Source organism: Desmodus rotundus, chromosome 2 (genome assembly GCF_022682495.2).
Source record: "Desmodus rotundus isolate HL8 chromosome 2, HLdesRot8A.1, whole genome shotgun sequence".
NCBI classification, from domain to species: Eukaryota; Metazoa; Chordata; class Mammalia; order Chiroptera; family Phyllostomidae; genus Desmodus; species Desmodus rotundus.
Window position 1 is genome coordinate 136,248,367 of NC_071388.1, and position 144,179 is coordinate 136,392,545.

Genomic DNA, 144,179 nt, shown 5'->3' on the forward strand with positions numbered 1-144,179 from the left:
ACAGCATGACACAGGACACACATTATTCTGGTATGGCTGGGATTTGAGTGAAAGTGGATTATTATTAATAAAAACTAACTAATAGATACAGACAACAGATGGGAGTTACCAGAGGGGAAGGAGGTGGGGGAGGGCAAAATGCGTAAAGGGAGTCAAATGTATGGTGACAGATGGGAGCGAGATTTTTGGTGATAAGCACTCTATAATGTATACAGATAATGCAATATTTTACACCTGAAATTTCCATCATGTTATTAACCAATGTTACCTCAGTGAAAGAAAGTTAAGACATGAAAAATGTATATACCATACAAAAACAACCAAAAGAAATGTGGTGTATCTATATGAATAACAGATGGTATAGACTTTAAGGCAGAATATGCCATTAGCAGTACAGAAGGGAACTTTGTACGCATCTAATAACATAACATAAAAATATAGAGAGCAACATTTTACATGGATGAAAAACAAGTCAGGCAGAACCAAGAAGTGAGGGGTCTTTTGGCCTGGGTTATGGAGGTTCAGTGTAATTTTTAAGGGAGTGGAAAATCACGGGAGGATTTTAAGCAGGGACTGACATTATCAATTTGTGTTTTAGATAGAGCTGGCAGCAATGCGGAGTATAAAACACAAGTGCCATCTCCCTTTCCTCCGCACCAACCAAAAAAATATTGAATGAAATCCAAACATGCGGAAACTAAGGGATAAATACTGTCTTCAAGTGTATGAAACATTTATGAGAAGGATGCTCAGCAGTTGTTCTGGGTGTCTGTGACAGACCAAACACAAAGGAACACACTAGGTTAAAAGCAGTAGAGTTGAGCTGGACCTTCAGCAAAATCATCTCAACTGAGGGCTGCCCTGGAAATGGAAACTGTGAGAACAGGCTGAAATGGGCAATTAAAAGAAAAGGTATCTTTAAGTAGCTGGGAAAAATAAAAACAGCTATTGGTTTGGGAGAATTTTTAGATATTGACTTTTCTGACAACAAGTGATATGATAAATTATACTTTGAATGCACTTCAGCTTCACTGTGTTATAATCCTTTAAGTATAGATGTAAATTATCCCATCTACCAACACCTACCAAAACATTCAACTACTTAGAATATACACAAATCGTCTATATTCATGACTACTTACTAACATCTTCAGTTAAGTGGTTATTTACAGGAATAGGAATCAACATGGAGTAAGTCCCACAACAGTTCCCACAATAATTTGGGGTACATTTATTTCTACAGAGTATCTCTGTAATTTACTTAATAAAGGAGCCCCATGCTCTAATGGATTTAGTAAATGGGGTTACTAATTTTAAATAAATTAGTCCACTTCAGAATGCTGCAAAGCCTTTAATGGGGTAATATTCATTATGAAAATCTAGTAAGTTTAAACAAGGTTTTATCCAAGAGTATCTTTGTCAGCTCTGGCTGCTGTAACAAAATGCCATAGATGTTACTGGATGGATTAAATAACACACATTTATTTTTCCCAGTTCAGGACATTTGGAAGTCCAAGATCAAGGTGTGGGCAGATTTCTGGCTTGTAGACGGCTGCCTTCTCACTCTACTTACCTAAATGTACACAGCCTTTCCTCAGTGCACACAGAGAGAGAGAGAGTTCTTTCTCTTCCCTGCCTACAAGAGCACTAATCCCATAATGAGAATCCTACCCTCATGACATAATCTATACCTAATTATCTCCCAAGGACCCTTACACTGTGGACTTAAGGCTTCAACCTGTGAAATGGGGTGGGAATGTAGCAGAAACATTCAGCCTATAACAAAAAGGATGATAAAATATAATTTAACCAAATTTATTTGATGATGGAATTTCATTTTTATAAATGCAGCACCAAGTTATTTAGAAAACTATGCTATATATTAAATAATTTTATTTCCGATTTTGGAAAAACAATAAATAGAACAAAGTTTTCTTCAATAATAAAAAGGAGGCAGAAATCTAACCTATGTTGGGTACAACTCTGTTACATGCTTTTAATATTTAATTTCCAAGATATAGGGTAGGATATTATTCCATGAGAAAACTGTTTTTTTTATTGTCTCAAATATAATAAACATCTATAGAAATACCTTTGCTACTAAGGTCAATTTATGTTCCCAGTGATATGAGGTACTAAAGGTATATAAAAGTACATACATTTTAAAGTATTAATTTATTAACTAATAAATTGATTCTAATATTAGATAGACTGATAAAGTAGTTCTGTTTTAACTATTTAGAAAATAATATTTTCAAATACCAAGCCAAATAAGATGCTGGGACAAGAGGTATAAAATCGAACAATTATAGGCAAGATGGAACGTCTTGTCCCCTAACTCAAGATCTTTGACAAATGAGTGCAATCGCCTTCTCCAGCTTGGCCTCCCACACATAAGACTCTCATACATCAGCTAGACTGAACTTCTTGTGCCCCCATTGATACCATTGGCCTCTTTACCATTATTAATGCCATGCTTCTTTTTTAATCAAACAAATCTCTCCAGTTCTTTAATGCATAATGTAATTGCTACCTTTTTTTTTTACTTCTTCCTTTTCCCCATGGTCCCTACTAGCAATGACCCCTTCTTCTGATTTCCTCCCATGCACAGTTTAAGCAACAAGTATAACTTCTACCACAATGGCCTTTTTTTGCAGCCATTTATGTGATTATCTTAATTCTAAAATAAATCAAGGACTGCTGGAGAATAGGGACTTTTTTTTCTTCATTTGGTATATCAAGACATTCTTGTTACCCATATGATCTTATATTCTAGAGGATAAATATTAGATTTTGAATGTGTTAGTGGATTAATGGATGAATAAATAAAGTAATGGATCATTTAATGAATTCAGGATTTCAAATGAATATTAGAACTGAATTATGCTTCATAGTTGATTTCTACTATTTCCAGTCTTTAGGTGTTAGCATGCTGTTGAGGGAAAGAATGGGCCAAATTTAGAAATAATAAATAATACTAATAATAATTGAGCTAAACTGAATACCAGATATAGGAGATAGGTAGTGGTCATATTTGTATTTTTATGACACCAACCATTCATGACTAAATTAAAAATGAAGTCCACTCTCTGCAATTTGACAAGATGTGAAGTGTCTATCATAAAATATCTTCTCAGTTTGTGTTTGATTGATTCTGAATTGTTAAATGAACTAATTCTAGAATTATAACCCAGTAGCATTCAAAATATCTACAGTTGGAAGATACAGCCTGTTGGTTTTGCATTTAAGCTTTCTTTCAGCATATGTTATCCAGTGTTCTCTGTGCCCACATCCAGCTTTCAGACTAGTGGAGGAGACACATGTTAATTAAATTATCACAGAAATAAATGTAAAGGAGCTATTGTGTTTAGAATAAAAATGTGTGTGGAGAAGTGAGAACACATAATATATTTGTCCTGACGAGGGAGGACCAGTGAAGTTTTCCTCAAGCACTTATGAGTAGTTTAGATCTGAAGAAATAGCAAGAATTAATTGGCAGAGATTAGAAGAAAGAGTATTCTTTCTGGCGCACCAGTGTGTGTTTTATGATGATTAGGACCATTGGGAGTTTAAGGAACTGACAAAAGTGAAATGAAGGCAAAGATATGGGTGGAGGCCTGAGAAAGGTCTTTAGAATCATATCCATTCTTTGGGATCTGGAAGGAGAGTAAGTCAATCATACCTAGAGTAGTGTTTACAATACATCACACCCTCTGCAAGATGAAATGATGTGTCATTTTCCAGTCTAATATGGTTACTTACACATAATAAGAACTCTTTTGCATATATAAGAATAAAGAAATAAAATTATACATTTTGTTGCTGAATATATACAAAGGAATAACTTCTTTTTTTCTTAGGGCAAGTCCAGTGCTTCTCAGTAGCATGAAAGAAACATCTGCCATTTGTGAAGTCTCTTAATTCTTGAAATATTGTATATTAGGAAATATACAATCAGTATTTTTGCTTTTGATATCCATTGAATGGACAATGTTTTGCTGGCTAACCCCCAAATTGTCAATAACGTGTTCCCTTTTACTCATTCCCATTCCCATTATTTACTCATGAAGACCTCAATAGGGTGATAACAAATACCCACGCAATTCAGTTTCCTGACAGACTCTTTCATATTGAGTATTGAAGGGCCACCTTAACTTGTTTGTCTCTACCATAGGCTAGGTACTGTGCCACTTTCCAAGGATATGAGAAAAAATATCACAATTTGTCTGCTTTCATAGAGCTTCTTTTAAAGATGAAGGAGACAGACATTACACAAGTAAATAACAAAGAAGATGCTTTCTTACAGGGAAAGATGCTAAACTCAAAAGTATGATAAAATGGGGGATTATGGCTTCCTTAATTATCATTGTCAGGATCAAATAGCAAGAGCAGTTCGGAAATACCTTCTTCAAATGCCTGTGATGAAAGAACATAGCCAGAGACGTGCACTTTAACAGTAAATGTGGGTTTTAATTCCTTTTACTTGCTTTGGGTTTTCATGCTATCCTGGCAGAAATTGGATTTGTTTTCTAGATGAGGAACGCATATTCTTAAAATGTTCAATTTAAGCTAGACTATCAAGTTGGCTCATCAGCACCTGACAGTGCAGGTCTCGGGGTCTCTCGGTCCTCTCATTATCCTGTAACTTTTCTACGGAGTTCTATTACTCCTGTATGAGCCTCACAGTCAGGGTGGATTAACCACATCAGAGCAAGTAAGATTTATTCTGAATGCTAACAGAAATGAACTCTTCTCACAGAGGAAGAGAGAAAGAGGGAAGGAGAAGGAGAAAAAAGAGAGAGAAAGTAGAATGAGAGGAGAGGGGACATGAGGAAAAATAAATGAGACAACAAAATAGGGGAGAGAGCAAATAAGAGAGAACAGGGCTTGAGAAGCCCAGAAGGTAGACAGACACCTGCTGTGCCAGCCTACTGTCCAGGGTGGGCGGGCAGGTGCTTCCTCTCCACATGGTTGCCCAAAGGTTTCAGGACCTTACTGTCTCTACTTCAATCTTCATACTCCCTGGGAATTGGAAAAATATATTTTATGTTTATTTAGAACTCAGGCGAGGGACTTTTGCTACCGAATCCACACTTGAAGGCAGGTTAAAGTTGCATTGTTCTTCATAGAGTGTGCATTCAATCCACATTGAGTTACTGACCAAACTACAGATGGGCTGTAATTAGCAACTGTATTTACCTCTACATCTACTGCATTTCGACATTACAGAACATCAATTAAAGAACAAAGGTGGGAATAGTTAAGATTTTACTTAAAATCTCACTTTAATTCCTCTTCTCTCCTTGCCTCAAACAAACAAACACAATCCCTGCTTTATAATATGGTTTGACAAACAACAGATTTCTTCTCTCTCTTTGGGAACATTATTTCCCCTTCACAGAATCATTCCTTAAGTATTTGATCTTAAGCAAGTTAGTCAATCCTGCTGGATCTCAATTTCTTCAGTTGTAAAATGAGTATGCTAAAAGTACCTACCTCATAGGCTTGCTAAAATATTAAATGAGATTATTTATATAAAAAGATTAAGCCACAAAAATATTCAATGGATGTTAGTCCCCACACAATTCTGCATCAGGCATACAATGGGAGTGTAGGAACACCTGACTAGTGGGGAGTCAGCCCACGGAGTCAGGTGGGAGAGTCTCAAGCAGAAGATTGAAATGCACATTTTTTGTACACCAATTTTGAGAAAGATGTTATATCATACACGGGGACCTAAGAGAGAATCAGGAAAGTGAAAATATTTAAAAGGTAAATAGAAGAAGCATTATCCTTGATGGAGGCTCTGATGGAGCTGAGAGAAGAATAATAGGAGTATCAGAAAAGTCAAGAGACAGGGGCATTTTAAGTGAGGGTGATTAATAATATCTAATGTATTGTATAAGTACCAAAATACGTCCCTTTTATCTACAAGGAGAAGATCCTGGTAACATTAAAAACAGTTATTACAGTTGAGTGGAGAGGTTTTAGAAGTAAATAGAAGGTAACTAATCGAAGACTGAATATAAAAAAATTCAGAAGTATGGAAATGAAGAAGATAGGGAATATTTAGGGAGAAATTTGGAGCAAATTGTGACAATTGCAATGAAGCTCGTTCTCTACACTTGTGGTGGGCAGCACCATGGCCCTCCAAAGAGGTCCAAGCCCTGACCCCCAGAAACTCTCAACAGATTGCCTGACGTGACAAAAGCCACAGAGCAGACATGATTAAGGTTTATAAATCTTGAGACTGGCATAATCCTGGATAATCCCAATGGGTCCCATCTAATCACATGAGTCCTTAAAAGCAAATGACTTTTTTTGGCTGTGGTCAGTGAGAGAAGGGCCATAAAAGTGCAAGGGTTCTTGCTTTGAAGATGCAGAAAAGGGGCCACGAGCCAAGGAGCACATTACCTCTCATAGGTGGAAAGTGTTTCATTCCTATTTTCCTTCAAGTCTAGAAGTGATAATGGCTTATTTTTATTGCTATTCCCTGGATGCTTTGCCTCCTTCTTTGGATTCCTTAATTCTACTCACACTGTTATAAACAGTCCCATTACTATGTGCTCTTCCATTAAAACTGTGTGTGTGCCATCAATTTCTGCCCGGGCCTTCATTAATATCTCTTTGGAGGCCACTGTAAGGCCTTTGGTTTTACCCTGAGTGAGAGGGGAAGTTTGGGAATATTTTGAGCTTTGCAACTAATTAGATGTGTGACTTGAAACAAGTCACAACCTCCCCCTACTTCATTGTATTCATCTGTGAATTTGCTCTATTGAATTACATCAAAAGCCCTTTACATTTCAAAATGTATTAATGTATTTACACTGGCTACTCTGATTCTTTATTGACTGGGTGAGTTAGGAATATGGGTCCAGGGGACCTACCTTTCCTTAAATCAAAAAAAAAATACTTCATCCAGAGCAATATTTAAACATTTATTCTCTGGAGATTATTATTTATCTCCTTTTAAATGTAATTTAGTATATACATCTCATTTTAGGTAAACTTCATTTGTTTTAATGGTTTTAATTCTTAAATTTTAGAAATTCAGGATATTTCTATAATTTTTGAAAGAAATTGCTAAAGTTGTAAAGAGAGAGATACCAAGATTACTCTGTAAGTGAAGATTTGATATAGAATGAGCAATAACCACAGACTTTAAAGGTTCATACCTGCTTATCCACATTTGTACATATGTAAAGTACATAATACCAGATAAAAAGACAAAAAAAGATCCTTAATATATTCCTGCAAACCCATTTTGTGTATCACACATGTCTCAAGTATTTATTAGCCACCAGCTAGTCATTTTCAGCAATTGGAAATAGTTGTTTAATTTAATTTATTTTTTTGTTTTAGTTTAATTTTAAACATCCTTTTTCTATAATTTTGAGTGACAAAAGGTAGTTAATTGGATTCTCTCATTTATCACTCAAAATTTTTGCTCTTGATTTGGCTTGTAAAATTATGAGCTTTCAAAGCTACTTGTCAAAGAAAATGCATTATTCCTTTGAACATTCACTTAACATTCCATAATTTATTATATTACACCTTATTTTTGTTTTTTAGACTTTAATATTTCTGTGATTGACCTAGAAAGTGTGGGTGTTTAAAAATCACACTGGTTCCACTGTTATTTCCTACCATGTCAATTTTTTTCTGAAAAAATTGAACTTATTGGGGTGATATTGTTTAATAAAATTGTATAGGTTTCAGGTATACAATTCAGCAGCAAATCATCTCTATGTTGTGTTTACTGCCCCAAATAAAGTCTCCTTCCTTCACCATTTATCCCATATATCTCCTTCTACCCCCGTTCCCTCTGACAATCACCACACTGCTCTCTGTGCCCGTGAGTCTTTCATCTTTTTCTTTGCTGAATTCCTTCACCCTTCTCATCCAGCCCCCAACCCCCTTCCTTCTGACAGCTGTCAGTCAGTTCTCTGTATCCATAAGTCTGTCTCCACTTTGTTTATTTTGTTCATTAGATTCCACATATAACTGAAATCAGACGGTACTTGTCTTTGACTGTACATAAGCCAGTACTCTGACTGGCTTATTTCACTCAGTATAATACTCTCCAGGTCCACCCATGTTGTTGCAAAAGCTAAGATTTCCTTCTTTCTTATGGCCGAATAGTATTCCATTGTGTAAATGCCCCACAGTGTTTTTATACACTCATCTAACAATAAGCACTTGGGTTGCTTCCACATTTGGCTATTGTAAATTATACTGTAATGAACAGAATGGTGCATATGTTTTAATGAATGTTTATTTCAACATCAATAATAGCATTTAAAGGGAAAAACATCACAACAGGTCATCTGCCTAGAAAATGTGTTTTCTTTCTTAAAATTTTATTTATTTATTTTTAGAGGAAAGGAAAGGGAGCAAAATATCAATGTGTGAGAGAAACATCAATCAGTTGCCTCTTACATGCCCTCCAGTCTTGGACCTGGCCTGCAACCCAGCCATGTGCCCTGACCAGGGAATCAAACCAGCAGCCTTTCCATTTGCAGGCTGACACTCTATCCACTGAGCCAGACCAACCAGGGCCCTGCCTAGACAATGTTAATGAAAGAGGAATGAAGTAGTAGCAGCTACACTTTTCCTGTAATGTTGGGCGAGTTTTATGGGCTGATTTTAGAACTTCTTAATGTAAATCATATCTTTGGTAGCATCAATGTGTGGAACCTCCCATTACCTCATTGTTGAACCTTGAACTATTACTCTGACCTAGATTAAGTGCCCATGACCATAAGATTTATTGCAATTGTACTGGTACTCTTTTCCTTGTATGTAAATATAGATCTTTATGCAATGGTAGAGGCAAAGAAGAACATTGACAGACTGTGGGCAGGTCTATGCTGAGATGTTCCTTATATCACTGCCTAAACTAACCTAAGCAGTTGCTTATTTACTTGTCTTATGCCCCACAAGATTGTGTGTGTTTTGAAGGTAGGAATACCTTTACATTCACTGCTGTATACTTAAAAATCCTATCACTTAATATTACTGAAATCTAGAATTATAAATATATCTCTTTCTTCAAAAGATAAAAAGTAAGTTCCAAGAAATCCAATAACTTTTCAAAGGCTTCAGTAGCAATCTTGGAAATCTTAAGAAACTTCTGGCTCTATTGTGAGGAGAATATATTCACATAATTCTTTGTATGCTTTTGTCCCATCCTTGTCTGAAGGATAAAATATATTGGACTTGTAATTCTGCACAAATTATGTAAATCATAGTAGCATATTGTATTGCTTTGACCTTTACAACACTCTATAATTTGATTGGCTGACTAGTGAAGTTCATAGTGTTTACAGTCTTGCCCTTAGTTAGATAGACATGATGTGATATTCCAGCCCAACCAATCAAAATATAGAATATCAAAAAGGTCAATGTAATATAATGGTTTCTTAAACTACATACTGTCTTCTCTCTACTGGTCAAATAATGCATTCTTGTAAAAAATAGAGAAATCTTGTGAAGTAAAGTGTATCTGAGAATAGTACACATAATGAGTATTTGTATTTGATGTCAACTTTGTTTTTAAACTAGATTCTCAAGAGAAATGCTTATATTTTTAACAAAGTAGGGTTGTCATAGATTGTTTCATTTTTATTTGAATTTCTAGCACCTATATTAATATTATATAATAATACAATGCTTCATATACATATTTATTGAATAGATAAATAGCAAAATTTGCAAACTATACCAAAACTGCATCATTTTCTCTCTCCTTAGCTTTATGATACCACTCTTTCCTTGGTCTCCTTTTCAGGATTATCTCATTCTTTCTGGGGTGTCTCAAGACTCAGTACCAGATCCCCTTCTCACTTCATCTTTCTTTCTGGAAAATACATTTAGTACAACATATTTCAATTATTATCAATAAGCCAATATCTTTCAAATGCATATCTCAAGAACTTTCTTCTGAGTTCTAGACATTTATATCTAATTGTTTGATTTCCCAATTGAGTTCCTTTCAGAAGTCAATTTTATCATGTAAAAAGCAAATCATGACCCTCCTCATCTAACTTGTTTTTCTCCCAGCATCCTTATCAGAATGAGTGGTGCTATAACCAAAAACAAGGTTCAGCTGCCTGCTGCAACAAAAGCCAGACTCATGAGACAAATTCTGCTTTAGAAGGAAAAGGGCTTATTCAGGAATCTACAACAACTGGAGAAGATGGCAGTCTCATCTCAAAGGCCATCTCAAGATCTCCATGCAAGCGGGGTGGGGGGTGTTTATAAGGAGCAAGAGGGAAAGCAGAACAAAGAGAGCAGGGAGAGAGGCTGTGGATGTGCTGGCAGAGTCCTTGCTGGTCTTGATGTGGATCTTTAATGTAAGCATCCTAAAACTGGTCAGTGCCAGCCGAATTCCTTCAGTTGGGCAATATGTGTCAACCAAAATTATGGTCAAGGCCCTTTCTTGCACAAGCAGGACATGGAATTTCTGGCATCTGCAGTATGGTTGTAAAGAAACTATCAGTATGTGAGTATATTTTATTCTAATTCTATTTTATGGTAAGTCAGAATAGTATAGTTTTTACTCCCTGTTATAGCGCCACCATCCAATTTGCTTCAGAAAAAATCTGGCAGTCATTCTTATCACTACCTCCATTCCCACCCAACATATTATTAAAGCCAGTAGTTGTTACCTCTTAAATATTTCATCACTGACTCTTTTCCACCATCTTTTTCCTGGGCTACTGGATAACCACCTAGTGTTGTACCTGCATCATTCCCATAAGGAATACAGAGTTCTGTTTTCCAAATGAAACTTGACAATGTCATTACTTCTATTTCTTCCTTGTCCAATATTCCATTGTTTTTAGAATACAGACCAAATCTTTTAAGTTGTCTACCATGCTCTGCATGTTGTAACATCGGTCTCACCCCAACCACACCCTAGTTACTCTTTTATGTTTCAGGCGTGCATTCTTCTTCTTGCAATAGTTCCTATTAATCCAGGCCCATTTGCTTCTGTATCTTAGTTTGGTTAAAGTGGGTTTTTTTTATTATTATTATTTTACGTACAAGAGTGAAACTGAGAACTAATTCTTTGTCCACTAAATGAGTGGAACTACTCCCCCAAAATACAGACTCACCAATTATGAAAAAAGCAAAAGCAAGTGTACTATGTTGTTCCATTTCCCCTAGTTTATTATCACCAAATATCAGAAGATCTGCAATGGAAATGAAGAGTCTTCTCACTCCAGACATATATGGACACACTGAGTTTGTAATAAATGTACATTCTATGAAAATAACTGCCTAATGAATTTTGTCATGAAACAAGAAATGAAAGAAAACATCAGAATATCAATGCCATGTGTATTTGTAGCTTTGGTTCCAGACAGATGAGGACTGGGTTATTATTCACTGTGAGATTATCCTTCCTCATGACACTTCAGGCAGATTAGGGAAGGAGTAATGGGTTTACATAAATTTCTTTGTCTTTTTAAAAGTCTATGAAGTGTTCAATGTATTTAATTTCTAGAATTCTAAATTCTCCACTTATTGTATTTAAAGTTCCATTCAGTTATTAATTTATAGATTATGTATTCATGCATACACTCAACAAATTCTTTTTGAGAACGTTGTGCTAGGAATAGAGATATTCAAAGTAGACAAGAGCAAACAAAATTTCTAACTTCAGAATCTAACAGAGTATCCTAGTTGACCAAGGAAGGTTCCCTAAAGAAAGTGTTATTTGAGACTGATATCTAACTAAGGAGTAGGAATTACTTTATATAAATCTGATCACGTATGCCACTCCTCTGCCTAGAATCTTCCAGCAGCTTCCCACTTTACATAGTGAAGTCCAAACTCCTGACCATGGTCTTTAAAGCCCTTTTCTATGATTTCTTCCACTCACATTTTCACATGCTTCGTTTCCCTTTGTCATTCCATCCTTAGCTTAAATATCACCTATCACCATCTCAAACTTCCAATCTAAAGAAATAGATCTTTGCCTAACTTCTTTTTAACTTCTTTTTCACAAGTATTGTTTTTGAAATTACTCATTTATTTCTTCATCACCTGTGTCTGTCAGAAGAATACAAACTCAATGAGAGGATAATCCTCGTCTCTTTTGTCCCTCATTGCGTTTAAACCACCAAAAAGAGTGCCCAGCACACAGAAAGATCTTACTAAATATTCCTTCAGTGAATGAATGCTATTTAGATTGAGCATATCAGTATGTGAATTACAGCACCTTTGCTTTGGAAAGATTTTTAACTTTCAAAAATTTGAATTGATCTAATTTCAACATTTCAAAAGGCAGAACATCACATATATTTAACATAACCAAGACAATATAGACTATGTGCTACTGTTTCTTACTCTTAATGTCTTTGCACAGCATGAAAAATTTAGATACATGTGAATTGAGTTTTTGTTCATATTTTAACATTGATTCTCACAGTGCCAGAATTAAGGTCAAACTTGATTTTCTGGAAATAGTTGACTATTTTTGGTCTCTTGATCAAGCAAACCAGCATCATTTGGCATCCTTACAAAAAATCTTTCTTGCTTCTGTGGGTTCTAAAGTATGTGGTGGGAGAGACCAGCAATTATTCATTCAGACATTGACATATTGTTTGATGAAATTGTTAGCCGAATGGTCAAAGGAGAAACAATTTAGGGATTAAATGAGAGAGGCAAAGAAAATTTTATTTGGTTTTCCTTTTCTTTCTATAGGCTCAATGCAAAAACTATGATTTTGACTGCTTTAGGAAAACACAATAAATTAGCAAGTTTTTTGATGTCAGCAGCATTAAGGATCTGTCTAAAAATATAAGCATATTTTAGACTGATGGTTGCTGGAGGAGAAACAGGATTGGCAGACTGGGTGAAAAAGGGGTTGTGGTGTACAGATTGGTAGTTACAGAATAGTCATGGGGATGTAGAGTAGAGCACAGGGAATATCGTCAATAATATTGTAGTAACTATGTATAGTGTCAGGTGAGTACTGAGAATATTGGGGTGACCACTTCTAAAGTATATGATTGTCTAACCACTATGCTATGTACCTGAAACTAATACAAAATAATATTGAATGTAAAAAGGGGGAAGGGGTGTATAAAGGACACATGGACAAAGCTAAAGGGAAGTAGGATCAAGGGGGCTAAGTGGGGATGGCTGGGTTGGGGGGGAGTTGTGGGGGTGGAAATGGAGACAAGTGTACTTGAACAACCATAAAAAATGTGAAAAAATATAAAAAATAAAAATAAATAAAACAATGTTATTGAAAATTAAAAAAAAAAAAAAGCAGGCACTTTGTTTTAATGAAGAGTCACTAGGTTTGGTGCGGAATACAAAGGTGTTCGCTTAAAGTTAACCGAATATTGCCCTGACCAGCGTGGCTCAGTTGGTTGGATGTCATCTCACAAAGTGAAAATCCGCCACTTCGATGCCTGGTCAGAGTGTATGTGTGGGTTGCAGGCCCACACATATGAGAGGCAACAGTTCAATGTTTCTCTCTCACATTGATGTTTCTCTCCCTCTCTTTCTCCCTCCCTTCCTTTCTCTCTAAAAATAAGTAAATAAAATCTTTTTTTAAAGTTAACCAAATATCTAGCAACTAAATTTTTATAGAATATAACTGACAATCATAGACTATCAAGTGCTTTTTAAGCATTTATGTGTATATTTTTTCTCAAGGCCAGGTATGGGAGGAACTTCATCCTGTGGAGCTCTCCTGGCCACTGTGGCTGAGAACTAAATCACCCTGGACACAATCTTGTTCTGGCAGGAAAGGGGTTGGCTATTTCCTCTAGTGGGGAATGCCCCAAACCCTTCTCCCAAGTGGCTTGTATTGGGAATGGTACAGAGCATACATGCGTAGCTCATCAATCAATGTCAAAGGGCTATAGTCATACAAAAACAGGTGTTATCTATAGATAACAATCAAAGGAACACAGAGATTTGCCATAGGTTAGGGTCTGTGAGACATGCTGATGCCAGAGGGTCTTTAAGATGTGTTTCATGAGACAAGGAGTTTACTACTTATGCCTTGAACATAAACATCCAGTTTATATCAACAGGGCTATGCTAGGCAGAGAAAGCTGCAAAGGATAAAATGTACTTTTCAGGCCTGATTCCCATGGGAACCCTCGGTGTTAGAGTCAGGTCATACTTGCCACCTGCATTTTTACCTGGTTTTCCAGGGAGACTTACTAGCCCCTTTCAGGGCTTGTTGTTGTGGGGCTACAGTCTCTGAAACCACACAGAGCAACCCCCAACAGCTAGGTCTCAGTTCCAAAAAGTTTTAACATATTCTAAGTTACCTTAATGACAAAGGAATTAGACATTCAGAGATTTGCAGTTAAAACCCCAAACCACAAGTTTTGAGAAATATTACAGTTATTCTTAAAATTCATTGAGATTCTGTTTTGTCAACCAGAAAACTCCCTTCTGGAGTCTCAATAACTAATTCCCTAAATCTATGAGTAAGATTATGGTTCAGGGAAATATGATGCTTAATCACCAATCTAAGTCATCAATTGCTAAGTCATCAGCAATTTGAGAGATAGGATTTATTTATTTATTTAATTTTTTTTCTATTCCTTGTTTATTGATATTAACTCACATGATAGATGATGATAATCAAGATAATCACAACAGAATTCTAATTGAATTCCTTAATAACAGCAAAATTAGTCCCTTAGTAACTTTAATGTAGATTAAGATATAAAACGATGGGGATTTGCCCCCAGTAGCTTTAATTTAGATTAGGATATAAAACAATTGGTGATTTAATGCATTCTCACTCTCTAGTGTGAGTGGGCCAAAGTTCTAATTTTTAAAAAAAAATAATTTATTTTTATTCAGTTACACTTGTCTGCATTTTCTCCCCTTCCCTCCACCCCACACCAGCCAGTCCCACCAGCAGAGAGAAAGAAGGAGCTTATACCCTTTGCAATGGTATGGATGGAACTGGAGAGCATTACGCTAAGTGAAATAAGCCAGGCGGTGAGGGACAAATACCATATGATTTCACCTTTAACTGGTACATAATTAACAAAAGAAAAAAGCAAACAAAATATAACCAGAGACATTGAAGTTAAGAACATTGTAACAATAGCCACAGGGGAGTGGGGAGGGGATAGTGGAGAGAGAGGTCTATAGGAGCTACTATAAAGGACACAAGGACAAAATCAAGGGGGAGGGTAGAGGTGAGGGTGAGAGATAGGATTTAGATATTGGTAAAATATCAACTATCACAAAATATTGGAAGTGAAAGAAAACTTAGAGAATATGGGCCCACATTTGTATCAGATAATAGTCCGTCAAAGTACCCTTAAATTTATTAGCGCCAGTGATTGCCCTTGAATTCTGACTTCCTGTCACACTGTCTGGTCAACCTCTCACTACCCCTACACTGATTTGCCACTCCTTGTTACTACATTGCTGTTCAATAGAATCTCCTATTTCCGGGCACTTTATTTAACAACAAAACAATATAGAATAGTCAACACATCTTATAGATTTCAAGAGATGGAAGCTCCTATTAAATAATCTTCTGAATACTTTTCAACTTTCTATAATAATACATTAGGACAACACTAAGATGGTACAAGATAAAAGTTGCAAAAGTGAGTAGGCTGTGGAAAATAAATGAAAATAGTAAAGACTCTCCAGCTCTGAACATTTTAAAGGCTGAATTTATATCTTTGCTGGAAAGCCATGGTAACTTTCTGCATTACTGCCATCTATTCTAAGTACCCTGGTAGTCAACATTGTCAATGATGCGCTCTTAGGAGCATGGCTACAGAAGCAAAATACATTGTATCTGACTTATTTAGTTTTAAATAACTGAAATAACTAAACAACTAAAAATTAGCTTTAAATAACTAAGATTTAGTTTTAAAATAACTTTGCTTACTGGATGATGTGTTAAACCCATTATCACAATTAAATTTAAACAAAGGTTTTGACCATTTAAAATTATTTTATTTTTTTCTCTAAACAACTACAACAAAGACATATGGTTCAAAATGAGAGAATCAACTATATAAAAACAGATGGAAACCAATGTCACCTCAATAAATTAAAAAAAAAAACAGATGGAGGTGGTTTTATTGGAAGATGGATTAAAAGTTAAGAAATTTCTTTATATATATTTTTCTTTTATTTTTCATTCTACTTTGGACCAAATGTTGTATTTTCAGTAAGTTAGGAAGAGGAGTTTTTATTTCCACCACCGCCCCCCGCCCGCCCCCCCGCCCCCGACTCATATCCACAGATACCAGATCGTTGCTTTTATAATCGTGGAAACTGAGCAAAGACCAGAAATGTAGAGGTGCATAAAATTAAAACTTGGCCTATAGCTTTTAAACAGTATATGTTGGATCTTTGTAGAGATTTATTTGTCAAACAAACAAACAAACAAAAAAACTCCTTGTAAAATGAAAAGAGGATTTTTATAGAAGAGAAGTATTTCTATCAAGAGGCCCTAAATAATAGTAACCTCAGGTTTTGAAACCACTCCCCCAAACACGTGATTATTCTTTAATTCTTTGCCAGAGCAAATAACCATTTTAATTAGACTCTGAGGCAAGCAACATTGTGTCCATGGTAACAGGTATAAAAAGAACTTTTTTAAAAAAAGGAAAAAAAAAGAAAAAATGTGATAACTGAAAATGTGTTTAAATCATGATAAAAGGATTTAAACAGATGTTATTTTTTTCAAAGTGTTATTTTAAAAAAAGAATTTTAAAGGGCTCTTGATATGAGAAAAAAATCATATTTGGATGCATCTTTAGGGGAAATTTCTCACTCCTACAGGCTGTAGCTCATGATTGCCATGGCTGAGTTGGGTTAGAGGTAAATGAAAGAGATCCCGGAGGGGAGAAATCAGTAAGGAATACCAATGTATTTTCAGTTATGTGTGCAAATTTAAGTGAAAGTGTCTTCAATGTTATTTAATAAATGGTGTGTGTACCATTACTTTTCATTAAAGTTTGTGTTCAGAAAAGAGACAGTGCGGGACTTGACTTTTAGAGAGGAGTTGGAATGTGGGTAAATCAGGACATGTTGCTTAGAAACTAAAATGAGAGACAGAGCAGAAAGCACTTCTCCTTACATGGTAGACACACTTTCTACAGCTTTAGGCAGTGCTACCACGCCAAATGTCTTCTCTTTTCTTTTCTTCCTTTTTTTTTATTGTGAACTTGACCTTCTCTATTTTTTTGCAGGCTCCAGGACCAACCATCACTAGCTGCTGAGGTACCAAAAAATTATGCTTCCGAAATCTCTTGGTGTCGATTCCCCACGTAGGGCGATCAAGCTGCCCTACGTGGTGTGCCTCTCATGACAGAAGCCCTTTTTTTACCTTCTCTATTTTATATGCATTCACACTTTTAAAAGTACACACACCATTTGTTTGTTTGTTTGTTTGTTTTAATAGAAATGGAAATAGGCAAGGGATTTTTCCTTTCCTAACAACCCAGGCTTTCAGAATCATTATGAACAAGGACAGAGTAAGATAAGGCTTGTTCTTTCTTGTGTCCATTTTTTCTGTTTTTCTGCCAACAATGCCTTCTTTGGGAACAGTGATTCTACCACTTTGTTTAGAAAGAGATATAACTCCTGAAAGTTAAATGTCCCTCAGAGGGCCCAGGCAAGTTCCATGGAACTAAGTGAAGGGTAAAGTTATAAGAGGAAACCCAGAGAGAGTAGGAGGAAAGGAGACTTTGGACCTGGCAGAAGGATGGCTTATTTTGGCTAGACTCCTTCTGTAGTTTAAATACCAACTGATTGAAAGCAAATTGGATGTTAAGGAAGGCTGGAGTGCCCATGTAAAGAAAAACAAACCAGCAGTGACCCTAAGTTGGTCTTGGAGGAAATCAAACCTCTTGTTTTGCCTCAAATGTTGAAAGAACCTAAATATTGCTTTGTGTACAACATAATTTTTAGTTCTTTGGTTTTTGCTAAATAAACTGGTTATCTGAAAAAAACCCAGTCGGTGGAGGTAAAGTCTGAGGAGCAAGAGAATGTGGGAAAATTGAATTTAAAAAAGTAGAACTTAAAATACCTTATTTAAAAAAAATATTGCTAACACACACTATTATATTAGTATTAAGAGTACAGCATAGACAACATTAATATACTTAGAAAAGTGATCACCACATTAAGTCGAGTAACCATCTGTCATTTTAAATTTGCACTCAGATTTGATGTTTAAATTAGTAAGCTTTTTAAGATTTACTACATGTATATTTATCATATGGTATAAAGTACAAAACAACATAGCAATAATTATAATACCTTTTTCCTGAACAGTAAATTACATTTCATATATCATTCACAACTTGATATAGTACTTATATAAAGACATTCCTACTTCTACACATACACAGACAAGCTCACGTACACATATAAACACACACTCATGTACATGCACACATTCATACCTACATGGAATCAGGGAAGAAGTGTCTTTACCCTAGTTGGACATGTGATCTGTATTATAAAGAGGTTTTTTATTCCACTATTTCATCACAATGTGGGTATAAATACTACCTCCAGGTAATTCAATTTCACACCCTGAAGTTTCATGTTACCTTATTTCAATTTGTCTAAAAGCATAATTGTATGTATTGTTAAAACTTTAGTAATAAAAGGAGAATCTTTTCTCAAAGGGATACTATTTACAGAATATTAATAGGTGTCCCATGAGGATAAGGAATCCGTAGTTACATATGTTTACAGAAATGATGGGTTAAATAAAGTTAAAGTCTTTTTTTAATGAAAAACTTCTCAAGAATTTTATCTATTATTATTAATCTCTAAATGACCGTTTCTTCAGGATTTGCCAAACGAATTGTTCACAGAGTCCTATTTTTCACAGAGTCTTATTTTTTACAGCATCTTTGGAGAAAACTATAACATAAGATGGGAAACACTGACAAATGGAAGGTGCTTTGGTTTAAAAGGTTGCTGCTTAAAGACGACATCCCTTTGAAATGGATGCTAGTTACAGTCTTGTGCCCTTCCTAGGCCGAGCACTGTACAACAGCTTGCTTTATTCTCCGGACAACTCCATGAAATACATGTGCATATCTGCAGTTAGTGGCGAAAACTAAGATCCAGAGAGGCTAAATATCTTCCCTAGTTCATGCAGCTAACAGAGGAGATGAAGCTAACGTTTGAAACAGCTTTGTTTTTCTTGTAGGCTGTGTTCTTCCAGAGATTATAAGCAACTTACTGACTTATTTTTTCAAACTTAAGATTTGATCAGGATCCAGACATGCAATGTGAAAGCAAAAATACATTTCTTTTAGAGAGCAGAGTAAGAAGTATGTCTTTTCATAATTTCAGAGGTGCCAGAAAGCCCCCCCCTCAAAATACCTGCTCAAGACACCTATATAATGCAAAAATTATGAATAAAAATGCTTTGCTTAAAAAAATTCCTTCAGACCCACCAGACTTGCTTTCTATCGGTAAAGGTTTGATACCACTTTTTTTTCTGTTCAATAAATGTGTTATTTGGCATCCCTGTGACAACCAAAATCAATTTTATTTTCACATTTAAAAATGTAAATATTCTTCCATATATTTTAAAGATGTCTCAATACTTTATAGACATTTTCAAGTCTGGCTAAAAAACAGCATTACTTAGAGAAAACTTAAAAACAAAACTTGAAATAAACAAAGCCAGACACCTCACAAACTAGACTTTCTTAAATATCTAACATTGGAATTCAGACATCTTTATTATTTTTTTAAGTTCCCAGATAATTTTAGTAATTATTACTTAAAACTTTATCAACATTTTAATTTCTAAGTGTAAATGGACCCATGAGAGGGACATTAGGGTAGCACAGGGGAAAAAATACACGCGGAGTCACAGGGTTTAAGCTGCAGGCCTAGCCTCTCCACAAAACCTCTGTGAAGACCTTAAGTGGCATAAATCATCTCCCTGGGCTTCAACATCCCTCTCTGATGCTGGGGATACTAACATGCCTCAAAACATTGTTGTTGTTATTATTAAAAGATACAATGGAAGCAAAGGGCAATTTGCACGCTATATACTTGACATTTCATCTTCTCTCTTGAGACTGTAATTTCATTCTTGGTGGCGCACAAAAGTGTTCAGGTGCCAATTTGTTTCCATTGGGGGCAGACAGGCTGATATCAAAGGGAAAGGAGCAAAGCTAGTAATAGGAGCTCCCTGGAATTTATCTTTTGCCCTTTCCATGTTTGCAATTCTTCCCTGGGTCTTCTTCCTCGGAACGGGATTAGAGGGACACGTGAGCTGCAGGTGCTTCTCTCACCCCTTCAGGACAGGTTCTGGACCAGTGTAGCTTGTTTGGCATTTCCCATTGGTAGTTAGTCAGCAGACCAGACCATGCTCAAAGCTGCATCCACACTCTTGATTACTTGATATTTAGATATATTAACTCCAGAACATGAGTTGGATAAAGAATGGGACCCCAATGTATTGTACTATATCAAGAATTTGGGGAGCGGTCATAAAAAAGAATGTCTTAAAGCAAATTCTTTTTAATAGTAAATGTGTCTCAAAAGTGAATAATTCAAAATAATATTTGAATATAAAAATAGAGATTGCATTTTAATTGAGTGGCCAAATTATTTGCTGAATGGATATAATGTCATGTAGGAACTTAGTTCATTTTTGTTTTGACTGGTTGATTTTCTGGACATGTTGACTTGATTTAACCCTGAAACCCCAAATCATTTACATCACATTAAGTAGCCTGCTTCTGAAGATTCACATTCATTGCTCTATTTTAAGATATTTTTTCTACTTGCATATTAAATGTTTTTCAGTTTCCAAGTGCAACATCTCCTTCATATAATACTGTGAGAAAGTACCAAAGTGCTATTAAAGGAAAACAATGTGTTTTCACATAAAATGAAAGGATCTAAATCACTGTAATACATATTTTAAAACCAAACTTAATTTCTTTATGCTTCCCTAATGGCTGAAATATTTTAAAGTTGTTCCCAAACTTACTGATATCACAAATTTGTTATTATAAGAAGAGCCCAAAAAATAATTTTTGTAAGTTTTTTTGTTTTACATTTTTATGAGTTGTTTCCATAAGATTTATATATGAGTTAAAAGACAATAAAAGAATCATCCTTAACAAAACTGAAAAATCCTGGATAACCATAGCATAAGAAGTTACTATACCAACAAAAAAATACAATTATCAGCCAAATTCCATTTTGCTCATTATCCAGTCCTTCCCTCTTAAAAGGAAACTGCACCATCCAGAAGTAAGTTGCTTTATACGAAATTGCCAATATTAACCATTTTTTTATCTGCAAAAGTGGCAGTTTCTTATGGTTCCATTAAATATTGTCAGACATATAACAACAGATAATCAAGATATTACCAAGTTGAATCATTTTTGAAGATTCAGGGTCTTCTGAAGACATGATTACTGTGCATAGCGCTGACCCTTACGAAACCATACAGGTCCTACAGGACCCCAAGGTTTTCTATTCACTAAGAAATAGTGACCAAAAAAATACCTCACACAAGTTGCCACAAAAATAGACATATTTTAATCATCATTAACATCAGTATTATCCTTTGATCATATCAATTGTTGTCAAAAAGTTTTGAGATATGGGATATTGAGAGAATTCCAGTAGGATATTTCCCAGTCCTGAACTGAAATTCCAAACTTAGAAGCAATATTTAGCATCTGAGAAAAATAGCATAATCTCCTATTGGAAGTAAATTGCAGTGTTAAAAAATTCAGTAAATTCCATGTGTTGGTAAAATATATTATAATTGTATACATTATAATTGTTCACCGAAGCAGCCCATTCTACGTGTTAGTAATTCAAATATGGCGTGGGCAGAACGGGTAGTCATTGAGATTCTAGAGAAAGCCTAGATCTCTTCACCACCCCCTGAAATCTCCCCTTCACCAGTTATGCGGCTTCATTGTGTGAATCATCCCAGAGCAGAATATCTATACTATACCATACGTCTCTGCAAAGGTCAATTTTATTCCACAGGTTAAACTCTGCAGCATAAATAAGTAATAATAAATAAATATTTGAATAAGAATTTGAAAAAAAAAACTATAGGCCCCTTTCATTGTCTCACTTTCTTCTTCCTTTTGTTCTCCTTCATCCTCAATAACACTGATGTTCTTTGCGACACACAGTCTTACTGTTGGCATTTAATTGTTGTGGCATGTGGGCGGGAGGGATAGCTCAGTCAAATAAGCTTTATATTTTTCAAAGAAAAAGAAACATTATTGTAGTAAGCAAATTCACAGGCAACTGGACTAAATTCACAATAGTGACCTGGCCACATAGCCTGAAAAAAATTGTAGTGTTCTCATCCCCCGAAATGCAGAAAAGAAAACAACCACAAAAATAAAACCTTCCTGATCCTCAGCTGATGAGACCAAGCACCTGTGTCAAACTTTAGTATGTAGCTGAGAGCAGAAATGATGTCAGTGGCCTGCCTGGGATGGGAGGGGATGCTTTGGAGGGAGTCCACTTAATATTTAAGAGATACTGCCTCTTATTTTGCTCTGTGTTCATCTTTGTGCTTCATACTCTAAAGAAGGATGCTGAATCAGATAATACTAAAAGTAACCCTAGGCAATAAATTTTTCAAGTCATGTCTTCAATTACTAAACATACATTCTCCTGTCTTAGGAATATTTCTGATTATCTAGTTACCTGATAATGAATTGTGCAGTTATTCAAGAGGTGCTTGAGAGAAATTGTGCCTCAATTAGTAAGCCTCAATGGCATTTTTTAAATCACAAAATTTAGCAAGCTATTATATTCTTGTTATGTTTCAAGGAGGAAATTTTCATTGTCACCTTTTATTTCTGCATATTTGGATTTTAAATAAAGTATAATATGAGTCTCTTGCAGTAAAATCATCGTGATTGCAGTCTTAAAATACACAGTCCCTTGCTAGTTATAATGCACACTGTGGTGATGTTTTAAAACGGCAAAGTTTCCTTTTAATGTAACTCAGTGTGATTTTCTAAATGCAGAAAATTGTTGCCCTTATTATTTTTTTGGTTTGTCTGCACACCAATCACAGGGAACTTAGATTCTAAGTCAAAGTTGTTCTTTCATGGTGATTTCAGTTAAAGTCTTGTTATATTTCTTGCTCGTGTCAAAAATCTTGTATCTAAACTTAAATGGAAGTCACATAAGCAGGCTTGTGAGATCCCGAGTACCCTTTAAAGGTTCCACGAGCCTCAGCCAAATGAATAATTGTCCATCAGCTTATGGTTCATTAGGGACCACAAATCAGTTGAGTGGGAGGTGTTTCATAGGAAACTATTCAAACCTAAGTTTCACTAGATTCCTGATGAATAGGACAGCCAAGACAAGGAACTTTCATCTAGGAGCTCCAAGGTAGTTAGGCTGGTGATAGCCAAGGCCTATAAAGCTAATTGGGCAGATAAGAAAAAGGGGTAGAATCTGGTCTGGACATAAAAAGGAGTCATTCGTCCGTGCTTATTGGCGAGTAGAAGCTTCGTTGGAACGGTGATCTAGAAATGAATTTACTAAAGGATTAAACTTTAAAAAGCATCTCCACAGTGAAAAATAGAGCAATAAACCTTGCAGTTTTGATGGTGCTTGTTTTTAAAGGGAAAACTATTTCTGGTATATGATAATTTTAAATTGTTTTTATTTACATTAACTTACTTTATATCTGATGTTTAGTTTTATAGATGACCTTGTAAAATTCATTTTGACTGAAGTTATTTTCAATTAATCATACTGCTATTTTAAAGGGATGGAAACTGTTACATAGATCTAAAGAGAAAATTCCCCTTGTCCAGCTCTCCAGCATTTTTACCCTTGCCCATATCCTGAGAATCATTTTTATGGTGGGTTTTCTCTTTAGTCCTGAGGAAAAATAAATACCTATTCCAGGTTTTAGAAATTCCTAAGAAAATGCTACCTGTGTTAAAGTTATGCAATATTAAGAAAAGCTTTCAAAATACTAAAAGTTACTAAAACCTGAGCAAACCAAAAACAACTTCATGTAGCATTCCAAGGGAGATTGGGAGATGCTGAAATAGTCTGCAGAGTTTTTCTGTTTCTAGTGATTTTCATGCTTGAGTGAAAGGCGATCTATACATTAATTCAAATGGTAGGCTGGCCTTTCAGAATCTGATATACACAGTATATTGTTAATTAAAATAGACTTTTAGTAGATTAATCAGGAAACTGTAAAACAAACCATTTAGTCTTGCTATCTGCGTATTAGAGAATTCCATTAACACAGAGAAATATAATGTCCTACATTTCTTTTTCTATACATGCACACACATAGATTTTAATGGTTTAAAAAAACAAATTTGTTGCTTTAGAAAATGAATGCAGTGCACTTTCAACAATATTATCACTACAGACTGATTGCTCAGTCCACATATAAGTGAGTAGCCGCCTTCTGTGGCAATATGGCTCCTCTCTGCACTAATTCCCATCAGGCCAAGAAACAGGGCAGGTTAAGACTGAATTGTTGCACAAAACAACATTTACTCATCAGACCCCACTGATCTCTCCTGTGCCTGTTTCCTGAGCTATGTTCTTCCTGAGGCTTTATTGATTTGATTAAAGGTTTCATGAGGAGTCCAACTCATGTCAACATCATTCTGACTTGATGTACTCATCTCTACTTTCTCTATGGGTTTCCAGAACTTTCTAGATTCTAAGAGTTGATGAAGGCCAACAGCAACCAAGTGCCGAAGACATGCAAAGAACATATACAAAAAGATATTTTCTAGATCTAACCCATTCTCTCTTTCTTGTTTTAGGATTTTGTTTATGCTTTTTATTATTTTTAGAGACGGGGAGGGGAGAAGGACAAAGAGAGGGAGAGAAACATTGGTGTGAGAGAGAAACATCAATTGGTAGCACATACTTGGGCCGAAGACTGAATCTCCAACCCAGCCACATGCCCTGATTGGGAATTGAACTGGCAATCTTTCACTTTGCAGAACCATGCCCAACCAACTGAGCCACACTAGTCAGGGCCCATCTTTTGTTTCAATAATTGTAACTGTTTGTTTGAAGATTGCTTCTTGAAATACATTGCTGTTCAAAGCTTTGTAGTTCACATCAATGACTAGACCAGAGTGTTGTCCACCCATGTGCTCTGCAGGAATGAAGGCATAGTCAAAATTGCCTGTGTCTGAGGTGGCACTCCAGTGTTCAGAGGAAGAGCTGTGAAATTCTGAGTGTTAAATTGGCAGTCCTGAGGATAACAAAATGAAGCATCTAGAAACTCAACAACAAAATCTTCTGTATCCTTGTTTGTGAAAGCCTACCAAGAATTTCATAGTGTAATTTGCTGGAAAATCTCTGTTCACAAGAAACAATTGTATCTTCACTTGGTGAGGACTCAAGCTCACCAGGTACATCTTCTTTCTCTTTATCTTCTGCCATATTTGTGGGTTCAGCTTTCTCCACCTCTGTTTAATCATATTTATCTTCAGTTATTGAATCTTCCACTGTTTCTTCATCTTCTTGAAGATCTTGAGTTGCTGCTACTGAGCCTTAGTTTTCTGGTTCTATCTCTGGGCCTTACAATTAAATTTTCCAAGTGTTCATTTCTCTTTTCTAAACTTTTTCTGTCATCAAATGTCTCTGTCATCATCGTGTCCTACATTTCTTTTGGAAGAACTCTAAAAGGCACATGTTACCTACAAAGAAAAAGAGAGTCCTGGGAAATCTGTTAAAACACACGTTACTTAATGAAAGAAGCAAATTATGATTTTAGAATTTAAAAGGAAAGTGAACCTGATGGCATGAGAAATGGGACAGAAAATTTAATGTGTGAAGGAGGAGAGGTATGAAGCTAATGTGGGCAGGCATCACCTAGGGAGTGGCTGCAAGAGAAAATCCAAATGCAGTGTTTCACAGTTTTCCTTAGAAAAAATTAGAAGGAAAATGGAAGTCATAGTATAACAAAGAATAGAAGGAAATATAGTATTCCTTTATTTCCTTTTTCCAAGAATATATGCCTTCAATTTTAAGTGAAATGTATATTATATGTAGCTATAAGTTTTTACTATTACATAATTTTGGAATTGTTAAATATTTGTTTAATAAATTAATTCAATTTGACATGATATCTGAATCTAACTCTATATACACAAGATTGACATCAGAATTTTAGGTGTATTATTTATGCCACCAAAGTTTAAATACTTTTTAAAATTATTTTTAAAAGATTTTATTTATTCTTTTTAAAGAGGGGGAAGGGAAGGAGAAAGAGAGGGAGAGATATATCAATGTGTGGTTGCCTCTCACACACCCCCTAGTGGGGACCTGGCCCACCTCAACCCAGGCCTGTGCCCCGATTGGGAATGAACAGGCAACCCTTTGGTTTGCAGCCTGCGCTCAATCCACTGAGCTACACCAGCCAGGGCTAAGTAATTTTTAATCCACCTGCTCTACCTCTCTAATTTTAGATAACAGTATACTCTTGCATAAAAGTATTATAGTACAATATATAATTTTTGTGTTAGATGAAAGTTTAATACGCAATTAGGATTGCTCTTTCTTCTAATAAGTGCTACAATTCAACTTTGGAAAGAAGAAAAAGCATTTCATTGAGTTACATAGCAGAATTTTTAGTTATCATTGAGAGTAATTGTTCACCTTGCCATCTTTGGCATCAAAATACATTGATCTCAGAATTTCTCCAAGAATCACACATCTAGGGGTGGGGAGCAAACTACTCACAACAGTTCTTCCACTGTGAAAAATAGCAAAATTCCACACCTACAACAAATTGCAAATTTTCACATATTTGCTCCAGGCAAACATTTGCAATTTTCACAGCAAATAAGGCTTTTGGCTCCAACACACTCTTTTTTTGTCTTCTCCTCCCTTGGGGGGAAAAATCATTCTTCCTATTTTCAGAAAACCAGAAAAATGTTGACGCAAAATTATTGATAATATCATGCTTATTCTAGGTATTTGAATTGTGATAATTTTGATATCTACCAACTTAGACCAAAGAGTATCAGTTCAACATGACTGTACTTGAAGGAAGAAGAATCCATGAGTTCATACAAGGAACCTGAAAATGAAACCTATTACTGTGACCTGGGATACTCAGTTCCATTCTGATGAGAGGGATCACTCTTACAATGTAGTCTAGTGCTTTTAGAACATAGGATTCTTTTTTCAGTAATCAAATAAAAAGAGAAGTTGGGATTCCCCTAAAAATATATTTTTTTCCATTTTAGTGCTTTAAGGTAATGCCTCTCAGGCAAAGGACAGCGAATGGTGTTTCCCAATCAGCTATGAAGTGCAGAGATTTTATTTTACTACTAACACTTATATAAGAATTTGTTTACATTAAAAAACTAAAACAAAAATGTGGAGACAATACAAGGCTATCTCTATACTAATCACCTTTAATTTACTTGCCTTCTAATATAGTTTATGGAATAAAAATGCTAATGATGACATTACTACAAAAAGTCATTAAAGATTGTGCATACACACCCATAGGAACATTTTTCTTGCAACAACATCATCCACAGCCTTTGCTCTGTGGTAAGAAGAAAAAGAAAAGTTGAAAGGTCGAGCATTGCCTTTATGGTACAGAGAGAAAGTCTATCCTCTAGCCAATGTTGGTTTAGGCTTTCATATTTATAAGCTCTAGTCTATGCTATTCAGTTGATTAACTTGGGAACCAGTTTATCTGGTAATGTAGGTGTGTGGTGTGAGTGTGTATATGAGTGTGTGTGTTTGCTTGTTGTATAATAGAGAAATTTCCATTGCAAAACTGTGAGCTTTGCTCGTGGTTTCTATAGGGGATCAGTATATTATTTTGAGGGAAGTCATCTTAAAGTACAGAATATATGAGCTGTTGCTGCTGTTCAAAATAAGGCATTTCTTTGACAACAGAAAAATGTCCAGGCCCTTCAGCCTTTTTTTAAAGACCAAGCACAAGTGGGTCTCTGTCTACCTCACCATGTTCCTCTTCCATATGTTTCTTCCACCTATCTTTTGTACTACCGATATCTGAATGTTATGACATGTTTAATCCCACCTGGATGTTTTTGCTTGTGCTATTCCAGCATGTTCTTTCTCCGTATAGCTCCCCTGCTGAGTTCCTCATCAATCAAAGCTCAGTTAATATGCCATTTCTTTAGTAAAACTTTTTACAACCTCCTTACTTGGAACTCTTTCTTATCTTCTACACCTCTGCCTCTATAATATCACTCTCCCCCTTTTTTTAATTGCTCATCGCTATCCCTTTTATTTCACAATCATTCATTTGCCAAATCTCGGCTGAGTAGCTAATATTGCCAACATATGATAGAGACAAAGACAAAGTTTATTAAACATAGTGACAAAGTTTATGTCACTTTGAGGGACATTGTTCCAATCCAATTATAAAGGAACTCAATGGACAGACTGTTTGTTACTTATGAGTGCTTAATATGGCAAATGCTTACAATGTTTTTTTTTCAGAAATAAAGTACAGTGCGCTTCACTATATGAGGAATGCATGTTGCCAATTTGTTCAAAAATTGATTTATGGAAAAAGTGAGAGCAAAGAGAACCCAGACTATGGGAATTATTTATATAAATGTAGTTTTAAAAAGTGCAATCATCTGCCCCACAACTGAAAATACAGTAAATTTACAGATGGAAATACCCTGCTAGCGTGTTTGGGGAACTTTTCCCTTATATACAGCAGCTTCCTACTGTAAATTACTTTGTTATTCAGAACTAAGAAGAAAAGATTTGACCAAATAATCACAAAGTTTTCTCTAATTCTATTACTTCAATGTATATCTTAGGTTTACCACATAAAGGAAATTCTTTTTTATTGAATTTGTTGGGGTGACATTGGTTAATGAAATGATACTGGTTTCAGGTATACAAGTTTAAATATTCTTTTTCACCTCTATTGTCTGCACCCTTTACATTGTAGGCTAAGTGCAATAAACACAATGGAGGCTAAGCTCTCAAATGCCAGCACAACCAGTCAATTCAGTGGAAAAAACAAAAATCAAAGTTGATCGCTGCTTTTTTGTTTTGTTTAATTATGAGACAATTGTGTAGATATTTTTCAATTAAAAAGAAACACTTTATATATTTATAACTATAGTTATATGATTACCACATACCTAATACTCTATTACGTATTATTCAACACACAGTGAAACCCTACTATTTGCTAGATTCCGAGTACCGAACATTTCCTCCATTCTTTCAGTAACTTAGGACTTTATCTCTTAACTGAACTACTGTGATCATCTCCTAACTGAGCGAACTTCCTCTCTCCTGGCTTAAAGACAGTACCAATAATGATAACATTTACTGAGTGTTATTATGGAATACTTTTACATATTAGCTTATTTACTCTTCATGGAGCCAATTCAGAAATAGATAATATTAACTATTATATGTAGTTTTTAATAATTAAACTAATGCTCCTAGGGGTTAAATAAATTGCCTCTCAAATTTCCTAACCAGAAATTGTTGGAGTTAGGATTTGAACCCACGTGACCAACAGAGACCACACTTTTACTCATGATAGTACCATCCTTTATTTTCTCTGGCCAAGCTCTTCAATTTTTATGTATTTCACAGCAGCTAACTTGGGGATCCAGCCAACACTAATCCCAGTAGATTATGCGTTCATTTGCACAGGACATAGTGTAAGCTCAAAAGGGCCCTCAAGACTTAGTACCCCTCTTGTTTTCCAGCCTTATTTTTGACTAGTCTCTGTTTCTCCTCTCTTTTCACATAATAAAGAACTGCTTCTAGCTTCATTTCCACTGTATATTTGGCTGAACTTCTATGCTTGTGTTCTTACCATACCTGCTTCCCAGAAGACTCTTACCAGTCTTTACTAATTCTGAGTGATTCAACCGTTGTCATTTTTTTAAGGAAATTCTTTAATCGTAAGTCAAATGCCATCCTACCGTGCCCAAAATGTCTAACATATTGCATATAAAAATACTTTAGCATTTATTTACATTAACTTTTTACACATCCCTATTTCACTAGACTGTCGGTACTGAGATGACAACACTGCTTACTTTCATCTCCACTTTGCTTGGCATATAAAAGACATTCAATACCTGAAGATTGCCAAATGGAGACAAACTGTTGGTTACAGAAGAGGCAGAGATGGACAAGAGGCCATCCAGCCCATGGTACCATTCAGTTTCATTCATGTGCTTTGTCATATCAAATGTAAGATAACTTGTTAAAATTCTAACAATTCTTAAAGTAATTTGTAAGGTTACATCTATATGAACACTGGCAACTCTTTCTGGTTTTCTTCTATTTATGATTTAATTTGATCTTTACACTGAAAGTGTGAGGTAGGCATTATTGTTATCCTCAGATCGGAGAAGGGGAAATTCAGATTCAGAGAACTTGAATGACTTCCCTAAGATCATCCTGTTAGATGGCAGCCAGAGAACTGAAACCATGCCATCACACTCTAATACCCTTTCCCTAATACTAAACATTAAGGTTATTTAAAATAGTAACATAAAAATAAACATGTTTTTATTGACCCCCCCCTGCCAATGCATCAGCGACATTCCACTGGTAAAAGGCACTGTGTGGGGGGCAATGATAATATGTGTTTGGTCCCATGAGATAGAGGAATGTGTTAATTTTGGAATTAATATATTTATGAAATTACTTTGTAACAAGAAATACATGTTCAAAGAATTGCAATTAAGGAGTATTCACTAATTTTATTTTCACCAAAGTCTTAGAGAAAAGGCCAAAAATAAAGAGAGTTTTTTTGAGAGGCTATTATTGAATTTAGCACAAGAATTAAAAGGCATTTTATGGCTAAACAGAAGTATTTAAAAATAATTAACTGAAAATACGTTATCTCACCAATACACACACACCTATGCCCAGACACCCACACATGCAAGTTCCCCTTCTCTGCACAATGGCTAATGTGTTCTTAAAATAAATACTTCTTATTTCACAAGAAATAACCCCACTAGACTGGTATCAAAAAGTGCTGCTTTCTGCTCCAGGATAATTAATGCTTCCAATACATGGATTGCTCAAAATGTGACTTGTATGGGATATGCATGCATTTGTAGGACAAAAGGGTGGAAATGCTATATTAGTAAAGTGTTGTAATTACAATGCTAAATTTAAAAAAGTTAAAATTCAGAGTTTAAAATAAACACCCAAAAATATTCACACTAAAATACCCAAATTTGGATATATCTATGAATAATAATAATCCATTATACTTGTTTTCCACTTTTGTTTCCAAAACACTTTCAAATCTAATTTTTGAAGGGCATTATTTTAATATATGTGAAAAGGGTGCTTAAGTTTTACTTGAACAGCAACGCTATGTGTCATGGGGACTTTAAATGCCGACATACGATTTTGGGGACACTCTACTTGCATCTTTCCCAGCTGGTAATTGAATAATCAATGCAACATTCTGTTTTAATTATCTTTCTCTGGATACTGATTATAGTGCTACTTCATCACTTCATGGGGAAGTGTTTACTAAGCATTTCCTGTGGGCCAAGCACTCAGGTAGGTGTTGATGGTCATATAAAACAAGTATTCTGACTCAAGTCTCTTTTCAAATGAGGCCCTTTCAAATTGCTTACTACCTTCTGTAATGTTGCACTCCCAACTTCTCATCCATTTTGTGTTATGTCCCACTTTGCTAATAGTTTTTATTAATTCCTCCAGAAACTTTGATGAAGCCACTTTATATCAGTGTGCTGAATAACAAATATTTTATAATTGGCTGTTTTGTAAATTTTACAGTAATCCAATTGTCCTGAGGTGGAATGAAACCATTCTGGTTACATGGCCTTAAATAGGCAAATACCCCAAATCCTTTGAAAATGGTACTAGTGTCCCCTACTGACAGTGAATCCTGTGGAATAATGCTTCATAGCTAAGTTTCTGAAGACATTGAAATAAAGATTTTACATAGTCAGTCTTTAAGTTGGATTTCTTAAATGTTCTCCTATCAAGATTTTGAAGGGAATTATTAAACAATTTGGAAGTTATGCCTTTGAGAATGTCTGGAATTTAAGTTTCTATCTTGTTACAAAAGGGCAGAGATCTCAGATTTAGAAGTCAGATTAGCTGGTACTTTGCCATTCTTTTGCACATTCTGGGAAAGTTGTTTTTTTTGTAAAATTGGCCCTTTACTTTTCCTATTCTGAAAGATCCATGGAAATGGCTAGCAGAATGTAAAATGGAGGCAATATTTTATTGGTAATAAAAAAGAGGAAGGATGATAACCTCATGCTCTAAACTTCAAAAGATTTTAACTAAATAATAAACGGGAAAATGGTGAATTGAGTAAGAACACTGGTTCAGTCCAGGCTCTCTACTCAATAGTTGTGTAGTCTTAGGAGAATATATTAAGATCTTTATGTATTGGTTTTCTCATATACAAAACAGAAAGGGGTTATGGTTTAAATAACAGGGCAAGTGCTCAGCCTGGTGCCTAGTCCATGGTAAGCACTCAACCGGTGTTATTTAGCAATAGTCATCTGCCCCATCTTTCTCACCATCGTTACACAAGAGGGAATTGGGGTCAGATTTCTGACGTCTCCCACCGCCAGTTTCCCCGAAGGAGCAATGCGGCCAGGATCTGACTGGAGAAAACGCTGAGAGAAATCCCTTCACAATCTGTGTGAGGGAAAGAAACAGGATGTGGTCTCAATGAACATTTTAGAAACCCAATATGGCAGGGTTTCTTCCTACTCAAGCAGCCAGAACAAACAGAAACTTTCTGAGTATAGGAGAAAAAAATACTACCAGTTCTATAAAAAGATGCATTATGTCAAAACAAGGAGACATTCCTGAATACTTAGAGGAATTGATTCAATGAAGTAGATGTAGTGTAAAAACAAAACAAAACTATATGAAAACCACACAACTGAATTAAAAATAGCAATATTACACTATTAGAAGTTTTCTGATTTATGATCTCATTAAGATTTGTTAGAATATGTTACCTACTTATGTGGAGAAAGGAAATGTGAAACAGGAACAATCTGAAATCAGAAAACAGTGTATGAGAAAAAAATATGATTGTTTAATTGAAACTAGACAGGTTTCAAAAATAACAAATAAGGTGCATTAGAACACTGATGTATAGAAGTGAAATCTAAGATCTTCAACCAAGACTCAGATGAAAACAGTAAAAAATAAAAAGAATGGTACAGATAGATGAGACACAAAAAGAAAGCCCAAACAAGAACAAATATCAGGAGCAATAATCAAATAAATTATTTTTTCAAGTAAAACATTATTGGGATGGCAAAAAAAATCCAGAGTTACAGGCTGATACATCTCAACAAATATCAAGAACAAGACCATCGAAAAAATATTACCTAAGGATATTTTTGTTTGTTTTTAATTTTTTAATTTTTTTATATTTTATTTTTTATTTTATTTTATTTTTTTATTGTTATTCAATTATAGATGTATGCCTTTTCTCCCCATCCCTCCACCCCACCCCAGGTGAACCCACCTCCCTCCCCCACCTCCACCCTCCCCCTTGGTTTTGTCCATGTGTACCATATGATCTCACCTTTAACTGGAACATAATCAATAGAAGAAAAAACCTAACAAAATATAACCAGAGACATTGAAGTTAAGAACAATCTAAGAATAGCCAGAGCAGGGGGGGGGGGGGGGCGGGGGGCGGGGACAGTGGGAAGAGGGGATTACAGGAACTACTATAGAGGATATTTCAATAAAAATTTTTAAACAATGATGAAAAATTATACCAGCAGCCAGAATGATAAGTAAACCTAAAGGCAATGATTAAGTTATAGCAAGTGAATTAAATATTGTGAATAACTATTTAACAATTATCATGTGAATCAAAAACAAATTTTATCACCACATACTGGAATTATCTGAGCCAAGAGTGAGGGGAAAAATTGTAGTGAATGCCTCTTTTTACTCAATATGATTTCAAAATTCCTTTATCCAATAATTATTATGTTAAAGTTGACTATAAGTAACAGGCATTATGTAGTGAAATGGATTTATTGGCAACTTGCTTCTCTCAAATTTTATGATATTTCCCAAACTTTTGTATTTAAAATGTTATGAAAACAAAATAAAAGCAAAAAGGAAATTTATAAGTAAAGGGAACAAGGGAAAGAGAACAGAGGCCAGGGAATTTAGGAACTTCACTAATATTCCCACTCAGAAGGGAAGGCAGCTCCTCTTTTCATCAAGCTGCATCGTGCTGATTTCCAAAGGCAAGGCTTTCTCATCTTCACCCAGCAATCTCACCATGGTTTGGGGTCCAAGGCCACAGGTGAAGTCTCACAATGATCATGCCATTCAAAACCTTGGAAACATCTTCATATATCCTCTCCCTTCTCTATGCCATTCTTTCACACCATCAGCATTCTGAAGAGGACATGGGTCCTCTTCCTATTTCTTCTCTGACTAGGCTGCTGTCATAGCTTACTCTATCCTTGGACAAGCCATTTCTCTGCTCTGGGTTTTTTGTTTTTTGGTTTTTTTTCCTTTGAGCAATAGAAGGAACTGGTCAAGGTGTGTAACTATTCTTGTGTTTCTAGTTTGTACATAGTTTATGGATTATGGCCATGATTTCCATTCTTAACTAACATTGGAACCTTGTGGAGAGGTTTTGTTTTTTAGAATACTGATGCCTGTTTCTTATCACCAGATTCTAATCTAAACGGCATGGGGTAAGGTCTGTTTGTCAGGATTTTGAAAGCAATATGGTAAGATCTATGGAACTGATTTATTGGACACCAAGAAAGTATATCCATGTAAAACATTACACAGCGGGGAGACATTGGATTACAGTAACAAAAAAATTACTACTTCATTTGCTTTTAGGGGGCACCATTTTCCAAGAAGAAAATAAATACCTAAAACATTAAGACCTTTCACAAAATAGTCAGGTTTCTTACAAGAAGCCTTTTGTGTCAAAGAAGACAGTTGTTTTGAAAGAATTCCCTCTGAGCGTACCAAGTACAGGGCCAAGCCACCGTGAGTGAGCCAACCCAGATGGGCCTTCCAATGACTGCACTCCTAGTCAGACAGCTGACTATAGTTAAGGGAGTGACCCAAGCAAGAAGAGCTCAGTGAGGACCTCCCAAATTCCTGACCCTTATCTACAAACTTATGCCTGAAATTAAAATAGTTATTTTAACCAATAAGTTTTCACTAGCATATTAACTAGTACAGATTAGAGAGCCCTATTTCTACAATGTTTCTGATAAAAATAAGCAATGAAAAATTAACTTATTAAATTATCTGCTTATCCCAAACAGCAAGCTTCTTAGGGAAATATGTTAGATTGACATTTTTTCAAGTTTTAAGTGGCTTGTAACTGACTAAAAATTAAACAAATTCTCATTTTCACATAGCCTTTTAGGTATTCCACTTCACATGTCAGATGTCTGTCAGTTGTGCCTTATTCCCTTTTCTTCTCATGGTCTTTGCCATTTGTGGTACCCCAAAGAAAAACATGCCTCAGATTTAATTCAACTAAAAATATTGGTTAACTTTCATGTAAATAATAAAATTTTCCTATGGATTTGGCCCTTAAACCATCATTTGTTGTTGTTAAATATGTTATTAATTTTGGCCAACTTTTTTTCTTGGATTTAGACAAATATACCTAGGGGGGTAGAAAATTCCTTGTCTATTGTTAAATATATAACCATTTATGCAGTCACAAATATATAATTACCCAGTGTGCAGGTAAAGTCGTGGTGATGCCGTTACCAATCCTCCCCATTAGATATTTAGCACAACGTATGTGCTTGCCATGTAAACACATAGAGAACAAAAGTCTTTTAAATTGTTTTTAAACACTAAACAGCACATACAATCTATATATTTTGACATAAAACGTATAACATTACTTAAGACATAAGGAACACATCTAGTAGGGTATGGATTAGATAGGTGTGGCACATTCCTGGTCGAGAAGATTTAATAGAACCCTAAGAATTGGCTCTGGAGTCAAACTGTCTACATTCAAACCTAGTCTTAAAGGCTTTGGTAGAGACTGCAAAGCATTCACAAAAAATATTTTTTTCCTCTGAGCATATTTCTCAGCATTTTTTGCTGTTAGGATTACTATATATCTGAATTCTTGATAATAAAATATGAGTAGAAGCGATATGCAACCTCATGGTCTGTAACATATAGCCTTCTTTCATTATTTGTATGTCATCTTATAAGATCATATTGGAGAATGTATGTTTAATTTTGACATAACTTTTATTAGCCTGGTTCCTTTAATTACTGTGTGAAGGTTTCTCCACTCTCTCCCCAACTCACCCCTGACCTGAGACTTCAATGGGATCTCTCTCTTTCTCTATGTGTGTGTGTGTGTGTGTGTGTATATATATATACACACACACATATATTTATGTATATAAATAGGTACATATTTATAATAAAAATTATATATTTATAACAAATATGTATTTATTGTAAATCTCTTTTATATATACAAATAAATATATACATATTTATATTTATATATATTTTCTTCTATAGAAAGTCTTTCAAAATGTTAGGTTTATATATTACTTTAGCCATGGAACCCTAATATAACTCTTACTAGCTATGTGACCTTGAGAAAAATTAAAATTTCAGTGCCCCGGTGTCTTCATGTATAAAATGACCATAATAACACCTCCTTATGGGGTTGTTGGAAAAATTAAAGTAATAAATGCTGAGTACTTAGAAAAAAAATGACTCACTGTAAACATCATGAAATCTTAGCCATCACCTTCATCATCAGCATTATGAGGATTCAGTATGTAGAATGTCTAATTGTGAGAATAGTCTTAACACCAAGGATTACTTTTTATGTTTAACCTGTTCAATTAAAATACTAATGTTTCTTTCATTTATTTGTACATCAAGATGTTAAGTATCTACTCTGTATGTAGTCATATATAATATTGAATATAACAGATACCTTCACCCTCAAAGAGAATCCATTTAATGAAAATAAGTAATTAGTCTAAAATTGCAACATAGTGGGATAAGCCTCATATTCAAGGTTGTGAAGGATGAAATGGAAAGAAGAATGTAGGGCACTTAACAGAAGCTAGAAGACAAGACCTTAGTGATAAGTGAGAATTACCCAGGGCTTATCCAATTGAAGAAGTACATTTGGGGGCTGCCCAGGTAGGAGAAGAGAATGCATGCAGAAGGAAAAGTATGTGGCAAAACCAGGAATTAAAAGGAAGCATGGTAGAACCTTAACAGTAGCTGAAGCAATGTGAACAGGTGATGGGATGGAGGGGTAGGAAGAAAGATGAGATCAGAGAGGAGAGCGAGGGAAAGATCATGAAGGGACTTCAATGCTATGCCAAGGCCTTCGGGTTTAAATGAAGGGAGGCTGACATGACAAGATTAGGGTTCTCGAAATGAAACTCTATGTGCGTTGTGAGTATATATTGGCAAACTTGCTCCCCCCTGTATATCGGCAAAAGTGTGTATAACTGTAAGGAGGCTAGGTGATGGCTGATGGTAGCTTTAGTAGAGCAGCAAGAGAAATGATTGAGAGCAGTAAATGAATTAAAGGCCTATGTAGGTAGTAAATCTATGGGTCTGGAGTGTTGTTATTTGTGAAGGTAGATAGAAGAAATCACAAATAGTATCCAGGTTTATATAAGCTACTTAGGACTGGCAGCATGTGAGGGGTACTAATGTTCAGAAGGTAAATCTATACATATGTCCATCTGTTGCCCAAATAAGTGATGTAAAAGACAAAAAAATAAAAAAAGGGGGGGAAAAAAAGAGCCTCTTCTTGGTCTTAGTTGACCTGAGGCGAATTTAAGTTCAAGAAATGTGACTCATGTAATGTTTATATGTTTATCTAGCTGACAGAACCACTTGGAGTAACAAGGAATCGAATGAATATTTATTAGAATGATTTAATAAAGGAGAAGATTCCTGCATTCTAAAACATATTTTAGTGATAATTCCATATTGAAAATCTCTCCTCAGTTCTCATCATCACTACATAGAAATTGGAAGCTCTGAGAGAACTACTTAATAAAACCATGCTTTAAAAGAGAGAAAATCAATGTAATTGATCTGAAGATTGATAGGAAATAGATCCTAGTCTCCTTGAAAAGGTTTTTTATTGCTACTTTACTGCATGAGTTCTTTTTTTTTCTTATTTAGAAAATGTTTACAATAAATGTTTTATCTGATTATACAAGTAATACTTACTAAAATTTGGAAAATATTGAAAAATTAATAGAAAAAATTCCAAATACTTAAAAGGAGGCAATTGTTAACAGTTTTGCATATTTTCTTCTAAATTTTATATATATACAAATTTTCTATAATATTATTAATATAATGTTACTTCTTATTCATTTTCTATTTTAAAATATATCTCCAAATCATTAAATATTCTTTGAAAATTCAGAATATTAGAGTTGATAATATACTTTAAATGTTGATCCATTTCCCTGTTGGATATAATAGGGTTCTAATTATTCTTCACTACAAATAACTCAGATGGTCTTGGTCCATGATAAGAATCATGTGTTGTTAAAAGTTGAATTACTTCATTGAAAAGTATGCCTAGGTAACGTTTAAATCACTTGGTTATTTATTGGTGTTACTGCGGGGAAATTACATTCCAGAACTTAAACTAAATGGAATAATTCAACTTCATTCTTGTGCTGTAGTGATGTTTTCTATTTAAGTGAACCTTATAACCAATGATTGTTTAAAATAGATATCATGGAATTTTAATGCTGGTAAAGTGGTACATTTTCCCCTAAAGTTCACTTTGAGTGAAGATGTAAAAAACCGTTTGCAATTCTCTAAAATGGTACTATTTATTTCCACTCAACGCTCAGATCTGTGTGGAAACCTTGCAGCCATAGCTTCCTTCATAGCTTTAATGTACTTTATTCTGCATGACATTGAGAGGCAGTGTCAATTATGATGAATCATGATGCTCACAACTAATGATACATTTAAAGCAATTCATTTGTCTCTTTGATCATGTAAATGTACTGGCGTTCACCAAGCCTGCCATGATAGGACATTAGAGCTACTTTGGAGTCATTTCATTGTACACTTATGTAACTGTGCAGCTGCCACTGATGTTTACAAGTCCATGTGCTGCATATCTTCATGATATTTTTGCGGAGGTTAATGCTCACGCACAGTAGATACATTTATTGGGAAGGCAATAACAGACCCCCAGGAGCCATTTTAGCTCTTAAGAAATTAGTGCCTATGATTACTCCCATTTTAGTCTAACTTCTTACTCTGTTGAGCTGGTGAGTTCCTTTTTTAAAAATTCTCTGCTCCATTTAAACTATTTTGGTGCATTCTAATGATAAAATTATTCATACACCTATAGGTTATATATTTTAGAAAATATTTTTTTGGCCTGTAAATCAAACCTATTTCTCTAGTACTTGCTCCTTGACTTTAAAGGCATGTCCCTGTTCTTGCTTATCTACCTTCGATAGTAGTCTAGAAAATAATCTACTGTTACATAGGAAATATTTCACCTCTTGAAAGGTTTTAGCTATTGTGCAATAGGAAGTGATAGCAAAGCATACAATGTTATTCCCTAGATTAACACCTTGCAAGCTAATATACAGAGAGGCTTTCTCTTCAAGAAAAATCCTCACTTGCAATTCATGTTTAGTCTGTTTTTCCTATCTCATCCTTAACAGCTGGGTTATATCTGCTTCCAGGGAAATGTGTTATGTAAGCTTAATACCAATAGCTAAGAAGAACTTTGAAAACTGAAAATAGTCTTACATTTAAGTTTAAAGCAATCTGCCAAATAACTTTTTGAGTTGATCATCAATTGGCAATCACAAGATTAATAATTAACAAAGAGTATAATGAGGTAAGGTCCATTCTACAGAAATACTGGTAAAATAATCTAGATAATCCTTTTTTGTTTAAATTATAACTTAATCCCTAGCATTACTTTTTTGTATCAGAAAGCTTATGGTCCAGGACAAATTTGCTGTAAGTAGAGATTATATTTTATCCATGCTTTTTGAGACTAGTGTGTGGGGACAAGAGCTCCATTCTTTCTGTGAAATGGCCTTATCTGTGTCACTCTGCAGAAAAGGCTTCAGCCTTGCCAAATCACATCCTCAGAACTCACACGCTTGGTCAGGAAGATTGTTGTGATACTCAGCTAGTCTCATTCCTCAGAAGCACACCATTTTTGCTCAAATCACAAGGACTATTGGCCAATGGTGGCATTAGTCACAGAATATCTGTCAGACCAGCTGTATTGCTGTTCACCAGCCACCTATGAGGCAATGTCTCTGGATACTGAGTCACAGGGGAGGGGTGTCAACTTAATCACAGACCTGCAGATGTTAGCAAGGGAGGTCTAGTTCACTCAGCATAATCATGGGGCATTTTTGAATGAGGCTTAAGACCACTAAGAATAAAGGTATGGGTGAGTCTTGCTAGGATAGTAACTATTGCTCTCCCCGATGACCTCAATATTGAGTAGGAGTGCTAATGTGAAAATGGTTTTCTCACCTCAGTGTGGTGTTAGCTATCAACAGTGAGTAAACAAGCTTTCTTTTCTTTTTTGTAATGAAATACTTTTGAATTTTATTGTTGTTCAAGTACAGTTTTCTGCCTTTCCCCCCATCCCTCCCCTGATTCCACCCCACCTTGTTTTTGTCCATGTGTCCTTTATAGTTGTTCCTGTAAACCCTTCGTCCTGTTCCCCCCATTATCCCCTCCCCTCTCCCCTCTGCGAAAATGTCAGTTTGTTCTTAATTTCAATGTCTTTGGTTATATTTTGCTTGTTTATTCTTAACTCAATCTAAGAACTATGAGCATCCCAATAGATTGTCTGTTTCCTCAGGCCAACAAGGAACATTTAGTGATGGCACAGCCTATCAAACCCTAGCACTAACTTTGTTACTTGTTCATATAAAAGATATTTAAAAGCCCATTGTATTAAATGTTCATTTGTACTCTTTCAGTTAAAGGTACCTAGACAGGATTTAATCATAAAAATATTAATGGATTTTTTTAGCCAGAAAAGTATCTCCATATAATCTATATTCAGTATTTTTCAAAAGACCATATTTATCTTATACTAATTTTGTACTAAAATATGATAGGGCTATATTTGTGATACATTCAAACCCCACTGTTATTTTAAAACCAACTTGAAAAAACAAAACACCCTGTAAACTAGATTATATTTTTCACAAGTAACACTCTGATAATAGTGAGACTATTTTATCTACAACAACAATAGTTTCCTTTCTAAAGGCCAGCCATTCGTTTCTCTTAGCTCAAAGGAATATTATACAGGTAGCAGTGCCCTAAAAGATAAGTAGCCTTTCACATTCTGAGCATTTGGTGCTATATGCCTTCTGTTTTGGGAGGGGACCTTTTCATAATGCATGATTCCAATAAAAAGCACTGATTTTAGCTCAGCTTATACAAACCTACAAACTATGGTGGGGGGATTTTTAAACAATAGAATGATCATAAGCCTAAATTAATTAAGTGACAAAGGTAGGTTTTCTTCCGGGGAAACAATGGGAGGGTTCTCTGATGTTACTAATCCAATTCCTGATAGGACAAGTAAATTAGTCTTTCAAAAAAAATGTTGTCATTGCTATTTTCTGAGACATGGTGAAATGCTTGGTGCCAGAGAAGGTATTTATTTCATACAGCATCTATGGGATAGGTTACTGAGGTATTGCAACAAATTTCATGTAAATTGTTTTTGGTATTTTTTTCCCTTGGAAATATGAACAGCATGAGAGGCAAACAAATGATATTTGTACTATAAGAATGAACTATTTTTAATCTCATTTTGAAAAATATACAACTTTCAAACAGCTTCCAAATTGGGATGCTGCATCATTAAGCATTTGACATTTGTCCAGTTAAAACTATTGACTCATGCTTTCATTGCTCCCCCCTCAAATTACTACAGTGCCACAGCTGATCTGACTATATTTTCCATTTCTTATAAATAGCCACAAGAAAAGTATTAATTATCCTTGTACGATTTAATGCACCAACTGCCTTAACCTTTCAGGTTTTCTTAAACGCCAGCATAACAAGGCATATCCATGGCAGCAAATGTGATTTATGACAGGAATCTTTAATTTCTGTTTTTAAATATGTTACCCACCGATCTGCATACATTTAAATTCGCCTGCAACACTTTTCTCTGTCTTGAGGCTGTTGTTTAATATTCAAGGATGATTTTTGTCCACATACATTTTGGTCTATGTCACCTCAGATTAAATTATTACTGTTTTCAGCCTTTTCAGAGCAGGCCTCAGGCCCTTATTTACAAGAATCAATGAAACAGTAATGAAAATCCATTTTTCATACTATCAGCTCGGGCCTGCTTTTATTTAGTTAGCTGTGTCTAAGCAAGCAATTCATTTTGTGCAAATGTCATGTAGAGAAAAAAGGATGAGCCGTGAAAGGGTTAATCATGAAATAAGACCTAAGCTTTCTGCCATATAAAAAGCATCCGTAATGTTAAAATTTTTTTAAAAAGCCCTTCTTAATATATGCAAAGTAATGTATATTGACACATAAGCAAGGCTTTTCATGATGAATATTGAAATATATATGCAAAGCACAGGAAATGTGTAACATGTTATAGATCTTTCAGTGTACATTTAGAGGAAATGAACCATTTATATTCTACAATTTAGTGAATACCTACTGTTTATTGGTACAGAGCACATAGGAGTATATTTGTCTTAGTAATTTATTTAGGTAAATATATTTATTCTTCTAGGGGTTCTTGTGCTTTTCTTGGTTCTATAGTCCTAGACATAAATATTTAACAATGCATTGTCTCAAATGTTATTCATGTAATTTATCAGTGAAAACAGTGGAGTTGTAATAACTTTCAAGCCTGCACCTTCTCTTAAACCTGAGATTGATTTAGAATGCAGAAAACTGAGCTGGGTTTTCTTCATACTGCTGAGCGGAATTATTTACTAGTAATAACCAAGAAAAGCTACCCTAGTCCAGCTACCAAAAGAACAAGGTTCATTTACTCCTTTTTGAATCAGCTTTCTTAAGCAAATACTTTGGTTATAAAAGAAAAAGAGTTAGTGAGAGAAGAAAGCATTTAATTATTATGAATACATTTTCCTATATTTGCTGACCTACCCACTTTTCTTTACACAGAGATATATACACAGAAATATACATATACAGTACCCCTTGTGAGTATTCCTCTTGGGAATTTCTTCTAAATTTTAATGCACTTGGCTATAAGATGTCAGTTCAAATTATGGGTCAGATCTTGTAAAAGTGACTGTCCACTTTTTAATATCACAAAAGAAATAAATAGAGACTAAAAGCATGTGGAGTCTTCTTCATCTTTGCTATGGACTTTCTTGGAAATACATTTTAAAGACAATCTGGATCCTTCTATTTCTATTTTTTTTCATTATATTTGGCTTTTTAAAATTTGTTTCCTATGTTTGGTGACAGAATTTCTAATACTGGTATAATGTGTTGGTCTGAAAACTTGCCTACTCGGTAGTTTTAATTACATTTTTAAAAGGCGACAGTAATTTTCTGTTGAGCCAAAGCAGAAAATTTCTGCCTTCTCAGAGAACCCTGAAGCTGAATCTGAACAGTGGTTTCCATACTGCCAGTGCTCGTATAGATCAAGGTGGAGACTGGTTATGGAACAGGTCACTGTACACTAATCAAACAAGAAACCAAGTCACCTAGTCAGCCCCAGTTCTCACCTCCTCGGGTGCTGTTATCTATTACCGTGTGTGTACAGAGTAGTTTTTATTTCAATATTAAAGCCATATGTGTTGACATTTGAAAGTATAGGAAGAACCAACCATCTGAATGATCAGACTCTGAATTATTCCCACTCTGGAAAATTGGTCATTAAAATCTTTTATTATTAAATGAATGTCAACTCAAGTTTGATAAAAATAAAAAATTAAATGACTGGTTAGTGAGTGGTAGGAAAAAAGTTGCTATTTTTTAGTACACTTTGTTATAGAATCACCTCACCCTTGGGTTGTTCTCATATACTGGCATTTGTAAAAGGTGCATGTGACCGAAAGGGTTCTTACTAGATGTACAAATAGAAAACATCAAGGCAGTGTGCTTTTAAAAACTGCTTTTAATTTCTTAAAATACTTAAGATAAGGAGGAAAAAAGCACACAGCTTTACTTCTAAAGTTTGAAAGCAATCCATTTGGGTTTCATTTATTCCAAGAAGTCACGTAAACTTTTCCACTTACATATTTTTCAAATACATAAAATTGCATTACAAGTCCAAACTTTATAGGAAGGACAAAGGGTTAAAGATTATGTTTGCAAGCTATTTACTGAATTACAAACTCCTGTTTACAAATGACCAGGAGCTCTAAGACCTGTTTTCCATGCTGTTATATTTGGCTCATTTATTTTACATTGAGTCTACCTGATTTTGGTAAAAACTTACAAAAATGTCAACATTATATATTAACTTTAAGAAAGAGAAATCTGCTATTAGTCTCTTAGCTGTTTATCTGTTTACAAAAGACAGGAGGTGACTGAGTGTTGGGAAGAAGTATAAAAAATTTTAACATCTGATTTCTCTGTTGGATTAAATTTAAGATTATTTATTATCAAAATCTTTGTATATTTTTATAATCTCTGGTTCATTGAATGACCAGAGACTAGATGGCATTTTCATAATGAAAGGAATATTTTTTAACAGAAATGAGGTAAGGAAGGGAAACCTCTATGAGAAGGAGCAAGGCACACAAAGGGGGCCTAGAGCCAATAGCACCTCTCCCATCCAAACAGAGTGTTATTTTTTCCCCTTACGTTCATTTGATTTAATTTTTTCCATTGCAATTTATTCCCCTTATGCCCCCTTCCCCATACATGCCCCGCCCCGCAATCACCAAACTGTTGTCCATTTGTCCACGGCTATGAGTACTTTTTCTTTTTTGCTCAATCCCTCCACCTCTAAGCCCCTGCCCCAAAGAGTTGTCAGCCTGTTCTCCATCTATGAGCCTCTCTTTATTTTTCTTGTTAGTTCAGGTTGTTTATTAGATTCCACATATGAGTGAAATCATATGGTACTTGTCTTTTTCTGATTGGCTTATTTCATTTAGCATAGTCTTCTCCTGGTCTATCCATGCCGTTGCAAAAGCTAAAATTTTATTTTTTTATGGCGAATGGTGTTCCATTGTGTAAATGTACCATCGTTGTTTTATCCACTCATCTACTGATGGATAACAACTGGGTTGCCTTCAAATCTTGGTTATTTTAAATAACACTGCAGTGAACATGGGGTGCTTATATTTTTTCAAATTAGCATTTCAGTTTTCTTTGGATAAGTCCCCAGAAGTGGGATCACTGGGTTATAAAGCAGTTCCATTTTTAAAATACTACTTTCCACAGATTGTCTGCACCAATCTGCCTTCCCACCAACAGTGCAAAAGGGATGACTTTTCTTCACATCCTCACTAGCACTTATTTGTTAATTTATTGCTGCTAACTATTCTGACAAGTATGAGGTGATATCTCATTGTGGTTTTAATTTGCATCTCTCTGATGATTAGTGATGTTGAGCATCTTTTCATATGTCCATTGGCCATGTGCATGTCCTCTTTGGAGAAGTGTCTATTCAAATCCTTTGCCCATTCCCTTAAGATATTTATCTAAATTCAGAAACATTATCTTTATAAATTCTTCTGAGGAGATTTAGAAGAGACAGTAATAATTAGATAAAAAAAATTATTGCTTCCTCCCTAAGACTTAACTTTGATCAGCTGCGTGAACAAATGGGAAGTTTGGTGGTGGGTGTAAGTGAGGGAGAAAGAGGCTCGCAGTGTGAAGATAAGACCTTTGTGTGGGGCCACACTGGGATGAGACTTGGGATGAAATGAATGTACTGGGACCAGACACTGTCACTTTTTTATTATGTAAAATATTACTGAATCACACTCTTTTTCCCCCACCTGTAAAATGGCAATAATTTGAGTACCCACATCACAAAGTTGTGGTTACAATAAAATGATACTCATAAAAGCATTTATAATCATTATTTGCACATAGTAAGAGCTTAAAAATTGTTAACTATGGAAAGTAAATCTAAGTGTTTACAAATCAGTGGAGAAGATTATTTTTAACTGGGGGTAGAAATGGAGGTATACAGGTGTAATTTTTTAAATTAAATATTCTAAAAAGGTATTGAAACAGTTTTGACTCCAAGAAAGACGGAAGGATGGAGGAGTAATTATCTTTATTATCCTCCTCATTCTCCTGTTCCCTGAAGTAGCAGGGCCCCTGCTGTCAAGAACCAAGACGAGTGTGATTAGCACTGATTAAATAGTATGATTTATCTGTGGGCTAGCCCGGGAACCTAACGACTCTATTCTACAGAAAACATGGTCCTAGTGACAAACAGCCAATCTACAAATGAACATTTATCTACAAATAAACATTTGGAATATACTCTTCCATAAATTGATCTTCATATTTTACTATATCTTATTTGCCATTTTCTTAACAAATGCATTTTAAAATGGCATTGATATATATTCAATTGTAAGCTGGAGAATCAAAAGGAAATAAGAAAATAAGAAAAATACTATAGAAAGAATTTCTCTGATAAATATTAGTTAACAAATGTTCTCAATGAGCAAAGGCCAGAAAATACTTATTTATTGTGTGACTTTGTCAGACCTAGCTAAGAATTTAGAAAGTTAACTACATTTATGAATACATTCTATCACCTTGCCCACATCTCATATAAACTTGAAATTGAGAAAATAAGTAAGATTCATAACAAACAGCCATCTAGTAGATATGTGAAAATTAATCAGTGTCTGACTGATGCACTTATGTTAAAAACTGGACAAAACATTTTAGTCGACATATTTAGTAATTGAAGGAAAAAATAAAAGAAAAATATTTACATCTTTATTTTTCATGAATACCCTGTCATAGTGCAGAACATTATAAACATGGACAAAAGTCGCTATGCTTCTAAGAGAGTAAGATGAGGAATTAATTCATCTCAAGCATATTTAGATTCCATCAATGATTTATGACCATTTATGAGAAAAGGAAATATCAATTTCTAAATTTATATTTAATATTTACAAATATGTAAATTAGACTGTCTCAGAAAAGTGTAGCAGATGTCTCTATCTTCTTGATGCTGATGGACTGCCTAGGTATTACTTTAAAATGATAGATTGGCAATGAGAATATTATTTTCTACTCTATTCCATCATATTCATTTGGACGCATTAATTCTTTTAAAGAAGATTATATATGCAATCCAATCTTGACAGCCTGGCTCTATTTAATGGGATGTTCTATTTAAATGTGAGGACATATTGATCTCATTCTGAAGTTTCTATCTAGTATCTATCAAGAAGATAAAGCTTGAACATTTTCCATGGTGGGTTCTGTTCCAAAATTTTTGAAATTGAATATGCTATAAAGAAAAAAAAAACAGTAACTTGTCACATTTTGATAAGGAGACATTTTAAGATAAAAGAAAAAAGAACATTGAAGGAAGTTGTAATGATTCTTTACACAGGGTCTTTTAGCAGGAGGGTAAAATTTTTACCTAAAGGGAAAAGTAAGCCGAAGGGCCCATGTCTTCTATATTTTGGAAATTGAATCATTTTGTTCAGGGGCTCTGAGTCCTGACCTGTCACAATCTCCACAATGTGTCAGTTTAAGGTAGTAGTGTTCCTCCAAGTGTACATGCCATCTCTGAACTCTCATGAAAATGATTTGAACTAAGTAAATCAATTTACTTTAAGATCTTTAAGCTCTTGACTGTTTCAAACCATGTTGTAGAAGTACTTTCACTAAATTATTTTTTATTTTTTATATCCCTGTGTTAAAAAAAGGACAAACATTTTTCTTAGTACCCATTCAATGGAGGGTACATTTAATATAGAAAGGGAGTGGAATATTTTGATAGAATAGAAATTGACTACAACTAATGGCTGAAATCAAGAACTATCATTTTGATGTGTGTCTCTGTACATGCGTGTTTACAATATATCATATAGTCTAAACGGAAAGGTAGAAAAAAATTAGAGTCCTGCATAAAGCATAAATAATATTGAATAACAAATGTGATTTATTTAAATGTTCCACATTAAAGTATTTTGGCCTAGTATTCTCCCAGTAAATTTGGACCCCATTTTGCATATAAATATCAAATGCAATAATTTGTAATCATAAATCATTACTTGCCTAATTTTTTGATATTTCATTAATAAGCATCATGGCATCTCCACAACTGTGTTGTGAATCTGAGACAAAATCCCATATTTTAAAGGGTGTGGAATATGAATCTGGACTATGTAATTACCAAAATACAATGCCTTTGAAACTGTAACTATAAATTGTGTGTGTTTAGATAGATGTTTTCTTAGAGTTTCTACCCAAATCTCTGACATAAGCACAGTTATGATTGAAGCTTAAGATCTAGAGATTATGTGATATGTATATATGCTATAGAGAGGTTATACAGCTAATTTGACTACTATTAGTAAAAAAATTAATTTGAATGCAAGTATTCAGACTATAACAGATTTAGCGCCAGCACACACAAAAGTGAAAACAAAACTCTATCTTAGAAATAAATGTTTATCCATTTAGTATTCACAGAAAGTGAAATGATTTTCCTAAAACACGTACCCACTTATTTTTATATTTGTCATTATATATTAAACATATTACCTCTTTCTGACAAACTTGTGACTTTCTGCGCAGTATATATTTTTCTCAGGAGATGTTCACTGTATGTATTTTTTTTTAAAGAAAAAGTGTTAGACTTTTTATTAATTACTATCTAACTGGAACAAATGTCAAAGGGATCTAATTATTAAATAAAAAAAATTAACAGTGGGATAAATTTTCACTTATCTGGCTTAACAATGAAAAACAAATAGTTCAAAACATACCCACACAATAGGCATTTCTATTCGTAATGCATTATTAAAATCAATTTGTATCACATGGCTTATGACTAAAGGAGCTGGCCCAAATCTACTCTGAAAGATAGTGGGAAGTCTGGGAGTCTATTTGCAGAATACCCTCTAATTGAAGTGAGTGTTTCTGTAGAAAGGACGAAAGCTGAAAAATGTTCTTGTCGTATGGCTCTAAATGATCGAAGTTCAGAATAAATTTGGAAGCTCTTCCTCAAGGACTTATGCAAGGCAATGTGAAATTAAACTTTTAAAAAAAGGACTTTTTTTACTATATTTGTTTATTTTCAATTGTAGTTGACATTTAATGTTATATTAGTTTGAGGTATCCAGCATAGTAGTTACACAATTATATAAGTTAATGAAAGTGATCCCTCTGATAATTCTAGTCTCTACCTGGCACCATATGTAGTTATTACAATATTATTGACTATATTTACTATGCTATACTTTACATCCCCAAGACTATTTTGTAACTACCAATTTTACTTCTTAATCCTTTCACCTTTTTCACCGAGACCACCAACCTCTCTCTCTGGCAATCTTCGGTTTGTTCTCTGTATCTATGAGTTTGTTTAAAGAAGACCATTTTTAACTAATGGGTGATGACAGGTATTTTCAAAATAATGATTAATACTAAACTGTAAATTTTATCCTATGTGTTATCTTTTGTATATATTTTGAAAAAAAAAGATTTCTAAAGAGAGTGGTGTCACATGTACTTCCAAGTCCATGTTGCCTCTGCTGTTCTGCTGTCAAACCTTGGCACTTCCTCCCTTCCATACTTCAGTCTAAGTCACTGTTGGCTTCATAGATAATGACCTTCAGGAAAAGTCACTGTTGGCTTCATGGAAAATGATTTTCTGGCATTCTAGGGTTTATAGTATTCTGTGGTGGTCCCTGCTGTGCTTGCCTCAATAGAATCAAGCTGTAGGTAAGGCCCCCCTTCCATACTGAATCCTCCTGTCATAGGGGCCAATAGTCCAGGACAGGAAAACTATTTTATTGAACAAACAGGAGAAAGTAGGGGGAAAATGTAAAAAAACTTCCCATTAAAGACATAAACACTAAAGAAAACACGTCTCTCTTCTCTCAGTCTGTCTGCCTCTCTCTCTCATACACATGCACTCAAACACAGGTGGTCACTGTGTTGCATGTTTTTGGCTCTTCTGGATCCATTTTCTATCTTTCTACATTCTGTTCTGCTTTGTGCTCCAGGGAGCTGGGTGGTGAAGACCGACTCTACAAGATCTTTTTTCTTTTTGCCTTTGGATTTAATTTTAGCCAATGGGAGATAATGGGATATGTTTGGAAAATGGAAGGAAAGTGAGATGAGAATATATATTTCATTAGCTCCCACTGCAGGTCTTCAGTTTCCCAAAGGACATGAAATGTTGTGGCCCACTCTACTGAGTGATAAGCTCAGAGAAAACCTTAATTACTGCCAACACTTTCCCTTTAAACTATAGGTGGTAACACCACCTTGCTCTTGCTAGTCTTGGGTAAATGCACCATTTATTTATTTTCCCTTAGACTTTACCTGCTCAATTAGCCTCAATTATAAGCCAGAAACCTGACTGAATAGTCCTTTATTAGCAGAACCCTATTTCTGATCGTGTTTTCCTTCTGGAGTCCTTTCCTTCTTTCGATCTCTCCTCAGGGCATATCCTTTTCAATTTTCTGTAGATAAATAAATCCTACCAATCTCAAACATGGTGCACGAAAAGAATCTTATCCTTTCTGGTACAAGGGTGATATGTAGTACACAGAAGTTCTCAGCACTATGTTGCTGAATGGCTGATTTATTTAGTGGATATTATGGCCCCTTTTTGTATTTGCTAACTTCTGGAGTTTTTTCTTTTGTTTTGTTTTGTTTTCTTTTTTATTTAATAGAACATACACATTTCCTAAGGGCAAACCATGATTCTCCTAGATAATAAAATCAAAATCTCAATAGCAAATCTATAATTTCCTAAAGGCAAGATATAAATAAATCTACCTGTCTTTCATAGATATGGCTCTATACACTATTTTCCAGAATGTTGGTACTTTTCCTTTTCTCATCTTTCAGTTTCTGGACTGGGCCCCTCAGCCTAACATTCATAAGAAATACGGTTCATTATAATGCTTTCCTAAAACAAGATATGTCCACCCCTGATTAAATTATTTTTGAGCAAAATTTCAGCAACTAGATATTCATGTGCTGAAAAATGAATCTAGACACATATCTTACATTCTTCACAAAAATTAAATCAAAATAAATTGTATGCTTAAATATGAAACATAAAATTACAAAACTCCTGGAAGATAACACAGGAGAAAATCTAGATGACCCTGGGTGTGACAATGACATTTTAGATACAACACCAAAAGCACCATCCATGAAAGAAATAATCGATAAACTGAAATCATTAAAAAACAAAAACAACAAAAACCCAAAAATAAATAAGTACCTGCCCTCAAAAAAATACCTTCTGCTCTGCAAAAGACACTGACAAAGGAATGATAGATAAGACAAGCCACAAATGCACTGGGAGAAAATGTTTGCAAAGGAAATGTCTGGTAAAAGACTGTTATCCAAAATGTCCAAAGAACTCTTAAAACTCAACTGTGAAAAAAAAAAAAAAAAGAAAAACACAACTTGTTTACAAATGAGCAAAAGACCTGGACAGACACCTCACCAAAGAAGATTTACAGATGGCAAATAAGCATATGAAAAGATGCTCCACATCCTATGTCATCAGGGAGTCCCGAAATGAAACAACAATGAACTACCACTACTCACCCATTAGACTGGCCAAAATTGAAAACACTGATTAACACCAAATGCTGACAAAAATGTGGAACAAAAGAAAATCACATTCATTGCTGGCAAGAACACACAATGATACAGCCACTTTAGAATGGAATTTATCAGGTTTTTTGTTTTGTTTTGTTTATAAAACAACATACTCTCACCATATAATCTAGTAATTGTGCTCCTTTGTGTTTATCCAAGTGGGGTGAAAACTTATGACGACACGAAAACCTCCATGTGGATAATCGCAGCAACTTTGTTTATAATTGCCGAAATTCGGAAGCACAATATTTATTCTTCAGTGGGTTAGAGTATAAATAAACTGTGGTACTTCCAGACAAAGAAATATTAGTCAACACTAAAAACAAATGAGCTATTAATCCACGAAAAGACATGAGAGAATCTCAAAAGCATACTTAAATGAAAGAAGCCAGTCCGACCAGGGTACATACTGTGCGATCCAACTATATTACGTACTTAAAAAGGCTAAACTACGGAGACACTGTGAAGATCAGTGGTTGTCAGTGATTGGAAGAAATGAACAGGCGAATCAGAGGATTTTTAAGTTGGTAGAACTATTTTTATGACACTATAATGGTGGATACACATCATTATACACTTGTCAAAAGCAACAGGACGCACAACACTGGGAGCGAGCCCCAGTGTACACTACGGCTATGCGTGAGAATGACGTGTCAGTGTGGGGTGCTGGCTGTAACAAACGCACTACTCCAGGGCAGATGTTGCTGTGAGGGGACGCTGGGCCTGTGTGGGGGCAGGAGGTACCTGAGGAATCTCTGTACCTTCTGCTCCATTGTCGTGAACCTGAAACCACACTAAAAATGATCGGTGTAAACAACAACACAAAAGTAAATCTATAGCAAGGGTTTGTTTCCAATTCTATTTCCATCCTTATTCATATCAAGCCATGGTAAGTAGACGGAACCACAAAAATCAGTTGTCTTCCGTTTTGCACAGTGATCGTTCTCCCACCATTACCTCACTCCCCAACTCCAGAGTTGAGCATCAGGGACTTGCTGTTTCTGGTGACCAAATGCATAGGCATGCACAGTAAAGTTAAATAATTCACTTTTGATGGAGTAATTTTGGGCCGATGAGCAAGGTAATAAGCAAGTTTGCTATTTAACTATGGCAACATTTTTTTAAAAGCTTATATAGACCTATAAGGAAAATTAGAGCTAGAGAAAGCCTAGGTCTTTAGAATTCCAGATTTTTCAAAATATGTGTAAAAATAATACTATTTCACAGAATCAAGTCATTTTTTAAAAAAATTTTATTAAATAATATATGGAGGCTGTCTACATTGAAATGATATAGTCTTTCAAGCTATTAACTTGAAGTTAATAATTGGATTGATGTTTGTTTCTTTAGATATTTCTATTATGACTTCCTCACTGTAATTTTTTTAGAATTACAAAACAATTTTATGTGTGTAGTTTTATTCTATCTTCAACCCAGTTAAGTAGAAATGACTGTTGATGTTTTCTAATCACCTAGACCTAGTCACCTGTTGATTCTACCTGAGAAGAGAATCTCACATTTTTCCCTTCTTGTTTTCCTTTCTTAACCAGTTTTCCTATCATAGTTGCTTCCTCAAACATGATAATGGATTTGCCTCTGGAATTATAAATCTGTGTAGTGTGTGTTTGTGTCTGTAAGCTATTCCCATTCAAAAACAAAGAGAAAACTGGTAACCCATTTTCCACGAGAAAAATATCTGTATCCCACAACCTGCTTTTCTAAATCTTTCAAAATTTAGTCTGAAACTAGCTTTCTAGTCACACTTCCTACTACTAACCTACTCCTTAACCTATAAACTTTATATTCAAGACCATAGAACTCATCAGCTTTATAACACCGCAAGGTTCATGTTTCCATGTCTTAAATGCACTTCCCCTTCTTGTTAGAAGATCCTTCCTTTTCCTCCTGGTAAATCATCTAAAACCCAGCTAATATCCTTTGATCTGTGAGGTCTTACCCACTTTGATATCCCTAGAGAGAAATGGTAGTTCCAACTCTCCCAGGTCTTTATACATACCTATCACATTTAAATCAGTCTCCTTCACTAGACTGAAATTTCCTGGAGGAATTATTCATTTATGCAAAGCACATAGTAGATACATGATAAATACTTTCTGGATGAAAGGATAAATGAATGGTCTCCATCTTTCAAACTGAGACTCAGAGAGGATAAGCGACTGGATAACGTAGCCAGAAAATGAATTCATCAGAAAGATGACATGGAATTCCAGGATTCCACTATTCTTTTTACAGAAATCACCAGGTAAACTTTTTCAAAATATAAATACCACATCTCAGGCCAGACACAATGCATCTGAGTTTCTGAGCCAGGATGGACATTTTTCTAAGGCTGCACAGACAAATAGTGCAAAAGTGATGGGTGAGAACCACTCTTAACAGTGCCACATCACCCCCATGCCCACATCACCCCCACACCCACAACTGAGTACAGAAACACAGTTGCTGGCACCACAGACTCCGAAAGTCTTCTGTCAATATTCCTGGAATTCTGGCCTTTGGTTCTGGAAGACGAGTATTGGAGGAATGGGGCTGGAATGACAAGTCTTGTACAATAGAAGAAAAGGTAGACTCCTGCTTGCCCGGGGGGAAGCAGCCTCTGGCCATTCACCCTTTACTGGTGGGTCAGGGATATTTTGAGACAGAGGGAATAAACCAGGCTAATACAGAGTTGCTGATATAAGATACAGACACAGCAAGACAGATACAGATTTGCCCACGAATCACAAGAAAAAAATGGCTGCTATTTATTCAGGCTGAGATAACTTTTGATACTCCCATAACCTATCACCTTTTTGAAAAGGCACATAATTTTACCGGACAAGAGGTAATTCAAAACTTATCTTTACTTTTTAATTTCTGCCACATCCCTTGAAAATGACATTCTGTGCCTTCAGAATAGTGGAAGAATCATATTTAGAAATACGAGGAAAAATTGATCTGTAGGTAGAGATTATATCTCCAAATACACACTTGTTTTTCACTGTGTGCAGTGGAGTAGTTTTTGTTTGTTTGCATGTTTTACCACCAAAGACTTTGATAACAAGACATTCACTAATTCTTTGTGAACCAACCCTCAAACTCAAATCACTGTTTACTGAGCTTTGTTCTGCTGTTATTGATTACATATGAATTTCCTAGTATCCCAAGACACAAATAATTTTATTTCTCTTATTTTGTACCTACTCATTGTTCCCTTTGCCCAGATCTACTAGGTGCCACATTCTGTGAGTACTAAAGGCAAGTCATTTATTTGGAGGGGTGGTGCTTTGTTCCTTATTGGCCTGATAAAACCATCATCTCTGTGATTCTTTTGTGTGTTCTGGCCCTCCAGTTTTCTTCACCCTGAAACCAATTGCTTATAGTGAGATAAGACCCCAAAATAGAGTCAATAGCATTGTTGCATGATCTTTTCATCATTTCAGGGTTGTCTTTTCAGATGCGCTGTTTCACTTGCATGTTGTTGAGAAGTTTGAAAGCTCCTAATTCTAATGAGCATTAAAATCCTCAGGAGTGACTCTCCTCTTCCTATCAGCTATTTCTGTGTTCTTGCAGAGTTCACGTCCCCTTTAATCTTGGGGCCTCATTAGTGACTTTTATACTGGGATAAAGGGTTGAATTTTACAGAATGGAAGCTCACACTCTGAAAACACTGACATTTCCTCTGTCATCATGATCTTATATGGCAGTCGCTGTTACTGACATTTGTCCAAAGATTTAGTATAAAAGATAAACTTATTTTTCTTAGGTGCATGAAACTGATCTTTTTTGTTCCATAAATATTCATGTGAAAGATTCAAGAGTCAGGAAGAACCATGGATAACCATATTACTGCTCATGAGAAAAATGAAAAGAAAACAATAAATATTTGTTTGCATATATGTTATACATATATTAGAAGAGAGAGAGAGACAAAGACAGAGAGGGAGAAAGAATAAGGGTCTAGGTTAGGGCAACTTTCAAAGTCTATTTCATTTATCCACTAAAGAAACAGTGCATTAGAATTTCAGCAGTATATACAGAGCCTAATGTGAGACCTTTGGGATGGATGCTTTAGAGGCACTAAAAGATTATCTCTGACATTGAAAATGCCCGGTCTCTTGTCCTTGCCTTTTAGACCTCTGTCTTCAAAGCTTCGCCTCTAGAAGGACTGACTGCAGTGATATGCTTATAGCTCCATTTGCAGACTTTCTTATAGGTTCATAAATGGAGACTAGAAGGAGGAGGGAAAGGAATAAAATTTAATAACTGAATAAAAATGTAAATAAAGATTTGCCTAAAATTACTTGTCCAAGAAATAATTCTCCCTCCCCCTTAAGCTAATACTTTGATAAGCTCAGTACAGTGATCCTGATTTGGAGCGTGACCTTTGAAAATGCTCTCCAGCTTGATTAAAGATGTATTAAATTTGTTTAAATAAACCTCGTTGTAATGGCACATCATTTGTAAGAAGCTATTAGGGGGCTGGAAACTGTGCTGCTGTATTTGCATGAAAATGTGCCCTGCTCGAATAGAGGATCTCTCCTGAATTAGATCCACTGCAAAGGGAAAGTGACACTTTCATAATTTTTCTGACAAAAAATAAAAGAAAGAAAGAAAGGAAAACTTTATGCAAAGCTCTGCAAGAGAGGGAAAACTGCATGTCAATTACAGAGCCGTACGTGAAGTCAGTGCTCAGTCCAACCAGCATTCTTGATGTTCTCGAGGTATTTGGTTAAGTGCAATCGACGATATTTATTTGCCCATTATTTTGCTCCCGGAATGGCTTCATCTTTTAGTCTATGTGTGTGAGCACACGAATTGTCTGAGAGTAACCAAATCCACAAGGCAATCCAAAAGGAAGCGATATTGTCATGTGTCTTGAAATTCCATGATTGGAATTCTTCCCTGGCTTCAATATTGGTGTTGTCTCTGCAAAGCTAACGCTCCCTGGGTTTGGGGAGAAGTTTAAGCGTGCAAATGCCTTTGCCCACCACCCCCACATGAGGTCTGTAGTTATCAGATGTATAGTAATTCCTACCAATGGCTCCCAAATGAGCTGCCACTCTGATGAAAAAGGGTGGTGTATCCTCTAAATCAAATACCGAATTAAAACCATTCACATCTTGTAGGAGTCAGGATTCCAAGCCGCCTGCCAGCGGAGGAATTCAGACCTCTTTCTTTGTCACCATTTTCTCATCTTCTCAGGTACAAAAATGCCCATTTTTAACCTAGCTTCTTCCTGGTCAGTCCTTCTATTTAACTGTTGAAAAGTTCTAATTTTATCTGTTTGTTGAAAATTGCTACAATCGATTCAATTTATGGAGTCTTCTCACTGAGGTGTATAAGGGTCAGTTCTCTAGGGCATAGGAGGTGATGGGGAAGTGGTATTCAGCTCCCTGCCACACTCAAGCAGCTCCTCTGTTCCAGACATTGTGCTAAGAATTTTCACTTTTTTTTCCTTAAAATAGCCTCATAATTAGATAATATTCCCATAATTACAAGTTGACGAACAGAGGCTCAGTAACTGGCCTGAAATCACATAATTAGCAAGTGGTGAAGCTGTGTTTTCAGCTTAAGTGTGTCTGACTCTAATGCCCATGCCATTTTATTATACTAACTTTGAGTTGAATTTACCATCTGGAGGTAAATTAAAGGCCCCAGCTATGAGGCATGACTGGCAATATTGATTAACAGTCGCAGATTCAGAGACACATAGGAGTGTGTCCTCAACAAGATAAACTATTCATGTAGCAGGATAGTGCTATCCTGGCCAGCAAAGTTTAGGAAATCAAATCATTGTCCATCATTTAGAACCTCTCTCTTTTTCTTCCTTTAAGAATTTTTTTAAGGCTGTGGGACTTTCTGTTAAGTATTTTTAGGTAGCACATCTTCAACATTAAAACTATTTTTTTTTATTTTTCCAAAGAGCTTAATGTAATTTGAGATTAAATCTTATGATTAAATTGAGTTATATTTTGAACATGACTTGTATTAATATAAATAATAATGTTTCTCTGCTGTCTAAATTTATATGAAGGCGATTCTAAAAAGTTTAGAGTACTGGAAACATGTTTAGAGTCAGTACCTAGTTTTCTTAAGTGACTACTGTAAAGGAGATAATGAGAAATGAAAGGAAGGGAAGGAAATTCATAAAGGGTTTACCAGAAAACTAGAAAACACATGAAGGGAGGTTAGGGGGTGAAGGGATGGAGCAAAAAGGAAAAAGGACTCATGGACAACAGTGTGGTGATTGCTGGAGGGAGGGAGTATAAAAGGGTTAAATGGTAATGGGGGGAAAAAAAAAGAAAATGGATGAACAAACATTCTTTGTAACTGAGAGGAGATCAAAGCATGTTTGAGACAATTCCTCTTTATTATTATTATTATTACCCTACCAATATCCATATGAAACAATTCCTCTTTATTATTATTAATTATTATTATTATCATCCTACCAATATCCATATGAAATTTTTAAAAGAATATTTTTAATATTAGAAAAATTTTAGAATATTGTGTCTAACACAGTCATTCAATCAAAAAAGGACAAAATAAACAAAAAATCAAAAAGACCCATTATAAGTAGTTTCCCAACCTATAGCTTATCCTTGTGTACTTTCTGTTACATGGCTCAGTTGCACCTAATAACAGGTCTTACGTCTGATGTCTTCAAAACTAAGAGGACCTTCAGAGAAAGTGTCATGTCAACCTCGTAAAATTTTTTGTATTCTTTCACTTTTCATCCAAAATCTACGTTTAATTTTTTCCCTGATTTGAAGTAGAAAAAGTCATAAAATAGTAAGTGCTCAGGAAAATCAGTAAGTGTTAAAGCTATCATTTCTGCATGGGGTTCCACTTAAATTTCTGTTTTCTTTGGTTCAAATGAGCTACTTGCTCCTATTCAGAATCTTCATCAACACGAGGCTCTGAAGCTCCACCTCCAAACCGTTTTCCATAAGCAGCATTTAAACTAAGATAGTGAAGAAAGGCACTTCTTTATCACCTGTGCAAGTGGGGTACATGTACTACCTGTGCTTCCTGAAGTTGTTAGAGGCTCACATAAGGTTACACACTCTTTGCCAGAGATCTATATATGTTTATTCTGCTGCAAAAACAAAAGCAAAAGGAAAGTATTTCTGAACGTTTGGCTTAGAGGCCCAGAATTTAAACTAATGCTCCTGCCTTCTAGTGACTTTTTTCCTCTTCATTTCCTTTCAGTCTTTAATTTACCATTCCCAGCTGAGATACTTGAGCAGATAGAAGCAACCCAGCTCCAGGCTAATTGGTTCATCATGTACTTTATGATAATTTTCATTCTGGATTTTGATTAGGTCAGTGTGGGGACTGCTTTGGTCAAAGATTGTAATGATCTGCCCATTAACTCTGAAATAGGGTCTTTGACTGTAGTCATCTTATTAGATATGTCAGTTGCCTTTAACTGTGCTAACCATGAAATATTACTGAACTCTCTTAATGTCTTATGCTGGACTCTAATATTTTTCAATATTCATTTCAGTCCTATTCAACTCAATTTGTTGCTTTCATTGGAGGTTCTAAGTGTTGATGATGGGCAGATGACATACTGATCCTTTTTAGGAATGAGTCAGACTCTGTAGGATCAGCTCTTCACACATCTCTGGGGTAGTGAAGTGTGTCACTGTTCCGAGTCAGCCAGACGTGGTTGCACTGGCAGCTCCACCACTTACCAAATTCTCTAACTGGTGACAAAGCATTTACTTTTTGCCTCTGTTTCTCCAAGTGTGGCCCTAAAATCTATGACACATCTATAATGCACGGCACAATGATATGCATATAGGAAAAGTACAACTAATGCTGCTACCATTACTCCTGTTTTAAAGTAATCAAAACAAATTTAAAGCATTGTAACTCATTGAAACGTAGATTTAGAGTATAACATGGGGAATATGCAGTTAGTTATTCAGGGTTCAAACTATATCAGTTGAGATTCAGCTTTCTTGATATTTAGACAGTCGTATTTGGGGAAGTGGAAGTTTTTGGACAGTTGATTCTATTCTCACTTTCACTTTGTGTGTCTGACATTCTATCAGGTTTTGGTAAATTTCATCTTGAACTTGACTGGTATCTATTTCTATGAAACAATGCTACAGAGGGGGTGACACTCTCTGTTTACATTTTGTTGACTCTGATTCATTTCAATTTGTTAGCAATTTGAGTTCATTTTGGATTATAAATTTTGTATTCATGTCAAACCACTGCTTCCACTCTAAGTTCTTATTTTGCTTGTATTTCAGATTCAGTTATTTAACCATTCAGAAACTTGTTTTTAAGGCCTGATGTCATTTAATTTATTTCTGATGTTGTTTCCCCTTTACTTTCTGTTATTTAATGTTTAGACATGAGCAAATTTTAGTCTCCAAAGTCTAAAAACTGGTAACAGAACTGCTTTTACACAACTAAAGTGAAAATTTGAGATATGATTTTTCAAAAACAGATGCTTTCAGGAAAGTAATTCACTTATCCCAAATTATCTCAATAATCAAGATATTTAGAGGAACAACACTCTGTTTTTCATCTATATCTATATATATTGATCTCAATTGACCTTTATTTTCCACCCTATTATATTTTATAAAGTTCTATTTTTTAAATGACTGAAAATAAGTAAAATACCAAAATATAATTTAATTATTTTTGAAATTTTGATTATTGTGTAATGGACTGGTTAATAACTTTGTATGGTCAATAAAACAAAGACACAAATTAATAAAATAAATTATTATTTATTCTATTTTTACTCAATATAATTTTTTGTTTGTTAATGTTAACTAAACTACTAAGTTATGATTTGTACATAATTTAAATTCCAGTGGCAATGATGATGTAAAGGATAATAAAATAAAGTGTTACCACATTCCCTGTATACTAAATTTCCAAAAACCAAAGGAAAAGTTAGATATTCTATGTTTTCAAAAATATTTGTTTCATTTAAGTGGTTAAAATCATGTATTAAAATTAAAAGTCAAATATAAATAATTACTAAATAAAAGTTAAATTATTTAAATAAATAATTTAATTTACATTTTGAAAGTTTTATTAAATCTTATTAAACACTATAATTTGAACGAAACTATCACAGTTCTTGTGTTATGTGCTCACCTTACCCAGATGTAAGGAAGTGGTGTCACGCATCACTGTGTGACATCTGGAGCTATACCAAAAAAAAAAAAAAGTTAACCATGAATTGTTTAACATTGAAAAACAGTTCTCAGCCATCAGGAGCAACTGTCACAAATCCTGTGTTAATTCATGAATAGCTCCAGAACTTCAAATTACAACATGAAAAAAAACATGAAAACGGACACTTAACATTCCTGGAAAATGATACTTTGTGAAAAAATGTATTGCATGCATGCTTTCTGGGAGGAAGAATTTGACAAGTTAATTAATTTGTCTTTCAGTTTACCAAGCGCTTCCACTGCTCATGCTCTCTACTCTCTGACACACCGTGCCTCTCCGGTGTGGACAGGATCAAGCCCTTCACATCTTCGTGGCATTCTGATTCACTTGTCTTTTATTTCAATGACATAAGGTAGGAGATGTGGAAGAGTACTGCCTGGAAGCCAGAATAGTATGAGCCACAAAGTAGACCTTCAGGGTTATGGGTCTTACTGTGTCACTGTTGAGTGACAGAGACACTCATCTGTAATTTAATAAACTTATTCCTTTTGTGTTTCTGATATGTGGGTCATCTAAAGTGTGGAGTTACTCATATCCAGGTCTAAGGATATCATCTGTTCTTGAGTTAATGTTCTGCAGTCTCCATGATACAACTTCTCCTATTAAATGTTCCCCATTGTCTACTGAAAAAAAATTTTAGATGACAATCAAACCTAAGGCCATGACCCAAACATTGTCTGCCTGTCTAGATTCATTTCCTTTCACTCCCATACCCTGCATTGGTTCCCCTTGCTTATTTTCCTCTGTCCATAATGTCTCCTGTTCTTTTAGGTGGTGGACTCAGGACTTGTATGCAATGTCTAAATTCAGGACCTGGGTTCTTAACCGCTATGCTCTGTTTCTACCATCACCCAATTGTCCATTTTGCTATTAAGCATCTATTGCTTTACTTTACTTCACAAGAACATTTAATGATTTCTATCAACTAAGGAGAATGTTTACATGCAATTATATATACCATCTTTTGAATCTTATATGCTTACTAAAGTAAATTTATTACTTCTCTTTTCATGTTAGGCATATTTATTCCTAACCAGATTATACACTCCATGAAGGCAGAAATTATGTCTTATACTTCTTGCTGTACCCTTTACTGTTAAATGCCATGACTGTGGCATTTAATAGTTGTAATCTTAATAAATCCACTTGATAGAAAAGACTACCTATAATTGAGAGATGTTTGGTGTATAATGAGTCATTTTGTTTTTTGCTTTTTCTCTCCAATTAATTTGGTAAAATTTCCAGTTAGAACACAATGTCTATAAAATTTTTCTTAGGGCCATTCCTCTTCTCCACTAGAGATACCTTCTTTTTCTACATTTGAGTGTGCTTGGGGCGGACACCTGGTAGAAGGTCTGTTCACAGGCATGCAGATGGGTACTGGGAGCACACCGCCCCCTCGTGAAAACTGGCTAGCTACTGAGAGAAATACCTTATGTCCTCTAATCCAAAGCCACCCTGTGTGTTTTCTTTACCAGGATTTAAAGAACATACCCTGTTCCCATCCAAATGTGAGAAGTTTAATTTCAAAATGAAATGTGTCACAATAGCAAAGAAACAAAAGTAGAAAGATTCCTGACATCATTATTAGTCAACATATCTTACTTTTATTGGTTATTTACATAGTATGAACCTTTCTAAAATACTCCTAATCAAAGATTAACACATATTTTATTCTTGAATTGGAATCATTTAGAAAGAAATGCCAAATTATCATCTTCCTCACAGTGTCCAGTCTAGGCATGATAGTTTAAGAACTACTTGTCTTTACCTCTCGAACATGTCCATAATCTCTTTTCTTCTGCCTTGAAAATGTTCTTTTCTAAATCAGCACTGACAATTCTTTAGAAAGGACATATACACAACTAGTTGCTAGGAATCTAACTAACTTACAATTTCAGTTGCAATCATCTTTTTCTACCAGAGTGTCCCATCAATTCATTAAAAAGCAAAGAAACAAACAGAATTAAGCAACAGCTGTAAACCAGGTGTTTTGTCCAGTGGTTATGCAAACAACATTAGATGAACCCCTTGTCATCTAGGAAAAATGATTGTCCCTGTTAAAATGCAAATGTCATCTAAATAAGCTAACACATCAAACCACTTAACCACACATTTTTATCAAGTTATTAGTTAGTCACCAAGAAGAACGATTACCTGTTGGATGGAACTCGATATAGATAAGCGTGTCTGAGAAGTTACAGGGATCAAGGTGTCTGCACACGGGATGATGCTTGAAGGAAATTTTCAGAAGACCATTTGGTAGATCCTGTGGGGTTTGTCAAACGGGTTAGGTAAATAGGAAAGTAAGCTCAGAAATTTTAGAGGCACAATTGGTTCGATTTTCATTTTATCCTATAGATAATCCAGGATAATGCTGTATCGAACAGTTATGGATTCAATATTTTCCTTCTACTAAGACAGATCTGCTCAGGATACATTTGGACCATATATTTTAAGTTGACAAGCATGTGTACTAAATAATTTTTTAATAAAAACCACATTTTCCTTTTACAACATAAATGTTTTTAAATAAAATAGTTGTATGATGAGTACAAATTTACCCTTAGGGTGAAGAAGAAGGCCCCTGGGTCCATGGGCTCCCACACACCAAAGTCCCACACAGTTCCGCTAAGGAATGGGAGAGGGCAGGTTTTCTTGTGCCTGACTCCCATTTGTAGCCCACGAGTTTCTCAGGGCATATGTATTGAGAGCTCCCAATAGAATTTGGAACAGTCCTTACCCAGTAATGCAGTATTATTCCAATAAGATTGTCTATGATTACTTATGCTTCTGATAAAAAATTCATAGTGAGAAACGATTATATTTGTGAGATCAGTTCAGCAGTCACCTTTACTTTGAAAAATAAAGACCTTGCCTCTTCCAGAATCTTTGAATACTTTATTTTATAATTGTAAAATGTGGAATTTATTTCATTTTTGTTTTGTTCTATACTTCATGCAATAGAATAATATTCAAATTAATACATTTAGTAATGTTTATGAAAAACAAATACATTTTCCCTGAATTTATGATAAAAAAGAATCACCTATGTAAAGTTTATATTAGCAGACCATTGATTTTTATTGTGTATACATGCACAAGTACATATATGTACATGCATATGTGTGTATATATGTATACAAGGTCTGTCCAGATGGTATCCAGCTATGTAATATGAAAAATAGAGACATGTATTAAACAAGATACAAGATACAAGAAACATTGTACACAGGACAATGACACCTCAGTCCCCTTCAAAGTAGACACTTGGGACCTCGCACAGCTCTTCCAATTACCACCAGCTGTTCCATTGTATTTTCCTGAATTTCATTGATGGTCTAAAATCTCATCCCCTCCAAAGGTGATTTTAGTTTGGGGAGAAGCCAGAAGTCACATAGTGCCACATCTGGGCTGTAGGGAGGCTGAGTCACCTGAGTGATTTGATGGTTCACCAAAAAACTCTGCAAGAGACATGACGCATGAGCAGGCATGTTGTTATCATGAAGCAGTCAATCATGAGTTGCCCATAGATGCGGATTTCTGAATCATCCAAATAGTTTCCATGGAGGAGTGTTTGAGCTTAACTAAAAATTCGATGCATATTTCTTGCTCTACTCACTCTGTCATTTAGAATGTGACAACCACACAGTACATGTGCTCACTCAAGGGCGTCTACCATCCCCAATGACTAGTACAGTGAAGTCATCATTGCTCACAGATGCGCATTCCAGTCCACTCTCCTTGGCTGCCAGGTTACATCAATGTTGCACAAACCATTCTCGTCATGTGAACGATGGCTGGACTTTTTCTGGACAGACCTTGTATATATATATATATATATATACGTATAAAACATCAACTCACAGAATTAAAATATAGGAAAGGGAAAATACTTAGAGAAGTTATACTTAGAGAAATATATGCTATTTGTTATCCTAGAAATTGTTATTTGAAAGGAAAAAAGCTGATAATTGGAAGTTAGATGTTTTTAGATGTAGAAATCATGTAATTTTAAAAAGACAGCAGTTTTAATAATAAAAATAGTATTCAAAATGAACAAATATTAATATATAAAAATAAATGTAACTTTTTCTCTTTTTGACTTTTCATCTTACCTACCGTGAGAGCAACTGCTTTTATTACTAGAGATTATTTTGATTAGAAGAATCAGAAGATTAGTGCAGAATGTGTCATTGGGAGGAAACGGTCAGGCCTTTCTAGTCCCCCCTGGCTGTATACAGCTGTGTTCAGGGAACCTGAATGTGCCGTCTCACTGCTTCGTGTAATTACCATACAGTAACAGGAACTTTAGATATAAACTCAATGCATATTTAGGAGTTAAGCACACTTAATTGAAAGTGCTACCAGTTGTCTACTCTAATGAGCTCTTAGCTAAACTGAAAATATCAGTGGATTGTCTCTTCTTGACTTTGAAACCTTTAAATAACTTGGAGAAAGAGAAGTGGAAGTAGGACTTGAGAAACAGTTGAGCAATATCGTAGTTGTGAGAGTTATCTCCTGTCTCAGCAAAGTTTCCCTGTCCTTTCGGAAGCATAACTTCTCACATGCTTGATGTCTCCTCCAATGAGAACAGTACCGTTTTCAGTGTGACAGCCCTCCTTTATTTAACGTGCTATTATTTGAGAATTTTGTTTCCAGCTCATTTCTGTGCTCCTTTTAATTTTAAAAATTTGTTTCTAAAAATATATAATATTGACTTTATTGATGGTCGCCTTGAGATAATTATATCATGAAGTTGCAAGGTTAGTAACAATTTAAAGACAAATGGATATTGGTTACTTATAGGGTCTATTTGCTGCATTTCAAATGCTTGTTATCTATCTCAACTTCTTTGACGATGAAGAGCTAAGTCTACCTTAAATAATGAATACTTATCACTTAATTACCATAAACTATCCTCAATCCTTAAGTCTATTTTTTATTTGGAAAGTTAAAATTATATGGCTAAAATTTTTACGTGCAAATTATCTCTCATAGTCTGAAGAGAGCTTAGGCTTTTGCTAAATTTTTCATCAACATCATTTGTTGATGGATTGCTCTTTTCTCAAATAAATAGTAAATAGAGAGAAAATCTGAGAAGAGATGATACCCAACCAAAATCCTCAGAAACTATTTTGACATATGAATTTGATATTAGGTCACAAATCTAGAATAAGGCAAAAAGTGTAAGAATATCACTGAGTAATATTATTTTACACTTGCAAATAAACAATAAACTTAAGATGGTGGCTAGGAGACAAGTTATTGGTAAACAGAGCAAGTAATAGTGTCTGTTAATTCACTGGAGAACATAGCTCTCTCAAGGTAGAAGGAAATGGATTTTTTTCTCCACCAGTCTTATTTTGCTCTTATTAATTGTTAAAATAAAATTGTAGTCAGTTAGGTTCTGATAAGATGGTATGTTAGTCAGCTTGGGGCTGCGATAACAAAATACCATGGACTTGGTGGTTTAAAAAACAAAAATTTATTGAAAGTCAGGACATACGAGGTCAGTGTGCTGGCAAGGTGGGTTTCATTACGAGGCCTCCTCTTCTGGTGTTCAGGCAGCCAGCATCTCTGTGTGTGCTCACATAACCTCTTCTTGTGACCACACAGGGCCACAAAACAAGTTCTCTGGTATCTCCGTTGATAAAGGCAGTAATTCTATTATGAGATTCCCACTCTGATGTCTTCACCTAACCCCAATTTCCTCCCAAAGGCCTCACATCCAAAAGCCATCACATTGGTGGTTAGAACTTCAACATATGAATCGGGGGTGGGTGCAGTTAGCATTCAGTCCATAACAGATGGTGAGATACCATTTTTAAAAATAAAGATTTTTAAGCCTTAAACCTTCTAGGAGCCATGGAGCGCTGTGTCCTAAGATAATTTCTGTGCATTGCATTAAGCTATTTCCTTGTTTGCTTGTTTGTTTGTTTGTTTTAAAGTGATGGGGAGAATGCTGGCCTGACCATCGGAGCCAATTAATTTTAAATTCTGGTTGTGTAATTTTATAACTGTGTGTGACTTTGAATGCTTAGTCTCTCTGAAAATAATATTCATGGGTAATTATTTTGACCTCTTTGTTGTATTATAAAGGACAATTGAAGCAATGTACATAATCATGCTTAGAATATAATAAATAATAAATATATAATATATAATTTATGTTTCTAAAGTAATTTTTTACATTTATTTAACTTATTGTGGTAAAATTGTTTAATAAAATTATATAGATTTTAGATGTACAATTCTATAAGACATCATCTGTATATTGTATTATGTGTTTACCACCCAACGTCAAGTCTTCTTCCATCACCATTTTTCCTCGCTTTACCCTCTCCTACCTCTCCCCACACCCTTTCCCTCTAGTAATCACCACATTTTGTCTGTGTCTATGAGATTTTATCTTGCTAAATCTCTTCTCCTACTTCATCCAGCACCCAGGCCACTCCTCTCTGACAGCTATCAGTCTGTTTTCTTGTACTTATGACTGTTTCTATTTTCTTTGTTAGTTTATTCTGTTTATTAGATTTCACATATAAGTGAAATCATATGATATTATCTTTCTACAACTGGCTTATTTCACTTAGCATAACACTCTCCGGGTCCATTCATGATGCCACAAAAGGTAAGATTTCCTTCTTTTTACTGGCCAAATACTATTCCATTGTGTAGATGTACCACAGCTTTTTATTTTATCCATTCATCACCAGATGGGCACTTGAGTTGCTTCCAAATATTGGCTATTGCAAATAATGCTACAATTAACATAGGAGTGCATATATTTTTTTCAAATTAGTATTTTTGGTTTCTTCAGATGTATTCCCAGGAATGGAATCACTGGGTCATCAGGCAGTTCCATGTTTTACTCTTTGATGTAACTCCATACCGCTTTCCGCAGTGGCTGTACCAATTCGCCTTCCCACCAACAGTGCACAAAGAATCCATTTTCTTCACATCTTTGCCAACACTTGTTGTTTATTGATGTATTGATGATAGCCATTCTGACAAGTGTGCAGTGACATCTCATTGTGGTTTTAATTTGCATTCCTTTGATGATGAGTGACATTAATCATCTTTTCATATGTATATTGCCATTTGTATGTCATTTTTGGAGAAATGTCTATTCAGGTCCTTTGCCCAGTTTTTAATTGGATTTTTGTTGTTGTTGTTGTCAAGTTGTATAAGTTCTTTATAAACTTTGATATTAACCCCTTATCTAATGTATGTATCATTGGTGAATGTGTTCTCTTATTTAATAGGTAGACTTTTCATTTTGTTGATGGTTTCCTTTGCTGTGCAAAAACTTTTTACTCTGATGTGGTCCCATTTGTTTCTTTCGTTTCCCTTGCCTGAGGAGACATATCAGAAAAAAAATGTTTGAGATTTTACTACCTATGTTTTCTTTTAGGAGTTTTATGGTTTCAAGCCTTGCATTTAAGTTTTAAATCTATTTTGAGTTTATTCTTGTTTATGGTTTCAGAAGGTACTAGTTTCTTTTTCTTTCTTTCTTTTTTTTTTTTGCATGTATGTCTTATTTTCCCAACATCATTTATTGAATTGACTATCTTTACCCCATTATATATTTTTTCCTCCTTTGTCAAATATGAATTGACCGTAAGTTGTGGGTTTATTTCTGTCCTCTCTATTCTGTTCCATTGATCTATGTGTCTGTTTTTATGACAGTTCCATGTTATTTTGATTACTATGGCCTTATAATAGAATTTAATATCAGGCAGCATAATTCCTCCACTTTATTCTTCTTTCTCAAGATTGCTGTGACCATTTGGGGTCTTTTGTTATTCTATATAAATTTTTGAAATATTTTTTCTTTAGTTCTGTGAAATATGCCATGGGTAAATTTATAGGAATTGCACTGAATCTATAGATTGCTTTGCGTAATATGGGCATTTTAATGATGTTAATTCTTCCTATCCATGAACACGGTATGTGCTTCCATTTATTTGTATCTTCTTCTATTATTTTCTTCAGTGTCTTATAATTTTCTAAGTATAGGAATTTTAAAACTTTGGTTATATTTATCCATAGGTACTTGTCGGGCGGGGGGGGGGGGGCTTTAACGCAGACCCCCCACCCACCGTCCTCCACGGATGAAGAATAAGTCTACCAAGACTTGATCTGCTTGGGGAGGAGAGGTGGCTGATCTCTCAAAGGAGAAGGGCCCAGAGCCTTTCTCTCCAGGGGCTTTCATTAGGTTCATTTGCATAGGAATGCAGATAAGGCTCATCAATCATTGTCAGCTAGTAAGGGTTAAACAATACATGATTTACAGAGAACCTTGAGGGCTTATTCTGAATTACAGCCAATTAGTTAGAGGGCCATAAAACTTTAGGTGCCAGACTCATCTCAGGTCTGGACCCTTATCTTTTAAGCTGAGGGCACAGATTAAGTAGGTTTCACAGGAATGTATGTATTTTTCTTAGGCCTGATTCCCCAGGGAATCCACCCCTCCCAGCACAGGACTGTACTGCCCTCTGTTATCGCTTCAGGCTTAAGTCAGGCAAGGGAAGTAAGGCACCCAAGAGATTAGGAGACTTCTTGCAGACAGAATGAGGACTCAGGCTATTTCAAAGCCAAGGGGCGAGGGTCCATCACCCCCTTTTCCCATGGCCCCCGGAGTCCTTCCCTGCGAGCTTATCCCTGGTGACCAGAGCCTGTCTTAGGTCATCCCTCCCTTGAGGATTCTTACCCATCATTGGCTAACTGGCCAAGCTCAGGGCCAAGCAGGGTGAAGTGGGCAGAGGTGGCACTCCTGCCAGGGAGATAATCTTTGTCTCCTTAGTGGCTTATGGTCCCAACTCTGACTCAGCCTTAACCATGAGGGGTTACAGCCTCTGAAACCAGGCAGGGCGGTTCCCAACAGGTACTTTATTTTTTGATACAACTATAAATGGTTTTGTTTTATTAGCTATCTTTTCTGATAATTCATTGTTGGTGTACAGAAATACAACTGATTGTTGGATATTTACTTTGTAATCTGTTACATTACTAAATTCAGTTTTCAGTTCTAGTAGTTTTTAGGTAGAAATTTAGATTTCTCTATATATATTATCATGTCACCTGCAAACAATGACAGTTTTATTTCTTCCTTTCTAATTTGGATGTCTTTTATTTCTTCTACTTATCTAATTGCTGTGGCTAGGATTGTCAGTATAATGTTGAATAAGAATGGTGAAAACATACATCCTTGTCTTCTTCCTGATCTTAAGGAAAACACTTTTGGCTTTTGCCCTTTGAGTATAATGTTGGTTGTGTGTTTGTCATACATGGCCTTTTTTATGTTGAGGCATGTCCCCTCCATTCCCACTTTGCTGAAATGTTTTTATCATAAATGGATGCTAGATTTTATGAAATGCTTTTCTGCATTGATTAATATGATCATGCAAATTTTACCCTTTATTTTTTAATATGATACATCACATTTATTGATTTGTGGATATTGTGTCAACTGTACATCCCCACAATAAAGCCCACTTAATAATAGAGCATGATTTTTTAAAATGTATTCCTACATCCAGTTTGCTAATATTTTGTTGAGGATTTTAGCATCTATATTCATCAGATATATTGGCCTGCAATTTTCTTTCTTTGTTGTATCTTTATCTGGTTTTGGAATTAGGATAACACTGGCCCTGCGAAAAGAGTTTGGGAGTCTTTCCTCTCCTTGAATTTTTTCAAATAGTTTGACAAAGATAGGTGTTAGTTATTCTTTGAATGTTCGGTAAAATTCAACTGTGAAGCCCAGTCCAGGACTTTTGCTGGGAATTTTATTTATTCCTGCTTCAATTTCATTAGTTGTAATCAGTCTATACAGATTTTCTGATTTCTCCTGATTCAGTTTTGGAAGATTGTATTTTTCTAGAAATTTATCTATTTCATCCAACATTTTGGCATATAGTTATTTGTAATATTTTCTTAAAATCTTTTGTATTTTTATAAAATGTGTTGTTACTACTCCTCTTTCATATCTGATTTTATTTGAGGGTCCTCTCTCTCCCTTCCTCTCTCTTTCATTATTTGTTTATTTATTTATTTTTGATGAGTCTGATTGAAGGTTCATCAATCAGTTTATCTTTTCGAAGTACCAGCTCTTAGTTTCACTGATCTTCTGTATTGTTTTTTGAGACTCTATTTCATTTATTTTTGATCTGATCTTTATTATTTATATCCTTCTACTCACTCTAGGATTTGTTTGTTGTTCATTTTGAAGTTGCTTTAGTTAGGTAATTTGAGATTTTTCTTGTTTCTTCAGATAGGCCTGTAATGCTATGAATTGTCCTTTTAGGGATGCTTTCACTGTATCCCACATATTTTAGTTTTCTCTTTGTTCATTTTCATTTGTTTCAAGGTATCTTTTGACTACTTCCTTGATCTCATTGTTCAACTATTCTTTATTTAGTATCATGTCAATTAGCCTTCATTTCTTTGTGTGTTTTACAGGTTTTTTTCCTATGATTGATTTCTAGTTTCATACCATTATAGTCAGAGAAGATGCTTGATAAGATTTCTATCTTCTTAAATTTATTGAGATTTGTTTTGTGTCCTAACATGTGGTCTATCCTAAAAAAATGTTTCATGTGCACTTGAAAAGAGTGTATATTCTGTTGCTTTGGGATAAAATACTCAAAGATATCAGTTAAATCTATTTAATCTAGTGTTTTTTAAAGCCAATGTTTCCTTGTTGGTTTTCTGTCTGGAATATCTATTCATTGGTGTTAATATGGTTTTAATATCTGCTACTATGACTGTAGTACTGTCAATCTTTTTCTTTATGTCCATCAATATTTACTTCATTTATTTTAGTGTTCCCATGTTGGGCATATAAATGTATACAAGGGATATTTCCTCTTGTTGGATTAATCCCTTTAGCATTAAGTAATGTCCTTTTTGTCTCTTATTATGGCTTTGGTTTTGAAGTCTATTTTTTTAAGTATTGCTTCTTAGGCTTTTTCATTTCCATTTCCATTTGTACAAAATATCTTTTTCCTTTACTTTACTTTTAGCCTTCCTTTATGTATCTTTTGTTTTGAGGTGGATGTCTTGTAGACAGCATATATATGTGTGTGTGTGTGTGTGCATGTGCATATATTTTTAAATCCATTCTGGTACACTATGTCTTTTGATTGGAGCATTTAATCCATTTAGATTTAAGGTAATTATTTATAAGTACACATTTATTGCCATTTTATTCTTTTAACTATGTTCCTGTTTTTTTTTTCTTTTCTCTTCTTTTTAAAGAAAACCCTTTAACATTTCTTGTAACACTGGTCCTGTTCTGGTGGTAACAAACTCCTTTAGCTATTTCTTGTCTAGAAACTTCTTTATTTCTCCTTCAATTTTAAATGATAGCCTTGCTGGGTAAAGTAGTATTGATTGTAGATCTTTGTTCTTTACTACTTTGAATGTTTCATGCCCATTTCTTCAGGCCTAAAATATTTTTGTTGTTGTTGTTGTTGAGAAATCAGTTAATAGTCTTATGGGAGCTCCTTTCAGGTAATTAATTGTTTTTCTCTTGCTGCTTTTGATTCTATCTTTTCCCATATGTTTGCCATTTTAATTACTCTTTATTTATTTGTATTATTTATACTGTTACAGTTGTTCCCACTTTTTCTCCCTTTCCCCAGCTCCACTTAGCCTACCTTCTCCCCTCCCCAAGTTTATGCCCCCATATTCTTGTCCTTGTCCATGAGTTCAGCATAAATGTCATTTAGTTAAGCCTTTCATCTTTCATCCTGTGCCTTCCCTCTCCTTTCCATCAACTGTCAGTCTGTTTTATGTGTCTAAGCTTCTGTTAGGTTGTTTTGCCATTAGTTTATTATGTTCATTAGATTCCCCATATGAGTGAGATCATGTGGTATTTTTATTTCACTGACTGGCTTAATTTACTTAGCATAATTACCTCCGAGTCCATCCATGCTCTTGCAAGATGTAAGAGTTTCTTTTTTTATACTGCTGTGTAGTATTCCATTGTATAATGTACCAGAGCTTTTTTACCCACTCATCTCCTGATGGGCACATAGACTGTCTCAAAATCTTGACTATTGTAAATAGTGTTGCTATAAACATATATATATATATATATATATATGTGTGTGTGTGTATGTGTGTGTGTATGTGTATATATATATATATATATATATTTGTATTGAAATAATACAAACTGTACCAAATAATACAAATATATATTTGTATTGGTGTTTCAGGATCCTTGGGTTATATTCTCAGAAGTGGAATTGCCGGGTCAAAAGGGAATTCCATTTTTAACTTTTTGAGGATACTTCAAATTGTTTTCCACAGTAGCTGCATCAGACTGCATTCCCACTAAAAGTGCACTAGGGTTCCCATTTCTCCACATCCTCACTTAATCTTGTTATTTATTGATTTATTGAGGGTAGCCATTCTGACAAGCCTAAGGCAACATCTCATTAAGGTTTTAATTTGTATTTCTCTGATGATTAGTGATGTTGAGCATTTTTTCATATATCTATGGCTCTCTGAATGTCCTCTTTGGAGAAGTGTCTATTTAGGTCTTTTGCCTATTTCTTCATTGTTTTTTTTGTTTTGTTTTGTATTTTTGTCTTCCTGGCAAAGAATACAAATATTATTTGTATATTTTGGAGATTAAACTCTTGTCAGATTTATCATTGAAAAAATGTTCTCCCACAAAAGGAGTTCCCTTTTCCATTTACTAAATTTTACCAAGGAGGTAAAAGGCCTGCACTCAGAGAACTATAGGCCACTGAAGAAAGAAATTGAGGAAGATACAAGTAAGTGGAAACATATACTATGCTCATGGAGTAGAATTAACTTCATTAAAATGTCCATTTTACCCAAAGCAATCTGTACTTTCTTTTCTTTTTTCTTTTTTTCAAAAATATATTTTATTGATTATGCTGTTACAGTTGTCCCACTTTCCCCCCTTTATTCCCCTCTTCCCTGTACAACCCCTCATACTTGCATTCCCCTCTCTCCTTAATTCATGTTCATGGGTCATAGATATAACTTCTTTTGCTTCTACATTTCCTATACTATTCTTAACCTCCCCCTGTCTATTTTCTACATACCATTTATGCTACTTATTCCTTGTACCTTTTCCCCCATTCCTCCCCTCCCCTTCCCCGCTGATAACCTTCCATATGATCTTGATTTCTGTGATTCTGTTCCTGTTCTAATTGTTTGCTTAGTTCATTTTTGCTTTTGCTTTTTTTAGGTTCAGTTATTGATACTTGTGAGAGTGTTGCCATTTTACTGTTCATATTTTTAATCTTTTTCTTTTTCTTAGATAAGTCCTTTTAACATGCCATATAATAAGGACTTGGAGATGATGAACCCCTTTAACTTGACCTTATCTGAGAAGCACTTTATCTGCCCTTCCATTCTAAAGGATAGCTTTGCTGGATACAGTAATCTTGGATGTAAATCCTTGCCTTTCATGACTTGGAATACTTCTTTCCAGCCCTTTCTTGCCTGTAAGGTTTCTTTTGAGAAATCAGTTCCCATAGTCTTATGGGAACTCCTTTGTAGATAACTTCTTCCTTTTCCCTTGATGCTTTTCAGATTCTCTCCTTATCTTTAATCATGGGTAATGTAATTTTTTAAAAGGTTTTATTTATTTATTTTTAGAGAGAGAGGAAAGGAAGGAGAAAGAGAGGGAGAGAAACTCAATGTGTGGTTGCCTCTTGCACACACCCTACTGGGGATGTGGCCCGCAACCCAGGCATGTGCCCTGACTGGGAATCGAACCAGTGACCCTTTGGTTTGCAGGCCCATGCTCAATCCACTGAGCTACACCAGCCAGGGCCAATCATGGGTAATGTAATTTTGATATGCCTTGGTTTATGCTTGTTTGAGTCCAACTTTTTTGGGACTCTCTGGGCTTCCTGGACTTGCTGCAAGTCTGTTTCCTTTGCCAGTTTGGGGAAGTGCTCCTTCATTATTTTTTCACACAACTTTTCAATTTCTTGCTTTTCCTCTTCTCTTTCTGTCACCCCTATGATTTGGATGTTGGAACATTTAAAGTTGTCCCTTAGGTTCCTAAGCCTCTCCTCATTGTGTTGAATTGTTGCTTCTTCATTCTGTTCTGATTGAATGTTTATTTCTTCCTTGGGGTCCAAATTGTTTATTTGAGTACTGGTTTCCTTCTTGTCACTATTGGTTCCCTATACATTTTGCTTTATTTCACTTTTCATAACCTTCACTTTTTCCTCTATTTTGTGACCATACTCAACCAATTCTGTGAACACCCTGATTACCAGTGTATCGAACTGCATCTGATAGGTTGGCTATCTCTTCATTACTTAGTTGTATTTTTTCTGGAGCTTTGATCTATTCTTTCATTTGAGCCATTTTTTTTTTTGTCTAGGTGTGCCTGTTACTAGTAAGCAGCAGAGCCTTAGTTATTTCCAGGGCTTGGCAACCCACATCACTGCATTGTGGTGCTGTATGTGGGGGAGGGGACTGAGAGGGAACAATGCCCCTTGATCAGCTTCCCACTAGCTTTCAGTACATTCCCCCACTGCCACAAGCAAATTGGGCCCTTCTGGTGTTGATTCCCGAAGGATGGGCTTGTGTACATTGTAAGACCCTGAGGGTCTCTCCAACAAACTCTCCTGTAAGGCTGGGAGTTTCTCCCACAACCTCAACCCCCACAGGTTTTTTTCAATCAGAGGTTTTGAGGCTTTTTTTCCCCACAGTGGAACTCTGGGTTGCATGGTCTGTCTCACTCCCCAGTTGTTCATCCCAGTTTCTCCACATGCAAATGTGGGACCACCTGCTCCTCCAGCCACCACCTAGCCAGATCCACCAGCTGCTGCCTTGTCTGCCTCGGTCCTCCAGCCACTTCCTTGCCACAAGTCCTCTCTGCCCGCTGCCCATCGCCGCCCCTCTTACTTGTCTGGATGAATGTTTTTTCTTTAACTCCTTGGTTGTTGGACTTCCATACAGTTCCATTTTCTGGCAGTTTTGTTTGTTTTTTGTTTTTAAATTTGTTGTTGTTCTTCTTCTTTTTGTTGTGTGAGGAGGCAAAGGGTATATACCTATTCTCCCATCTTGGCCAGAAGTCTAGGAATCTGTACTTTCAATGCAATTCCTACTAAAATACCAATGGCATCCTTCACAGAACTAGAAAAAATATTCCAAAATTTTATATGAAACCAAAAAAGACCCGAAATAGTCTCAGCAGTCTTGTGAAAGAACAATAGCTAGATGTATCACAACTCCTGATTTCAAACTACTACAAGGTCACTGTAATAAAAACAGCCTGGTACTGGATTAATAACAGACATATACATCAATGGAACAGAACAGAGAACCCTGGAATAAATCCACACCTCTATGAATAATTGATGTTTGACAAGAGTGACAAGAGCCTGCAATAGAGCAAAGACAGGTTTCAATAAGTGGTGCTGGGAAAACTGGACTGGTACATGCAAAAAATTACATGAGAAAACCAACTGACAGCATACACAAAAAGAAATTCAAAGTGGATAAAACATTTAAATCTAAATTTTTAAATCCTAGAAGAAAACATAAATAGTAATATCTTAGATATCCAATGTAACAACATTTTTGCTAATATAACTCCTAAGTCACTGGAAACAAATCAGAAAATAATCAAAATGGGACTATGTTAAATTAAAAAGCTTCTTACAACCAGTTAGCTATGGTGTGTCTTGGTGTGGGCCTCTGGGTTCATTTCATTTGGGACACTGCATTTTCTGAACTTTTGTGTCTTTTTCTTTCATCAGTTTAGGGAAGTTTACAGTTGTTATTTTTTCAAATAGGATTTTGATCCCTTGTTCTCCCTCTTGGTAACCTATGATGTAGATGTTGTTAAACTTTATAATATTCATAAAGTTCCTAAAGCTATCCTTATTTTTTTAATTCTTTTTTTTCTTTTATTTGTTCTGATTGGGTGTCTCTGCTACTTTGTCTTTCATACTGTTGATTTGATCTTCTACTTCCTCCAATATACTATTTATTTCTTTGAGTGTATTCTTCATTTCAGATAGTGTATTCTTCACTTCTGACTCATTTTTCTTAATGCTTTCTAGGTCCTTTTTTATGATTGCTATTTCTTCATTGAAGTTCTAGGCTCCTTGAGCATCCTTATAACAGTTTTTTCAACTCTTTACCTGGTAAATTATTTAATTCAGTCTTTTTAAAGAGATTTCTCCTGGTCTTTCATTTGGGTCATGTTTCTTTATCTCCCCCTTTGAATGACTCATTGGGGTTGTTTCTATGTATTAGCTGGATCTGTCCTGACTCTCAGTCTTGGTAGGGTGACCTTATGTCGTAGGTGTCCTGTGGGACCAAGTGATACAGTCTCCTTGATCCCCTAATATGGGTGCTTCAGGAATGTCCTTTGTGTGGGTTATGTGGGCCCCCTTGTTGTAATTGAGTCTTGATTGTTATTGGCCTGTTCATAAGTAGTTTAGATCCTCAGACTGGCTGACTGTGAGAATTGACCCCATCCACAGGTTATGAGCTGCTATGCAGGTGCTGACCACAGGAAGTGGAATTTACCACAGTGGTGTCTTATGTCTATCAAGGTCTCCTTTTGAATATGCCACATATGATGCTAATTGAATCCTGATCTGTTGTCTGAGGCTGGCCACTGTGTATGTTGTTTCTGGGGCTTCTTGGGAGGCATTCAGATACTTCCTTTGACTGGCCCTGGGCAACTTGTTTGGAACTCTGAAGTGATCCACAGTTTGTGGCCACCTCTGCTGGCCCTGGCATGTGCAGAATGGGCCAAGCTGCACACTACAGTTGGCTTTTACCAGCACCTAGCACAGGGGCAGTTCATCAAGTATCCTGAGGTGCTCTGAGATCTGCCTCCACCTGCCTCCACCTTTAGGCTGCCTAATTAAGTTCAATCACTTAATGAACCAAGAGAGATGGCTTATACAGTGTGGGAGAGGGAGTCAGCACAAGAATCCTGGCTGTTGTCCCTTCCATTCTCTACCCAGAACCACAAATCCCAATTACCTTCACATGACTCTAGTCCACTCCACCCTGCTTCTGCTGGAGACCAGGGTGGGTGGCTGTAAATTATATTTTGTGTATTGGCCCTTTAAACGGGTGCCTGTGTCTTTAGCAGACTCTTATCTTTTCCTTTTTCTTTAGAAAATTGTCTGTAAATCTGACCTGGAGGATTATAGCATGATCCTCTAAGGGTAACTGTTTTTCTGGAGATTTCCAATATTTTCATTTTTGTTGTCTTGGTTCATTTTATGTTCTTGGCCATCCTGAGTCAAATTCTTTGTATGTGTTTCTTTCTCTTGCTGAAAATTTTATTTAATATTAAATGGGAAAGTTTAAAAGTATATTTGAGCCCTGGCTGAGTGGATTGAGTGCTGGCCTGCAAACCAAAAGGTTGATGTTTTGATTCCCAGTCAAGGCACATGCCTGGGTAGTGGGTAAGGTCCCCGGTTGGGGGTGTACAAGAGGCAACCGTGGGATATGTCTCTCACACATCAATTTTTCCCTCCCTTCCTCTCTCACTGAAAATAAATAAAATATTTAGAAAAATGAAAATATATTTGAAATACTGGGATACACACAATGTCCTCAGTTTTAGCAAACACATCATCTGAGCAGACATGAATCTGTGTATTCATATAGAGACTTTTTTCAATATGAAAAGAATAGCTTTAGCTCATAAAGTATTTTGTCATGTTTATATCTTGATTTACTGTAGGTAATTCCCAGAAGAAAACTGTTTGAGTGGATGTTAATGAGTCATCTCCAGTTACTCCATTGCCTAGAGTAACCAAGATAAGATTTTGGAAATTAGTGCCTAGAAGGAAGGCAGGCTGTAAAACTAGTTTTGGGTTGTATATAAGCAGAGAAATAAGGGTGTCAACCCCCATTTAAATTTTTAATTTCACTATCTTGTACTTGAGAATCTCTGGAGTTATAAGACAATTATCCAACTGACAAAATAAGTTTCAGGGTTTTGACCAAGGTGTGACGTCACTTAGGCAGTACGCCTTGTCCCGTGGCATTTTACATCATGTTGTGCTGGTATCACAAAAGAGAGGGAAAGCTATTCGAATGATGCACTACACCATCTTATGCCACAGGTTCACAAAGAATGTAAATGCCTGCTGGTCAATTTAAACTATTATAACTGCTGCTCAGACCATTGCAAGTATATGCAACAGTGCTCAGTTATAAATGTAGTAGGACAGAGAAACAGAATCAAAAATTAAATGTGACACAGAAAACTCTGGGTTAACACATTTGGGGCAGCAGTATATCTTGCCCTTGATTTAGATAAGATTTTAGTAGATTACGTGGTATAAACAGACTTGTTGAACAAATTCATGTCGAATGATTGTAGAAGAAGATTGTAGAAGAAGATCACAAAATACATATGAGGTGTCCAGGTGCTCATTCTAAGCCTCGATACTGTGGAAATAACATTATTAGCAAGTGTGTTAGAATCTGATGTTACTTCCTTGAGGTCCTTTCATTTTCTCTTATTGAGAGATGTTTTGAAATGGAATACATCCCTCACTCAAAATTAGGTCTGAGTGATTGTATAGTTAAACTAGTGTTTTCAGTGGTGATCAGTAAAAATGATAAATGATGAATGATAAAGAAAAGTTTTGGTGCCACCACCATACACAACTCCAGAAGACACTATTTACATTGTATTCCTTATTGTTAATATGAAATAAATTTACACTGTGTTTTACCTAAAAATAAAATTAAGAACCTACTGATATAAACTATTGCAATATGTGCAGTCTACTGTGCAATCATGCTCCTCTGGAGGCTGTTAAACATAGATTGATCATGTCTATGGAATGGCTTATTAAAGGCTGGTCTCCCTAAAAGTTATGTCTGTAAGAGGGAGTAAAGTGAATGGAAATCGTTGATGCAATAAAAAACCACAAAAGATCTTCATAAGCTATCTCATTATCTATCTCATTTAAAGATTTATTATCTATCATGGGGTTGAAAAGTATTGTTTTGTTGTTGTTCTATTGCTTACATAACTGGGCACTACACTTTCAATTAAATATGGTGTTCCTATGCTCTTCTTTTGTTTTTTCTTTCCTTTTTATTCTTAAGAGGAATGACCACATTAGTCTTATCATGAGACTATTACCCTTGAAATACTGTGATATGAGGGGTGCAAGAATTGTCAACATGCTTTCCCCAGTCCCTGTACAAAGATACCCTGGCAGGAGAAAGTCTAGTGGAGGGAAAAAATTGTAAACTACAGATGTTTAACCTTTCAGATTTTTCTCACAGGTGATGCTAAAGCAGATCTATGAAACTACCCTATTCCCCATGACCCTGCAGAGAGCCAGTAAAGTTGGGCTCGATGTTTTTTGTTAGCATTCCAATAGAACTATCTTGGGAAGAGAGTACTTCCAAGAAAATATGTTCAATTCTGGAAATGCTAATGTGTTGGCTGCATTCCTCCAAGTCTTTCTAGCTTAAAGGAAAGAACAAGGGCAGAGTGCAGCAAGTTACTGGGAGTACTTCAATTTCCTAAATCCTGCAAATTGCTTACCTATAATCTCCAGTGCTTTGCTTTCTGGTGAAACAAGTCCTATTTCTGGGGATTTAAAATTGCTTTAATGGGTCAGGTGGTGCCAGGGACATACTATTACCTATATGTGTGCATAAAACTCACGTACATGCTCACCCCAAATCAAACATTTGTTTTCCAACCAGAAAAGAGGAAGTAGATTCAGATTCAAGTTTCTTTAGGGACATATTCATGCTGAGAGGCAAATGAATGGTCACTGTGGGGAATTTATTTCTCCTGCTGAAAAAGCAAAGGCTAATAATAATTGAGGTTGATTTGCAAAATGCACAGCTTTACAATAATCATATGATACCTAGTAATTTTGAAATTGAGGTAAAAAAAGGAAGCACTTCAGAAGCCGGAATTATGAAAATCAAGAAGTTGCTTAAAATATTTGAGAGTGTGCTTAGAAAATCAATTGCCATATGCTTTATTTGCTTCTGAAGAGAAATCGTGTTTTCTGTTGGAATAAATTGCACACACAGGTGTTTGGTACAAGGATTATAAGCTATCAAGAGGAACCAGAATGTTTGGAATTGAGATAGGAGGTGTTAATTTGGAAAAGATGGTGTCGGGGGGAGGATGGAGAGAAGAGCACAGTACCAGTAGGAGAAAAGAAGTAAGTTTCTTACCCATATTTGCAAACTGGGTGGAGTGGTTAGAATTTACCACCTGAGTGCATACCCACCTTGATTTATGCAGTCAAATCAGAATTCTATTCTCAACTACTTTGCCTATGAGTCACTGCTGTAACAGAAATGAGATCAGTCATAGAGTTAACATATATATTTCCTTGTTCTGTTTCTGTTTTTCCCTATTGTGTGGCAACACTACATAACACTACCTTAATAATTTTCTTTTCCCATTCACAGGTCCCAGTGGAATTAAGGATCACCCATTCTATTGATGAGGAAACTGAGACTGCTTTTAGTCGACTTCTGTATGGGTACAGCTTATGTGACTACAGTGGCACATGCTGCTTCTCATACTGACGGATCTTGATACATAAAGTCTGACACATAATGCATCAATATAGTAATCTCTCCGGAGGAAATATACAATTCTGTTTTGAGATGGAATTTATATTGAAACATCACCAATGCAAATTGATCCAGATTCATAAAGTAGATAAACAATTTGACATTATACAGTCATGCTTTATGATATCATAAAACAAAAACAATCTATTAACCTGAGAGAATGAGGCCCACTCACATATTTTTGATACTACGTTCACTTTTCAAACTAATATGTAAACTTTCATGGTTTAGTGTATGTGACACCAAAACATGGGAAGGAAAGGAAATTTGGCCATATTCAATAATATTCCTAATTTAAGTAGCTTGTTGAAAATCATCAGAATGACCCTTTGGTGAAGAGACTCTCCCAACTGGCTTCTGTAAGCTAACCTGTTTATCGCTTTAATTTTCATTTAGATCCCTTCCAGCAAGGAAGCCTTCAGAAAGCAAAAGTATTTAGAACAAAAAGGGTACATTTTAAAAGCTCTGAAAGCATATTTTTAAAAACACATTCAAAGCAATTGAATGATTGTCAAGAAATGAATTACCTACAAAAAACAGAAATTAACTATTTCAATTCTCCAAATTATTTTAACTATGACAAATTTTCTTAATTCTAAAAAAGGTGCTTATTATCCCTGAATATGAAATATTTATATATTTTCTCTCTGAGTAAATATTAAATTATTAAGTTAATTTCCATTGTGCTTTATTTTCTGTAACTAAGTACAAAACTGATGTTTTACATCCTATAAAATAAATTTATAAAAATTTAAATAATGATTATTAGAAAATTTATTGTGTTCCTTCTAAAATTAACTAATTGCAAAAATAGGATGGTAAAATTCTATGACATTAAATTTTGCTAGTTGATAAATTGTACAAATGCCTGTATCATAGAGACTTAATAAGAAAATATCTCTTCTTCTTAGTGTATTGAATATAAATCCATTGGTAAAGTCTTTGAAGGAAATCACTCATAATTGTTTTGAATAATCTGAAAATGCCATCTTTAGAAAACATAATTTGAGTCACAATCCATCCATTTTGATAGAATATAGTAATTCTAGGAATCAGTCAAATTAAAAAGCACTAAGGAAAATAATACGCTATTTTAAACATGAGTTATTAGTGATATTTGAACCTTGAATGTACCCAAAATTGTATAATATTTATTTTTGTTCTGAAAGTAACAATTTGAAATACATGAGTATATGTGGAGGTAGATCAAGGGGGTTAACAGTAATGACTTGTTACTGGTAAATTTCCAAACTAGATGACACAGTAGCATAAAACCAGCCCAATCTGAACCAATTTTACAAATATAAGAGCTACTGATGGTGATGGCATCTATAGCTCAATAATCAAAAAAATATTTTAGAACAGTAATTTATTTTTCACTGTGTAATTCTTTATCTTTGCTTTCTTTCAATGTTTTAGTAACTTCAGCACAAATTGATAAAGTTCCTTTATTCTTTCTCATACATGTGACTGGATAAGATTTTAAACTATAGCTAAAAAGATGAAGGGAAAATTGCTTACTCCAAACAAGTTGACAATGTTATACAGTAACAAAATAAGAAGCATTTAAAAGATGTGGAAAAATCTTTTTTTTTCCCTTTGAAGATCTTCTATTTAAGGATAATGACCTAAAGTCATAATGGATTACTACCTTGTTCATCTTATTTTTTACTAAGGATTAGCTCTGAAAGGAGCAAGGGATTTGGAGATTTTTCTTTTTTCAAAATAGTCTACTCAAATAACCAATAATAGAAGAAATTTCTTCATCAGTATTGGCTTGCTCCTTTAGTTTTTATTATTTGTTATGAAAGCTTTCAATGTGTACTTTTAATATAATAAATAGCCTCTTTTAACTTTAATGTGTGCTATGTATTTTAATTCTAGTACTTTGTGGGATTCTCTCCTATTGTTTTGTCATTTTTTAAAAAATCTTCTAGTAATCTTAAAAGATAAAGAGTTTGGCAGCCTAGCTCAAGTTCATAAGATCTTTATTTACTAATTTATTTCCTAAGTTTCAAATATAAGATGTACCATTATAGATCACTTTAGGCAAATGCATTTTACCAAAAAAATTTAAAAATTAAAACATGACAAAAATGCATTTACTGTTTTCTTCAGTAGCTATGTTCTACTAAAAATAAAAATGGTATATAATTAAAATTATAACACAGCCAATAACTGTTTTAATTTTGGTGGTCTCTTGTAATTGTCTTCAGTGAGGTTTGTGGAATACTCATTGTACATATCTCCAGAATCTGGAATTAAAAATTGGGTTTTCTTTTTCTTCTATTGTTTAAAATTATTTGGAATTTGGAAAGAATTAGTGTCTTTTCTCCCCCTGTCTTTACTGGAATCATTATCTGGCAGCACACTGACTACACAAATAAAGTTCACACATAGATTACACACTGAAGAAGTTATAAGTGGAATATTCGGTGTACAATGATAACACTTATAATGCTCTATATGAGATCAAATCACATAATTGTCCATTAATTCATTAATATCTAGGTAGCATTCCTAGTGAGTAACTGATAATTAAGAAAACTATAACTAAAGGCATCAATCGTTTCAAAAAGCATACCATTTGCAGGCAGTGTGGATTTGAGCCAGGAGAGTAGAAGTGACACCAATACAGGGCCACATTTGGCTGAGTCAGTATAGCAACACTGAGATGTGATGGTGATGGCATAATGACATCACTGCTCTCTCGGGACCAATCATTTGGAATGCAGGTGGCAGAGCTTGACTGATCTCATCGGAAAATAGCTAACCCATATAAACTAACTTTTTGAGGGCTTAAAACTGCATTTTCTGCCTATTAGCATCAGTGGAGTAAAGCATCTATATAGGTGATATTACAATATAAAGTTGATGTGATAGGTAATCTAGAACAAAATCTGCTTGCCAGTGAAAACATCTATTTAGATATTAATTAAAACATTAATACCAGGTGGACCATGGTGTCTTTGAAAAGCCTAATCGTCGATATATGTAGATCACAGTTACTTTTCTGGCATCTATTCAATAAAACAATGTTTCCTTCCTTCCTTCCTCTCTTCCTCCCTCCCTCCCACCTTCTTTCCCTCCCTGACTCCCTCCCTCATCTTCCTCATTTATTTCCCTCCTTCCTGTGGACTATGTAGTATCAACATTTAATGATATAAACTCATAAGGTATGGAAAGAATTGTGTAGATTGAAGTGGAATAATTTTCCATTTAGATGACTTTTTCTTTTTGAGTAGATATAATCCTAATAATAGAATTATAAAGATATCGCTGAATAATTTAATATTTAATTTCTTTTTTTGATACTTCATTCATGTACATCCAAAAATAAAACCACCAAAGGTGAAAACTGTCTTTAAGATGCAGTCTGGCCTTTTGGTTCAAGGCAGTTTGGATGGTACCAGACACAAATACATGACATAATAGTCATTAAAAATCCAAATCTAATGTAAACCTGATTCAAGTCATGTCCAACTGACAGTGTTTTATCCCTTCTAAGTATCTGATTCCTTGATGTCCCTGCATTTGCATGTGTTCTAAATACCTACAGATTTCCAGTGCATTAGTAAAGAAAAGCTTGAAATCTAAAAAGAAGAATAAATCACTTAACTAATAAATACTAACTTGTTGGGTTTTTTAGTAATCATCCATACATTTTCAAGGAAATGTTGCTATATTATTCACACACAATAAAACTACAGATGGATAATTCTTTGCTGCAATAACATCAATGTTCAGATGAACTTTATTTTATAAAACAGAGAGCTAAACATTTTATGGAAAGGGCAATAATCAGTTTACTGAAATATGTAGGGGATTTTCTTTGGGAAATTAGTTTCTTTTGAGCTGGGTAAGTTATCAAAGGCAGAGGAAAGTTGACAATCTATTTGTAGCCATAATTTAAAATTCATGCCACTTCCTTCTCACAGTCGCTCATTAACAAAAAAAACACCAATCTCCACACAAGGTTCCACAAGTAAAAAGTTCGTCCATTTGGATGGCCTTAAGAGAAGCTTGCAATGACAGATGGTTTGGCTAATTACAAAATTAAACTTTATGCTATTGAGACATAATTTCAGTGAATAATATTTTCCAGACAGAGTTTAATAAGCAACTTGTGGTTGAGTAACCTTTTGCCCAAAAAAGGGAACCAGGTCTCTGTGACTACCTTCTACATTCGGAGAGCATGAGGATAGAGGGTGTTAACTTGACTGCCCTAGGAACTAAGTTCCAGTAACCTTATCAGAGTCTAACAGAATGACCCCACCCCAGATGTTGTGAAAGAAGGATTGCTGAAATAGCACCTGGCATTTCACCCTGAACTCCGGTAACACTTGCTGATTCACTGACCACAGCGAGGGAAAGTACATTAGATGTTCAGCTGGCCTTCCTGGGTGAGCCCTGCTGGTAAACTTGGACTCGTCTGAGAAATCACAGGTCTTAACATTCACATACAGAAACCTTGATTTTTTCCTTAAAATGTGCTAAAGCAAACCAATTTTTTAAAAGTTAAAATGTACAAAAATTAAAATTAGAAATCTAAATATTTGTAAAAGGAATGGCTTTTACAATATTGGATTCTTTCATTGTTGTTCTTTATGTATTTCTTACTGAAAAGTAGTTGGGATTGTTAGCAGCTGGTATGACCAGAAATCTGATTTTTGGTATGCAGATTTCCTCCAGGTAATTTAGGAAGGCCATGCTTGATTGCACCTGACTAAATTGAATGGGTGACAGAGAAGAGACCATGCTGAGGCCACAAGTTCTGGCATTTTTAGTTTTAGAAATATTCTTTGATCTGAGTTGAACCAAGCAAGTTATTAGAAAATTGGTAATATATGCAATGACCTACAATATTTTATCTTGCTGTTTTACATGTATGTTTATATGTACGTATGTTTGGGAAATAGTTACAGCTATATACACAAAAATACTGAACTTACTGTGGGACAAATGTGCTCTTGTATGTCGCTTGTGGTTCATGAAACAAATAAACAACAACAATAACAACAAAATTGATCCAATTTTTCCCTCCAGTAAATTAATGAGCTTTGCTAACTCAAAAGCATAGAACAGTCAGAAGTAACTGGATGATAAATTAACTGCCACCCAGACAATATTCGAATAATTATTCTATCATGAATGTTCTCCTATTCAATTCCCTAATCATATCTTCAGTAGTTTTTTGGAAATGTTAGTTACATGATAGTGTAATCTTGTCCTTTTCATTTTTATATCACTACAGGGAAGTTAACACAGTGTACATAGCACATTTAATGGAAAATTTTAAAATCAGTAAATGACTAGAAACTTCTTACAATATAACCATGAAAATTTAAATCAATTCAACACATTTCCTAGATGTACAAACTATTGTTTAACTTATAGAATTTAGAGATTACCTCTATGTTCCCTGAATTTAAAAAAAAATACTCTATTTTTAAGGATGATAACACAGACTATGGTCTAATGGCCTAGGAACAGAGTTGTGATAAAATGTATCAGAAAATCATAACGAAAATATAGAAACCACACTTTCTATGATTAGAATATTTCTATAAGCTAGTGTGAGAGTGGATGAAAAGAGTAAATCAACATTTATTAGGCACCATCTTATATACATGTTCTGTACATCATTGCATTTCATATTAAGAAAAATGAGAACTTATGAGAACTTTCTCTTAAGAGAAAGAGAACTTAAGAAACTAAGTATCAGGGCAATTATTTAATTATTCAGGACAGACAGAGCAATACTAAGATCAGTTTGTAATGTCTTTATTCATTTCAGTATTTTTGTTTAATTTTTAAAGTCAACCATTGAGGTATCAAGCTGCGGTCTGTCTCCATATTACTTTGCTTCATCTAGAATTTCGCATCAATGGCTTCGTACAGTGTGTACTCTTTAGGGTCTAGCTAATTTCAGTCAGCATAGTGGTTTTGAGATTCATCCATGTATTACATGTCAGTACTTCCCTCTTTCTTTTTTCCTGAGTTGCAATAAATTACATTGTATGTGATCAAATAAGGTTACCGCATTTATTTTATTATTTATCTGTTGACAGACATTGGAGTTGTAACCAGTTTTTGATTGCTGTGAATAGAGCTTTGCAGATTGATTCACAAGATTTTTTTTTTTTTACTTTTTTTAAAATAGAAGAGGGCACCCTGGCTGATGTGGCTCCATTGGTTGGACCATTGTCCTGTAATGTCATGGGTTTGATTCCCAGTCAGGGCATGTGCCTAAGTTGTGGGTTTCATTCCCCCTGGGGTTGTATACGGGGGGCAACTGAGCGATATTTCTCTTATGTCAATGTTTCTCTCTTTCTCTTTCTCCCTTCCTCTCTCTCTAATACATGTGTGTGTGTGTACACACACATATACATATATACACACATATACACATATATAGGAGAAAAGGACATATATATAATAGAAAAGAACATATGTGTTCATGTTAGGTAAACACACAGAAGTGGAATTGCTAGGTCATATGAAAAACACTAAGCTTAATTATATAACAAATTGGCAAAGAACTCTTTAAAATGGGTGAACTGTTGGTACACCTTTGTTTCCATCAGAAACGTGCAAGCTTTCCGGTTGCTCCCCTTCTTCACTACTACTTGATTCTCAGAATTTTACTTTTTGTTTGTTTTATTTGCTTTTTTTGTCTTTGGCATTCTTTGGATCATGTAGTAATTTCTAACTTGGTTTTAATTTGCAATTCCTCTATGACTAATGATGTTGACCATATTTCCATGTGTTTATCATCCATTTGTATTTCTTCTTTTGTGAATTTTTATTTTTCATAATTTGCCCTTTTAATATGGCTTTTTGTCTTTGTCTTTCTTGCAAATTCTGAGTACAAAATTTTGTCAGTCATATGCACTGTGAATAGTTTTCCCCAGGCAGTGGCTGTCCTTTACATCTTCTTAACAATGCTTTGTAAGAGCAGAATATTTTAATTTTGCTAAATCCAGTTTATTATTTTTTCTCTAATGATTAATGAGTTTTTCCTATCAAATAAATATTTGCTTACCCAAGGATTATGAAGAATTTTTATCTCATTCTTTCTGTATGTATGAAGAGAAAATTCAATAAATATGTTTTCAACTTAGGTATCCAGTTTATACATACCATTTTTCAAAAGACCATGTTTTCTCCATTGAATTACCTTGGCATCATTGTCCCAAATCAACTGAACCTACAGATGTTGTTTTAGATAAAAGACTTTTCATTATCAACATCTCACTATCTTGATCACCTTGTGTTTTTTAGATAATGGTTACATTAGGGCCCTGGCTGGTGTGGCTCAGTGGACAGAGTTCAGGCCTGCAAACCAAAGGGTCATCAGTTCAATTCCCAGTCAGGGCACATGCCTGGGTTGTGGGCTGGGTCCCCAGTAGGGTGCACGCAAGAGGCAACCACACATTAATGTTTCCCTCTCTTTCTCTGTCCCTTCCCCTCTCTCTAAAATTAATAAATAGAATTAAAAAAAAGAAAGTTGTTACATTGCGTTGCATATATCCTCCAAATTTGTTCTTTTCACATTTGTTTGGCTACCTTATATTCTTTGCTTTTAGACCCAGCTTTATTAGTTCTAGTGGTATTCTAGTAGATTCATAGGATTCTGCATATATAAGAATATGCCTTCTCTAAATAAATGCAGTATTATTTCTTCTGTTACAATACATAAGTCTTTTATTTCTTTGTCTCGTGTTAACACACAGCTAATGCTTTGAGTAGAATTGTCAATACAAGTAGTTAAAGGAGGCATTTTTTCTGTTGTAGTCATAGAAAAATGTATGTAGTCTTGATACTCCTGCTCAGTATAATACAAATCCTATTAAACTTGTTTTATGGCCTACCATATAGAATATATTGGTGAAAATTTTATGTGCACTTAAAAAATATTCATTCTGGTGTTGATGGTGGATTGGCAGTGTTCTAAAATGTCAAACCAAGTTGTTCTTTAATATTATTCACATTTTCTTTGTTCTTACTGATTTTTGTGTACTTAAATATTAATTTATGAGAATTATTTTTAATTTGAACAGAACTTTAGTAGCTTTTATATTATTGTGATCTGATATTTTAATTTTAACTACTTTGTGTCTATAGAAAGTAGACAATGGTGATGTTGTCTTATACAGAAAATGTTTGTTTAGAAACATAAAATTTACATATTTTTCGCTCATGCTTTGCTACATTTCTCACATTCTTTCAAAGGTCATTTTCCTTCTTGTTTTTTAGGTGTCTTTTATCATAAAAACTTCAGCATCAGTTTGTCCACAAATTCTTTTTTTTTGAGAATTTATTTTATTGTTGTTCAATTACAGTTGTCCAAATTTACCCCCAACCCCAGCCATCCCCACCTCCCTTCCTTGCTTCCACCCCTCCTTGGTTTTGTCCATGTGTCCTTTATAGTTGTTCCTAAAAACACTGGCCCCCCCATTAACCCCTCCCCTCTCCCCTCTGGTTACTGTCAGTGTGTTCTTAATTTCAATGCCTCTGGTTCTATTTTGCTTGCTTGTTTGTTTTGTTGATTAGGTTCCAGTTAAAGGTGAGATCATATGGTATTTGTCCCCCACTGCCTCACAAATTCTTAAAATGTAAATTATCTGGGTATATAAGTTCCCTAGGGCTACCTTATCGAAGTACTGCAAACACAAGCATCTGGGCTTAAAACAAAAGGAATTTGTTGTTTCCCAGGTTTGGTGTCTAAAAGTCTGAAATGAACCTATCAGCAAGGCCATGCTCCCTTCTAAAACCTGTAACACAGACTCTGCCCTTGCTTCCTCCAGCTTCTGTTGGTGTACCTGCGATTCTTGGCACTCCTTGGCTTGTCACTGTAAGACTTCTGTCTCCATGGCTACATGCCATTCTTTCGTGTATGTCTTTGTCTCTTTCTTTTTGTAAGGACACAGATCATGTTAGATCAAGGGACCATCTACTCTAGTATGACTTCATCTTAATTTAAATAATTACATCTACAACTACCCTATTTTCGAATCAAGTCACATTCTGAGGTACTGGGGGTTAAGACTTCAACATGTCTTTTTAGGGAACACAATTCAAACCATACTCTGAATATGGAATTTTTATGAACAGTTGTTTTTTTCACCAATTTAGTCTTTTTCAAAACTAATAATTTTGAGAACGCAGTTTATTGCTTTTTACCTTTCATTATTGTTGTTATAAAAAAGCCAATTCTTCTTGTCATTTATTTCTAGTTTATCTGCATTGTTCTTTCTCTGGCTGCTTTAAGATTTTTCCTCCCTACACTGCCATTCTGCAGTTTCACAATGATTTGTACCGATATGCATTTCTCCAAGTTTTTCAACTCAGGATTGAATAGATTTCCTGAGCCCAAGAATGATTAAATTGTTTTAAGTCAGAACACTTCTCACTAGGTATTGTTTTTAAAAATGCCTCTCTAGAGCCTTCTCAATTCTTCTGAAACTGTAGTTAGATGTGTTTTAAATCTTCTCAGTCTCTTTACCATTGTTATTTAACTTCCAGACACAATTTCCTGTTGCTCCAAGTCACCAGACGTAGTCCTATCTTCCCACCACAAACTGTGCATCAATATTTACCTTTGTTAAGAATATGCACTTTTTAAAATTATTTTTGGCCTGTAACAAAAACCCTTAATATATATACACACACACACACATACATACACAAACAATTGTTTTTTTGTTTTGGGTTTTTTTTTTAATCTCTTTCCAGGAGGGCTGTATAGAAGGGGTTTTATAGACATCTAGTCTACCATATATAGTAGGATATATAATTTCAAGACTCAAAACCATATTTTTAGTATCAAGGTCAGTTTAGTATAAAACAATCTATATGTTTTATTCCAACATAATTAGAAGACATCTGTAATTTAAATGATGACAAAATATAAATTATTTTTCTTTTTTAAGTATATTTTATTGATTATGCTATTATAGTTGTCCCATTTTTTTCTCCCCTTTATTCCCCCCTGGCCCTGAACCTCTCCTCCCACCAGCATTTTCCCCCTTAGTTCATGTCCATGGGTTGTGAATATAAGTTCTTTGGCTTTTCCGTTTCCTATACAATTCTTAACCTCCCCTATCTATTTTGTACCTACCATTAAAGTTTCTCATTCCCTGTACCTTTTCCTCTATTCTCCCTCCTCCCCATCCCTGCTGATAACCTTCCATGTGATCTCCATTTCTGTGATTCTGTTCTTGTTCTAGGTGTTTGTTTAGTTTGTTTTTGTTTTGTTTTAGGTTCAGTTGTTGATAGTTACGAGTTTGTTGTCATTTTACTGTTCATATTTTTGATCATCTTCTTTTTCCTAGATAAGTGTCTTTAACATTTCATATAATAAAGTCTTTGTGATGATAAACTCTTTTAAATTGACTTACCTGGAAAGCACTTTATCTGCCCTTCCATTCTAAATGATAGCTTTGCTGGATAGAGTAATCTTGGATACAGATCCTTGTCTTTCATGACTTTGAATACTTCTTTCCAGCCCCTCTTTGCCTGAAAGTTTTCTTTGGAGAAATCAGCTGACATCTCCAGGAGTTCTTATGGGAACTCTTTTGTAGGTAACTGCCTCCTTTTCCCTTGCTGCTTTTCAGATTCTCTCCTTATTTTTAATTGTGGGTAATGTAATTATGATTGGTGTGTGCCTTGGTGTGTGCTTCCTTGGGTCCAACTTCTTTGGGACTCTCTGGGCTTCCTGGCTTCCCTGGAAGTCTATTTCTTTTGCCAGACTGAGGAAGTTCTCCTTCGTTATTTTTTCTGAACAAATTTTCCATCTCTTCCTGTTCCTCTTCTCCTTCTGGTACCCCTATGATTCAGATATTGGAATGTTTAAAGTTGTTCTTGGAGGTTCCTAAGCCTCTCCTCATTATTTTGAATTCTTGTCTTTTCATTCTGTTCTGGTCTGTTTATTTTCTTCCTTCTGCTCCAAATCATTGATTTCATTCTCGGTTTCCTTCCCTTCACTGTTGGCTTCTTGTATATTTTTCTTTATTTCACTTTTCATAGCCTTCACTATTTCCTCTATTTTGTGACCATATTCAACCAATTCTGTAAACCTCCTGATTACCTGTAAACACTCTGTGATTACCAGTGTTTTGAACTGTGCATCTGATAGGTTGGCCATCTCTCCATTGCTTAGGTGTATTTTTTCTGAGGCTTTGATCTGTTCTTTCATTTGGGCCATATATATATATATGTGTATATGTATATATACACATATATATATATATGTATGTATATTTGGTCTTGGTGCACCTGTTATGTCATAATGGGTGTAGCCTTAGGTATTTACCAGGGCAGGGCCACCCACATCACGGCATTGTGGTGCTGTATGTGGGGGAGGGGAATAAACTAGTAAAATAGACTAGTAAAATAAAGTATGACAAATATATCCTCACTACCCACAAATTATGTCTTCTGATATTTTAGTATATATTCTTTGTCTATATTTATGTACAAAACTCACAGATACACACAAATCATATAACTGTTTTCCAAAAAAGGTTTTATTTTGTAATTTTAGATTACCAGTCAGAGCAGCCAACATAAACAAATCCACAAACAAATGTTGGAGAGGATGCGGAGAAAAGGGAACCCTAGTGCACTGTTGGTGGGAATGCAGATTACAGATTTTGTTTTGCAATCTTCATATTTACATTTGTTGAGTCATCATCTCATCTAACACATAGACTTTTTAACATTTCCTGATATCTGTATATAATCCCAAACAGGCTCTTTCTCTGATTTTCCTTCCCTTAAATAGCCTGTCATCTAATAAAGCCCCCTTTTCATGAAGAGACTAGGCCAACTTTCCCACAGAATATTCTACCATGCGGATTTGTCTGATTTCTTGTTTTGCTTTATTTTATTGATTTTCATTGAATCATTATTCTTTAATATTCCATAATGTGGCATTAAAAAGTTGTTCTAGAATCAGGAAAAAGGGTTTTTTTCCTGACTTTCTTGATAATAATATACTTATATAGTCAATCTTTAGGCACCTGAATCTTTTCACCTGTTTTTTAAAAATAAATTATTAAATTAGATTGCTATTTCCAATTTTTATGACTTTCAAGTTACATTGTTATAGAGAAATAACTCAATCTGTCCATTTACAGTAATCTGTTTTATACTTACTTATTCAAGAGAAACATTTTTATCCAGTCCTATGAAATGCAATTGATACTTGGGTTATAATAAAAATGAGTTTGATCATTGTGATTGAATTAATTAAATATTTATGATAATCATTACAATTATTTATACAAAATTACTTTTGATGATATATATCACATAACTTTATCTTATTTATTTACTTAAATATTCCCTTAAGTAATTTTTAAGTACTTAAAAATTAAGAAGTAACCTAGCCAACCAGCAAGGGTCTTTCATCAATGTTAATTCAGAATAAATTATAAATAAGGATACTGACACTTTTTATACTGGAATTTCTAAATAATTAACAATACACATTGTAAATTATTTGAATAATGAAAAGTTTTTCAGTAAATTTTGTTCTTTAAATTCAATCGTATTTTATGAAACTTTTTGTTTTTAAACTATAAAAACATAGTTAATATTTTAGTAGCAAAATAATACTCAGGATGAATTTTCATGCCAGGCAGCCATATGAACTCAACAAGAGCATATTTGACCAAGGGGGCCTGGTAAAGGGATATGATATTAATTTAAATAATTTTTAATTATAAAAGTAATTTTGAATTTAAAGAAAAGTTGTAAAAATAGCAGGGTTTTCATATCTATCACTCAGCTTCCTTGAGGACCAACATCTTACATAATCAATATGTATTTAACAAAACTTTGACATTAGTATTAACTAAACTTCAGGCTCCATTCAGATTCCCACAGTTCTGTCACAGTGTATTATTTTTTTACCAGTTTGCGGCCCAAGATACTACATTGCATGTAGTTGTCAAGTCCGCTTTGTCTTCTGCAACATGTAAAAATTTGTTTTTTCTGTGTCCATTACAACCTTGTCATTTTTATTTCTCTATTTTTTATTTTTAGTTATTATAATTTTTTTACTATATTTCCTATGGTTTACTATGTACCCCCATAACTGTGTTTATAATTGGCTATTTGTACATCTCAATGCCTTCTCTTTTGTACTCATCCTCCAGCCCCCACCCATTGAACAACCATCAATTTGTTCTCTTTATCTATGAATGTATGTATGTATGTATTTATTTATTTAAAATTCCACATGTAGGTGAAATTGCATGGTAATAACACTGGCATTTTTCACAGAACCAGTGCAAATAATCCTAAAATTTGTATGGAACCACAAACGATATTGCTTTGAATAACCAAAGCAATCTTGATATAAAAGAACAAAGCCGAGGTATCACACTACCAGATATCAAACTATACTACAAGGCCATAGTAATCAAAACTGCATTGTACTGGCATAAAAACAGGAATATAGATTAATAGAACAGGATAAAGAATGCCAAAATAAATGCATGCCTATAGTGCAAATTAAGTCTGTGATTAAAAAAGGCAAGAATATATAATGATGACAGTCTAATAAATAGTGCTAAGAAAATTGTACAGGCACATAAAAAAGAAAGAAACTAGATCACTTTCTTATGCCATACACAAGAATAAACTCAAAATGGATGAAAAACATGGATGAGAATCCCAAAATAACCTTCTCATTTGAAAGAGTAATAGGTATTTGTAGAAGGTCCCTTAACTTGGGCTTGCTTAATGTTTTCTCATGATTAGACAGAGGTTAAGTCGATTGAGAAAGAATTACATTGTATCAGGTGGTATGTAATATCAAAATGGTTTATTACTAGTAACGTTACACTTGATCATGTTGTTGAGGTGATGTCTATCAAGTCTCTCCATTGTAAAACCAATATTTTTAATTGTCACAATCTGACAGGTTTCTTATCAGGGTAATAATGTGGGACACATAAAATGTGATGAAAAGTGTTAAATTCTATGTATATTCTGCATGAGTGGTGTATCATTGCTATTATTCATTGAATAGTAGAATTTACCAATAAAATTACGTGGGTTGGGAAGGTTTTTAACTTTAATTTAATTTTTTAAAATGAATATAGGGCTATTCATGCTATCTATTTCTTGAGTAAGTTTCAGTAATTTGTGCCTTTTGGGAATTTGTCTATTTAACCTAAGTTATCAAACTTATGGGCATAAATTACTACATAGTATTTCCTTACTGCTCTTTGATATCTTCTCTTTCATTCTCAATATGGGTAATTTGCATTTTCCCTATTTTATCAATATGTTCAGATATTAATTAAGCTTATTGATCTTTTCAAGGAATAAGATTTTAAATTTATTATTTGTTTACTGTTAAATTTTTTGAAATATATTTTAATGCTTTTATTTCCTTCTTTCTGCTTGCCTTGACTTAATTTTCTTTTTCTAGTTCCTTAATGTTAAATCATAGGTTATTGATACTGACCTTATTTGTTTCTAATAGCATTCAATGTTATATATTTTCTGTAAATTTTAGCTGCAGTCTAAATTTTGATATGTTGTATTTCCATTTCATTTAGTTCAAAATATTTTAAATTGTCCTTCTGACTCATTTGATATTTAGTAATTTATTTAGTAATATGTTGTTTAATTTTTAAATTTTAGATATTTCCCAGATACATTTCTGCTGTTGAATCCGAATTCATTCCATCATGTTCTGAGACTATACTTCATATGCCTTGTATTCTTTTCAAGTGTATTAAGGTTCATTTTATGGTCCAGCATATGGTCTACCTTGGAAAGTGTTCCTTCTGCATTTGAAAATAATGTATATTTTTCTATTGTTAAGCAGAGTTTTAATATATTCTATTTTAGACTTATTGTTTGATAACATTGTTGAGCTCTCTTATACCTATACTGATATTTTGTACCATAATTTACTGCATGATATATCAATTTTTGATAAAGACTTTAAGTTTTCAACTATAATTCTGAGCATATTTCTCTGTGTAATTCCACTAGTATTTTGCTTTCCATACTTTAAATCTCTGTTTTTAAGAGCATTAATGTTTATAATAATAGGTCTTGGAGAATTTTATTTTGTACTATCTCTCTCTATACCTAATAATCTTCCTTGCTTTGATGTTACCTTTATCTGAAACTAATATGGTTAACCAAGCTATCTTTTGGTATTGTTTACATGGTACATCTATTTGTATCCTTTTGTATTTAACCTGTCTACTATGTCTACTATGTTTTCAGCCTCATATTTCTGGTTGATGAGTTTTCTTAAAATCTCTTCCTTCAGTTTTGTTTGTCAGTGGGAGTCTTTTATTATTTCTTCAACTTTGAAAGATAATTTTTTCCAGGTATCGAGTTCTGAGTTGACAGTTTCTTTCTTTAGTACTTTAAATTTGTCATTCTATTTTCTCCTATTTTCCATGAATTCTAAAGAGAACACTATTATAATTATTCTATTTTTTCTTCTGCATATAATGCAATTTTCCCCTTCCTCTACTGGTTGCTCTCAATGTTTTCTGTTCGTCTTTTCTGCTCAGAAATTTGAATATGCAATATTGAATGTTTTGGAATTTATGTAGGTAGTTGTTCTCTGGGTAGCTTTGATCCGTGGTTTTTTGTATAATAATAAATTTGTAAACAGTAAACCATTTTTTCTTCATGTATTTATCTTCTCATCCCCTTCTTTCTCTGGGACCATGTGCACATGTGTTAGAATGCTTAACATTACCTCACAGACCTTGGATATTTTTTCTGATATTCTTTTTATCCATTTCTTTCTTTTTTAAAACTATTTTTTCTCCTTGTTTTGAAGTTTGAGTTATTTCTATTGACTTGTCTTCAGGTTCACTGATTATTACCTTGGATATTTTGGGTTGTTTTGATTCTATTTATTTGCTCATTGAAGATATTCTACATCTCTATTACTAAAGTTTTCATTTACAGAATTTCCATCTAGTTTTTTCATATTTTTTATCTCATCTGAATTTAAATTTGTACAACTTTATTCAACTTTTTAACTATTAATCAGTTATTTTAAATTAACTTGGTGATACTATATGAATAATATAAATTAGGAAGAAAACTGGATGAAAATTCTCAAACATATTATGTAAATTTTAAAAATTAAATTTGTAAAGGTGTTTAAGGAAAGTAGTGTCTGTTGTTTTTTAACCTAATTTAAGAATCAGTAATATGTCCCAAAATAGCACAGTTGAGAAAAAGATATTAAAAAAATGCAAATAATATAATGTTACACAATATATATGATGGTCAAAAAATGAACATTTACTTGAACTCTAATTTAGCTGTCTGAGCAGTAAATTTAATTAGAGTTTTCACCCTATGTCACTAATTTTCTAGAGCTTTCTATTACTTTGAAATGTGAAATGAATTCCAAAGCTATGTAAAGCAAATTGGGCAAAGCATAGTCTATATCCAGCCTGTCTAGTAGTTTATCCCAGGCATGGGCAGCCCTAAATCTAATTTTCTTACCAAATATTTGCTCAAATTTCCTGCTTGTTTTTCTCTATAGCACTAATTTATTGAAAGAGTAGGCTACATTTAGACCCCCATTCCTATGAAATCTCTTTAAATTAAAAAAATATCTATTTAGCATGTACAACACACACACACATTTTCTACATATCATTGTAGTACCATATTGATAACAAAACAAAATGAAGACATGCCATCATGTTTTGTTTTGTTTTGTTTTTTTACATTCTAGAAATGTACCAAAATAAATAAGTACAATTTCGGGTACTATGGGTAAGAGCTTTATAATCTTGCTTTGGTTCAACCAATCTGGTAAAACATTTTTTTTTTTTGTAGGTCACTAATGACTTCTCTCTAAAATCCAAATGTTTTGGGCTGTTTTTTTTGAACCCTGACTTCACTATGACACTCAGAATGAGCAACAATTTTCATCATCTTTTCCTTATATTTGAACTACTTCTGTCATCACCAAATTGTATTGGTTTATGATTACAATACCTGTAGAATTAAATAGTCAAACAATATAATAAGGTATTTATTTGCAATGTCATGTGCACACATATGCTTTTTACCTACACAGTTGTAAAACTGATCTACTACTCTATTGCTATTGTTCTTTTCTCTCATTTTGTTTACTTTTGCTACTACATTAATTAATTTTGCTATGACATTAATATTGACATTGAGGGAAGTATAGAAAGCATAAATCCCTTTCAAAACTGCTTTCAGTTCTAAGAAATTCCCTCAGGAAGATATTGTGTGGGATGGCTTTTAGAAAACTTTCTATGTGTAAAACACTATATATGTGCATATATTTAGACACTGCCTGTTAGCTGCTTTCTTATGACTATTGCTCCCTTTAATTGATGGCTTCTTACTATAATTTAACTTTAAAATATTATTTTTGCAAAGAAGATTTTTGTAAGCAGGCCATGGATTTGGTGAATACTATTTGATATTCAATGTATCACGTTGATGAACTATATAATAGGCACTTATAATTATAGATATGTCAAAATCATTTGGAAGGTTGATCATTAAATCATCATCTTTTGTTACATCGACAAAGAAAGACCTGATTTGTCTATAACAGTATTTCTCAAACTTTAAAAATATTTTATTTCCCTGAAGAATTTTTAAAAATATTTTTTCTTAATACCTCATACCATAAAATTTGAATGTCAAAAAAATCTGTATATTTGTTTGTGTAATGTGGCCTTTTGCAGGGCTAAAAACACATTTTAATATCTGAAGATTTTTATACCCCAAGATCCAATTTTTGCCCTTTTTGGGATGATATTACCCCTGTTGAGAACGCATGTTCTGTGATATCAATTCATCATGGTGATTTTACTATTTCTTTTATTCTCTTTTATTTAAATTAAGAAACTTTATTATAAAAATTACAAGGATATTTTAAAATCTAAATATCTGTATTCTAAATTTTGTTATATTATTCTTTTTATATTTTCACAATGATTTAGTTCCATGATAAGTACTTTTTAGTTATACAGTCTCATGCCATAAATTTGTAGAAATGGAATAGAAATAGAATACAAATGAAATATACATAGTTTACTGCTCCCCTTCCTTGTGCAGAAATTAGTTACATGACAGGGAGACAGATTAGGCAAAAATGGTAAGCTTCACCTGAGTGGAACTGGAGGAGGTGTTCAATAAGTCATGGAAAACACAAAGAAATAAGTTACAGCAACAAGATAACTTCAAAAATAGTTCTAACAGATACTTGATGATAAACTCATTTTGCTAAAATGATTACAGTACCCTCTGGAAAAGGTATATTCTTGGTATAATCTTGAAATTGTAATCATATGATCACTACATCTGGAAAATAACAGTCAAAATTAAACTGAACTTGGTCTGGACACTGCAAATTTTACACGGCTCTGTCAAATGTCAGGCTTCTTTCTCCCTCACCAATTTAAAAAAATGTTTCACCATGATTTCAAACATTGAATCATCCCATCCTGTGCCAACCATCTGTTTTGTCTGCCCCCTCATTGACTCAAATTAGATGATGGAGGGCAGGGCAGGTTCTCAAGAGCAGCCATTAACACTAACACTAGAGGAAAGAAGGTTCTGGCAGCAGACTTTCCATTGGAAATTATGGACCATTAAAACTGGCAAGGAGAAACTTACAGACAAAGCAATAAAGAGTAAAATCAAGCTATGCATAAGAAAAGTATGAAAAACTATGAAAAGAAAAATATTAGCTAATCAATATAAAATTAATTTATAAAACAAGTTGAGAAATTGTCAGATAGCAAAAGAAAATAAAGTGGTGAAAATGTGTCTGAAAAAAATAAAACTATTGGGGAAGATTTTTTTGTATGACAGAAAATCATGTGTCTGTATGAAAAATATTTTTATCTTTATATGTGAATATGCTCTATTGATGATACATTTGTAAAAAGATGAATAATAATTTATTATCAGTTCCTTTATGCACATTTTAAAAAAATGAGCAATCCAGTGTATTTGTAGATGTGGGGAAATGGACATGCTTTAGAAAAATTCTTCCAGATACCATGAAAAGACAAAATTTAGCAGATTGTGATAACATAATTCCTTTTCTGGCAAAAGATTCCCATCTATTTTATCTGAAGGAATCCATGCTCTTAACTTCCGAGTGTGAAACAAATAGAAAAAACATAGGTTCTTTGCTTTTTAAGTATGTGATGATTATTATTTAGGTGATTTATTAAAGGTTTTTCAAAGGTAGACAAATGTAGACAATTTTAGAAATATATCTTCCAAATAACGTATTTATTTCTATTATTATATTATTATAATATAAAATAGCATACATTATCTCAATGTATAAACACAATTTTATTATGGAAAATCAGTTAAAACAATAGAATTGTGCCTTCTTTAAGATGCGTTCATGAGTGGTTTTGTTCACGTAGACAGTCAGTCAAAGCATCAGGGAGCCTCTCTCATCATCCAAGATTATCCAAGTGGAAGTTCTCACACTGAACACGCACAAACCTAGAAAGATGAATGGACAGGGCCCTAGTGGGCCAAAAGCTACCAAAGTCATTGGTTTAAAAAAAACACATCTAACAATAGCCGGAGGGGAGTGGGGAGGGGGGTTTACAGGAGCTACGATAAAGGACACATGGACAAAATCAAGAGGGAGGGTGGAGGCGGAGGAGGGAGGTGGGTTTGGCTGGGGGGGTGGAGGGATGGGGAGAAAATGCAGACAACTGTAATTGAATAACAATAAAAATTAAAAAAAAAAACCAACCTTCCCTCCCTATCCCTATAAGAAACAGGGGTTTGAGCATGAAGGAAGAATAGTCTTTGAGATGTGACTCTACCATTTTTCCAGGCCGTGTCACCTGATTAAACCTGTTTCCTTCCACACCAGCACCCATCTTTACACAATAGGTATTCAGCAAAGAAAGGGAACAACCTAATGATGCAGAGAAGGGAACTGGGTTCAAACCCCAGCCTGATAGTAAAATAAAGGAAAATGAGGGATGAGTTTCTTTAAGGCCCTGAACCTGGGGGACCCAGTATTAACAGCAGGAAGAGTTCCCCTGCCACCACCCTCTCTGCTAGACACCCCAGAGGGGCAGTAACCCCACCCTTATATGATAAAGGAATGGTCTCCCTCTCAAAGACCTGTCAGGGCACCCAGTTTGGCCAGGGAGCATCCCTATCTGGAGCAGGACAATTCCTTTTGAGGCATACCCTATAGGTGGAATAAACCAGGAAGTCTAGCCCACTGGCCATACTTCATTTTCCACTTCAGGTTTAGTGAATTGAAAAAATTCCAACCTTTTATATAGGGATGATCCTCAAAATATAACAGATGTTATCACTTCCATTTTTGCCACTCACCATCAAAACTGGGCAGATGTACAGGCTCCCCTTAACATAACATCAGATTAAAAAGGTAGCTAGTTATAAATAAGGCTAGTGAAGAGGCTCATCATCTCCATGGGGAGAATCCCCATGAGACCACCAACCCAACCATCGCAATTCCTTTGACAGAGCCCAGCTGGGACCCAAAGAGCAGGAACCTAGCCTTTGTAGAACATTACAGATGGTGTATATTGGAAGGGCTTAGGAAGCAGGTGTCTAAACAGAAGAGCTGAATATGATGTTCCATTTGACAGAGACCAAACAAAGATACTTCTGAATTTTTAGAAAGAATCTATCAGGCCTATTAAAAGCACCTATCAGGCCTGAGGCTGACCCATGGGCACCAGAATATGTCGAGGTAGTAAACATGACTTTTACTGGGCAAAGTGCCCTGGATATCAGAAGGAAGCTCCAACATTTAGGTAGGGCTTTAGAAACGAATCCCTCCCAGTTGGTGGTCATATCCTTTAAAGTCTGCCATCCTGGGAAACAAGGCCATTCAAGCAGACCACCATTTTCTTAGAAGCAGTGTGGGGAAACCAGAAGGAGAGGAAGGACCTGAAAGGAAAAGGGAAAGACCAGTTAGGCACCAATCAATGTCCTTACTGCAAAGAGGGAGGCCATTGGAAAAAGGACTGCCTGGAACTCAAACAGAATTAAGGATAGAAACCCTCATTGAGAAATGTTAGAAAGAAATGAGAAAATGCAGACAACTGTAATTGAACAACAATTAAAAAGAAAAAGAAATGACGAATCTGATGATGAATGAGGAGGCCCATGGGCTCCCCTAGACACTCTCTTACCTACTACTCTTTCCCTGCAGGAACCCAGGGTATATGTAATTGACAGTGGGGAACAAACTAATTGACTTCCCCATAGATATGGGTGCTATATACTCATTGGTAAATACAAAAGTAACCAAGAAAAGTTCAGCTGTGGTGTTGATTACTGGAGTGACAATTACAAAGACTGGATCAAACTTACACATAGTTTTCTCTATGTGCCAGACTGCCCCATTCCATTGTTAAGCTGAGGTTTACTTTGTAAATTGCATGCACAAATAACCTTTTCCCCTTAGAAGCCACAATTATGTGTAGGTGTCCCACTGGAACATATTGTCCAGCTCCAGGTGCTTCTGACTTGCCTGGAAAAACCCAGAAGTGAACTTTTCCCACCCAAGATCTCTGAGCAGGTTGATCGAGCCATTTGGGGTAATGGAACTGCCGGTGTGGAGGTTAACATTGAAACTGTAAACATTAACCTAAAAGGAGGGGTGCAGATCCCACAGAAGAAACAGTACCCTCTTAAAAAGGAAGTTTTACAGGAAATTCAACCAGCATTGCAGAAATTCTTAAAATCAGAATTAATTCCTGATTTAAAAAAAACCAAAACATTTCGTTAGTCAAAAAGCCTCACGGATCACTATTGATTTGTACAGGACCTTAGGGCCATGAACAACATGCAAGTGTAAGGGATGAGTGCAGGACACTCATCCCTTACACTTTGCTGATCATGGTGCCCGTGGATAGCAAACTTTTCAGTCCTAGACTTGAAGGAGGGTTTTTCTACATTCCAGTAGATGAATAGGCTCAATTATTATTTGCCTTTGAATGGCAAGACCCAGAAACTGAAGCTGCACTCCAAAACAGTTGGACTACATTGCCACAGATTCTCTTATTTGATCTTATTTGGGGAAATATTAGCAAAATATTTCTAAGATATTCTATTGAAATCAGGAATTCTTCTATAATATGTAGATGACTTACTAGTAACTAGCAATACTTACAGACTGATCAATACCATTATAGTCCTGAATCATTTGGCAAAAAAAGACATATAAAGCATGGCCTTACAAGACCCAGAAGGGAGGTGGTGTACTTTGTCAATGGGAGGTGGTGTACTTGTGACTCCATTTGAAACATGGCATTAGGAGCTTGATGGCTGATTGAAAACAAACCATCCCTACAATAAAAATCCCAGAGAATCAGAGTTTTGTGGATTCTTAGGGATTACAGCGTTTTACTGAATTTAGATTCCAAATTTTGGTCTTATAGCAATACCATCATATAATTCTTTGAAAGGGCTAGACCCTGAACCCCTTCAGAGAACAAGAGACTATCAGGTGGTATTTGACACCTTGAAGGCAAAACTAGTTTTGGCCCTTGCATTAGGATTGCCCAATTTACAGAAACCTTTCAAATTATAAATTCATGAAAGCAAGTAATTGGACATGGTGTACTAACCCAGACTCTGGGAAATAGCCCTCAACCCATAGCTTACGTCTCATACAAATGAGATCTTGTGGAAAAAGGCGATAGCAGCTATCAGTGACATGTTACAGGAAGCACTGAAATTATAATGTAAACAGATATGCCCGTTTGAGTGCTGGCAAGTTGATTTTACACAGATGCATAACCCAATAGAACTGAGAAGGTAATTGATACAGCAAAACTTCTGCTCAAAGAAATAATCCCTAGGTTTTCGTTTCCTTACAGCATTCAAAGCACCAATGGACCATTGTTTACTTCAAAAATCTCCCAGAAGATAGGACAGACACTACAGATTCAATGGAAAAAACATGCATCTTGGAGACCCCAATCTACAAGGAAGACTGAGAAAATGAACCACACAATAAAGAAGGCCCCAGCAACAAATACACCAGGACACACATTTGAAATGGGGCCAGGCGCTCCCTCTTGCCTTGCTCTGGACTAGGGTAGCGCTCCAAGTGGGCTTACATTAAGCTATTTTGAAATAGTTTTGGGGAGATCCTTCCAGGTTTCTCTTTTAGGAGCACCAATTTTAGATTTAGAACATGAATCAAAATCAAACAATATGTACAACAATCTAGGGCAAACACTGACAACTTTTGCTCACTGCAGGTCTATCAACCCATCTCAGGATCCTTTACACCCTCTTCAGCTGGGAGACAGAGTCTTAGTGAAGACCTGGAAGGCTCAAGGTTGTGAACCTCAGTTAGTCAAACAATGGACTAGTCCCTGTGACATCCTGTTGATAACACGGGAATAAGGCTTTGGATCCACCACACACCAAGTGGTCATCCCCTCAGGAGGACTTAATCCTTCTGCTCCTATTGATACTGCAAGGGAAAGCTGGACTGACAACCCTGAAAGAGATTTAAAACTCCTGTCAGAAAAAGATAGTGTCTCTCAAAGCTAAGTGACAATGTTACTTTTTTATTTTATCATTAGTTTTTTGATAACTGATACCATAATTGTACTGATAATGCCTTTGTTCACATTCCCCAGACAGTGGCTTCCTGGGCAAACTTATTGCAGAGTTGTGTACCACCCAAAGTCTCATTTAGGGTTTGATAAGGGGATTCTTTAGACTCAGCAGTTTCTGATTTCACTACAATTCCCCCTGCAGTACTAGGTATACCCCTCACCACATACTTCATTGCTTGTCCACACAATAGGTCTCACTTTGGAAACCCATCTGCAACAGCACCTCTTTTTTTTCTTTATCAATTTGAGAGAGAGGGGAAGGAAGAGAGAGAGGGAAAGAAAACCAACAACCTAGGTATGTGCCTTGACTGGGGATCAAACACACAACCTTTTGGTGCATGAAATGATGCTCCAAACAACTGAGTCACCTGGCCAGGACTGCAACACCACCTCTCGAAATATGAAGCAGTCTATTGGCTTCGCTTATTCATCAACACCATCCTCTAGACACTGCCTGTGCTGTCTTCCGAAGACAACAATCCCTCTCCCTCAGGTAAAGGCTTCCCTCCATTCTTGACCCCGTTTCCTTTAGTAGATAGCAAGAATCTCTGCATTCAGGGATGGGTAAGACTACATCCTTTGACAGCAAGAAGAAACTACAAAGATGAGACTTCCATCCACTTTCCCTTCTCAGATTAGAAGGGTCCAGAGTTTTGAAGGGGGGCATATTACTGTGTAAAGTTGGAGGACTGGGGAGCATCCCTCATTGTCCACAATGGCATGGGGAGGGGTTCTTTTATGAGTGTGCTGAAAGCTAGAAAGATGATCGGAAAGAACACAGCACACTGAAAGCTAGGTGGATAGATGGGTCCGGCCTCAGTGTGCCAAATCTAGAAAGATGAATGAACAGGGCCCAAGTGCGTCAAAAGCCAGAAAAAAGAATGGACGGGACCTCAGCCTGACAAAAACTAGCAAGATAATTGGATTAAAAAAGTCCTTCCCTCCTTATCCCCATATGAACCAGTGGCTTTAGCAGGAAGTGGTGTCGGTCTCTGTGATGCAAGTCCACCATTCTTCCAGGTGGCAGCATCTGATTAAACCTCTGTCCTTTTGCACAGGCCCCTGTCTCATGAGTTTGGCTTTTGTTGCAGCAGTAAGGCAAACCTGCATTGTTGGTTACAGTTTGTATCATCATTAATTTTTCATCTAATGTTATTGCTTTGTTAGTTTTATAAATTCATTAGAATATACTAGAATTTTGACTGCGTTAGCTTTTACTACACTCAGAGAAGTATACTGACAAAGCATATATATGTATAATAATCTCACAGTCTACAAACAATCTATTATTATGTTGTGCAGTCTCCTTAAAAATGAATCCTGACTCTGATCACTTCTTAACATTGCCAATATCATCCAAGCCCCCATCAACTCCCCTGAGCTACTGAAATGACTTCTCTTAACTGGCCCTCTCTTATTCCTCAAAAGTTATTCTTTACAAATACGTCAAAGTTACTTTTAGAACTGTAAATTAATTTATGGCTTTCCATTGATCACAACTCTCCAATGACTTCCCACAAAACTTAAAAAAAAAAAAAGTCTGTCCTGTGGCCTGTACGGAGCACAGCTTCCGTTCCCTGCCCACCTCTCCTGCTCCTGCCTGCTGCTCCTGATCTTGCACTTCTCTCTGCCCTCACTGGCCTTTCGCCTTTCCTATCTCAGGGTCTTTGATTTTTTTCTCTCTGCTTAGAAATTTCTCTGAGACCACTTCACAGAGAGCTGTATCACTTTTATCAGACCCTGCTCAGATATCCATCTCCTTAATAAAAAAGCTTTTGTTACTTGTCAAAAATAGGCCATTTCTTCTATCATCAATCTCTTTCATAACATTTATCAATACTGAAAAGCACATTATATACTTATTTTTGGTTTAATTTCAGTTTTCTTTGCTAGAATGTAAATTACTAAAAACAGGGACATTCACTGTCGTGTTTATTACTGTATTCCCACATTTCTAACTATGCTCAGTGCCCTGTTTATTACTGTATTCCCACATTTCTAACTTGCCTGGCACAGAATAATTAATTATATGGTAAATACTTGTGGAATAAATACATGAACAAACAACTGCATAAATGAATTTTGGATATTGCTCTAAATTAAAGTTCATTTTCTCCAAACACAAATTCTCAACATTTTTATTTTAACCTCTCTCATCTATCACTTTGTATTCTCATTTTTTTTTAACATTTTAATAATTTGTGCTTATGACTCCCAAATTTTGTTCTCTAGAACTGGCCTTTTCTTTTGAGTTTACTGAGATAAATACTTATTTAGAAAATTCAATTTATTACATTTATTAAGTGAATGCTATGGTAAAACAGAAAAAAACAGAACAAATGGTGTGATGAAAAGAATCTGCTGTCCTTACGAAGCTTATGATGTAGTCGAATGGTATGTTATATCATTGCAAGCACTTTTTAAGCAAGTATGTGTTGTTAGAGAATTGCAGCTCATTTCCAAATATGGTGATCCTTTACGTTTTCGTGAAGGAGGTAGTATTTGATATAGGCCTTGGAAAACCTTTTGGGTCCAGTTAAGGGGAGAGAGAGGTAGGGTATTTTAAACAGAACAAAACACTGAGCAAAGGCACCTAGGCTTGAGACTTTCTTAGTGAATGAATGGTAAGCACTTTGGTATGGGTGGGGTAAGGATTCATTAAAAGGAATTGTAAGAATAAAGCTTGAGAGATAGTTAAGAGCTGTAATTTGAAAGGTGCTTTAAACTGTGTTAAGGAACACGTATTCCTCAATGATGAACAATTGAAGCAGAAGAACAATATCAACTCAGTGCAGTGGATTTTAATCCTTAGAGTAATATGCAAAATAAGTTAGAAACAGATGAGGCAAGAATCAAGGAGGCTTTTAGGAGATAATTTTTAAAGGTAATACAATGTAACGATGACCCAGGTGGTGATAGCAAGAAAGACATGTAATACAGAGATGTGAATTTCATGCTTCAGGTATTCTGGGAAGACTGTTCCTGAACTATGTCATCTTTATCATGCAAAAGCCATGCAGAAACCAAGAAAAACCGTGCAAACAGCTCACTGCTGAGGGAGCAGCCCTAAGCAGCCATGTGATGTGGGGGTGACTCTGCTCTCCCTGCCTAGAGCTGATTAGACCAAATAGGCCTCTAACTCTCTCTGCGTGTGGCAGCAATTGTGTGTGATGTCTGAAGTGACTTAACATGAATGATTTGTACAAATGTGGGTGATGGTCATTAATTGGACTAGCCATATATCTTTTCAGGAGAATTTGAATCTAAGTCACCTATGGAAAGAACCTGAAAAGATATACTCAGATGCCCTGAGAGATCAGGAATATTTAGTAAACTAAAGCAATGAGTAGATAGACATAATGCGTAATGAAAACATGTATAACAGGTAGTTGGTGGTGGCAGAAGCAAAAGTAGAACACACTGATATTTAAATTAATGTCAGAGAAGTCAAATTCCTAAGGGAAACGGGCTAACCTAATTTATATCCAAACCAAGTTCCGGAAAACTCTTAAGAACTGTAATTTTTATTCTTCTCATGAGGGCTTTTACGCATATTTTTCCAGATTCTCTTGAGAACTGGTTATGTAAGAGAGATTCCCGTGTCCTTCCCTCCCTTCCTCTTTCCCTCCCTCTACTCCCTTTATCTCTCTTCCCCTCCCCTTCCTTCTTTCCTTTTGTTCCTTCCTCACTTCCTTCTTCGCTTTCTTTCTTCTATTCTTTTTTCTCCTTTGTTCACCTGTTTCTTTATTTCTTACATAACTATTAAAAATAAACTCTTTTTAACATTGTGAAGTAATGTAAGAAAACATCGTGAAGTAATATAAAACACATAAATAAGAAATAAATGCATAAGCAAATAAGCTCTTAATAAATACTGATTGATTATAATTGTGCTATTTTCTCTTGAGGGGGACAAGTTTGAACTTTGAAGTTTATAAAATAATGTTCCCTCACCATGTATTTGTTAAATATTTGCTTAGTCATCTTAATGAACACTGGTAGACCTGGAAAATATTTTCTCAATGTGACAGACTGGATGGTATTTTGGGTATTGTTCCAGGTGATCTATGCTATGTAATAAACTTGGTTGTTTAAAAAATTTAAGTCATATTTTTCACAGTACTGGAGGTTGGTTGTGCTCAAATAGGCAGTTGTTGCTGAGGGTTTTGTAATCCATGGTGGCTGGGGCTAAAATCATCTTGGAAGCTTGTATACAGACTTGTCTGGAATGCAAGGATTTGGGGATGGAATACATGTGGCTCTGAAGGAGTCTCTATGTCGTTTCTCCAACATGGAAGCTTCAGGAGAGCCAGACTTCTTATATGGTGTCCTGGGACTCCAAATGCATGTGCCTCAAGACTGAGAGGCTGGTGGAAGGGAGCTGTATCATCTCTTATTTCCTAACCTCAGAAGCCACGCATGGAAGCACTACAGTCACGTCTTATTCAAGAAGAGGAGACTTAAATGCTTCCTCTTGACTGGAAAATGATCAAAGAGCTTATGGACATGTTCATCACATTGTCAGTATCAAAGTATGTAATAGAAATTAACCTGGATAGGAGGATGACCAACCAGTTCAATGTGCCTGGAACTTACAGGTGTCCTGGGAGGCGGGATTTCCAATGAAAAAACTGGGAAAGTCCTGGATGAACTTTGAAGAGCGGATCACCTACAATTATTTTATAACAAAGAAAATTGGAAAGTAAGGTAGAGAAGTATTAAATAAAATCCCCTCTTTGCCAATTCACCAACAATAGAAAACTACAAAGAATAAATTTTTCTGGAAAGGGTGATTCCTACTCAAATAAAATTGACAATCTTTAACAATATTGTCTCTTACTTAGAGACTTAGATAACATCCCAACAGCACACAAATATCTTTGATCATCAAGTATTTCTTTTTCACATAAAATTTGGTAAATGAATCACATTTCAGAAATGATGAACTAAATACAAACAATGTCATAAAAATGTCTATTTGTGGAGACACCTCTAAGGGCCTGAACAGGTTAGAGATGAGAGAGCACACTATAGTTGAACATGCATGCTTTGCATGCATTCTGCTTACTAATTTGGTCTTAGGTATGTGAAAATTACATTAGTTCAGGTAAAAATTGAAGTACATAGTTAAGTCATGAGTTTCTAGAAATGAGTCAATATTTTTTTAAATAAAATAAAGTAACAGACATCTAAGCTGAAATTCTGGCTAAATGTCTGTGTGGGGAAGTTCACACATCCTCCTCACTTTCTGCTTCACTCTAATCAGAACCATTAGTCTTCTCATTCTGTTGAATATCAAATTCACCTGCAGTGGAAAAATACAGGAGTATTCAAGTTTCTCTTGCAAAAATACAAAATAAAGTTTGAAAGATATCCTATAACTATCTTGAAGTCATTTGATTAATTCAACAAAAACAAAGTCAGATTTAATAAATCTCTAGATACATTTCTTGAAATAGTTAATAAAATTTAAGGATCTTTTTAAACCCATAATATGATACTAAGTTTTGAAGGAAAGTGTTAAGAATTCTATAAATTTACCTTCCTTTCTTCCTCTTTCTTCCTCTTCCTTTCATTTTGTCTCCCTCCCTCCCTCCCTCCCTCTCTCCCTCTCTTTCTTTCTTTCTTTGTTTCTTTTTCTTTCTTTCTTTCTTTCTCTTTCTTTCACAATGTATTGCATCCTCAAAATTCGTCAATGAACCCAAACCTGTAAGTTAGCAACTCTGAAATCAAAATGCAATATAGTCTCCAAAAAGGTGTCCAAGGGTGGAGAGTTTGCTGATTTGGGGTCTAGTTTTGCAGCTACTAGGCTGTGTGAGATGAGGAAACGTAAATATCTCAGAACCTCAGATTTTCATCTGTAAAATAAATGGTGATTCTTTTTATGCCAACTCTTGAAGTTGCTGTATGAATAAAATGAGATAGTATATGTGCAAAAATTGAAAAATAAATTGTGATTTTATGTTAATGCTATGATAAGAAATTTATATTAAGAAAGCAAACCATCCCTTCTGATACTAATTACCAGTTATGAAGTACTTTCTCATTGCTTCATTTTATGCTAAGCATTCAGTTACTTTGTTCGAATAGCATTTCTGTTAGAGGGATATTATTCTCATTTTACAGATCCGAAAACTGGGGATCAGAGTTAGAAAGTCATTTCTGAAGATCACACATCTAAGTTGGGAGCAAGCAAATAACGTGCCCGTTCTCTTTCCATTGTGTTGCATAGTACCCTGGACATCATGAAGATCAGATTCTTGCCTTTGATTTGGGGAAGTGCTTGGAGTTCGGGTGTAACTGGCCTAAAAAATATCCTTACACAACTTTAGTAGCTTATATATTAGATGATTTTATTAAGAAAGGCTTTCTTTTAATAGAACAGAACTCTTTGTCAGGCTCCATGTTGGACACTGCAAAGCTATTGCATACATTTCAATCAATAATTCAGCCATGAAGATAATATTCTCATTTACACATGAAGAGACTAAGACTCAGACTGGTAAGAAGTTGCCTAATGAGGTGGCAGCAATTTAGTGTGAGAACTAGAGATAAAATTTAGGTCTGTTTATCTTTCAATTCCAAATTTTTGATTTTAAGATATGCTTCCTTCTACTTTCTACACAACATTTGAGGAACATATTTCAAATTAGTTATTGAAATTAAAGGTAATTTTTTAAGTATACGAAGCTAATACACAAAAACATTTATTGAGCAAATATTGTGAGTATAAAACCTTGGAAAATTAAATGTTACTTAGTGCTTTCTTAGCAATTCACAACAGGCCCATCAGGGGCTACCAATCTATAATGACCCAATAAAATCAATAGAGTTAAAAAGAATATATCCCTATACAAAACACCTGTTTCAAATTTCCTCAGCTAAACTTAATGCCAGGATTTATTTTGTGGAATTATTAATATTCTGAAACTACTATTTTGTCCTCTAGCAATTGAAGTTGTACTCAGAGCAAGAGGACCCCTTAAGAAAATGATTAAGGTAGTAAGTTTCATACTGCAGTATTTATGATTTTTCCATTTTATTGGTCTTCCTAAAAATTTTCTTTATTTGCGTTTTTATTTTGGTATATTTTGCCAGAATAATACACTTTATATAAAATATTAACAAATGAACTAAAAGAATATTGATTAATTCATTTACACTCATGTTTTTGGAAAGCAAAATTTAGCTAAAAGGTGAGTCAAAATGCAAAAGATATTTTCCAAAGGGGGGAAAAAATAAGGAGAAAGGTAGGAAGGAGAAATAAACTTGTCTATGTCAAACTCAGTTCTCATGACTGGGACGATGTCCATTGTAACCACTAGCCAGTGATTACAACACTAGCCAGCGTGCCTGCTCTGACACCTTGTCCAGAGAAAAACTATACAACTTGCTTTGTGTAACCAGAGCAGAGCCTTCAAAAGTATAACCTCTGGGAAATGAGGAGCAAATTGTCAATCCAGGGGCAACATGGAGGAAAGAGGTCATAAGGAATTCAAGAATTTATTTTTCTAGTGCATGTCTTTTGTTCAATTTTTACCTTCTACTCTTAAAAGAGGCAAGAAATTATATTACTAGCCATTAAAAATCTGCTATATTTCAAGAAACACTGTAAGTTCAGTGTTATTATTTCATTTGACAATTTTACTGAAGAAAGTTTAAAGTTCAGAAAAGTTAAGGAAACTTACTAAGGTCACACAGGTAATAATATTAATTCCGGGGTTTCACATTTCATTTGGCATTGACTTTTCTACTAAACATTTCAAAAGGATTCAGACATTTTAATTAAATTTACAAGTGCTTTTAGAATGCACTAGCTACATGTATACATGCTAATAGGAAATGTGGGTTGTGTGTGTGTATTTTCTATTATTTTTGTATATCATAAAGAGCAGCAGTATCCTGTGCTTTTCATCCATGGAATGAGTCATAGTTTCATAGAAATGGGGATGTATGTGCTCCACCTCACAGAGGAGCATTTGGAGGACTTTGTGGGTATAAAAATGGGCCCTGAATGAGGACAGTAAGCTCTTTGCTAATTGCTTATACTTAATAGAGTTTCCTACAATTTGAAGATGCATATCAATAAAATAATTCAAAAGATCAAGTTTGTATTACAAACCTATTTATAGAGAGATATCTGTGACTTGATTAAAAGAAAATTTGTGAAATAAATTTCTGCACATAATTGCCATATAGTGCTAAAATGGAACTCTTCTGTTATCAGTTCTAATTGAGGCAAGGTGTTGATAAATATCACGGCCCAGGGTTTCTCTGTATATCAGTTCTTAAAGCTTTCTTAATACCAGTCGTCAGCACCATCTTCAAATGTAACCAAAAGAATAAAAAGCAAGATTTCTGATGCAATTAAACCACCACTTCTGTTTGTTTACTTTGATCTTCCATTATTCCTTTTAATGTACGCTTTGGCATCGTGTCCTTCCTCTAGTTAAAAACTAAAACAGGTCTATTTTCTTTTTTTTTCCCTTTTTTTGTAAGATTGTTATTTAAAACATTCTTATGTTCCCTTGAAATAAAACTACTATTAAAGTTGGCCTAGTGAAGAGTGTTGGAAGGAATTGGTGGTGGATGATCGGCTTTTTCTCTCCCTGTTTACTTTCTTTCTGACTTCAAGCTGATATTTTAGACACCTGGGGTCTAAGCAGGTACCAGGAGCAGAGATAAAGGGATAAACCAGGAGAGATTTTTTTTTTGGCTAATGATGGACACTGGTATAGGGTAGCTTCATTATCTCAGATCCTCCAGGTTCTGAGAATGAACCCTTTTTTCTAATGGGCATATTTGTGGATTCTTGAGATTGCCCCGCTTCCCTGGGGTCATCTCTGTTCATGATGCCCTTTGTGTTCATTTCACAGAGACTCTTGCTCTTGGATTTCCATGAAATTCTTTGGCAGAACTTAACATTACTCCAGCCCAGCAGTTTCTCTCCATGGCCCACATTTAGTTCACCAGAAATACAAATATATCTCTTGCCCCAATAAACTGTGATCCAAGCAGATCCCAAAGTCATTATCTCTCTCCTGTTGCCAAAGGTTGCTTTTGTTCTTTTAGGTATAATCCAACACTAGGGGAAACATTCTGTTGTTTCTGGGGATCCTACACAGTTCTGTCTCTTGGCTTATGAAAAGGAAAGATTTCACTATCCTTTTGGGAAGGAGAATAGAAAATCACAGAATGTCAAAAGCTGTCTGGAGAAATCTGTTCTTATGCATATATTTCAAATGTTTTGTTTCAATAAAAGCATCTAATAATTATGGAATTAAATCCTGTTTGTTTGTTTCTTTGTTTGTTTTTCCTTTACAAATTCTATCTATGCTAATTCCCTTATCTTCACTTTTGTATTGATATTAGTATATATTTTGTGGGCACCATCCTTAAAAACTAGGATTGTAATAGTTCAATTTTTACAGTTTGGTAGACAATAAAACATGCTTCTAAGTGATCAATACAACTTTTAAAGTGTTCATGAAATATTTAGTCACGTGAATCTCTCCAATAAATCTAAGTCTCTCAAGGCTATAATAGGTAAATTGGAAGACACCAAGGTCTATCAGTAGAACTTTATTTTCTAGAGTAGTATAATTGTCCATTTCTAAATCTATTTTTATCACTGTTCTGTAAGCTCTTTGAGGACACAGATTGTATTTTTGAAAGTTTCTACATCACATGGACAGCACTGTAGCTATCACACAGATAGTGTGACAAATAATTGCTGAACAAATGAAAAAATTCACCAGTTCAGAAACAAGCAGATTCATTTCCTAGGTATGAGCCAAGTTAAAATACTCCGACATAGCTTAACAGCATAATATCATACAGTGGTCATTAGTAAGATCACTGGCTTCTAAACCTAAATCTTCCATTTAGTGGAGCACAGGACTACCAATGAACAATTCCTGATGTCTTTTTCATTCACAGTAAATTAGCTTTACAGTGTAGTTCTTCCACCGCCAAATCTCTCCACACAGCTTGACCTTTCTGCCTAATAGACAGAAGACAAAATACTACATGGAAATGTGTCAGATTCTTATCTTAAGTTTGTTTGCAGATGGCTGTTAATTTATAACACAAGGAATAGAACCAATATAAAATTACTTCTGGCTCACAAAAGCTAAACTAAAGATGGGTAAAAAAAAGATTTATTTTACAATTATAAAATTTTAGTTTTGCTTCAAAAATTGGGAAATAGAACTTAAAGTACAGCCCATGGAGAATAAAAGAGAATAACTAAGGACATAAGATAATATTTCCAGAGACTTTAGAAGGAGACAAAAATTTGACCAGATGGTTGGGGAGGAAAACTTGGAAAGGGTATGAGTAGAAATAAAAGGAGGCTTGAGTTTCTGAGAAGGTGTGCAACTCCTCTCCCTTCTTGGCCAAGTCCCAGAGATACATGCCAGGAACTCCAGGTGGTTCGGAGGATAGCAGAGGAGCAAGAGTATAAGCTGATTTCCAAGGGTAAATCTAGGCAACTTGATGCCACATAAAGGCACAAGGATGCAGGAGACCCCTGAGCCTGGGACCCGTGAGGGCAGCCTAAGAGGATTCCATGTATTACAATGTGATGGGACAAAGACACAATCTCTGAGTCCCTAGAGAGTTAGGGAGGAAACCCAAAGTGGAATAGGGTTCCTGCAGCATTCCTTATAGTTCAGTCACAGAGGAGTTGGAGGGACCTGGGTATGGGTGCTGCTAACTAACCACTAAGGGACATAGAGAAACCTCTGTTAACACAGCAACTGCAGTGGGGGCAGAAGCTTATGCTCAAGACTGCAAAACAACCATCAAATCAGTGGGGGCACAACAAGGTACCCATTCACAATGATGGTAATAACCTCAGTCATCCTAGAACTTACATCACTCTGAATGGACAGGGAGAAACAATAGATAGAAAAGATGGAGATCCTTGGCTGAGTGGGCACTACCCAGTTATAAATTGCAAATGTATCAATTCTAGGATTAAATTTTCATTAAATTTTTGTTCCAGGATTAAATTTTCATTAAATTTTTGTTACTACTCAGTTCCAGGATTAAATATTCTAAATAACTAAGCTAACTGTCATATAGAACATACATACATACATACATACATACATACATACATACATAAATGTAGATGTTTTATACCTGAATTTATTAGAATAGATAATAATGTAACATTTGTACGTCCACTGTACAGGCTATGACAATTTTTGTGACTCTAAGCTTCAGTATTACATAAATAGATGAGACTATAATTAGGTGGCCATACACACCTTGAACAATTTTTGATAACTTTGCCTGTCACTGTCAAAAGTGTCCCAGTTATAGACATAGCAACAATAAAACAACTTCTGGTTTTGGTTTTAGTTATGACAATTCAAATAAACCCTTAGCACAATATCTGCTGTATTCTAAGCACTCAATATATTATTATTGTTTTTAAGCAGCATTTCAAGCTAAAGAAAAATGGTTTTAAAATGAGTGAAATTTCTTCAACTATGGCAAAATCTTGATTCCTTAGGTGAAATTTAAGCAGCATTGTTTCCCTCCTGGAAATGGCTCTGAACAAATTAGTGGTCCATTTCTGCACTAACAACAGAAGAGGTTAGAAAACGAATGTAAGACCCAGAAAATCTCAACCTTAGAGTTTGAGAACATTTTTCTGTAGCTGAAACATGATGGAAGCCATAAGGTCAGTGTTTAACCATCAATATGAAAAAATGCAATAATTAATAGATCATTGAACTCAGATATATTGGTGTAGACTTTGGGTGTCATGCTAAAGTGTCTTGGTGCCACAATGAGGACTAAGGGGAAAACATCTCACACCATCCTGGCAAACGTAATCATCTAGATCTCCTTCCTAACAGTGGAGACTGTTGTAGGGGCGGCAGGATTTGTCATAGCAAATATATATCTCCTTGGCAAGAGCATTATTTTAGACTTCTTATTATTTATTGTTTTTGGACTTTTTAAATTTTTCAATTATAGTTTACATTCAATATTATTCTGTATTATATTTGCAGGTATACAGCATAGGGGTTAGACAATCATGTACTTTACAAAGTGGCCCCCCAATATTTCACGTACCTACCCAGCCTTACACATAGTTATTACAATATTACTGACGATGGTTCCCATGCTGTAATTCATATCCCCGTGACTATTCTGTAACTACCAATTTGCATATCTTACTCCCTTCCCCTTTTTCATCCAACCGCCTAGCTCCTCCCCTCTGGTTACCATCAGTCTATCTCTTTATCTATGAGTCTTTTTCTATTTTGTTTGTTTACTTTGTCTTTTAGATTCTACACATAAATAAAATCATACGGTATTTGTTTTTCTCTAATTGACTTATTTCACTTAACATAAGACCCTGTAGGTCCATGCATGCTGTCACAAAAGGTAAGATTTCATTCTTTTTATGGCTGAGTAGTATTCCATTGTGTGTATGTACCACTGCTTTTTTAAACACTCATCCTTTGATGGGCACCTGGGTTGTTTCCATATCTTGACTATTGTAAATAATGCTGCAATGAACATAAGGATGTGTACATCCTTTCAAATTAGGTCTTGGGGTTTTTCATAAATATACCCAGAAGTGGAATCACTGGGTCATAGGCAATTCCATTTAAATTTTTTGAGAAAACTCCACACTATTTTTCATAGTTGTTGCACCAGTCTGCATTCCCACCAACAGTGCACTAGAGTTCCTTTTTCTCCACACCAACACTAACACTTATTGTTTGTAAATTTACTGATGAAGGCCATTCTTACAGTTATGAGGTGGTATCTCATCATGGTTTTAATTTTTATTTCTCTGAAGATTAGTGATGTTAAGCAACTTTTCATATGTCTACTGGTCATCTGTATGTCCTCTTTGCAGAAGTGTCTTTTTAGGTCTTTTGCCCACTTTTTAATTGGGTTGTTTGTTTTTCTGGCATTCAGTTTTCTGAATTCCTTATAAATTTTGGATATTAACCCCTTGCTGGATGTATAATTAGCAAATATCTTCTTCCATTCAATATGTTGGTTTTTTGTTTCGTTTTATTGATGGTTTCCCTTGTTGTGTAAAAACCAATCCCATTTACACATGCAACAACAAAAACAACAACAACAAAAAAACTATGGATAAATTTAACCAAGGAGGTAAAAGACCTCTGCATGGAAAATTATAAGACATTGAGAAAAAAAACAAAGACAATACTAAGAAGTGGAAGCATATACTGTGCTTATGGATAGAAAGAATTAACATCATTAAAGTGCTCATACAACTCAAAGCAATCTATTGATTCAACAGAACTCCTATCAAAATATTAATGGTGTTTTTCACTGAACTAGAATAAATAATCCAAAAATTCATATGAAAACACAAAAGACCTTCAATAGTGATCAATCATTGAAAAAAACAAAACAAAGTTGAAGGTATCACACTACCTGGTATCAAACTATACTGCAATCAAAACAGCCTAGTACTGGCATAAAAGCATTCACATAGATCAATGAAACTGAATAGAGAACCCAGAAATAAACCCATGTCTATATGGTCAGTAAGCCTGTGACAAAGGAGGCAAGAACATACAATGGCATAAAGTCAGTCTGGGCTTATTAATTTAAGAATTAAAAGGCTCGGGAGGAACTTTTACCTTCCCCTTAACTACCTAAAAGAATATAGGTAAAATGCTTGGTCCAGGAAGAATACTATCACCAGAGATTCTGCAAAGACTATGGGCTAAGTATAATAAGGGAAACTCAGCAAGATATAAAGTTCTGTTTATATCCATTGTCTCTGCCTGGTGTGACAAACTTTTGTTTACTAAACATTTATTTTCCATCTCATGGGAATTGCATTTTTCCCCTTTGGAGTGCCAGACTCCTACCTATTTTCCTTAGTTCAGAATGGCATGAAATCCCACATTGCCTGACCCTCTATGGTTCTCATTTTTTATGGAGCCTCCCCTACATGTGAAATTTAATTTTCCCCTGTTAATCGATCTCATGTCCATGTATTCTTAGACAAGACAGAAAAACTCAGATACAGGAAAGGTTTTTTTTTTTCCTTTTTGACACTGTACTGATGAATAACCATGGGTATATGGCAATGGGACCAAGTCAATGGCTCTTTCAATGAAAGGTAAGCCCTTATGAATCGGGAAACTATAAAAATGAAATAATACTAATGGAATAATAGCCTATGTCATCTTCAGATACAATTTTAGATTTTCTCTTCTTGTAAGGCAGATGCTGTAGGGGTATTAGACGTTTATGTATCTAACTGACCGTCAACAGATCACCTGCCACAGGCAAATTCCAGACTCAGTGCCCATCACTATCCACTTCACAAAACAAAAATGATGCTGTTTCTATAGTCTCCACTGGCCTACACATTAGGATTTTATCCTTGAAGTCATTTTCTCTATTCTAGCCCTTGGCAGTCTCATCCAGTCTCAGCTTCAATTATCACCTCTGTGGGAATGGCTCCTGAGGCTGCCCAGTCATTGTTCCTTTGTATTTATTTACAATCTCCAGTTTCTTTGAAGATCATGCCCTTCAATAGTGCCACTATCTCCATCTTTTTTTGTCCTTGTCATCTACAGGCTTCTGGGTCTCCTTAAGGACATTATTAGGTCAGAGTTGTTTCTTTTATCCTGATTCATATGATAATCTTATGAACCTATTGTCTAGTGTCACATCCTTTAATAACACTCATCTCTTAGTTAACCCAGTCTTTAAAACAAACCTACCATTTGGAATAGTTTCAAATCCTACTTTCAAACTATAGCCTTTCAGATTACTGAGGGCAGAATCACTGTCTAGCTTGTCTTTGTAGTCTCCAAAAGACATTGGACAGGACTTAAGTTTAGAAAGAAACACTTCCTTTACCCCCAGTTTAGGAAGTACATAACTTCTCTTTACTTTTACTTTTCCATTCATATTTGAATGACCCTTTTTCTCTTCCCTTGCCCTCAGCATCTTTCGAACTGATTTCTGGAATTTTCCACAGTAAGTTTCTCATTCAAGCCTATGCTTCTATTAATTCTTGGCAGGTTATTCATTTCTGTATCCTTCATGTCAGTTGTTTCTATTCTATAAGAATTGTGCTCATAGCAATATCATTATCCTTGGGCATTCTGTAACTGTTTGTTTTCATTATGATTTTCATTTTCAATAGTAACTCTCTTTTAATATTCATTTGGAGGAAGATTCATCCTTGCTACACCATCCATATCAGAAAAGAAAGTGACTCTTGGTGAAGTCCCCTGTGCCCAATACTGCATTGTGCACACTTACTCTGCTGTTAGTGCTCATGAAAACCTTCCCTGGTTGACATCATTATCCTTGTTTTAAAGAAGCAGAAATGGAGATGGAGAAGTTAAGTGTGTTTCCCGCAAACCCAGTATTCATAAGTACTAGAATTAGAATTGGAGATAGACAAATCTGTCCCCCAAATACAAAATAATTGTTCTGGTGCCCCTCTACGGAAAACACAGCCTGGATGTGAGCCTAGTTAAAATGGGTAGCTTCCATCCATCTCAGCACACCATTTGAAGGGAAGTGTACATATATTCCTATGTGATGTATTAGGAAACTGAGGCACAGAGAGATTAAGTAACCTGACATTCAAGAATATGCTTCAGTATGTGTTTGTAATTATTTATTTAAATGAAGTCACCTAAATAAAATATGTTAAATCATATAAGTAAAACATGTTATGCAAAAGGTTTAAGTTTTGGTTCCCTGGATTTTCTGAGTAAAATCTCACAGGTATACCACATAGGTTTCTGTGGACTATTTCTACTTTGAGTGATTTTTCACGGAAATTCCCAAGTGAGCTAACACCACATAGGCAAAAACTCTGAGCTTCATGCTGCCTCAGATTCATTTTCGTATTATTTATTTAGGATATTCAGTGTTCTCTTTTCTCCTTCTGGAGAGATCTGGCTTCAGATTGTAAAAGACCCAGCAGCCCCCTCTCTAGGCAGAGTCAGGAGATCTGTCTGATACTTTGTAAAGCACTGTATATAAAAGATGTAACCACAGGCATATAATTTTAAGTGATCAGATCGTCATCCAATGGGCCTACAAAAATGTCATCATAATCATCAGAATTTCTTTAAAATTCTGCCTCATGGTAAATACTCTTGTTTCACAATTACAGGTTAGTTTTCAAAAATAAAGGGAACTGGGTAAGGTACAAGATCTCAACTGTATCCATGGACTACAACTTAAGAAAGTTGAAAACAAACAGAGGTAATCCTTGTATTAAAATAAGATAGAGAATTAGGAGGCACAAAAGAGCTAATTGTACAAAAATTGAATTGGTTCACTTGATATTTTTTTCTGAAAACAGACATGATTTCCATATGTAGGAAATAACCTTTGTGAAAAAACGTTGCCCTAAAAAATGACTTTGATTGACACCCACTTGTCAAAGACTAAAAAACACCAGAGAGAAAATCTTTAAAATTATTTTTTTGGTCTATAATATTAGCTTTCACTCTGCCAGATTTATAAGGGGTGGGGTGGGTGAGTTTACACAGCTATAAAAATCTGCTTTTGAGAATTTACTTTGAAAATAGAGGGATAATTGAATGAAGGGCAGGCTTCAAAAGAGGCACCGTAATCATTGTGAGAGATCCAATGCAAATTTTCTGTCCAGAAGATTAAAAAATATTAATGAGCACGTATTGTTTAATAATCCTGAGTGCCTCACTGATAACACAAATGGATGAATGAGAAAGTAAGAAAAACAATGTGGATGACTAGTAAAATAAGAATTCACAGTTTATTCCAAAAAACCTTTAAAACTGAGTATATTTATCACTTTGTTTAAACAGAATAAAAGGCTTAAGTATGTTGTAATACAATAAACACTTTAACGAAAAGGAAAATATCTTGTTAGACAAGAGGACACAGGTAATTGTTTCCTCTGGTGAGTTGTAGCCCTTAAATGCTCATTTAAGTTATCATTAGGGTGAAACCTAGGTTTTAGAGAATTGTAAATATCTTTGTACCTGTAACACATCCAATCAGAAGAAACACTCCATCTTTGTGTATGTGTGCGTGTGAGATGAATTATACTGATGTCTGTTATAAATCCCTAACATAGCTCATGAGATCAATTAAGATGTTCAAGCAGCTACAAAAAGGATGATTGAGGCAAATGGTAACATCAGGATGACCATATGGTAAGGGGAAACTAGAACTGTTTGGACGTAAAATGAGAGCCATCGGAATTCCAGTTACAATCATACGCTACACAGTGAGGAGATAGCAGAATGAGGCAGCCAAGAAAAACACTAGACGAAGAACAGTTTGGGCAGTGATAAAGACAAACAAGCTTGCGTTTCCAAGTCAATAAACAGGTGCTCGGAATACAGGGTGACATCATCTGTGCCTGTGCCCTCTCCCTCCCCTAGACCAAGAGCCTCCTGGTTTACTGCAGGGCCAGGTATTTGTCAAAGAAGTAGCTCTTGGATTTTGTGAAGAGTGAAAAAGGGTTTGGGGCAGTGTTTAGCCAAGGGGAAATATTTCTGAAATGAGACCATGAAAGATTGTATTCCCTCTGCTTTTCCCAGGGACAAGCACATGAATTGCGTTGCTCTATATGTGATCTAGGACAATTTCTCTCAAGGCTGCCCAGCGGGCTGTGCGCTACAAGTCATCATCTCCACAGGATACAATGGCCTTTGGAAAACTTAGCTTACCTAGAAATGCATTATCAGGTGATAACAGCCTTGACAGTTCATGTCACCCCAGTAGTAAGGTCTAAAAGGTTTTCATTTTTCACATCTTCAAACTGCAAACTGTGAGAGGCAATTTAGTCTAACTTTTCACAGCAGTTTTAAATCTGTATTTACTAATGATTCCATCATGTGTTGAAAGGAATACACTTTGAAAATCTTCATCAATTAAGGATATTGAAACATAAGAGCTTAACCCAGCCCTCTAGATGGAATATGTCTTTTGGAAAATCCACTAATCTTTTTATTCACAAATAATGAAGCTACTCTGAATATATTCAAGCTGTCTGAAGCTAAATGGAAATCTCAGACTGGGAAACATTTCATGACCAACTAAGAAATAAAATGATCTTCAAAAGATGCACAGGCAGAAAATCATCATGTTTAAGAGCAGGAGTTCTAAAGCTAGATCTGGAACTTACTCTATATGTGACAGGAGGCAATTAACCTCTCTTCGTCTGGATTCCCACATCTTCGAAATAGATATAATAATCAAATCTATCTCATAGGTTGGTTGTGAAGATAGAATGATATAAAACACATAACGCACTTAGTGCAAATAGTTGGTATACAGAAAATGTTTACTAAATATATTTATTATTGACATTATTATGAAAATAATATAAATAAGAAGAAAAGGGAGATTTTTGTTTATGTCGAGTAGAAAAACACAAGAAAGTAAGTGACTCTCAAGTGCTGGTATGCCTAAGAATCACTCAAGAGCATTGTTAAGGATACTGATTTCTTGCCCTCAACTCCAGAGACTTTTTGTTGTTATTTTGTATATAACACCCTCTGATGATTCTGATACAGGTGGTCCGCCAAGTATAGTTTGAGAAACAGTGAAGTAATACATTTCTTGTCAGATTGCTCACTAGTAACTATAATCTCTAATGACTAGTTTGGGAACACCTGTTTCTACCTGATGGCATGTACCCTTTCTCTGATGCTATTAAATATAAGCAGCAGCTTAAGTTGATGTTTATGTTTCTAATTTTCCTCAGAGAAAAAGCTGTGTACAATAAAATTACTTTATATCTTTTCTCAAAAGGATTTTGTGTAATTATACTATTCAGTTATTTTGCATCACTTATCAAGTACCTTTTCCAGACACAGTCCTGGGGACTGTAGTTATGCTGATCAAGGCTTATTGTTCCTGTTCATAAGGAACTTACAGGATATGGAAAAAATGAGTAAGTGAAAAAATTAAAATACAATATTTTAAGTTCTATAGAAATGTAAGCAAAGGCTAGTGTGAAAACAAAAAGAGACACACCTAATTAGGGAACTCTATGAAGGTAAGAGAGGCTGGAGAAAGTTGAAACCAGAAAAACTGTATGGATACCAAGCAGATTTTAGAGGTCCACATTTCAATTCAAAAACTTTTAATAAGTATAACTTTTTTTCAAATTATTGCAATAAGCAAAGAGGGAAGTTGAAGAAAGTATAACTCAGTCTTTGTCTTAAATGTGCTTATATTTTACTGAAATGTTCAAGTATGTCACAAATAATTATTGTTGAAGAAGAATATAACATGTGATATTAAAAAGATGTTTCTCAACCGAAGTTCTATTGACACTTTATTGTGGGGAGCTGACCTGGACTTGATAGGATGTTTAGCAGCATCTCTGGCCTTTACCAATCAGTTAAAAAGGGGGTTCTTATTTTTGCTTTCACCTAAATCAAGGCAATCAAAAATATCTCCAAAGATTAACATTTATCCTATGTGGTGAAAACTCACCCCTAGTTGAGAATTAGTGAATTAGAAATACAAAGTTAAATATGAAGTTGGGAAAGATGAGATAAATTTCAATCAAGGTGAATCAGGGAAAACTTTATGGACTGAAAGGAAATTGAATCGGGCCTTTGAAAAGGCAGACGGTGTGAAAGAAGTTACTTTAAACAGAAAAGCCAATGACTAGAGAATTGGCTGACTGAGAGAGATGCAGAAGCAGAGGTGAAGCACATGATCATGAGGACTCTTACATGCTAACTGAAGAACGATAGACTCCATTCTGAGGACTTCAGGGACACTTGGATGTTTTGAAGCAAAAAGTAATATGCTCTGGTCTTAGAAGATAACTGATTGGTAGTGTGAAGAATGCATTGGAAGAGATAGTGACAAAAGCTAAAAAACAAAAAAGACTGGAGGTGATAACGCCTACATTTGCATGTCTGTAAAGGAAGTTGACAAGAGGAGGTGGGTCAAAGAAACATGGCAAACTGGGCAGTTCGAATGAGAACTGAATGGGAGGAATATGTTTCTGGTCTGGAAGACCTGGTGAAAGGTGTTGTTATAATTGAAACAGAAGGTACCCAAGGGAGAAGTTTCATTAGTGTAGAAGTAGGAATGGAAGAGACAATTAATTCTGTTCTGTTGTTCTTAGCACATCATGCAAAAACATTCAACAGTCAACAGGATGTGCAAATCAGCTTAAGAGATGAGAACCTTCCAACGAAATGCAGATTTGACTCTTAGATGCCAAACCAGGGGTAAAGAAACACACACACACACACACACATGCACGCACGAGTTGTGAATACAGAATTTGAGGTATTAGCACCTTAAAGTGAGTGTTGAAGAAGAGACATGAGACTGAGAGATAGCAATTTAAAAAATCCTGTAATAGTAATAAGGAGAAGAAAGGGTAGCCAAAGCCACTGAGGAGAAAGGTTTCAGAAAAGAAGTCATTATGTTTGAGTATTAGCAATGCTGCATGACCAATAAGAATGCAGAAATTATACTACTGTTTAACTTCATACAATATCAAATTTCAACTGTAATTAGGTTAAGATTACATTCTTAAGAAATTAACAAATGATTTATTATTCTAATGGTCATAGTTGTAGGTTAGAACCTTTGTTATTAAAAATTCCCTATTAAGTTCTTTTTATTTATTTATTTATTTATTTTTATTGTTGTTCAAGTAGTTTTCTGCCTTTTTTCCCCACCCTCCAAACCACCCCACCCCTTCCCACCTCCCTCCCCAGTTTTCATCCCCCCTTGTTATGGTCCATGTGTCCTTTATAGTTGTTCCTGCATACCCTTCACCCTTTTCTTCCTGTTATCCCCTCCCCTTTCCCCTTTGGTCACTGTCAGCTTGTTACCAATTCCAATGTCTTTGTTTATATTTTGCTTGCTTGTTTGTTTTGTTGATTAGGTTCCAGTTAAAGGTGAAATCATATGGTATTTGTCTTTCACTGCTTGGCTTATTTCACTTAGCATAATGCTCTCCAATTCTATGATGCTGTTGCAAAGGGTAGGAGCTCCTTCTTTCTCTCTGCTGCATAGAATTCCATTGTGTAAATGTATCATAGTTTGATCCATTCATTTACTGATGGGCACTTAGGTTGCTTCCAGCACTTGGCTATTGTAAATTCTGCTGCTATTAAGTTCTAACATACAATTTATAAACACTGCTTTCTTGCTTTCAATTCTTAGAATCATTATATATACCAAGCCCCAAAATGTAAAAAAATTACAAGAATGTAAAGATTATCCACTTTGTGATTTAAACTTTATGAAACAACTCAGAGTAGTTGAGACAAAGGAGCGAGGGGAAGAGCTAGAACTAAGACTAGAGATATTAATTTTCTCATTTGTATAGTAATTCCAGATGTAGCAACTACAATTTCAACGTGCTTTAAATGTGTCCCTTGGCATTTAAAGATAAGAACACCTTCCTTTTCAAAGTAACTGGAAAATACGTTTGCTTCTTATCCTTCAAATCACTCCTAGTGAAATGCAAGCACTAAGTGCAAGAATGGAATAACTGGCCCCGGCCAGGTGGCTCATTTGGTTGGAGCATCGTTCTCATGTGCCAAGGTTGCAGGTTCAGTGTCCCGTCAGGGCACATATAAGAAACAACCAATGAATGTATAAATAAGTGAAACTACAAATGTCTCTCTCTCTGTCTTTCTGTCTCCCAACTTAATAAGTACTTTTTATAAATGAAATAACTCCATAACTGCAAAGAGAACTGATGGGAGGTATTCATAAGTAGCTAAGTAAATGAGGTTCTCAGTTTACTTTTCAGTGAAAATGTGTAGCCACAACCCAGAACATACTCTGACAAGTTTATATTTTTGTCAGAACCCTAGAGGGGCTTTAAGCACAGAGTTTGTAAATGTGATGAACAGGACTGAAAAGTTGAGCTGAAAAGTAGAACATTAAGATTTAAAGATGGAAAAGTTAGTATCCTCTTGCCCTCCTACCTCTATGCACAAATGGAAGCATCTTGGGGTGACCCCTAAAAGTAATTTATAAATGAGTAAATTTGTAAATAAATTTGTCATTTGGATAGCTTCAAAGCTTTTAACATAGGTACTGTTTCTCCCAGTGCCAAGCCTTCTTCGAACTGCCATATAGGGGTCCCAGTCTGAATGCCAGCTCTTCTTCACTCACTCAACTCTAAGCAAAGCCTGAATCTGATGCTCCATTGCAAGCATGCTTTATACACATGGAAGATGACTACTATTGAATTTACCTACTTACAAAAATAGCAGAGGAAATTCACCTGAACTACCAAGTCTTAAATATTAAATATAAATGTTTTGCCAAGAATCCTCACATTTATAGAAAAATTCAGCAAAATGTAAAAGAACACAAAAACAAGCAAAAAAATAAACTTTGAAAAATAAAAGCTAGTACTGGAAACAGAAAAGAACTTTAAAAAATAACTTTCCTAACTGTTTTAAGAAAGTATCATATTCATGTGCAAAAGAGCACCATAAAGGAAATAATCATTGAAAAAACTAGCTCTTTTCAAGAACTAAAGGGCATGTCTCCAGTTTCAAAATGTTCACCATATGCCTATCACAATGTGAAAGATAAGCTCGACAGATCCTATATATTTTTTCTTCTATTGAAGAGAGGAAATTTTAATTAAAAAAATCAGAAACAGCACCAATTTGTCAATCGCAACTTTGGATTCTAAGAGACTTTGAAAAAGAGTCTATAAAATTTTAAAGGAAAATGAATTTGAACATAAGATTTGATACCCAGCAAAACTATCACATTTTGTAAGATACTAATCAGGACATTTTTAGACATGTAAAGACTTTTCTCTCATGTAACTTTAAAAGTTTGCTGAAGTGGTACTTCATCGAGATTGTAATAACTATGTATGGCACCAGGTGTGTACTTGACAAATGAAAGGGAACATTGTAAAGTACATGATTGTCTAACCGCTATATTGTATACCTGAAACTAATAAAAAATAATGTTGAAGACAAACTGTAATTAAATAAATTGAAATAATGTAAAAATGGGAAAAATATCAAGACAGAAAGATGTGTCATCTTACAAGCAGAGGATTCCCATCGTGTTAAATATGTAGCAGGTCTAGAGAAAAGTAGTACAGACTGAAACAAGAAGACAGGAAAATTAGTGAAAAAATACTCCAGGTTAGTAGATAGCATGTAGAACAAAATAGCTGAGAAGCTGGAAATTCATTAGGATGAGATAAATGTTATTATAAAAGTTATTATTGTCATCCCACTGGGAAAAAATAGAAATATTGAAGAATAATCTGTAAGAAAGAAAAAAATCATGGTTGAAATATAAAGTAAAATAATATATGGCATGATTTAAAGCCATTAATAAGATATAAGAAATAAAATACTACTTAGTTGTTTCAAGTTGCTGATCAAACTTTGCACAGAGTACAGATGATCTGGTGGTGTTCTGCACCAGTACTTAAATGCTAGAATCATAAAAATTGGGTTCAGTGGGCTAAGAAAGTGGCATAAGAGAAATATCCAATTTCACCTTACTGACTGTTTGCTATTCATGAAATATTTTATTATAGCATAAATATAACTCTTATACGAACCCTATGATTCTTATTTATTTCAGAAGAAAAGTAAGCTGAATAAAATTTTAAGTCACTGTGACCTCTGGATGTTGCAAAGGCACATAGGTCACATAGCAGTGATAGGTTTTTATTTTAATAAGTACCCTTTCCACATTTAATTTTTAATTCATCTATGTTATAATGTGGGGATAGGAGTTATTTTACATGTGTAAACACATGGTTTTTAATAGATACAACATAATGTGACACATACTGTATATGTTACAGAGAAAAACACAAGATTGAACATAAATCACACAAGATTTGGAATGAGATAAAACTCATTAGGTATGAATCTTGGTTGTACTGCCATCTAGCTCTGTGGAGTCAAGTAAGTTACTTAGTTTTTCTCAGCTGTAATTTCTTCCTTTGTAAAATAAAGTAATAGTACCTATCCTGAAAGGCCTTGTAAGAATTAGAGAATATACAAATGCAAACTGCCTGACATACAATAGTTATTGCCTAAATGGTGTCTATTGTTACTTTTGTATTAACAAAACATATTTACCTATTCTTTTGGCATCATGAAAATGTGGTGAATCTTATGTTGTTAATGGTTTTACTTTAATTTTTAAAGTATTTGTGTTAGTTTGAAATAAACTTAATGCACCTGAATAATACATTTCATAACATTATCACTCAGGAATCTTAATTTTATAACTGGAATACATCCACATGTACAAAATCTAATAATTTTAACATGATGGTAAAACTAGTCCTGTTGAGATCACTGCATATTGCCTCCCCGCCCCAACACAAAAAAACAAACAAGCAAGCAAACAAAAAAACTCAGAGACAAAGTCAAGGATTAAGTCTTAAAAACACACCAGGGTTGCCACTGGTTATCAATGAGTATTGGGGGAAAAATGAAACCCAAGAATTGTTGTCAACACTAAGCAACAGTTTCCTATGAGTACTATATTATTAAATGTCAGATTTCCTAGATCTGATCATGTTGATTTTTACTACTTTCTGTACCCTGTTTACTAAGACAAAACAAAAAAATGTGCCTTTTATTGAATTCTAATTTGAAATACAGAATGTAAAAAATTCCAAATGACTTATCATTACTCAATGTCTTATCAAAAATTGTCAGCCACAACATCAGCTGTGTTAAATGGCCCCCAATTCTTCAGCAACATGAAGCTCCATTTCCCCATGTGTTCTGGGAAAGACAGCAGCGAATCATGAGGCAGCAGCATCACTGGAGGCTCTCATGATGGTGTAGATCTGGAAGCTGTGAATCGTTGACATTGTTGTAAATGTCAGTTGTCAGACTGTGGATGTCATCTCAGGCTCTATTCCTGCATTTTGCTAGATCTGTCATTGCCACAGGGGTTTTAGGTACTGCATTGTTTAAGTATTCATCACAGAGTGGCTATTCTTTGATGGGGTTGGAAAGAGAACATGGCCAGCTATCTCCATGCATGACGCCTGATAAGTAGAGTGGGCAAGACAGCAAGAACAAAACAGTTCTGATACATGCCACATGGGCTGGATAAGAACGTAGCAGTCACACACAGCTTAACCTATCTCTTCTGTTTGCTTTGACAGCAACTTTAATTGCAGACTCTGACATAAAATATTCTTCATAGTAGTCACCCTTTATCCACAAAGTATACGATCAAAGACCCCCAGTGAGGTCTGAAACCATGAGTAGTCCTGAACCCAACACATACTATATTTTTCCCCCAAGCAGATTCAAAAAGTATGAGAGCAGGGGAAGGAGAGAGGTCTGGGTTTGATTGTGGTTGCAGTGCGAGGCCGGCCACAGTGAGGGCTTATGCGATTTGAGTCTTTTGCTGGTACCACAGGAGGGAGTATCCAAGCTTTTTGTATCAGCTTGACAAAACGTGAGGCACAAGGGAAAGAGGTGCATATAGGTTTAAAAGCTGCCAGCAGACAAACCAAAAAAGATGTCATTTTTTATTACATGGATACTAAAATTCATTTCCATAATTGTGCATTTGACTATTTCTCTGTTTAGTTCTCCCAGTTTTTGCTTGATTTATTTTGAGGCCCTACTTTTAGGTATATAATCGTTGACAACTTTTATGTATTCTTGTTTATGAAATGTCTTGTTTGTCTCTCTTAGTACTATTTGTCTGAAGTCTATTTTATCTGATATTAAACTATTGAGTTCTCTTATGCTTACTGTTTGTCTTCATGATATACTTCTTTTTCTCCATTTAATTTCACTGGCTTTGTATTTAAAATAACAATTATAAACAGCACATAGTAGAGTTCTGCTTTTCTTCTAAAATCTGTTCATCCTAGCTTTATAACTAAGTATTCAAACCATAACATTTAATATTTAATGTAATTAATAGAATGTTTAAAATATTTTTACTATTTTATTTGTTTTATTTTTCCCACTTTTTCTCTGTTTTTAGCTTTAGCTTTTTCTTTATTTTGGACTAGATATTTTTTAACATTTCAGTTTATTTTAAATATTGGCTTTTTGGCTATATCTCATTAACACACGTTCTTAGTTTCCCATCTTCTCAAAATGTTTTACTTTTGCTAAAATTCCTGAGGTACACTTTCAATGGAAATAAATTATGGAATGGCAGTACTTCTATTTACAATTTGAATATTTTTGTACTATTGCCTTAGCTTTACTGTTTCTAGTGGCTAATTCAGGATTGCTTGAATTATTGCTCCCCTGTATATGTAATACATAATTTTTCTCCAGCTGTTTTCAAAATTTCTTCATTGTCGCTAATTTTCAGCAGCTTGATTACATGCATATAGGCATGGTTTTCTTTGAATTTATTGTGTTGAAAATTCTTTGAGTATTTTTAATTTGTAATGTATTCCTTTCAAAAATTTTATGACATTTTCATCCATTGTTTCTTCAAATATATTTTCTCAGCTTTTCTCTTCTCAGAGTTTCTTCTGAAACTCCAGAAATATGTTTGTTTGATTTAGTCCCATGGGTCTTTGAGGCTATGTTTACTTTTCTTCTCTATGCTTTTCTGATACAATCATTTTTACCAACATACCTGTAGTTTTCACATTTTCCTCCCATCTTAAGTCTATATCAAGTAATGTCAGTGAGTTTTTTATTTTTAATATTTTAGTCTTTAGTTCCAAAATTCCATTTTATTTATTTTTATAGTTTTTATTTGTGTGCTAAACAGGCTTAACTTTACACTCATTTTAAGACTGTTTTTCCTTTACCTTCTAAAGTATACTTATAAAAGCTCTTGTAAAAGTTCTGTCTTATAAGTACAGCTTTTGAGTCATTTTTGGATACTTTTTCCTGTTGTGATTTTGATTTTTTTTGTTGTTTGCATATCAAGTAATAGTGAATTACATTCTGGATATTGCAAATATTATGTTTTGTAGACTTCCAGTCTTGTTATAATCCTCTGGAGACTATAGTAGGGTTGTTTTTTTTTTAATTTTAACCATTAAGAAATCTGATTATGTTCAGACTGTAAACTGTCCCTTCTCTTCTAATCTATCTCAATGCAAATCTCAAATTCCATTCTCTAAGACTTCACTAATGTTAATTTGGACCTGTCTATTCATCCTTCATTCAAGGTCATTCTGAGCCTCATGTGGGTGGCTCAAATCTTAGTTCAGTTTTCAAGGCCTTTATGATACCGGTTTAGGATGTTCTACTCATGCATAGTTCCTGGGTGAAGCATATGCTCATACCAGAATTAACACTGACCTTTCTCTGGATCTCAGACTTCAGAGATTTGCCTGTACCTTGCCATTCACAGGGGCCCATTTTTCTCTTTCTTTTGTCCAAAAAAACACCATGATTTTTTTTTTTTTTTGGAGATTTGGTCATGGGAATAAATAAAAATAGAGAAAAGCCCATCTCCCCTTTGACATCTTCTACACATTTTGTCTCCCACGGGAAAGCTTCATATTTTTGTTTTCTTATTGCTATCCTTAGGTACTTGTTATTTGCTTTTTTACATAATTTGTCTAGAGTTTTGTGTTTTTATTGATGGAATAGTCTGTAGTGAACATATGCCACCAAGCCAATGTTACTTATGACATAGATAATTAGTACATATAACATTTGCTTCTGATTGTATGTTATTTTGTTATTTAAATGTTATATTTTCCTATAAATATTAAAGAATAAAACTCATTCTGCTGAAAAATAACTTCAAATCACCTTCCTTATCCAATTTTTTTCTTCTGAATGGCCATCCTGTTTCATTTTAACTTTCTTTTTTAATATCAAAGAAGCCTTTCCATGCAAAAAAAAAAATGATGAGTGCCTCAAACTGTCTAGCTTTCATTGTGAGTTAGTAATGAATTTATATGATACATTTCAGTGATTGTGAATTCATGAGAAAGCCTTATTACCCTAAATGTAATTTTATTTCTTGCTTTTCCTTAGAAAGGGGTTCGATCTACACATATCAAATCAGAATCCATTCCTAGATATCTAGGTCTATGGAACATTCAATGTAAACCACTGCAGGAGATAGAAAACATACATTAAAAATGATCATTTTAATGTACAGAGTAATTAATTCAATAATCTCAAATAAATAGATAACATATTTCTTTATTTTTTAAAATTGTTTTATATATACAAAGCTCTTTCCAGAAAGAGTTTAGCCATTGTTAATACAACAAGAGTGGTTTGCATGATATCGTTGTAGCCTGACAGCGAAGGAGAGTGGACTGGAATGTGCATACATGAACAATGATGACTTCACTGTACTAGTCAGTGGGGCCATAGATGCTGTTGAGTGAGCATGTGTACTGTGTGGCCATCTCATTCAAAACAACTGAGTGAGTAGAGCAACAATTCTGCATCAAATTTTGCCATAAGTTTGAACATTCTTTCACAGAAACTATTTGAATGATTCAGAAGGCCACAGCTATGGGCAAACACAGCTGGTGTTTGGCAGCTTCATCACAACAATGTGCCCGCTCATGCATCATGTCTCATGTAGACTTTTTGGTGAAACATCAAATCACCAGGTGACTGAGTCCCTCTACAGGCCAGATTTGGCACCCTGTGACTTCTGGTTTTTCCCAAAACTAAAATCACCTTTGAAAGGGAAGAGATTTCAAACTGTTTAAGAGATTCAGGAAAGTATGATGGGGCAACTGATGGCAATTGGGAGAAGTGTGTTAGGTCCCAAGGTGCCTACGTAGAAGGGAACTGAGGTGTCATTATGCTATGTACAATGTTTCTTATATCTTGGATCGTCTTCAATAAATGTCTATTTTTCATATTGCATAGCTGGATACCTTCTGGACAAACCTTATATACACGTATCTTTGATGTTCGGTGTCATCAAAGCCCCAACTTCTTTTTTTTTTAATATTTTAGTTATTCACTTTTTAGACAGAGGGGAAGAGAGGGAGAAAGAGAGGGAGAGAAACATCAATGTGTGGTTGCCCTCCATTCACCCCACACTGGGGACAGGGCCCGTAACCCAGGCATGTGCCCTGACTGGGAATCAAACCCGCAACCCTTTGGTTTGCAGGCTGGTACTCAATCCACTTAGCTACACTAGCCAGGGCAAAGCCTGACCTTCTTGAAAAGCTTCTGCATGGCTAAAGAAGACATCAGCAAAATGAAAAGGAAACAAACTATATAGGAAAATATTTTTATCAATGATACCTCGGACAAGGGTTAGATCTCCAAAATATATAAGAACTCAAACAATTCCACACCAGGAACACAAACAATCCAATTAAAAATGGGCAAGGGACCTGAAGAGACATTTCTCCAGAGAAGACATACAGAAAGCCCATAGACATATAAAAGGATGCTCAGCATCACTATCCATCAGATAGATGCAAATTAAAACCACAATGAGATACAACTTCACACTGGTCAGAATGGCCACCATAAACAAATTAACAAACAACAAGTGCTGACGAGGTTGTGGAGAAAAGGGAACCCTAGTATGCTGTTGGTGAGAACTCAGACTGGTGCGGCCACTGTGGAAAACAGTATGGAATTTCCTCAAGAAACTAAAGATGGAACTGCCTTTTGACCTGGCAATTCTACTGCTCAGAGTATACCCTAAGAATCCTGAAACACCACTTCAAAAGAACCTATGCTCAGCAATATCCATAGCAGCATAATTTACAACAGCCAAGTGCTGGAAACAGCCTAAGTGCCCATCAGTAAATGAGTGTATCAAAAAACTATGATACATTTACACAACGGAATACTATGCAGCAGAAAGAAAGAAGGAGCTCCTACCCTTTGCGACAGCATGGATGGAACTGGAGAGCATTTTGCTAAGTGAAAAGAGCCAGTCTGTGAAAGACAAATACCGTATGATCTCACCTGTAAGTGGAACCTAATCAAGAAAACAAACAAGAGAACAAAATAGAACCAGAGACATGGAAATAAAGAACAAAATGACAGTAACCGGAGGGGAGAGGGAAAGAAGATAATGAAAGAAAGAAGAGGAAGGGTCAGGTCAAGGAACATATATAAAAGACCCATGGACAAAGACAAGGGGGAGGTTTGAATGTAGTAGGTTGGGGAGGGTAGGGTGAGGGAGAGTAATGAGGGGAAAATGGGAACAACTGTAACTGAATGACAATACAAAAAAGAATTTGAGAAATAATTGAAGAGCAGTCTAAATTTTTTTAAAAGTTTCTTACTTTTAAATAAATAAACAAATACCTCAGCTTCTTGTTTAAAGATTAATAATAATAAAGCCCGGGGGTACCTGGCCCCACATAAATTTACAGCTTGGCTGAATAAACTGTCCTGTGCACATCTCTTGATAAACAATTTCAGGGTTCCTCAGCTTCATAGTCACAATAATTAACCAAAAATTTTTGTTGTCATATAATTTTGTATTAGCTAAGAGAGCAGGGAAACACCTGGACCATACCATCTATAACATAACTCTTCATATGGTGAAATGTCTATGGTTTTCCTCAAACCTTTTTTCTCGAAGTAATGTCAGTTCCTTTCTTCACGGTCTCAATTTTCCCAATACTTTTCTCATGTTCATTTTTTCTACCACTGGACCCCTCTTATTGATTGTTGAGGTACCCTATTGTTCTGGATTTTTGTAATTCTGACACAATTTTAATCCTTTCAATGGGCCCCAGCAAATGTTTCACATATCTTGAATTTTATTTATGTCTAGTTTTTAGAGGTTATGTTCTTAGTGAAATATTCACTAAAATGTTCATTCCCCCTTTCTTTGTCTCAGCAGAAATACATTGCCATTTAAAATATTCTTATAGGATCAAAATCAACTTGCGATTTAAAAGAAGAAATAGGAAAAGAATAGTCATAGAAATAACTACACTTGCAGTAGTTTGGTTAAATGCGTGCCAAGCTGACTGAAATGCACGGCTTATGAATATATGCCCTGAATGCCCTTCTCTCTCTATAAGAAAACTTCAATTTAATATGAGTTCTTCTAGCAGAGATCTGCTACTATGAGGAGAGAAAGAGAACCAATTTGCTTATGAACAGTTATTAAACAGATGCTGTTAAGAACACTATTCACAGTACAGAGAAAAAAATTCTGAGTGGCTATAGATTGTAGTGTTGCAACAGAGACAAAGGTTGGAGACAAATGAGTCTGTTAGCTCACAATGCAGGCCAAACAATATTTTTTGTCTGAAACATATACATAATTGTGGTGGGGGTTTAGTACAAACATCTGGCTCAGAATTCTATTTCACTTTAATTTGAAGATGTGGCCTAAAATGAGATTCAGTGTCAATGGGGTTAATACATTCATAAAAGTCTAATATTAATATTTAAATCATTGTAGATTCCAGGATGCCATAATAAGGAAAATAAAAATGCTTCAACCTTCTAAGAATCTTTAAACCTACAAAAACCTGGGTTGGCACTGCCATCTTAATTGACCTCTTCCAAGAAGGAGGAGGAAATAAAAACAGCCTAAGTATGAGTCAAGTCAGAACGTCAGCCCAGACTTGGTTTTAACTGTAAGTTGTTAATTTTAATTACACAGAGACAATTTCATTACTTCATTTTGTCCATGTTATTTTCCTTCACAATTATATTCTGTACCTCCATGGAATAAATCAATACAATATGATGCATTACAAAAAAAACTCTGTTCCAAATTATAGTAGCAAGAGAAATAGTCCCACAATTGGAAAACTTTAATGTTTCTTTCAGAAATAAAAATTTCTAGAGATAATTTTATAGCTTTTCCATTTATTAATTTATCATAACAATGACTTCTGGCTTTGAATTATTTGATCCCAAGATATATTATGTTATTATTTAGATTCAAAACACAAAATATGTGTATGGAGAAGATAAGATTTTATTGATCATAATTAGTCTGTGAGATCCTTTAGAGCAGGGACTACATATTTTTTACTTCTGCATTCCCAGTGCCTACGATGGTGCCTGGAACAATGTAGAAAATGCTACGTAAGTTATGATCAAGTACATGTGTAAAAATGATGATATTTCCTACTATAAAGAGTAATAATATTTTGACTTTAGGGTAAATCTAAAAGCAGTAATTAGACTTAGGGAAAAAATCTATGCATATATGCACAGCCCCTTCAAAAATAATTAATTTTTTTCCTCCAGTGTAATGCCTGGTTATCTTTTATAGTCCAACTTGAACTCAGTCCAACAGTTGTGACTCTCACAGTTTTAACCCATTGTGATTAATTTCTAATGTAGCAGAACTTGGACATAGACATAATGAGGGTACATGACAAACTGAACATGAAGAATCCAGAATGGAGAAGTCATCCCCCTGAGAGAACAATTTCTTTCAGTTCCTCTTCATGTTCTTCCTCACTCCTGCCTCTGTACTTCCCTAGAAGCAAATCTTTGTGTATGTGATGAACTCAAACTGTCCAGCCAAAAAGTCTTTTACTGCAATTCTTTTGTCTTCTCAAGGAGCACCTGAAGGAGTCTCCAAGAAAAGACACCTACAACAGTTTCACTTGGCAATGAACATTTTTGAGAAAAATAAAATAAAATAAAAATCCTAAGGAGTATAAAGCCATGAAGTTGAAAACTATCATTTTTCTTTCTTTAAAAGAATCCAAACCTGTGGAAGAACATCACTGACACCTTCAAACAGAATGCTTCTAGTGCCCTGGAAGACACAGGACCCTTCAAAATTATATTATTTGGTTCTTAATGTTTCATCATTAACCACATTCACACTCTAAAATCAATTCCTATTGGACCTGCTACCTAATGGAGAGGACAAATGATTTTTTAGTAGTTATTTTTAAACTATTATTGTTTATGTTATTTCAGTTGTCCCAATCCCCCCCCCCCTCCGGCTTTGCCCTTCTCCACCCAGTCCACCCCTGCTCCCACAGTCAATTCTCACACTTTTGTTCATGTCCATGGGTCATTCATACATGTTCCTTGACTAATCCCTTTCCGTTCTTTCTACCACTCCCCTCTCCCCTCTGGCAGCTGTCCATCTGTTCCATGTTTCCATGTCTCTGGTTCTATTTTGCTCATTAATTTATTTTGTTATATTCTTCTTATAAGTTAGATCATATGGTATTTGTCTTTCACAGACTGGCTTACTTCACTTAGCATAATAGTCTCCAGTTCCATTCATGCTGTTGCAAAAGGTAGGAATTCTTTCTTTCTTTCTGTTGCATAATATTCCATTGTGTAAGTGTACCATAGTTGTTTAATCCACTCACCTGCTGGTAGGCACTTAGGCTGTTTCCAGCACTTGGCTATTGTAAACAGCACTGCTGTGAACATAGGGGTGCACAAGTTCTTTTGAACTGGTGTTTTGGAAATCTTAGGGTATAATCCCAGCAGTGGAATTGCTGGGTCAAAAGGCAATTCAATTTTTAATTTTTTGAGGAAATTCTATACTGTTTTCCACAGTGGCTGCACCAACCTGCATTTCCAACAACAGTGCACTAGGGTTCCTTATTCTATGCATGCTCTCCAACACTCATTGTTTACTGATGTATTAATAATAGACATTCTGACAGGTGTGAGGTGATACGTCATTATGGTTTTGATTTGCATCTCTCTGATGGCTCATACTGTTGAGCATTTTGTTCATGTGTCTATGGGTCATTGTATGTCCTCCCTGGAGAAGTGTCTGTTCAGGTCTTTGCCCATTTATTAATTGGATTATTTGTTTTCTTGAAAGACACTGCTATACCTTACCTAATGACAGAAATAGAGGCTTGGACATAAATTGCTAGTGAATTAAAAGACATAGATTTATCTTTAAAGAAGTTCATGGAGGAAAAAGAGGAGCAAGAATATTTGTGATCCCAGGACATGAAAGAAAATGTGTCAACCAAGAATAATCCATGTAAAGTCTCTCTTCCTCATAGCTTTCTCCTTTGCCATCCCAAAATTTCTGCTTCCATACCCTGTTTAGAACCGTTAATGACCGAATGTAAGGTGAGGATTGCCAAAATAGGGATAAGATAATGATGAAGGTTCCTAAGAACCTGACTTTTTGTGTAATTTCTGTGCATGTCTCTTCATCTCTGAGTTAGTCATTACTTGCTTTCTCTTCTAAGGTGTTGCTGTAGTTGTACTGACGTGGTCTTGAATTATGCTTTACAGTACGGAATATTGAAAACCTATTTGTTAACCCTTTAATTTATATGATCATTCCAAATACAGTCTTGGAGACCCAGCCACATCTTTAACTAGTTCCTTCTACCAAAAAGGGAATCTTACGAAACTCCAAACCATTGCATATTTGCATCTATTTTGCTATAGATTTCTTATCTCCCCCAGGAACATGAAGAAATTATGATATCATGAGATGATCTGATGCAGACTTCCTAGTCAGGGATTTAGGATTTATAAAGGCATGTCTTCTTCCCTTGAAAATTGCTCTCTTTATCCAGCTAGTCCTGCAAGCCAGAAGTCTGGGAGTAATGTTCTAAACCGCTGTGAGTTGACATTATGAAATGCTTACTGCATACCAGGTCCTTTGTTAATTACTTTACGTGAATGTTCTTATGTAACCACAGGGAGCTCTTACTACAGTCTAACAAGTATACATTAGCATTATCCCCAGTTTATTCATGAAGACACTGAGACTGAGTGAGGTTGGAGGATCGTTTGTGGTTCCAGGGCTAATAAGTGTCAGAGCCAGTTTCAAACACAGTCCTTTGTGATTTACCAGAGCACTAACTCTACTAAATGCTGCACACCTACTGTCTTCTCTCTCCTGCCCCACCTCTCAGCGCTGCCCCTTCAGTCATGCCCCTGTACTTCACATTCTCCTTGATTATGCAGTGGCCTCCCAGATCGTTCCTCTGCTATCACTGCCTCTTCTCCATCTTTCCTATTAGATGATCTTCCTACAGTACAATCATACTCAATTCATCTCTTTCTTATGACCCCTCTATCAATTGCTATTGCCCACAGAATAAATGTCAAATCCTTATTCAGAGATGCTCTGAATCCTTCAAAGACCAGCATTTCTGAGAAACACTGCAGCTGGTACTCCCCTAGCCACAGTCTCTCGTGTTTGTTCTATGGGTATCTGATGAACACTGTTGTCTACCGGCAGGCACATTACTTCAGTAGCAGATGGCCTGAGGTCTCTGCTCTCCAGGAGCATTTAATGTTGGGGACAGAGTCCTAACCAATCTAGGTGCATTTTTTTTCCTGATAAGTTTTAGCATGTGAGACATAGAGAGAAAAATGCATTGAAATCCAGAGATCTACGTAGAAGGCATTTAGAAAAGCTATCAGAAATAAGGGCACATATCATGACTGAGGGAAGTTATGAGCAGGAGAGAGAATACAGTCAGCAGTTGCTTTCTAGGAGGCAAACTGCACAGGCAAAGGTAAACCGAACCCTAAGACAGTAGTGGGCCATAAAGTCAGCTCTCATATCTTGACTGTTGTTCAGCTACCTGAAGCTTGATTTTCATCTGGTTGAGATAGTTTCTTGCGCTTTCTGATTTCTCTTTGCATTTTTTTTTATTCCTGCATGTATTCTTAATATAAGTCCCAATTTACTTTTTCTTCAATAGTCTCACTTATTGTTAATAATCGGATGTATGCTGACCTGTGCAGAGTCAACCACTGTTACACTTCTCGGTCACCAGTGGTCCTCATTCCTTGGGAAGTTTTCTGAACACACTCGGCTCTCTTGTGATGTTCTTTTGTTCAACTGCACATTCCACTGCCTTTGTTTATTTTTGAAATACTCTTTAAACATTTATTACTCTTCTTGCCATCCTTTAATATAGTCCATTGCTTTGCTACTTTGCTCCAGAGATATACCTGACATTGCCTCTAAATTGTAAACAGTTCATGAGAAAGATTATTCATATATATGTATATGTGAATGACACTCAGAATTCTTATATAATAGGTGCTTAATCAGAATTTGATAAAAGAAAAGGAAAGAAGGCAGGAAGGCAGGAGAAAAGGAAGGAAAAAGAAAGGGCATTAGGAAATTAGGAGACTTAATCATTTAAGATCATTGACAACACATATGCCTGAATCTTGGTTTTCCTCTCCTTTTTTCCCAAAGCTGAAGTGGATAAAGTAGAGCCTTAAATATGCTCAACTGTAGGAAAGTAAATGAAATGTATCATAACAGCCAAGTAAACTTTTCAAAGAAAAGAGAAATTGATAGAATTATGAGTCAGGTGTATGTCATTATGTGTTCTGAGTCTCTCTGATTCCAGTGATTTCAGTTTAATCTCTGGGCTCCTAACCAAAGTTTCAGAGAAGTATCCTATTACATTTTTCTTAGGTCAATGAGTACAGACGTGCAGGAAAGATGTTTCCTTACTCAAACAGACCTACTCTATGAGACATAGGCAAATTTAGTTGTATTTTTAGGCAAGCCTAAAGAAATTATCTTGCTTATTTTTGACCTTTGCCAAGTGGGTTGATATATATTTCCAAGATTATCTGGTCCTATTTCTTTCCTGGAATCCTAGAGAGGATGTGTGATGTGTGCACTGTAGTATGTACAAAGCAGCCACAGCTCTTGCCCTGAATGACTTAGGATATAAAGTTATCTTCACCCTTTTAATTTCACTAAAGGTCATAAGGAAAGTCATGGAGACTCCAGCACAGCACTGAGAATATAGAAATAAACATTCAGTCATGTGCAGACAACACAGTGGTACTGTAGTCTCTCTATAAACTGGAAGTGTTCTGGTCAAATTAGAACATTGATTGCAATTTGTCTTCAAAACAAGAGCTACTGATCAACTGTTCTAAAATTAAAATGATGTTTGTGAAACGGCCAGTGGTAGGCATGATTCCAGCCCAAATGATTAGCGCCCCCTGATGTTTCACCTGTGAATCTGATACATTACATGGCAAAATGGGCTTTGCAGATGGAATTAAATTTATAGAAGTTAAGGTAAAGGGATTATCCTATATAATCTAGGTGAGAAACCCACGAACTTGTAAAGCAGAGAATCTTCCCCTGCTGAAGTAAAAAGAGGCAAAAGAGATGTACTAGAGAAAAGACAGGAGAGATACAAAGAATAAAAAGGACTCAACCTATCCCTACTGACTTTAAAATTACTGGCAAACACAAAGAATGTGGGTAGGAGCTGAGAAAGAGACCTGCATATTCAGCAAGGAAACAGAGACCTCTGTTTTACAATAGCAGGGGGCCAAACTCTGTCAGTAACCTGAATGGTCCTGGAAGTGGATTCTCCTCTAGAGCCTGTGACTAAATCAAGTATTGCTCATACCTTGATTTTGGCTTTTTGCGACCGACTGGAAGCCCAAAACCTATTATAGTCCAATGGACAATAAATAGTGTTTTAAGGTGCTAAATTTGTAGTAAGTTAATATGACATCAATAGAAGATGCACACATGACCATACATATTTTGGTGAGTTGTAGTCAGTGATCCTTTACCAAGAGTTATCACTGTCAAGTCAATTAACTGGTGAATCTTTTCCAGTCACTTTAACATAGAGGTTAAATGGTCTATATGCATTTGCAGAAGTTTTATTTTTTAACTTTTGTTATTATTGTGTGTTGTTTTTAAGTATCCAAGCAGACATTTGGTTACATGTGTCTGAAAATTTTCCAAGTTAACATCACCACAGTCATACTCTGTGACTTAAAATGTGGTAACATAGATGTTCATTCTTTGAAGGAAGATTGTATCTCTTTACCCAAAACTTTCTTGGCATATCTCCAAGTGGAGGTCAGTTGGCCTTCTATTCAGGCATATGGATTATTGATAAAGCACATGGATCTGTCTTTGATATGTGGTTTAATTTAAAAGCTACACCCAAAGTAACGCATGAGAGAGAATAACCTCAAACCCCCTACTGATCAATACTGAGAAAATGTAAAGTGAGGGAAACATTATCAAAAATTTGTTGAAGGATATACAAAGCATCCATTCTTCTAGATAACTTAAAAATCTATATCTTGTTTTATTCATTAATTAACTCAAGTCTGTTTCTTATTCAGCATTGACCATGAGATCAGACACTGTTTTAGGCTCTTGAGATCTGTCAGTGACAAAACACACACACTCCTGCCCTCATGAAGCAACCTAGAAAATCAATAAACACACTCAAATGCTAGTTAATGCTAAGTATCCCAGAAACCAACGGAACCAAGTAGGAGAAGAGAGAGAGTGCTGGTGGCAGAAGAGGTGAATATGCAAGCAAAGCTTCTCTGAGAATGTGGAGTCCATGCAGGAGAAGAACACGCCAAGTAGACAGAACAGCTAGTGTGAAAGCCCTGAGGTGGGACTGTTTTGGGCATGTTCAACAGGAAGAAGGACTCATAGATGTGGACAATGTTTCGATGATTAGGGCACAGGAGGTATAAGGGGGGAAATGCTAATGGAAAAATATAATAATAATAAAAGGAAACAGCAAGGTGGTCAGCATAGCTAAAATGAAGTGAGTTTGGGAATGAGGTTGAGGGTTGAGGAGAATAACAGAAGCTATTTCACGTATGGCTATTTAGGCCATTTGAAGAAACCTGGGTTCTATTTAAAGCTGCTGGAAGCTGATGGAAGCCATTGGAAGGTTTTAAACAAGGCACTGAAATGATCTGAGTTATTTATCAAGTGAATCACTTGGACTACTAAGTAAAGAACAAATATAATGAAAAAAATATGGCAGTGTTCTTGAAGAGAGGTAATGGTAGCTTAGTCTAAGTTTGTGGTAATAAAGGTAATGAGAACGGTCTAATGTAAGACATCTTGAAGGAAGGTATAATAGAAATTTTTGTGTGTAATGTAAAAGACAGAGAAGGATTAAGAATAACTCTAAGGTCATGGCCTTAACAAATGAAATAAAGGACTTCCATT

The 144,179-nt window shown here is 35.2% G+C and overlaps 1 non-coding gene and 1 pseudogene across 1 annotated transcript; both read right to left on the reverse strand.

Moving 5' to 3' along the window:
• Positions 1-17,209: 17,209 nt before the first annotated feature.
• LOC112313215 (U11 spliceosomal RNA) lies at positions 17,210-17,346 on the reverse strand. Its single transcript, XR_002975677.2, has one exon. It is a non-coding gene; the product is annotated as a U11 spliceosomal RNA (small nuclear RNA).
• Positions 17,347-24,524: 7,178 nt separating this feature from the next.
• Positions 24,525-120,308, reverse strand: LOC112313077 (translocon-associated protein subunit alpha-like; annotated as a pseudogene).
• Positions 120,309-144,179: the final 23,871 nt, after the last annotated feature.